The 108,346-nt window shown below is 54.0% G+C and overlaps 5 protein-coding genes across 11 annotated transcripts; 3 read left to right on the top strand and 2 right to left on the bottom strand.

Annotated features, from left to right (window-relative positions):
* Positions 1 to 3,700: 3,700 nt before the first annotated feature.
* Positions 3,701 to 27,018, bottom strand: LOC133043024 (polycystin family receptor for egg jelly-like). Its single transcript, XM_061123917.1, has 5 exons — positions 26,967 to 27,018; positions 26,273 to 26,349; positions 25,208 to 25,312; positions 6,160 to 10,989; positions 3,701 to 6,075 (listed from the first exon to the last, which is right to left on the bottom strand). The coding sequence occupies exons 1-5, from the start codon at positions 27,016 to 27,018 to the stop codon at positions 3,889 to 3,891; spliced, it is 7,251 nt and encodes a 2,416-aa protein (XP_060979900.1). The 3' UTR covers positions 3,701 to 3,888.
* Positions 27,019 to 27,831: 813 nt separating this feature from the next.
* Positions 27,832 to 35,428, bottom strand: PKDREJ (polycystin family receptor for egg jelly). The gene is made up of 3 exons (XM_061123916.1): positions 35,359 to 35,428; positions 30,335 to 35,190; positions 27,832 to 30,193 (listed from the first exon to the last, which is right to left on the bottom strand). Exons 1-3 carry the CDS (start codon positions 35,426 to 35,428, stop codon positions 28,022 to 28,024), a joined length of 7,098 nt encoding a protein of 2,365 aa, XP_060979899.1. The 3' UTR covers positions 27,832 to 28,021.
* A 2,809-nt stretch (positions 35,429 to 38,237) lies between these two features.
* On the top strand, positions 38,238 to 62,943 carry TTC38 (tetratricopeptide repeat domain 38). Of its 3 annotated transcripts, none has more exons than XM_061124332.1 (14): positions 38,238 to 38,341; positions 39,319 to 39,396; positions 42,202 to 42,283; positions 43,721 to 43,892; positions 44,876 to 45,049; positions 46,486 to 46,561; positions 49,802 to 49,921; positions 52,608 to 52,667; positions 53,555 to 53,593; positions 55,446 to 55,527; positions 57,606 to 57,771; positions 58,833 to 58,992; positions 59,219 to 59,292; positions 61,630 to 62,943. In XM_061124332.1, the coding sequence occupies exons 1-14, from the start codon at positions 38,309 to 38,311 to the stop codon at positions 61,718 to 61,720; spliced, it is 1,407 nt and encodes a 468-aa protein (XP_060980315.1). In that variant the 5' UTR covers positions 38,238 to 38,308; the 3' UTR covers positions 61,721 to 62,943. The 3 variants fall into 3 exon arrangements, with proteins under 3 accessions (XP_060980315.1, XP_060980317.1, XP_060980316.1); XM_061124333.1 differs by lacking the exon at positions 38,238 to 38,341 and adding an exon at positions 40,773 to 41,121 and having other exon boundaries at positions 39,330 to 39,396; XM_061124334.1 differs by lacking the exons at positions 52,608 to 52,667; positions 53,555 to 53,593.
* Positions 62,944 to 63,090: 147 nt separating this feature from the next.
* On the top strand, positions 63,091 to 84,774 carry GTSE1 (G2 and S-phase expressed 1). 4 transcript variants are annotated; one of them, XM_061124328.1, is made up of 14 exons: positions 63,091 to 63,506; positions 64,458 to 64,780; positions 65,179 to 65,380; positions 69,836 to 69,893; positions 69,997 to 70,621; positions 72,355 to 72,423; positions 73,167 to 73,337; positions 73,996 to 74,110; positions 75,878 to 76,252; positions 80,084 to 80,156; positions 81,986 to 82,216; positions 82,397 to 82,601; positions 83,584 to 83,796; positions 84,248 to 84,774. In XM_061124328.1, exons 3-14 carry the CDS (start codon positions 65,359 to 65,361, stop codon positions 84,329 to 84,331), a joined length of 2,241 nt encoding a protein of 746 aa, XP_060980311.1. In that variant the 5' UTR covers positions 63,091 to 63,506; positions 64,458 to 64,780; positions 65,179 to 65,358; the 3' UTR covers positions 84,332 to 84,774. The 4 variants fall into 4 exon arrangements, with proteins under 4 accessions (XP_060980311.1, XP_060980313.1, XP_060980314.1 ...); XM_061124330.1 differs by lacking the exon at positions 63,091 to 63,506 and having other exon boundaries at positions 64,628 to 64,780; positions 83,584 to 83,787; XM_061124329.1 differs by lacking the exon at positions 63,091 to 63,506 and having other exon boundaries at positions 64,766 to 64,815.
* Positions 84,775 to 92,329: 7,555 nt separating this feature from the next.
* TRMU (tRNA mitochondrial 2-thiouridylase) lies at positions 92,330 to 105,962 on the top strand. 2 transcript variants are annotated; one of them, XM_061124326.1, is made up of 11 exons: positions 92,330 to 92,455; positions 95,866 to 96,031; positions 96,742 to 96,848; positions 98,593 to 98,715; positions 101,867 to 102,039; positions 102,622 to 102,675; positions 102,760 to 102,826; positions 103,187 to 103,287; positions 104,463 to 104,607; positions 105,112 to 105,194; positions 105,571 to 105,962. In XM_061124326.1, exons 1-11 carry the CDS (start codon positions 92,374 to 92,376, stop codon positions 105,721 to 105,723), a joined length of 1,254 nt encoding a protein of 417 aa, XP_060980309.1. In that variant the 5' UTR covers positions 92,330 to 92,373; the 3' UTR covers positions 105,724 to 105,962. The 2 variants fall into 2 exon arrangements, with proteins under 2 accessions (XP_060980309.1, XP_060980310.1); XM_061124327.1 differs by lacking the exon at positions 92,330 to 92,455 and having other exon boundaries at positions 95,896 to 96,031; positions 101,926 to 102,039.
* Positions 105,963 to 108,346: the final 2,384 nt, after the last annotated feature.

Genomic DNA, 108,346 nt, shown 5'->3' with positions numbered 1-108,346 from the left:
CTAAGTGTGAGGCCCTGTGCAACTGTCCGGGCCACACCCAGGACAGAGGCATCCGGGGTCGGGGCCCTTACAGCACGGCCCCTGGTCCCACTTGTTGTTCAAAGGGACCGCTGCCCCAGGGCTCCTCTGCCTCCCAGGGGTCCCTGCAGTCACCTCTCAGGGGGTCCCCATGGAAAGGGACTCCCTCATCCCACCCACTCTCCCACGCCCGCCCTCCACCCCTGCCGCCCCTGGCTCCTGTCTGATCGGGTAGGTGGGGCTCACACCAAAGCTGCCAGCCTGGGGTGGCCCTGGGTTCCCCCGCCGGGAGGGTAACCCTCCTGGCGCTGCGGGTGTGTCGGAGGCCAGTAGTGGGCGGGGACCGCGCCCGCCCCCAGCCCCGCCCCCGAGGCTCGACAGCCCGCCCCCGCGCGGAAGGGCGCGGCGACGCGCAGACCACCGCGGACGCGGGGCCCGCGCGCACCATGGCCGCCACCACACCGATGTGCGACTGTCAGGTACTCGGAGGCCGCCCTCGGCAGAGCGCCCGCGGACCCGCATCCCCGAGGTGGCCTGGTGCGCGGGTGGCAGCGCGATCAGACCTTCCTGGGGACCAGAGGGGCGAGGTCCCCAAGAGATGAGTGCGGGTCCTGGGCACACGGAAGGGACAAGGGGACTCTCCAGTGCAGCCAGGCCCCAAGAAACATGCGCGTTTCCTGGCCGCTCAGAGACCACAGGTCGTCCTAAGAAGTTTAGCCCCTTATATACAAGTTTTATTTCAGCCGGCTGGCTTCCTGACCTGCATTGGGGCCTGCTGGCCAGGCCTTCTCTTGAGTACCGCCTCCACTGGCGGCAGCCGCAGCCAAGGGCACAGAGCCGGGTGGGATGCTAAGTGCTTCCCGCGGGCCTGGCCCCTCCCTCTGTGCTGGGGCACACTGGCTGGCCGCTACCCTGGACGCACCCTGGACACCCTGGCTTGCAGGCCCCAGGGCCTCGGCTTGTCTGACTCAGAGGCCCCTCCTCCAGCGCCTCCCCTCCCAGGAGCAGAGACTGAGGCCCAGGGAGGGACCACCATGTACCCGGGAGTGACAACCGCTCCTGGGCCTGGCTCAGGGTTGGCCCTCACTTGGACGTGCCCGGTCCATCTGCTGGATGCAATGCCATGAGGCACTGAGCCCCTTCATCACTCAGAGGAGAGCAGCCGGGCTCCGGGAGGCCACGGCCAAGGCCGCCCAGCCCACAGAAGGCAGCGCCAGGCTCCACAGGCTGCCTGAGCACCGTCCATGCTCCCTGGACAGACCTGCTCCCCAGCTCCCAGCAGGGCTCGTCCCCCAGACGTTGCCCTGGAGGGCTCCCAGCACCCTGTCCTCCCCAGGGGGCATTGCTGCCCTCCTGGGGCCACAGGGCACTTGGGTCTCTGCAGACCTCTGGGTTCACAGAAGTAGAGGTGGGACTTGACAGGAGGTGACAGGGTCTGTGATGCAGTCCTGAGTCAGGGCTTTGAGGGGGGACACAGGGGACTTCTCTGTAATCTTGGCTCTGTGCTAGGGGACCAGGCGTCACCACCCAGGGGGCCAGATGCAGGAAGGTCCCCTGGACACCTTGGCATTGGGCCCTCCTGCTGGGCACCATCTGTGTGGGCACCTGTGGGTGGCAGGATGGTTCAGGAAGTCAGAGGGGGACTGAGATAAGAGTCACAACTGCCAGGAGCAGGAAGGGTGATGTGGGGGGACCCCTTCTGTCCCTTCACACTTGGTCTACTGCCGGCGCCCACACTCTGACCCCAGCACCAGTCCACTCCAGACAGTTACTAGGCAAGGCTATAGTCCTAGGAAATTAAGGATTGAAATCGGGAATAATGAGAGGTGCTACCCAGGAACATGAAGTGGACCATCATTTCATTACAGTAGATGGGGAAACAATGGAAACAGTGACAGACTTTATTTTCTTGGGCTCCAAAATCACTGCAGATGTTGACTGCAGCCATGAAACTAAAAGATGCTTACTCCTTGGAAGAAAAGCTATGAAAAACCTAGACAGCATATTTAAAAGCAGAGACTTTGCTGATACAGGTCCATCTAGTCAAAGCTATAGTTTTTCCAGTAGTCATGTATGGATGTGAGAGTTGGACCATAAAGAAGTTTGAGTGCCGAAAGCTGATGCTTTTCAACTGTTGTGTTAGAGATGCCTGTTGGAGAATCCTTTGGACTGCAAGGAGATCAAACCAGTCCATGCTAAAGGAAATCAGTCCTGAATATTCATTGGAAGGACTGATGCTGAAGCTGAAGCTCAGTACTTTGACCACGTGATGCCAAGAGCTTACTCATTAGCAAAGACCCGGATGCTAGAGGACAGGAGAAGGGGACGACAGAGGATGAGATGGTTAGATGGCATCACCGAGTCAGTGACAAGAGTTTGAACAAGCTCTGGGAGATGGTAAAGGACAGGGAAGCCTGGCATGCTGCAGTCCATGGGGGCGCAAAGCATCAGACACAACTGATTGACTGAATAACAATAAGAATAGTACTCCTGGAACGTGCACTTCACTAAGAACCAGTGGACCAGGACCTAGCCACACCCGTGAATTCCCATGAGGGATTAATAAGCCAGAACTGAACTTCTGACCCTAACAGTTTGGGTGGTTTGGGGCAAGTCACAAAGCCTCTTCATTATCTAAGCTGGCAAGGAAGATCACCCCCACCCCAGGGACAAAGGGATGGAAGGCTTCTACATGTGCACATGCCCAGACATAAAAAGGTGCCAGGTGCCACGGCAATTCCAGTGCCACTGAGCACCATCTGTGTGTCAGGCGAGTGATAAACACCTGATACAAACCAGTCACCACCAGCAGGTTGTCCCCCTTTGCTGGCACTCGACTTGGAGAGCAGGCGCCATCTCTGTCCCCACCCCTGTCACAGAAACCACTGCAAGACCTCATGGAAGAAACCACACATTTAATTCTGATCAAGCATAACGTGGCATCGACATAAAGAAACATGCTTTGGGTTGAAAATACAAGAGTTGTTAGCCCATTTTCTTAAACAATGTACTCTAAACAAGCCACCAGGCCATCAATAACCAAAAGCCCAAATCCTAGAAGTATATATGGCAACACACATTACATGGAATATTTACTACTTTCCAGTGTAAACTCCACAGTGTACACATGCACGTGCGCCCATGCGCACACACACACACACACACCCACCCTTTGTTTAACAAAAGTCATTCTAGTGGCCAGAAAGGTTACTAAATTGTATATCCATAACTTGCAGTAGCTTTAAGCAGCAGATGAGAAGCTTCACATTGATGTGCCCTGGTCCACATCCCTCCATTTCCAGGCAAAAGGGCCACTCCTGGGACCCCTCATGAGGCCCCTCCAGCCCTGCCCAGCTGGAGTGTGGAGAGGGGAGTAAGGAGGCGGGGAGGCGCTGCAGCCCCATCTGCAAGGGAAGGGCCAGCAGGACTGAGGGACCTGGGCTCTGCCCGGAACCACGAGCCCTGGCAGCCCAGCCTCGGGGAGAGGGGGACCACAACAGCAGGAGCATTCACCTGCTGCTTCTGACAAGCTGAGATGAGGCTGGGGGCCCTTAAAGCTCCCTCCCCCAAATCTAGGTCTCTAACCCTCTAAACTGCAGTCGGTGCCAAAGACAGCAACTTCTAAGAAAAAGGGAGATGAACCCAGGACTCACAGATGGTCGCCCTCCTCTCTCCGCAGAGGCCACACTGCCCTTGACCCTCCTTTCAAGTCCCAAGAGTGGAGGCCACCACGGCAGATGTGTCCAGACGTGGGGGTGTGCACTGTGAAGGATGTGGAGAGAAAACACAACTGAGCCACTAAACATTCCTTGATCCCAGAAACTGAGCCTTGGGGAGAAACCTGCCTGTGGGTCTTGACACGGTCCTGGATCACACGACGAGGTAAACCATTTTCTTCCCATTAATGTTTCTGGTCTTCAGCCCCAGGTAGCGGCGGCTGTTCTTCTCTGGCTGCCCATACACCATGTTGATGAAGAACTTGGGTTCGTCTTCCGCCCTGGGTTTGAAGCACAGGCAGCAAAAAGCAGATCGTAGCCGGCGACACAGATAGGTCATGGCTTCCACTTCTTCTGAGGGCTCCTCATACACAGGCTGCTTCATTTCCTTATAGGCAGACAAAATCACAGCACGAAATAAGTTGATCAATATGCAGATCATCACCAGTACGAAAGATGAGAGGAAGAGGATCCCGAGAACCCGGTTATTGAAAAATTCAGTGTTCTGAAAAGCTGAGACACAGTAGGAAACTACTGTCTGGGTGGCGTGGATCATGTCACTGTAGTTCCACTCGTCCTGCCCGAACACCAAGTAGCCGAATGCCATGAAGACAAAGAAATACACGGACAGCACCAATGCCATGTGGCAGATGCCGGGAAGGGCAGTCTGAATGGCCCTCTGAGCCAGACGCACATCATAAAAGACCCTGGAATACCGGAGCGTCTTCAGGACCGTCAGAAATACCAGGAAACCCAAAATCACCTTCATGGTGTGATCCACTTGAGCCACTGCATGAAAGGGAATGAAATCCTCAGGGTTTGACCGGTAAGCCCGAACTACACTGACGGCCAAGAAGTGCTTCCTGAAAAACAGCACGATCCACAAGGTAAAGATGCATTTTAGAGCAAAGTTGAGCAAATTACATACACTTTGCACGTAGGCAGTCCTTTCTTGTGTGATTACGTAAACCTCGTCAAAAGTGTAGGCAAGGAAGAAAATGAAGATGGCCAAGTACAAGTAGTTTTCTGCTGAGTCAGCTGAGTTTTTTCTGTTGACATGAGTGAGCGAGAAGGAGTGTGCAGACAGGCTAGTGTTCACAACACCTAACTGAGAGACCTCGAAGATGACCGAGATGCTACAGAGGAGACTGATGTCTGGATTGAAGGTGGTCAGTTCCACAATCACAGACCAGGTCTTCTCATCCAGCCAGTGGCTTTTCTGGAGTTCGCTGAGCCTCAGTGTGGAATTAAACTGCTGCTCTGCCGGAAAAAAGTAGAAGGCGTACCCTCCTGAGCCGTAGGTATGCAGCAGCCCATGGGAAGCGTACGCCCATCTCTTCTCTGGAGGCTTATAAGTAAACCCTTTGGTCGTCTTGTCAGTGTCCCGCTTGCTAACTTTATTCCATGACCCAGAGTAGTTTTTTGTGTCTTCTGGGTCCATCCCATATTCGGGGTGACAGCGAATCTCTCCTTTGAGGCTGCCCTCCACAAATTTCTTGGCCGGCAGACACGTTATCTCTCCAGGTTGCGCCCTCACCTGCCTCATCAGTGGCAGGCCAAGGATTTTAGAGGAGCTGTCAGGGAGAAACGTGGGATTTGGGTCATTGTGGAGCAGAGGCAACAGCACCCCATTCAGCCACTGATAGATGCCTTCCAGCCTGGTCACGCCTGCCAGATCCACAGAGAACTGGTCACGAATAAACTGATTGTAGTAAAAGCTGTCAGTGGGGCGTAGGATTGTGACTAGGCTCAGCAAGAGAGCCAGAAAGATGAAGTGGGTGAGGATATAACTCAGGAACAGGAAAGCTCTTCTCTTGATCCTCTTCTTTCTTTTGAATATTGTGATTTCATCTTGGGTGAGCGGCTGGTACATCCTTGAGTTTCGGAGCTCCATGACGTACGCCTGGCTTCTTTGCATTTCTTCTGGGTCCTTCCAGGTGTTGTGCACCTTGATCTCAGTGAAGCGATAGTTGCCGATCCATGAAAGGTTTTTACCATACTTGGCCTTACTTGTTCTATAGGCTGAGATAAATATAATTTTAGACATTTGCACTAGAAAGACTGAGAGAATGAATGCACAAAATGATGCAAACAGCCATGCTATTGACTTTTCGTAGCTGTAACCAAGTCCATAAAATATGATGATGAAGGAGGATATACTGCAGATGAGAAAAACCAATACCCAGGCTACACAAACACACCATCGCGGCAGGACAATCCTGCTTTTCTCTTTATGCGATGCCAAACCTGGTTGGGAAGGCTGCTTCTCCACAGAAACATTTGTATTATCTTCAATGTTTGGGTTATTAGTGTTTATATTTCTTCCCTTGGTGTGGGAGACCTGGTGTTGTGCTCCAGAGACCTTGCTTTGGGCTCTGGTGATCCTGCTTTGGGTACGGGAGACCTTGCTTTTGATGGGAGAGACCTTGCTTTCTGCTTGCGTGGCCAGGGGCTGTCTTTTAGAGGTGACCTTGACAGAAGCCTGGGGTTTTGCACGATGTCTCTTAGAAACAGGTTCCTGGGAGCTTGCCTTGTCAATTTCATAGGCATGCCAGTTTCCCAGTCGTTCTTCCCAGTGCTCACTTGCTGGCGGTTTCAAAGGATGTTTCCGAGGAGTGACCTCACTTAGAGTCACCTGAGGTCTCCTCTGGGAATACATGAACAAAGATGTGATCACTAGTTGCACAGGGAGGGTAATAAAGGCACTTAGCAATCCGATCACCATCAACTCAATGAACCTCCGCTCTTGTGTCTCTCCTTCATTCTCCTTCTCTAGATTGAAGAACATGATATTACACATAAGCATTGACAACAGCATGGCTAAGCAGCAGGACAGCCTCTGGAACCTATTGAACGGTGCAGAAATGACACCAGGAAAAACAGAGAACCACAAGTGGCTTCTCCCCAGCTTGTAACTAAAATCTATAAGGAAAAAGTCCATTTTCTTCAGAGGCTTATCTGGGGGGGTTACATGAAAGGTTCGATCCAGAGAGGTGTCAACAGAAAGCCATTCTCGGCACATGAAGAGCCAGATGTGTCTGCTGAACAGATTCTCCACTTTGATTCTACTTAAATACCATCCAGGAGACCTGCCCTCATTGTTGTGCCACACACGGAGGGAATGGATGTCCCCCAAGTCCTTTGTCGTTGCTAGGAGGAAAGTGCAGATGCTTCCTCGGTAGAGAGTTGTAAACTGTGGGTGGCTTAAACAGTGCACATCACTGCTACCTTCGGTTCCATGCAGTTGGATAAAGACATTGGCCCTGGTCCCAGAACCACAACGGCTTCCTGTAAAAACAGTGACTAGGTAACACACATTATCATAAGGATCATTATCAAGCAGAACTATCACATGGTTCCTAAGATACTGGTCCGTTTCATCTCTGTGCAAGGCCCAGAAGGCAAGGACCAAGTACAACAGCAAAATGAGAAGTACAGTGAAGAGGGTCACAGGGTTTTGGGTGATGTTCTTGACTGCCTCCACTTGTAAATCCACAGGGTTAGGGACCACGATCACCCTGGCCGTCAAATAGTGGGTACGCAGGTGAAGGTTGGCCTGTTTGATTGTATCCAGCTGCCGCTTGGCCCGCCGCGGGTTCTTGCAGACACAGTGCACTCTTTGCCAAGTGGTCCTCTCTCCAACAATGCAGGTGTCTTCTCTCCAATCGCTCTGGATCCCAAACATATTCAGGCATGTAATGCTGAAAACAGAAATTCTCACCAACTTGTTATTGCGCTTTAGGACGAAGCGAGGTGCCTGTAGAAGCACGCCGACGGTGCACTCGGAGGAAGCGGTTCGCTGAGCTATGAGCTGCAGCAGGGCCGCGGGGAGACAGACCACTCGGGCCTCCTTCACCGGACACTCCGGGTCAAACAGGTCACTCTCGTTGGCAATTGGAGGGATTTTATGGGGCACCAGGTAGCTGGTCATAAAAGAGTTGGGTGTGATCTCACGGCCCGCGTACACAGACACCGTGAACAACACGGACACTTCTGCCATGATGTGGATCAACACGTCCCTCCCTGCTGTACAGTCCACAACAAAGCTAAACGCCCCTGTCGTCTTTCTCAATGATTCATCCACTGCATAAGGCTCTGAGCTGGGCCCCACCGTGAGATTAAAAGTTCCAAAGCTCAGGTTTTTCCTGATGAGATACACTTCCACTGCATCAGGTGGGATCTCAATCCCGTCACCCGTGGCCTCGACTCCTGTCATTCGGAATCCAACCACCTGGGTCAAACTGTTTTCCCCATAATTTAGCCAAGGGAAAGGGTCATCCACAAATTCACAAAACATCGTGGAAATCGGAGCGTTGGCAGGCAGACTAGGAATGCTGTTCACGTTTAGGGTGGGATAAAAGCAATTCTGACAGTGCTTCTGGGTGCTGAAGAACTTGGTAACATTCCACTTTTCTGTTTTCTTGACATACATTCTAAAGTTGGAGGTCCTCAAGGCAGTGGTCTCGTTCTCTGGCACTTTCACAGCCAATACCGTGTCTGCTAGAGATTCAACCACGTGGAAAGGCTCTTCGAACACTTCATAATGAACCAGCAGTTTCAGTATGTTAGACAAGGTTGTTAATATTCCAGTGCACACACTTTCTATTTGCTCAGAAGAAATGCGCTTATCTCTCTGATGACTATCTTGGAGGGCTTGGCTTGCTTGCCAAGTCCTCACTGTGGCCAGTTTCTGAGAGAATGCATTGATCTCAGAGGTTTTCTCTGTTAATTTAGTAACAGCCATGACCACCTGGCTAATATTCACCAAAGTGTTTATAGGAAGAATGAGTGTCTGATTGAAAAGGTGTTCTCGGAGTTTAATTTTCTCAGCTTGAAGACGTACGTCAGTTTTCATGCTATTCAAGACAGATGCTATTACATATATTAAATAACTTGCATTTAGAAAATCCTGCTGTTGAAGCAAAGCAGACAGGGAGGAATTTGGTCCCATGGTGAAGTTGGATAAATCCTCCAGCACAGTCAGTGATGAGTTTACGTCAGTGGGAGGCTGCACAGTGGCGTAAAAGTTCACCTGAGAAAAAGCTCCCAGAGAGGTATTATATGCCTGAGCTATTATTTTCAAGGCATAATGACTGTCCAACACACCAACAGGGAGAAAGGAAGGGGGTGATGTGCAATTCTTCCCCAAATATAGGACGGACCCAAAGTTATTCTCTTTCAAAGAACTGATTTCACCAAAACCATGTACATCAGGAACTATTATTTTATACGTAAGAACAATGTTCTTATCCTTGAAACAAGTACAAATGACAACAAACTTTGTAATGAAGGAAATTCCTTTCTCTGGAACAATTTTGCAGTCTATGGTTACTGGCACATGGTGAATAACAAAAGGATACCTTAAGGCCAAGGTGACTCCACTCCAAGTTGCTGCATTTAGAGAAATCCAAAACTTATCTTCCCTGAAATTCCAGAAAGCAAAAGGCTTTATAGACACGTAGGCACCATTCCGTCCTGTTGACGTTAGCCCCGTCCAGTCAAAAGGCACCTCCTGACCTGACGACGTCAGAATGGACCACCAATAGACATCTCGGCCTGCCGTACAACCTGTGCAATCCAGAGACAACGAGAATCTCTCTGATAAAACCAAAACCTGGTCACAGTTTTCAATACATGAGATGCTTGCTACCAGGGCTCCTTGAAGCACGTGCAGTGTTGCATCAGCAAATGCTGACCTGCCGGTCTTCTGGATCACCAGTCTGAAAAAATATACACGGCCACCTTGAAGTGTTCCTGGAGAAAGTGTGAGAATAGGACCAGAGGCCAATGTCCACTTGAGATCAACCTGCTCCGGGAGACAAACTTCCTTGCTTATCACTGTTATGTTTTCTCCATCATAGTCTCTTGAGTCTGTAGTACAGTACCAGAGAAACTTGAGTCTCTCTCTCTCTAGAGGGTCTGTTTCCTCTGGATCAGAAGACATATTTCCATTGAGAGTCACTCCATCTGTGAAATTAATTGTGATGTTGGAAGGCCCTGAAATAACAGCATTCAGGGGACGTCTATAAATGACGACATAGATGCTATCTGAGTCATTCTGCCCTGGAACCCGGGGATCCCGTGTTTTGACAACCACCGTGAAATTAAACAGATACACCCCCCAAGTGAAAGAATATGGGGGTATAATCAACACTGTTGCAGATCTACCTAACTTGACCGGTGGGTTTCTCAGAGTTTTACTCCAGTCGGGCACGGCTCCTACATAGGGCACGGGATAGATATACCACATCCGCAGAAAGTACTGTTGGAGTGGACAGAAGAGGATGACTGTTGCATTGAAGGTGTCTCCCATGTCCCTGGTCAGTCGCACCGGTTTATCGTCGTTCCTATTTATCCGCACAGGGTCCAATTTACAGAGCGACGGTCGGGTTACCTGACAGGACACCGAGGACTCAGCGGGTTCCGAGCTGTTCGGGCTGACAGCTTCTAGGACGACCGGGTTGGGCCCGTCCGTGGGACACTCGGTTCGGGCCACGAATCCCGGGTAGGAGCGCCGGGCGCGGTGCAGAGCCCGACGGGGCAACGCGTGGTGCTCGGCGGCCGCAGGCCCGAGCAGCCCGAGGCGGAAGGTCCACTCCAGAGGCCCGAGCGAGCGCGGCAGGTGGGACAGCCAGCGCAGGGAGAGCCGGCCGCCAGGCGCGGACAGCTGCAGGTCCACCGGCGCGGGCGCGGGCGCGGTGGCGGCGGCGCGGCGGGCGCGCAGCTGGACGTGCGCGCGGAGGCAGCGCGGCGCGAGGCCCGCGGGACGCCCGGCCGGCAGGCAGAGGCCGCGGCGGCCGCTCAGGAAGATGCCGCCACCCGGGGCCGCGCGGGCCCGGAGGCTGACGCGGGCGCGGCCGGCTCCAAGGCCGCCAAAGCCTGCGCCCCGCTCCCCAGGGTCCCGGGAGGCCCTCACCGAGCGGAGCGCGGCCTCCGGGCCCCGCGCCTGGACGAGGGCCTGGGTCTCGGAAGGGGAACGCCGGGCCGAGGCGGGCGTCGGGACGGGGAGGTCTCGGGACGGCGAGCCGGGCGCCTGCGGGGGAGCCGGGGGCGGAGGCTGGCGGCCAGGCCCACAGCCCAGGCCCAGGCCCAGGCCCAGGAGCAGGAGAGCCGGCCCGGGCCCCATGGCAGCGCCCGGTGCGAGCTGCGTCGGAGGCGCAGGGCGGAGGGCCAACGGACAAGGCGTGTGCGGCGCGGGCCGGCCGGGGCGCGGGCCGGGGTCACGGCGGGCGTGGGGTTCGGGGGCCACGGTGGCCTGGGTCAGCGTGGTCAGTGGGCTTCCTGCGGCCCAGGAAATCAGTCGTTCAGTTTCCTCTCCTTGGGTCTGACCTGTGAATTCAGCTTACACTTTCACTTACAGATACTTAGAGTTTCTGTAAAAATCCCCACAGATTGATTTGTAATTCAGTTTTGTTATGGTCACAGAATATTCTGTGCGATCCTTTACCGTTTCGAACGAGTTGAGACTCGTGTGAGTCCACCGTGTGGTCTGTCTTAGGTCCATCTGTGTGTCCCATGTCACCTGAATAGAATGTGTCTTCCACTGTTGTTGGGTGTACTGTCCTCTGTTTGGGAGTCAAGTCAAGAAGGGTGGTGCTGTTCCTTAGATCTATGTATTGTCTGCAGTGTTTTCTAGTTCTAGCAATTGCTGAGAGACAGTGATAATCTCTCCTACTGTAACCGTGGAATTGTCTATTTCATTGTTTAATTCTGTTAACTTTTGCTTCCTATGTTTTGGAGCTCTAATCATTAGGTAGATACACAATTGTGGTTTTGTCTTTTTGCTGAATTGTCTCTATTATCATTCAGCTCAGTCGTTCAGTCATGTCCGACTGTTTACGATCCCATGGACTGCAGCATGCCAGGCTTCCCTTTCCATCACCAACTCCAGGAGCTTACTCAAATTCATGTCCATAGAGTCAGTAATGCCATCCAACCATCTCATCCTATTATCATTATGATGTGTTTATCTTTTGTGACAGTCTTTGATTTGAGTTCTCCTTTGCCTGTTAAAAAAATAGCCACATTATATGTCAGTGATATCTCAATAAAACAGGGCGGTGGGCGGTGGGGGGGGATTGATGTAGAATAAAATGACCACACCTGCCTTCTCATGCATATTGTCTGTGTGGCATTTGTTTTTTTCATTCAATTACTTTCAACTTATTCATGTCTTTATGTTTATAAGTGGTGTTTTATAGGCCACATTTAATAGAATTTTTCTCTTTTATCCACTCATTCAATCTCTGCCTTTTAATTGAGTTATTTAGACCATCAACCCTGCATATTCTTTGGATGGTCTAGTGCTGTAACTCCAATACTTGGTCACCTGATGAGAAGAGCCAGCTCATTGGAAAAGACCCCGATGCTGGGAAAGATTGAAGGCAAAAGAAGGGAGGACAGAGGATGAGACGGTTAGATTGCATCACTGACTCAATGTGTATGAATTTGAACACACTCTATGGTAGACTGTCTGGGACAGAGGAGCCTGGCAAGGTGCAGTCTGTGGGATGGCAAAGAATAGTACGGGACTTAGCCAGTGAACAACCACAACAAAAGACCACTTCCATTTAGTGTAATTACTCTCAGCATTTCATGTGTTTACTGTTATTATTTTTAGTGTGTATACTTTGTCAAAGTATCATTCATTTACAGTGTTTCAGGTCCACAGCAGCATGGTTCGGTTATACAAATACATAAATATTATTTTTGAAATTATTTTCCATAGTTTATTACAAGATACTGACTAAAGTTCCCTATGCTATACAGTAAGCCTTTGTTGCTTCTTGCTTGTCTATTTTTAATTAGAAATCTAGCATTCTATTCATGCTAAGTCAAGTGAAATAAAAATGTGATAATTTTTTTATTAGGCAAATTTATTCATTAGGCAAAAACTTTCTTAGTCAAAACTTGTAAGTTTTCCAAAATATATGTTATACATAATTATATATATATATGTATACAAAAGCCTTTCTATTACACTTGATAGAGGCTTGAGAAAAAACATCAAAAGAAAAAAAAAGATGAAAAAATTGAAGAACATAAACTAAATGAGATGAAAGCACTAAATATGACATAGAAAAAGTGAAGCAACTAGATAAAAGTGAAGTATCATCCTATAGTCTAGTTGTTTTAAACATGACTGCTCATTAGAAGGAGAAGGCAATGGCACCCTACTCCAGTACTCTTGCCTGGAGAATCCCATGGATGGAGGAGCCTGGTGGGCTGCAGTCCATGGGGTTGCATGGAGTCAGACACAACTGAAGTGACTAAGCAGCGGCAGCTCATTAGAAATATATCTGGACCTCTAGAGAAAAAAGGCGATACCTGACCGTTTGTATTCTTCAAAAAATTTCAAGATAATTCTGATATGCATCTGAATTTTTAAAAGTTAGGACAAGTTTTTCTATTAGATCCTAATTTTGGTGGTATAGAGTTCTATTATTTTTCTGTTGACCAATTATCATATAATGGTATTTGGTGAGCAATAGCTATATAATCACAACTGTAAAAGATGTTTATCAGTTTTCACAATCAATAGCCAGACCAAAAATAAAAGATAATTATAATTGTAATCCATAACGGGAACATTATTAAGTTAACAATATAAAATAATTAGATACAATTTGTGGGTGGGTCAAGCAGAGTGATGTGGTAGCTGGAAGTGTATACATGAACATGTTTTCACCCACAGCCACTCTATGTCTTTTGGTTGGTGTGTTTAATCCATTTACATTTAAGGTAATTATCAATATGTATGACCTTATACAAGGCCAAAGGCAACTTTAGCCTTGGAGTACAAAATGAAGCAGGGTAAAGGCTAACAGAGTTTTTCCAAGAGAATGTACTGCTCATAGCAAACACACTCTTCCAACAACACAGGAGATAACTCTACAAATGGACATTACCAAATGGTCAACACCAAAATTAGACTGATTATATCCTTTGCAGCCAAACATGGAGAAGCTCTATACAGTCAACAGAATCAAGACAGGACCTGTTCATAACTCAGATCATGAACTCCTTATTGCCAAATTCACACTTAAATTGAAGAAAGCGGGGGAAACCACTAGACCATTCAGATATGACCTAAATCAAATTCCTTATGATTATACAGTGGAAGTGACAAACTAATTCTGGGATTAGATCTGATAGAGTGCCTGAAGAACTATGGATGGAGGTTCGTGACATTTTACAGGAGACAGTGATCAAGACCATCCTCAAGAAAAAGAAATGCAAAAAGGAAAAATGATTGTCTGAGGAGGCCTTACAAATAAATAGCTGAGAAAAGAAGAGAAGTGAAAGGCAAAGGAGAAAAGGAAAGATCTGAATGCAGAGTTCCAAAGAATAGCAAGGAGAGATAAGAAAGCCTTCCTCAGCGATCAACGCAAAGAAATAGAGGAAAACAACAGAATGGGAAAGACTAGAGATCTCTTCAAGAAAATTAGAGATACCAAGGGAACATTTCATGCAAAGATGGGCACAATAAAGGACAGAAATGGTACGGACCTAACAGAAGCAGAAGATATCAAGAACAGGTGACGAGAATACACAGAAGGACTATACAAAAAAGATCTTCATGACCCAGATAATCATGATGGTGTGATCACTCACCTAGAGCCGGACATTCTGGAATGAGAAGTCAAGTGGGCCTTAGGAAGCATCACTACGAACGAAGGTAGCTGCCTGGAGCCAGCACACGAGATCCTACCCATGAAAAGGTCGTGAGGGAGAAAACCTGACGGGCAAGGCGGATCAGGTTTTCAAGGATTCCGAAAAGGCTAGCTCACGAGATCCCACCCATGACAAGGTCATGGGGAGAAAGCCTGATGGGCGAGGCGGATCAGGTTTTCAAGGATTCCAAAAAGCTGCCCCAAAGCTGCCCCCGGTGCTCACCTTAAAGATGGTATCTGTTCTTCTGATGCTTGGTTTAATAGACTACTCCCTAATTTCTGTAACATAGGCAGAAGGCCTTCCCAGATTTCTTTCCAAATAAGAATCAATTTAGAACTTTATAAGTTTTTTGGGTGGTGGTATTTTATGAAATTATTTAGGGTGAAAGGAGTGTTTTAATTTAAACTCCTTTGCTGGTAGTTTGTTAGCCAAATGCATTTATGCCCTTGGTACTAATATGCATGATTGCTTATAATATCCTAATCATAAAATAGCATAAAGAACCTGATTATATAAAAGCCCTAATAGACATAGAACCTTTTTAAGGGGTAAAGGAGTCCTATTAGAAAACATAAGAAAAATTATTCTATAGGTGGTTATTGGGTTGAGATTTGCTTGCTGTGTTTTGCTTACTGTGTTTTTGCTTTTAATGTGCTAAGGTTGTGTTATAGAAACCACTGTTAATATAGTTAAAGATCTAGAAAAATAAGAACTTAGCCCTAGTGTGGTAACAATGAAATGGTTGTTAATTGTCAGCCAGGAGTGCTAGGCAGAAGCTGCCTCACCAAAGTCACAGAGTCAGTGTGGGGTAAACTTCTTAGATAAACGCAACTGACAACTTCTGCAGAAGGATTAATTTTTGTGTTAACAAGGTTATACTTCTACTCTGTACTGTTTCCCTATGAGACTGCTACCTTTCAGTTAAGGTCACCAGAGAAACAGAAAATAGGTTTATATTCACCTGACTTGCATAAAATGTTAATAGGCCCCAAGGTCAGAAGGTAATGTACAAGACCCTCATAAACAAAGAAGTATGCAGAAAACACCCTGGTTTCATGAAGAACAAGCTGACGTAATGTTAAACTATCTTCCCCTTAGAAATGTACTAATTTAGGGTATAAAAGCCATGGTAAAAAAGCATTGCCAGACTCTGCCAGACCCTGCAAACACCCCCGTCTGGTCATTCACTCTCTCTCTCTCTTTCTCTCTCTCTCCCTCACAGACTTGGCCCTATCAAGGCTAGTCTCACGTGTCTTCTCTCTCTCTCGCCGACACCGTTCATCCTGAGGGTACCCCCTGGATCCTGTCAAGGCTGGACCCCGGCAGGTAGCGGAGGTGATGGAATTCCAGCTGAGTTAAAGGGCTGCACTCAATATGCCAGCAAATTTGAAAAACTCAACAGTGGCCACAGGACTGGAAAAGGTCAGTTTTTACTCCAACCCCAAAGAAGGGCAGTGCCAAAGAATGCCCAACTACTTCACAGTTGCACTCATCTCACATGCTAGCGAAGTGATGCTCAAAATTCTCCAAGCCTGGCTCCAACAGTATGTGAACCGAGAATGTCCAGCTGTTCAAGTTGGATTTAGAAAAAGAGGAAGGAGAGATCAAATTGCCAACATTCGTTGGATCATAGAAAAAGCAAGAGAGTTCCAGAAAAACATCTATTGACTACGCCAAAGCTTTTGACTGTGTAGATCACAACAAACTGTGGAAAATTCTTCAAGAGATGGGAATACCAGACCACTTGACCTGCCTCCTGAGAAATCTGTATGCAGGTCAAAAAGCAACAGTTAGAACAGGACATGGAACAACAGATTGGTGCCAAATTGAGAAAGGAATACATCAAGGCTGTATATTGTCACCCTGCTTATTTAACTTATATGCAGAGTACATCATGTGAAATGCTGGGCTGATGAAGCACAAGCTGGAATCAAGATTGCTGGGAGAAATATCAATAACCTCAGATATGCAGATGACACCACGCTTATGTGGTGTGAAGTGAAGAGGAACTGAAGAGCCTCTTGATGAAAGTGAAAGAGGAGAGTGAAAAAGATGGCTTAAAACTCAACATTCAGAAAACTAAGATCATGGCATCTGGTCCCATCACTTCATGGCAAATTGATAGGGAAACAATGGAAACAGTGACAGCCTTTATTCTCTTGGGCTCCAGAATCACTGCAGATGTTGACTGCAGCCATGAAATTAAAAGACAGTTGCTCCTTGGAAGAAAAGCTATGACCAACCTAGACAGCATATTAAATAGCAGAGACATTACTTTGCCTACAAAGGTCCACCTAGTCAAAGCTATGGTTTTCCCAGGAGTCATGTAAGGATGTGAGAGTTGGACTATAAAGAAAGCTGAGTGCTGAAGAATGGATGCTTTTGAACTGTGGTGTTGGAGAAGACTCATGAGAGTCCCTTGGATAGCAAGGAGAGCCAACCGGTCCATTCTAAAGGAAATCAGTCCTGAATATTCATTGGAAGGACTGACACTGAAGCTGAAACTCCAATATTTTGGCCACCTGATGCAAAGTACTGACTCATTATAAAGTACCCTGATGCTGGGAAAGATTGAAGGCAGGAGGAGAAGGGGACAAAAGAGAGGCGATGATTGGATGGCATCACCAACTCAATGGACATGTGTTTGAGCAAGCTCTGGGAGTTGGTGATGGACAGGGAGGCCTGGCGTGCTGCAATCCATGGGGTCGCAAAGAGTCGGACACAACTAAGAGACTGAACTGAACTGAGGACCCTATTACCATTTTGTTAATTGTTCTGGGTTTATTTTCTGTAGTGTTTTTCCTTCTCTTGTGTTTCTTGCCTAGAGAAGTTCCTTTACCACTTATTGTAATGCTGGTTTGGTGGTGCTGAATTCTCTCAACTTTTGCTTATGTGGAAAGCTTTTGATTTCTCCATCACATGTAAAGGAGAGTCTTGCTGGGTAAAGTATTGTTGGTTGCAGGGTCTTCCCTCTCATCCTTGTAAATATATCATGACTTTCCCTTCTGACTTGTAGAGTTTCTGTTGAGAAATCAGCCGATAGCCTGGTGGGAGTTCCCTTGTATGTTGCCATTTCTCACTTGTTGCCTTAACTATTTTATCTCTGTCTTTAATTTTTGTCAGCTTGATTACTATGTGTCTCGGCGTGTTCCTCCTTGGCTTTATTCTGCCTCAGCCTCTCTGTGCTTCTTGGACATGGTTGATTATTTCCTCTCCAATGTTAGGGAAGTTTTCAGCTATTATCTCTTAAAATACTTCCTCAGGTCGTTTCGCTCTCTCTTCTCCCTGTGGGACCCCTATAATGTGAATGTTGTTGCATTTAATGTTGTCCCAGACACCTCTTCGGCTATCTTCATTTCTTTTCATTCTTTTTTCTCTATGCTGCACCGTGGCCGTGATTTCCACCATGCTGGTCTCCAGGTCATGTATCCATTGTTCCGCTTCAGTTATTCTGCTACTGATTCCATCTTGTATATTATGCATCTCTCTTTGTTCTTTAGTTCTTCTAGGTCTTTGGTAAATATTTCTAAAATCTTCTCAGTCTTTGTCTCCATTCTGTTCCCAAGATCCTGAATCATCTTGAATGTCATTGTTCTGAATTATTTTACAAGAAGTTTGCCTATCTTCCCTTCATTTAGTTGTTTTTCTGGGGTTTTATCTTGTCCCTTCATATAGGACATAACTTTCTGCTTTTTCATCATGATTGAAAGTGAAAGTTGCTCAGTCACATCCAACTCTTTGTGACCCCATGGACTCTCAGTTCAGTTCAGTCGCTCAGTCATGTCCAACTCTTTGCGACCCCACGGATGGCAGCACGCCAGGCCTCCCTGTCCATCACAAACTCCTGGAGTTTGCTCAAACTCATGTCCATTGAGTCAGTGATGCCATCCAACCATCTCATCCTCTGTTGTCCCCTTCTCCTCCCGCCTTCAATCTTTCCCAGCATCAGGGTCTTTTCCAATGAGTCAGTTCTTCCCATCAGGTGGCCAAAATATTGGAGTTTCAGCTTCAACATCAGTCCTTCCAATAAATATTCAGGACTGATTTCCTTTAGGATGGACTGGTTGGATCTCCTTCCTGTCCAAGGGACTCTCAAGAGTCTTCCCCAACATTGCAGTTCAAAAAAGCATCAATTCTTCGGTGCTCAGCCTTCTTTATGGCCCAGCTCTCACATCCATGCATGACTACTGGAAAAACCATAGCTTTGACTATGACTATACAGTTCGTGGAATTCTCCAGGCCAGAATACTAGAGTGGGTAGCTGTTCCCTTCTCCATGGGATCTTCCCAACCCAGGGATCGAACCCAGGTCTCTCCCATTGCAGGCGGACTCTTTACCAGGTGAAGCACAGGGGAGGCCCAAGGATACTGGAGTGGGTGGCCTATCGCTTCTCCAGGAGAGCTTCCTGACCCAGGAATCGAATCGGGGTCTCCTGCATTGCAGGCAGATTCTTTACCAACTGAGCTATCAGGGAAGCCCTTCATCTTGATTAACATTCTGTAATATGGTTTTTGATTTAACTGCTGTCAGACTGTCGTTCTTCTTGCTTTTTCTGTCTGCCCTCTGATGGATGAGGCTGAGACGCTTGTGTAAGCTTCTTGATGACAGGAACTGGCCATGGGGAAAACTGGGCCTTGCTTGATAAAGCTTTAATCCAATTATCTACTGATGGATGGAGTTGCACTCTCTCCTTGTTAGTTACTTGGTCTGAGTCAACCCAACACTGGGATCTACAACTTCTCAGTCAGTTCAGTCAGCTCAGTTGTGTCCGACTCTGTGACCCCATGGATTGTTGCACTCCAGGCCTCCCTGTCCATCACCAACTCCTGGAGTTTACTCAAATTAATGTCCATTGAGTTGTGATGCCATCCAACCTTCTTATCCTCTGTCATCCCCTTCTCCTCCTGCCTTCAATCTTTCTTAGCATCAGGGTCTTTTCCAGTGAGTCTTCTCTGCATCAGGTGGCCAAAGTATTGGAGTTTCAGCTTCAGCATCAGTCCTTCCAATGAATATTCAGGACTGATTTCCTTTAGGATGGACTGGTTGGATCTCCTTGCAGTCCAATGGACTCTCAAGAGTCCTCCAACACCACAGTTCAAAAGCATCCATTCTTCAGCACTCAGCATTCTTTATAGTCCAACTCTCACATCCATACATGACTACTGGGAAAACCATAGCTTTGACTAGGTGGACCTTTGTTGGCAGAGTAATGTCTCTGGTTTTTAATATTCTGTCTTAGGTTGGTCATAATTTTCCTTCCAAAGGGTAAGCGTCTTTTAATTTCATGGTGCAGTCAAGATTTGCAGTGATTTTGGAGCCCAAGAGAATAAAGGCTGTCACTGTTTCCATTGTTTCCCCATCTATTTGCCATGAAGTATTGGGACCAGATGCCATGATCTCAGTTTTCTGAATGTTGAGTTTTAATCCAACTTTTTCACTCTCCTCTTTCACTTTCATCAAGAGGCTTCAGTTCCTCTTCACTTCACACCACATAAGGGTGGTGTCATCTGCATGTCTGAGGTTATTGATATTTCTCCCAGAAATCTTGATTCCATGTTTCTCATGATGTACTCTGCATATAAGTTAAATAAACAGGGTGACAGTATACGGCCTTGACCTATTCCTTTCCCAATTTGGAACCAGTCTGTTTTTCCATTTCCAGTCCTAACTGTTGCTTCCTGACCTGCATACAGATTTCTCAAGAGGCAGGTCAGGTGGTCTGGTATTCCCATCTCTTGAAGAATTTTCCACAGTTTGTTGTGATCCACACAGTCAAAGGCTTTTGTGTAGTCAATAAAGCAGAAGTAGATGTTTTTCTGGAACTCTCTTGCTTTTTTGATGATCCAACAAATGTTGGCAATTTGATCTCTGGTTCCTTTGCCTTTTCTAAATCCAGCTTGAACATCTGGAAATTCACGGTTCACGTACTATTGAAGCCTGGCTTGGAGAATTTTGAGCATGACTTTGCTAGTGTGTGAGATTAGTGCAATTGTGCAGTAGTTTGAGCATTCTTTGGCATTGCCCTTCTTTGGGATTGGAGTGAAAACTAACCTTTTCCAGTCCTGTGGCCACTGCTGAGTTTTCCAAATTTGCTGACATATTGAGTGCAGCACTTTCACAGCATCATCTCTTAGCATTTGAAATACCTCAACTGGAATTCTATCACCTCCACTAGCTTTGTTCATAGTGATGCTTCCTAAGGCCCACTTGACTTTGCATTCCAGGATGTCTGGCTCTAGGTGAGTGATCACACTATCATGATTATCTGGGTTGTGAAGATCCTTTTTGTATAGTTCTGTGTATTCTTACCACCTCTTCATAATATCTTCTGTTTCTGTTAGGTCCATACCATTTCTGTCCTTGTGCTCATCTTTTCCTGAAATGTTCCCTTGGCATCTCTAATTTTCTTGAAGAGATGTCTAGTCTTTCCCATTCTATTGTTTTCCTCTATTTCTTTGCATTGAATCACTGAGGAGGCTTTCTTAACTCTCCTTGCTATTCTTTGGAACTCTGCATTCAAATGGGTACATCTTTCCTTTTCTCCTTTGCTTTTCACTTCTCTTCTTTTCACAGCTATTTGTAAGGCTTCCTCAGACAACCATTTTTCCTTTTTGCATTTCTTTTTCTTGGGGATGGTCTTGATCCCTGCCTCCTGTACAATGTCACGAATCTCTGTCCATAGTTCTTCAAGGCACTCTATTTGATCTAATCCCTTGAATCTATTTGTCACTTCCACTGTATAATGGTAAGGGATTTGATTTTGGTCATATCTGAATGGTCTAGTGGTTTTCCCTACTTTCCTCAATTTAAGTCTGAATTTGGCAATAAGGAGTTCATGATCTGAGCCACAGTCAACTCCTGTCTTGTTTTTTTCTGACTGTATAGAGCATCTTCTTCTTTGGCTGCAAAGAATAGAATCAATTTGATTTTAGTATTGACCATCTAGTGATGTCCATGTGTAGAGTCTTTTCTTGTGTTCGAAGAGTGTGTTTGCTATGACCAGTGCATTCTCTTGGCAAAACTCTATTAGCCTTTGCCCTGCTTCATTTTGTATTCCAAGGCCAAATTTAACTGTTACTCCAGGTGTTTCTTGACGTTCTACTTTTGCATTCCAGTCCCCTATAATGAAAAGGACATATTTTTCGGGTGTTAGTTCTAGAAGGTCTTATAGGTCTTCACAGAACTCTTCAGCTTCTTCAGCATTGCTGGTCGGGGCATAGGCTTGGATTACTGTGATATTGAATGGTTTGCCTTGGAAATAAACAGAAATCATTCTGTCATTTTTGAGATTGCATGCAAGTGCTGCATTTCAAACTCTTTTGTTGACTATGATGGCTACTCCATTTCTTCTAAGGGATTCTTGCCCACAGTTAGATATAATGGTCATCTGAGTTAAATTCACCCATTCCAGTCCATTTTAGTTCGCTAATTTGTAAAATGTCTACGTTCACTTTTGCCATCTCCTGTTTGACCACTTCTAATTTGCCTTGATTCATGGACCTAACATTCCAGGTTCCTATGCACTACTGCTCTTTACAGCATCGGACTTTACTTCTATCACCAGTTGCATCCCCAACTGGGTGCTGTTTTTGCTTTGGCTCCATCCCTTCATTCGTTCTTGAGTTATTTCTCCACTGATCTCCAGTAGCATATTGGGCACCTACTGACCTGGGGAGTTCATCTTTTAGTGTCCTATCTTTTTGCCTTTTCATACTGTTCATGGGGTTCTCAAGGCAAGAATGCTGAAGTGGATTGCCATTCCCTTCTCCAGTGGACGACATTTTGTCAGAACTCTCCACCATGACCTGTTCATCTCAGGTGGCCCTACACAGCATGGCTCATAGTTTTATTGAGGTAGACAAGGCTATAGTCCATGTGATCAGGCTGGTTAGTTTTCTCTGATTGTGATTTTCAGGCTTTCTGCCCTCTGATGGAGAAGGATAAGAGGCTTATGGAAGCTTCCTGATGGGAGAGACTGACTGAGGGGGAAAGGTCTTGTTCTGATGGGCGGGGCCACGCTCAGTAAATCTTTAACCTAATTTTCTGTTGATGGGTGGAGCTGTGTACCCTCCCTGTTGTTTACCTGGGTTAAACTCTGGTGGAGGTAATGAAGATCATGGCGGCCTCCGTCAAAAGGTCCCAGGCAGGCACTGCCGCACCCAGTGCCCCTGACCTCGCAGCAGGCCACCACCGACCCATGCCTCCCCCGGAGACTCCTGGCCCCTCCCGGGCCTGTCTGGGTCAGTCTCTCACGGGGTCACTGCCCCTTTCTCCTGGGTCCTGGTGCACGAGGTTCTGTTTGTGCCTTCAAAGAGTCTATTTCCCCAGTCCTGTGTGAGTTCTGGCAGCTCCATGGTGGGGTTAATGGAGACCTCCTCTAAGAGGGCTTATGCCTTACCCAGGTCTGCTGCACCCAGCACCCCTGCCCCTGAGGCAGGCCACTGCTGACCCGTACCTCCACAGGAGACACTCAAACACAGTTCTGTCTCAGTCTCTCTGGGGTCTCTGGCTCCTGGTGCCCACAAGGGAGGTTTGAGCCTTCTGAGCATCTCTGGCGGGAATGGGGTTTGATTCTAAGCACAAACTCGCCCCTCCTACCATCTTGCTGGGGCTTCTTTGCCCTTGGACGTGGGGTACCTCTTCATGCAGGGTATCTCTTGTAGCCACTCCAGCGCCACTGCAAGCTCTATGGTGGGGTTAATGGTGAATTCCAAGAGGGCTTACGCCAAGGGGGACCTTCCAGTGCCCCTGTCCCTGTAGTGAGCCCCTGATGACCCACATCTTCACAGGAGGCCCTCCAACACTCGCAGGTAGTTTTGGTTCAGTCTCTTGTGGGGTCAGTGCTTTTCTCATCTGGATCTGGATGCAGGCGAAATGTTGGTGCCCTCCAAGACTGGAGTCTTTGTTTCCCCCACCCTTCTGGAAGTCCTTTAATCAAATCTCGCTGGCCCTCAAGGCCAGATTCCCTGGGCATTCCCAGTCCCTTTATCAGATCCCGAGGCTGCAAGACTGACATGGAGTTTAAATCCTTCACAACAGTATGAGAACTTCTTTGGGATTATTGTTCTCCAGTCTGTGGCTCACCCACCCAGTAGGTATAGGATTTGGTTTGATCTTGATTGCACCTATCCTACCATCTCACTGCAGTTTCTTCTTTGTCTTTAGACACAGGGTATCTTTATTTGGTGGGTTCCAGCATCCTTCTATTGCTGTTTTTTCAACAGCTAGTTGCAACTGTGGTGCTCTTGCAGGAGGAGATGAGCCCACATCCCTCTACCTTGCCATCTTGAACCAGATCATGTAATGATTGATGTATCTGAACTTACATCTGTCACCTAATTATTTGTTTTCTTATTATCCCTGATTATTCCTTATTATATATGATTTTTTTCCCCTTTTCATTCTCCCTTAATTCATTGAACTATAGTTATCACATACAGAGTTCACAAGCAGCTACACTATACCCAGCATTTTCCTAGGCATCAGCCCTAGGCTTAGTTCCCATACAACTTCCATTATAATGGGGGTAAAAGACAATCAAAAATAATCCAAACATGACATACCATGTGGGCTTTTACTGTGATAAGTGATATGAAGACAAATGAGGCAGGTAGAGATATGAATGACAGTGAGATGGGGAATCAAGGAAGGCCTCTTCAAGGAGGTGCTCTCTAAGCCAACAGATCAGCATGAAATGAGGGCGCATGCCTCACAAAGAGCTAGGGAAGGGCATAACTAGGACAGGGACCTGTAAGTACAAATGCAGGGAGGCAGGAAAGAGAGAGAAGGTTAGTGGGCTTGAGTAAGCAGAGAGGAGAGGAAGTGGTAGACGATGTCATTGGAGAGACGGCCAGTGACCAGGGCAAGCTGGGCCTCAGAGACCATGGTCGTGTATTTGAATTTTATCTCAAGTGGGTTGGGAAGTGTTTGAGGGTTTTGAGCAGGGAAGGGCCTGATCTGATTTCCAGGTTGGAAGCATCCTCCTGCGGTGAGGGAGATAGACTGTAGGTGGACAGGGTTGAAGGATCAGGGGCCTCTTAGGCGGGGTCAAGGGAAACCAAAGGCACAGGCCTGCCTGCTGCAAGAACGCTCGGTATGTGAGTGAGCTGGTCCTGACTCAGTTTGGGGTTAGTGGCCATGGAGGTGGTGTGCTGTGGGGAATTCAGAAAAGATGCACGTGCTAATGCATTGGCTGTCAGAGGCCCGACTACATGATTTTCAGGGCCCTGTGCAAAATCAAAATGTAGGAACCTTGTTCAAAGATGGTCAAGAATTTCAAGATGACCAGAGCAGAGGTTTAAAGCGAGCATGGGGTCCTTCTAAGTGTGAGGCCCTGTGCAACTGTCCGGGCCACACCCAGGACAGAGGCATCCGGGGTCGGGGCCCTTACAGCACGGCCCCTGGTCCCACTTGTTGTTCAAAGGGACCGCTGCCCCAGGGCTCCTCTGCCTCCCAGGGGTCCCTGCAGTCACCTCTCAGGGGGTCCCCATGGAAAGGGACTCCCTCATCCCACCCACTCTCCCACGCCCGCCCTCCACCCCTGCCGCCCCTGGCTCCTGTCTGATCGGGTAGGTGGGGCTCACACCAAAGCTGCCAGCCTGGGGTGGCCCTGGGTTCCCCCGCCGGGAGGGTAACCCTCCTGGCGCTGCGGGTGTGTCGGAGGCCAGTAGTGGGCGGGGACCGCGCCCGCCCCCAGCCCCGCCCCCGAGGCTCGACAGCCCGCCCCCGCGCGGAAGGGCGCGGCGACGCGCAGACCACCGCGGACGCGGGGCCCGCGCGCACCATGGCCGCCACCACACCGATGTGCGACTGTCAGGTACTCGGAGGCCGCCCTCGGCAGAGCGCCCGCGGACCCGCATCCCCGAGGTGGCCTGGTGCGCGGGTGGCAGCGCGATCAGACCTTCCTGGGGACCAGAGGGGCGAGGTCCCCAAGAGATGAGTGCGGGTCCTGGGCACACGGAAGGGACAAGGGGACTCTCCAGTGCAGCCAGGCCCCAAGAAACATGCGCGTTTCCTGGCCGCTCAGAGACCACAGGTCGTCCTAAGAAGTTTAGCCCCTTATATACAAGTTTTATTTCAGCCGGCTGGCTTCCTGACCTGCATTGGGGCCTGCTGGCCAGGCCTTCTCTTGAGTACCGCCTCCACTGGCGGCAGCCGCAGCCAAGGGCACAGAGCCGGGTGGGATGCTAAGTGCTTCCCGCGGGCCTGGCCCCTCCCTCTGTGCTGGGGCACACTGGCTGGCCGCTACCCTGGACGCACCCTGGACACCCTGGCTTGCAGGCCCCGGGGCCTCGGCTTGTCTGACTCAGAGGCCCCTCCTCCAGCGCCTCCCCTCCCAGGAGCAGAGACTGAGGCCCAGGGAGGGACCACCATGTACCCGGGAGTGACAACCGCTCCTGGGCCTGGCTCAGGGTTGGCCCTCACTTGGACGTGCCCGGTCCATCTGCTGGATGCAATGCCATGAGGCACTGAGCCCCTTCATCACTCAGAGGAGAGCAGCCGGGCTCCGGGAGGCCACGGCCAAGGCCGCCCAGCCCACAGAAGGCAGCGCCAGGCTCCACAGGCTGCCTGAGCACCGTCCATGCTCCCTGGACAGACCTGCTCCCCAGCTCCCAGCAGGGCTCGTCCCCCAGACGTTGCCCTGGAGGGCTCCCAGCACCCTGTCCTCCCCAGGGGGCATTGCTGCCCTCCTGGGGCCACAGGGCACTTGGGTCTCTGCAGACCTCTGGGTTCACAGAAGTAGAGGTGGGACTTGACAGGAGGTGACAGGGTCTGTGATGCAGTCCTGAGTCAGGGCTTTGAGGGGGGACACAGGGGACTTCTCTGTAATCTTGGCTCTGTGCTAGGGGACCAGGCGTCATCACCCAGGGGCCAGATGCAGGAAGGTCCCCTGGACACCTTGGCATTGGGCCCTCCTGCTGGGCGCCGTCCGTGTGGGCACCTGTGGGTGGCAGGATGGTTCAGGAAGTCAGAGGGGGACTGAGATAAGAGTCACAACCGCCAGGAGCAGGAAGGGGTGATGTGGGGGCCCTCTCTCTCCTTTCACACTTGTTCTCCTGTGGGCTTCCTTGGTGGTTCAGCTGTCAAGTATCTGCCTGCAACTTTAGAGGCCCAGGTTCAATCCCTGGGTCGGGTTGATCCCCTGGGTAAGTAAATGACAACCCACTCCAGCATTCTTATCTCAAGAATCCCAAGGACAGAGGAGGCTGGCAGGCTACAGTCATGGGTTCTCAAGAGTCAGACATTCTGACCCCAGAACCAGTCCCGTACAGTTACTGGGCAAGGCCATGCTTCTAAAAAATTAGTACAGGTGGAAGTTGGGTGATAATGAGAAATGCTATGCAGGACGTACACTTCACCCAGAACCAGCCTACCAGAACCTTGCCACACCTGTGAATTCCCACCAGGGAAGTTAGAAAACACAGAACTGAGCATTTGATTATGACAGTTTGGGTGGTCTTGTTTGAGTCAGAAAGAGTATTGTCTAATTGGCAGGAAGACAACCCCGACCCCAGGGATGAAGGGATGGAAGGCCTCTACATGTGCACGTGCCCATACCTGCCAAGGTGCGCGGTTCCATGGCCATGCAGTGCAGCTGAGTGAGCACCATCAGGGTGCCAAGCGAGTGACAAACACTTGGGTCAAAGCAGTGACCACCTGCAATTTGATCCCCTTTGCAGGCACTGCATTTGGAAGGCAGGAGCCATCTGTATATGTGCCCCTCTCACAGAAATCACTACAGGCAGCACAGAGGAATCACATATTTAATTCTGATCAAGCTTAGCATGGCATTTACATAAGGAAAATGCTTTGGTTGGAAAATACAGGAGCTGTTAACCAATTTTCTTATACAATGTGTTCTAAACAACCCACCAGGCCATCAATAACCAAAAGCCCAAATCCTGGAGAGAGATATATATGTATGGCTACACTCATTACATAGAACATTTACTACCTTTCAGTGTGAACCCTACAGCACGCACACACACATATACACCTTCTTGTTTAACAAAAGTCATGTCTTGTGGCCAGAAACATGTTACATCCATAACTTGCATTGGCCTTAAGCAGCAGATGGGAAGCTTCAGATTGCTGCGCCCTGGTCCACATCCCTCCATTTCCAGGCAAAAGGGCCACTCCTGGGACCCCTCATGAGGCCCCTCCAGCCCTGCCCAGCTGGAGTGTGGAGAGGGGAGTAAGGGGCCGGGAGGCTCTGCAGCCCCGTCAGCAAAGGGAAGGGCCAGCAGGACCATTCACCTGCTGCTCTGACAAGCTGAGATGAGGCTGGGGGCCCTTAAAGCTCCCTCCCCCAAATCTAGGTCTCTAACCCTCTAAACTGCAGTTGGTGCCAAAGACAGCAACTTCTAAGAAAAAGGGAGATGAACCCAGGACTCACAGATGGTCGCCCTCCTCTCTCCGCAGAGGCCACACTGCCCTTGACCCTCCTTTCAAGTCCCAAGAGTGGAGGCCACCACGGCAGACGTGTCCAGACGTGGGGGTGTGCACTGTGAAGGATGTGGAGAGAAAACACAACTGAGCCACTAAACATTCCTTGATCCCAGAAACTGAGCCTTGGGGAGAAACCTGCCTGTGGGTCTTGACACTGTCCTGAATCACACGACGAGGTAAACCATTTTCTTCCCATTAATGTTCCTGGTCTTCAGCCCCAGGTAGCGGCGGCTGTTCTTCTCTGGATGCCCGTACACCATGTTGATGAGGAACTTGGGTTCGTCTTCCGCCCTGGGTTTGAAGCACAGGCAGCAAAAAGCAGATCTTAGCCGGCGATACAGATAGGTCATGGCTTCCGCCTCTTCTGAGGGCTCCTCATACACAGGTTGCTTCATTTCCTCGTAGGCAGACAAAATCACTGCCTGAAATAAGTTGATCAATATGCAGATCATCACCAGCATGAAAGATGAGAGGAAGAGGACACCAAGAACCCGGTTATTGAAAAATTCCGTGTTCTGAAAAGCTGAGACACAGTAGGAAAATATTGTCTGTGTGGCGTGGATCATGTCACTGTAGTTCCACTCGTGTTGCCCGAACACCAAGTAGCCAAATGCCATGAAGACAAAGAAATACACGGATACCACCAATGCCATGTGGCAGATGCCAGGAAGGGCAATCTGGATGGCCCTCTGAGCCAGACGCACATCATAAAAGACCCTGGAATACCGGAGCGTCTTCAGAATCGTCAGAAATACCAGGAAACCCAAAATCACCTTCATGGTGTGATCCACTTGAGCCACTGCATGAAAGGGAATGAAATCCTCAGGGTTTGACCGGTAAGCCCGAACTACACCAATGGCCAAGAAGTGCTTCCTGAAAAAGAGCACGATCCACAAGGTAAAGATGCATTTTAGAGCAAAGTTGAGCAAATTATATACACTTTGCAGGTAGGCAGTCCTTTCTTGTGTGATTATGTAAACCTCGTCAAAAGTGTAGGCAAGGAAGAAAATGAAGATGGCCAAGTACAAGTAGTTTTCTGCTGAGTCAGCTGAGTTTTTTCTGTTGAAATGAGTGAGCGAGAAGGAGTGAGCATTCAGGCTAGTGTTCACAACACCTAACTGAGAGACCTCGAAGATGACCGAGATGCTACAGAGGAGACTGATGTCTGGATTGAAGGTGGTCAGTTCCACAATCACAGACCAGGTCTTCTCATCCAGCCAGTGGCTTTTCTGGAGTTCGCTGAGCCTCAGTGTGGAATTAAACTGCTGCTCTGCCGGAAAAAAGTAGAAGGCGTACCCTCCTGAGCCGTAGGTATGCAGCAGCCCATGGGAAGCGTACGCCCATCTCTTCTCTGGAGGCTTATAAGTAAACCCTTTGGTCGTCTTGTCAGTGTCCCGCTTGCTAACTTTATTCCATGACCCAGAGTAGTTTTTTGTGTCTTCTGGGTCCATCCCATATTCGGGGTGACAGCGAATCTCTCCTTTGAGGCTGCCCTCCACAAATTTCTTGGCCGGCAGACACGTTATCTCTCCAGGTTGCGCCCTCACCTGCCTCATCAGCGGCAGGCCAAGGATTTTAGAGGAGCTGTCAGGGAGAAACGTGGGATTTGGGTCATTGTGGAGCAGAGGCAACAGCACCCCATTCAGCCACTGATAGATGCCTTCCAGCCTGGTCACGCCTGCCAGATCCACAGAGAACTGGTCACGAATAAACTGATTGTAGTAAAAGCTGTCAGTGGAGTGTAGGATTGTGACTAGGCTCAGCAAGAGAGCCAGAAAGATGAAGTGGGTGAGGATATAACTCAGGAACAGGAAAGCTCTTCTCTTGATCCTCTTCTTTCTTTTGAATATCGTGATTTCATCTTGGGTGAGAGGCTGGTACATTCTTGAGTTTCGGAGCTCCATGACGTACCGGTGGCATCTGTCCATTTCTTCTGGGCCCTTCTGGATGTTGTGCAGCTTGATCTCAGCAAAGCGGCTGTTGCCGATCCACGAAATGTTTTTACAGTACTTGGCTTTCCGTGTTCTGTAGGCTGACAGGAATATGATTTTAGATGGTTGCACTAGAAAGACTGACTGAGTGAATGCACAAATCGATGCAAACACCCATGCTCTTGACTTTTCGAGGCCATAAGTCAGTCCATAAAATATAATGAAGAAGGAGGATATGCCACAGGTAAGAAACACCAAGAACCAGGCAACACAAACACACCAATGTGGCAGGACCATTCTGGGCTTCTCTTTAAGGGTTGTCGAACCTGGCTGGGGAGTCTGCTCCTCATCAGAAACATTTGTTTTGTCTTCAATATTTGGGTCATTGGTATTTATATTTCTTCCCTGGATGTGGGAGAACCTGCTTTGTGCTTGAGTGACCTTGGTTTGGGTTCTGGAGACCTTGCTTTGGACTCTGGAGATCTTGCTTTGGCTTCTGGAGACCTTGCTTTGGGTACGGGAGACCTTGCTTTTGATGGGAGAGACCTTGCTTTCTGCTTGTTTGACCAGGGGCTGTCTGTGAGAGGTGACCTTGACAGAAGCCTTGGGTTTCACATGATGTCTCTTAGACACAGGCTCCTGGGAACTTGCCTTGTCAATTTCATAGGCATGCCAGTTTCCCAGTCGTTCTTCCCAGTGCTCGCTTGCTGCTGGTTTCAAAGGATGTATCTGAGGAGTGACCTCACCTAGAGCCACCTGAGGTCTCCTCTGGGAATAGATGAACAAAGATGTGATCACTAGTTGCACAGGGAGGGTAATACAGGCACTTTCCAATCCGATCACCATCGACCTGATGTACCTCTGCTCCTGTGGCTCTGCTTCGATCTCCTTCCCTAGACTAAAGAACATGATATTACACAGAAGTGTGCACAACAACATGGCTAAGCAACAGGACAGCCTCTGGAGCCTATTGAACGGTGCAGAAATGACACCAGAAAAAACAGAGAACCACAAGTGGCTTCTCCCCAGCTTGTAACTAAAATCGATGAGGAAAAAGTCCATTTTCTCCAGAGGCTTATCTGGGGGGGTTACATGAAAGGTTCGATCCAGAGAGGTGTCAATAGAAAGCCATTCTCGGCACATGAAGAGCCAGATGTGTCTGCTGAACAGATTCTCCACTTTGATTCTACTTAAATACCATTCAGGGGACCTGCCCTCATTGTTGTGCCACACACGGAGGGAATGGATGTCCCCCAAGTCCTTTGTCGTCGCTAGGAGGAAAGTGCAGATGCTTCCTCGGTAGAGAGTTGTAAATTGTGGGTGGCTTAAACAGTGCACATCACTGCTACCTTCGGTTCCATGCAGTTGGATAAAGACATTGGCCCTGGTCCCAGAACCACAACGGCTTCCTGTAAAAACAGTGACTAGGTAACACACATTATCATAAGGATCATTATCAAGCAGAACTATCACATGGTTCCTAAGATACTGGTCCGTTTCATCTCTGTGCAAGGCCCAGAAGGCAAGGACCAAGTACAACAGCAAAATGAGAAGTACAGTGAAGAGGGTCACAGGATTTTGGGTGATGTTCTTGACTGCCTCCACTTGTAAATCCACAGGGTTAGGGACCACGATCACCTTGGCCGTCAAATAGTGGGTACGCAGGTGAAGGTTGGCCTGTTTGATTGTATCCAGCTGCCGCTTGGCCCGCCGCGGGTTCTTGCAGACACAGTGCACTCTTTGCCAAGTGGTCCTCTCTCCAACAATGCAGGTGTCTTCTCTCCAATCGCTCTGGATCCCAAACATGTCCAAGCATTCACTGCTGAAAACAGAAATTCTCACCAACTTGTTATTGCGCTTTAGGACGAAGCGAGGTGCCTGTAGAAGCACGCCGACGGTGCACTCGGAGGAAGCGGTTCGCTGAGCTATGAGCTGCAGCAGGGCCGCGGGGAGACAGACCACTCGGGCCTCCTTCACCGGACACTCCGGGTCAAACAGGTCACTCTCGTTGGCAATTGGAGGGATTTTATGGGGCACCAGGTAGCTGGTCATAAAAGAGTTGGGTGTGATCTCACGGCCCACGTACACAGACACCGTGAACAACACGGACACTTCTGCCATGATGTGGATCAACACGTCCCTCCCTGCTGTACAGTCCACAACAAAGCTAAACGCCCCTGTCGTCTTTCTCAATGATTCATCCACTGCATAAGGCTCTGAGCTGGGTCCCACCGTGAGATTAAAAGTTCCAAAGCTCAGGTTTTTCCTGATGAGATACACTTCCACTGCATCAGGTGGGATCTCAATCCCGTCACCCGTGGCCTCGACTCCTGTCATTCGGAATCCAACCACCTGGGTCAAACTGTTTTCCCCATAATTTAGCCAAGGGAAAGGGTCATCCACAAATTCACAAAACATCGTGGAAATCGGAGCGTTGGCAGGCAGACTAGGAATGCTGTTCACGTTTAGGGTGGGATAAAAGCAATTCTGACAGTGCTTCTGGGTGCTGAAGAACTTGGTAACATTCCACTTTTCTGTTTTCTTGACATACATTCTAAAGTTGGAGGTCCTCAAGGCAGTGGTCTCGTTCTCTGGCACTTTCACAGCCAATACCGTGTCTGCTAGAGATTCAACCACGTGGAAAGGCTCTTCGAACACTTCGTGTTGAACCAGCAGTTTCAGGATATTAGACAAGGTTATTAATATTCCAGTGCACACACTTTCTATTTGCTCAGAAGAAATGCTCTTATCTCTCTGATGACTATCTTGGAGGGCTTGGCTTGCTTGCCAAGTCCTCACCGTGGCCAGTTTCTGAGAGAATGCATTGATCTCAGAGGTTTTCTCTGTTAATTTAGTAACAGCCATGACCACCTGGCTAATATTCACCAAAGTGTTTATAGGAAGAATGAGTGTCTGATTGAAAAGGTGTTCTCGCAGTTTAATTTTGTCAGCTTGCAGACTTAAGTCGGTTTGCATGCTATTCAAGACAGATGCTATTACATATATTAAATAACTTGCATTTAGAAAATCCTGCTGTTGAAGCAAAGTAGACAGGGAGGAATTTGGTCCCATGGTGAAGTTGGATAACTCCTCCAGCACAGTTGTTGATGACTTTACATCAGTGGGAGGCTGCACAGTGGCGTAAAAGTTAACCTGAGAAAAAGCTCCCAGAGAGGTATTATATGCCTGAGCTATTATTTTCAAGGAATAGTGACTGTCCAACACACCAACAGGGAGAAAGGAAGGGGGCGATGTGCAATTCTTCCCCAAATACAGGATGGATCCAAAGTTATTCTCTTTCACAGAACTGATTTCACCAAAACCATGTACATCAGGAACTATTATTTTATATGTAGGAACAATGTTCTTATCCTTGAAACAAGTACAGATGACAACAAACTTTGTAATGAAGGAAATTCCTTTCTCTGGAACAATTTTGCAGTCTGTGATTACTGGCACATGGCGAATAACGAAAGGATACCTTAAGGCCAAGGTGACTCCACTCCAAGTTGCTGCATTTAGAGAAATCCAAAACTTATCTTCCCTGAAATTCCAGAAAGCAAAAGGCTTTATAGACACGTAGGCACCATTCCGTCCTGTTGACGTTTGCCCCGTCCAGTCAAAAGGCACCTCCTGACCTGACGACGTCAGAATGGACCACCAATAGACATCTCGGCCTGCCGTACAACCTGTGCAATCCAGAGACAACGAGAATCTCTCTGATAAAACCAAAACCTGGTCACAGTTTTCAATACATGAGATGCTTGCTACCAGGGCTCCTTGAAGCACGTGCAGTGTTGCATCAGCAAATGCTGACCTGCCGGTCTTCTGGATCACCAGTCTGAAAAAATATACACGGCCACCTTGAAGTGTTCCTGGAGAAAGTGTGAGAATAGGACCAGAGGCCAATGTCCACTTGAGATCAACCTGCTCCGGGAGACAAACTTCCTTGCTTATCACTGTTATGTTTTCTCCATCATAGTTTCTTGAGTCTGTGGTACAGTACCAGAGAAACTTAAGTCTCTCTCTCTCTAGAGGGTCTGTTTCCTCTGGATCAGAAGACATATTTCCATTGAGAGTCACTCCATCTGTGAAATTAATTGTGATGTTGGAAGGCCCTGAAATAACAGCATTCAGGGGACGTCTATAAATGACGACATAGATGCTATCTGAGTCATTCTGCCCTGGAACCCGGGGATCCCGCGTTCTGACAACCACCGTGAAATTAAACAAATACACCCCCCAAGTGAAAGAATATGGGGGTAGAGTCAACACTGTTGAAAATCCAGCTAACTTGACCGGTGGGTTTTTCAGAGGTTTACTCCAGTCGGGCACGGCTCCTACATAGGGCACGGGATAGATATACCATATCCGCTCATAGTACTGTTGGAGTGGACAGAAGAGGATGACTGTTGCATTGAAGGTGTCTCCCATGTCCCTGGTCAGTCGCACCGGTTTATCGTCGTTCCTATTTATCCGCACAGGGTCCAATTTACAGAGCGACGGTCGGGTTACCTGACAGGACACCGAGGACTCAGCGGGTTCCGAGCTGTTCGGGCTGACAGCTTCTAGGACGACCGGGTTGGGCCCGTCCGTGGGACACTCGGTTCGGGCCACGAATCCCGGGTAGGAGCGCCGGGCGCGGTGCAGAGCCCGACGGGGCAACGCGTGGTGCTCGGCGGCCGCAGGCCCGAGCAGCCCGAGGCGGAAGGTCCACTCCAGAGGCCCGAGCGAGCGCGGCAGGTGGGACAGCCAGCGCAGGGAGAGCCGGCCGCCAGGCGCGGACAGCTGCAGGTCCACCGGCGCGGGCGCGGGCGCGGTGGCGGCGGCGCGGCGGGCGCGCAGCTGGACGTGCGCGCGGAGGCAGCGCGGCGCGAGGCCCGCGGGACGCCCGGCCGGCAGGCAGAGGCCGCGGCGGCCGCTCAGGAAGATGCCGCCACCCGGGGCCGCGCGGGCCCGGAGGCTGACGCGGGCGCGGCCGGCTCCAAGGCCGCCAAAGCCTGCGCCCCGCTCCCCAGGGTCCCGGGAGGCCCTCACCGAGCGGAGCGCGGCCTCCGGGCCCCGCGCCTGGACGAGGGCCTGGGTCTCGGAAGGGGAACGCCGGGCCGAGGCGGGCGTCGGGACGGGGAGGTCTCGGGACGGCGAGCCGGGCGCCTGCGGGGGAGCCGGGGGCGGAGGCTGGCGGCCAGGCCCACAGCCCAGGCCCAGGCCCAGGCCCAGGAGCAGGAGAGCCGGCCCGGGCCCCATGGCAGCGCCCGGTGCGAGCTGCGTCGGAGGCGCAGGGCGGAGGGCCAACGGACAAGGCGTGTGTGGCGCGGGCCGGCCGGGGCGCGGGCCGGGGTCACGGCGGGCGTGGGGTTCGGGGGCCACGGTGGCCTGGGTCAGCGTGATCAGTGGGCTTCCTGCGGCCCAGGAAATCAGTCGTTCAGTTTCCTCTCCTTGGGTCTGACCTGTGAATTCAGCTTACACTTTCACTTACAGATACTTAGAGTTTCTGTAAAAATCCCCACAGTTATTGATTTGTAATTCAGTTTTGTTATGGTCACAGAATATTCTGTGCGATTCTTTACCGTTTCGAACGAGTTGAGACTCGTGTGAGTCCACCGTGTGGTCTGTCTTAGGTCCATCTGTGTGTCCCATGTCACCTGAATAGAATGTGTCTTCCACTGTTGTTGGGTGTACTGTCCTCTGTTTGGGAGTCAAGTCAAGAAGGGTGGTGCTGTTCCTTAGATCTATGTATTGTCTGCAGTGTTTTCTAGTTCTAGCAATTGCTGAGTGAAGATGATAATATCCTACTGCAACTGTGATATTGTGTATTTCATACTTTAATTCTGTTAACTTGCATTTCCTATATTTTGGAGCTCTATTTATTAGGTAGATACACAATTGTCATTATGTCTTCCTGCTGAACTGTCCCTATTATCATTGTGAAATGTCTTTATCTCTGGTCAGAATCTTTGTTTTACAATCTCCTTTACCTGATATGAAAATAACCACATTAGTCATCAATTATATATCAATAAAACAGGGCGGTGCGTGGTGGTGGTGGGGATGAAGTCCAATAAGATGACCACACTTGCCTTCTCATGCTTATTTTCTAGGTGGCATGTATTTTTTTCATTTATTTGCTTTCAAATTATTTATGACTTTATTTTATAGTGTTCTTTTACAAGCAACATTTAATAGAGTTTTACAGTTTTATCCACTCATTCAATCTGTTCCTTTTAACTGAGTTATCTAGACCATCAACCATTAATATTCATTGGAAGGACTAATGCTGAAGCTCCAATATTTGGTCACCTGATGGAAAGAGCCAGCTCCTTGGTAAAGACCCGGATGCTGGGAAAGATTGAAACAAATGGAAAAGGGAGGGCAGAGGATGAGATGTTAGATAGTATCACCGACTCAATGGATGGGAGTTTGAGCAAGCTCTGAGAGACAGTGAATGACAGAGAAACCTCGCGAGGTTCAGTCTATAGGCTGGCAAAGAATCAGACAGGACTTAGTGACTGAACAACAAGAAATGGCCATCAGCATTTAATGCAAGTACGCTCAGCATCTCATGTGATTATTGATATGTTTGGATTAGATCTGTCACTTCAATTATTTGTTTTCTTACTTTCTCCGATTATCCATTGTTATGTCTGATTGTTTTCCTTTTTGTTCCCCATTAATTCATTTAACATCGGTCATTTTAGACAGCTTTCAAGCACCTACTATACACCAGGCATTTTTCTAGGCATTAGCCCTAGGCCTAGTTCCCATGGAGCTTCCATTATAAAGGGGTTTGTTGCAGGAAGGGGGACCCCTTCCAGGGCCCGAAACTGGGCTCTTGTCTAACACTCAGAAATGAATTGCCCCGAGGAGACACATGTGCTGACAAAGCAAGAGATTTTATTGGGAAAGGGCACCCGGGTGGAGATAAGGAGGGTAAGGGAACCCAGGAGAACGGCTCTGTCACATGGCTCACAGTCTCGGGTTTTATGGTGATGGGATTAGTTTATGGGTTGTCCTTAGCCAATCATTCTGAGTCAAGAGTCCTTCCTGGTGGTGCACGCTTTGTTCAGCCAAGATGGATGCCAGAGAGAAGGATTCTGGGAGGTGGTTGGACAGGTGGTGTCTCCTTTTTACCTTTCCTGAGCTCTTTGGTTGCTGGAGGCTTATTAGTTCCCTGTTCCTTACCAGGACCTCCTGTCATAAAACAACTCATTCAAATGGTTACTGTGGTGCCTGGCCAGGGTGGGCGGTTTCAATCAGTGTGCTTCCCGTAACAGGTTGAGCGACAATCAAAACTAACCTAAGCGTGAGGGATTTTGAGTATAACTGTGAGATGTGATATGAAGACAAATAAGGCAGGTAGAGATATGAATGACAGTGAGATGGGGAATCAAGGAAGGCCTCTTCAAGGAGGTGCCCTCTGAGCCCACAGATCACCATGAAATGAGGGCGCATGCCTCACAAAGAGCTAGGGAAGGGCATAACTAGGACAGGGACCTGTAAGTACAAATGCAGGGAGGCAGGAAAGAGAGAGAAGGTTAGTGGGCTTGAGTAAGCAGAGAGGAGAGGAAGTGGTAGACGATGTCATTGGAGAGACGGCCAGTGACCAGAGCAAGCTGGGCCTCAGAGACCATGGTCGTGTATTTGAATTTTATGTCAAGTAGCTTGGGAAGTGTTTGAGGGTTTTGAGCGGGGAAGGGCCTGATCTGATTTCCAGGTTGGAAGCATCCTTCTGCGTTGAGGGAGATAGACTGTAGGTGGACAGGGTTGAAGGATCAGGGGCCTCTTAGGCGGGGTCAAGGGAAACCAAAGGCACAGGCCTGCCTGCTGCAAGAACGCTCGGTATGTGAGTGAGCTGGTCCTGACTCAGTTTGGGGTTAGTGGCCATGGAGGTGGTGTGCTGTGGGGAATTCAGAAAAGATGCACGTGCTAATGCATTGGCTGTCAGAGGCCCGACTACATGATTTTCAGGGCCCTGTGCAAAATCAAAATGTAGGAACCTTGTTCAAAGATGGTCAAGAATTTCAAGATGACCAGAGCAGAGGTTTAAAGCGAGCATGGGGTCCTTCTAAGTGTGAGGCCCTGTGCAACTGTCCGGGCCACACCCAGGACAGAGGCATCCGGGGTCGGGGCCCTTACAGCACGGCCCCTGGTCCCACTTGTTGTTCAAAGGGACCGCTGCCCCAGGGCTCCTCTGCCTCCCAGGGGTCCCTGCAGTCACCTCTCAGGGGGTCCCCATGGAAAGGGACTCCCTCATCCCACCCACTCTCCCACGCCCGCCCAGCACCCCTGCCGCCCCTGGCTCCTGTCTGATCGGGTAGGTGGGGCTCACACCAAAGCTGCCAGCCTGGGGTGGCCCTGGGTTCCCCCCGCCGGGAGGGTAACCCTCCTGGCGCTGCGGGTGTGTCGGAGGCCAGTAGTGGGCGGGGACCGCGCCCGCCCCCAGCCCCGCCCCCGAGGCTCGACAGCCCGCCCCCGCGCGGAAGGTCGCAGAGGCAGCAAGGCGGCCGAGGAACCCGCACCATGGCCGCCACCACGCCGCTTCGCGACTGTCAGGTACCCGGAGGCCGCCCTCGGCCGAGCGCCCGCGGCCCCGCATCCCCGGGGTGGCCCGGCGACATGTGGGCTGGTAGGACTAGAGCTTCCCGGGGTGCAGTGGTGACAGGTTCCCCCGACAGCCCCGCGGGTGTCCCGGGCGCACGGAAGGCACCAGAGGATACTCCGGTGCTCCCCAGCACCCGAGAGATCTGTGGCAGGAGGCCCGGCCCCTCGGAGAGCCCAGAGCCTCTTAATCCTCGGGGTTGCGTAGCCCAGCACGGAGAGGAGGCCGGGCATTGGAGGGTGTCGTCTGGGTCTCGCTGGGACCCGAGGAGGAGGAGTGAGGGGACCTGCCCCCACTGTTACTTGGAGGGGCCGTCGACTGCGCTCCGGGAGTAAGAAGAGTGGCCTGTGCCCCCGGCAGGATGCCTGGGCTGTCACTACAGTGCAGAATTCTGAGAGCTGGAGGTGTTCCCTAATGTCTGAATCGTGTGACTGAAAATTGGGATGAGAGGAATCCCTTTGGTGGTTGGCACCCTCCCGGCGAGGGAGAAGGACCACCCACCTGGTTTTGGACTCCAACTCTAGCCCCTCCTTTGCCCTGGCATACCCTGCTGCAGCCTGATGAGTGCCTCACTCTTGCTGAGCGTGGGATCCCTGGGGGACACGTCCCAGTCACCCAGGTATCCTCCAGAGCCCCATTTCACAGAGGGGCCAGACAAAGGTCAGAGGGAGGGAGGAGCTTGCCTGAGGGCAGTTGGCTGCTTTCACGTCCCTGGTGTTTACTTAGGGGTAGTCCCACCCAGGATTCAACTCTCCTTGAACTGCACCATCTATGAAATCTGGGAGTCCGCACCAGCCCCACAAGGATGGGGCTTTTCCAGGCCCGTACCTGCAGAGTACAGGCATCAGCTTCCTCCGGGTTTGGGGGTGGAGGCTCGCGCGTGCTCCTTGGGAAGGCTACAAGGAATAAGACCGCTTCTTGCTGTGCGCAGGCATGGAAGGATGCCCGGCTGCCACTCTCAACACCAAGCAATGAGGCCTGCAGGCTGTTTGACGCCACCCTGACCCAGGTGCGTTTGCAGAGGGAAGTGGCAGTTGTGTCTGTAAAGATCCAAGAGGAGGTTTCTAAAATTGGTGAATGGGTTTTGTGTTCATGAGATAAATGTTGGGTGTGTCTGACGGCTGCATTTATTTGCGCCACGAGGACATGGCGCTTCCACACAGGCCCAGTGATCGCCAGCTTCCGTCCGCATAGCTTGCTGAAGGTTACAGCCAAACTGCCAAGTGCCATGTGCTGTCCAGGTTGAGCTGGTCAGTGGTGACCGCATACAGGCATGGCACTGGAAGCATTCAGAGCTTTCCCACTTTATCCTGATTTTATAAACATTGTAGCCCGTTAACCCCACTTGTACCCAGAGTTATTGTACCCTGGTAAACTCGAGAGTAGAAAGACTTCCTGGGGACCTTCATGATGCCTTGAAGCATCCTTGCCCAGGACCAATGGCTCAGGCTGTTCCCAAGTCCCACAGTCAGTGGCTCAGAAAGCCATGGATGCTTTTTAAGCTGCATGCAGACTTGAGCAATCCAGTGCAATAGAATCCATGTCCTCTGTATCCTCAGGATGGGGGAACAGTTCCTCTGGCCCCAGGACATAGCTGGGAGGTCCTCCAGGCGGCAGGCGTTGGTCTGTGAGGGTGCTGGGGTTTTTGGTGTGGATCTCCTCCGTTTAGGACATCAGCCTCCGCCCCCCCCCCCCCCGCCCGCCCGCCTTCTGGGTCTAATCTGTGAATATACTCCTCCACCTGTGGCTGTTCTAAGACCTTCCACTGTATCACCAATCATTTCTAACTGCAGTGAAGGAGCCTATAGTCTTAGAACTAGGAGCGTCACAGAGGTAAGGTCCAAATACTTTGGTTGACAGGTAGGGGAGCTGAGGCCCGGAGCGTGGGGCTGACTCCTGCAGCGACTTAAGAGGGGCAGGAGGCACCTGGGTCTACACACCTTGATGGAAAACTAGGGCGGGGCTCTTCCAAGAGCAGTAAGGCCGCTACCTACTGATTCCATCCATGTAGCATAAGGACCGAGGAAGCTGCTAGAAACGAGGGCCATCCAAGAGACAACGGTGACATGGCCTCCACTGTGTGCATCTGAGCTCTTTGCCTGTTTGTCCCCTTCCCCTTTTGGCTTTTGCGGAGCATGATTTGTTACAGGAAACATTCCCCAGTGCAGCCCCACGCTCCAAACCCTGCCAGTGTGTGTGCTCTCCCATGAGTCCTTGTCTCTGTGCCCACTCCCTCAAGTCTTGTTAAAATGCTACGTGCTAATTCTGTATAGATGGAGGTTGGATATCTGACAGAGCACATTCTAAAATCTAATGCATTATTATGGTTTTAGGATTTTTTTTGTGTGTGGATCTTTTCTAAAGTCTTTATTGAATTTGTTACAGTATCGTTTCTGTTTTATGTTTTGGGCTTTGGGCCACCCGACAAGTGGGATCCTAGCTCCCCCAGCAGGAATGGAACTGGAAATGCAGCCCCTGCATTGGAAGCGCACAGAATCTCAACCCCTGAACCACCAGGAATGTCTGACAGAGTTTTAAAACCTCGGCATTAAGGGATTTTTCCTGGTGGTCTAGTGGCTGCAGCTTCATACTCCCAGTGCTAGGCCGGGTTCCATCCCTGGTCAAGGATCCTGCCTGCTGCCACTGAACTCCAATGCTGCAACTAAAAGGTCCCGCTGCCGTAAGAGATCGGGGATCTCGAGTGCCACAGCTAAGACCCAGTGCAGCCAAATCAGTAAGTAGGCATTAAAACAGAGAGACTAGAAACAAATTGTCAAGAGCGATGATGAGAGGAAATTAGGATGAAAGTGAAAGTGAAAGTCGCTCAGTCGTGTCCAACTCTCTTTGAGACCCCATGGACTATATGAGTCCATGGAATTCTCCAGGCCAGATACTGGCGTGAGTAGCCTTTCCCTTCTCCAGGGGATCTTCCCAACCCAGGGATCAAGCCCGGGTCTCCCAGATTGCAGGCGGATTCTTTACCAGCTGAGCCACACAAGGGAAGCCCAAGAATACTGGAGTGGGTAGCCTATCCCTTCTCCGGTGGATCTTCCTGACCCAGGAATCAAACCGGGATCTCCTGCATCACAGGTGGACGCTTTACCAGCTGAGCCACCAGGGAAATTAGGACAAGTTTGATCTTCCAGCTTGTGCGCCGCTTCCTCTTTTCTCTTTTAATATATTTTTAAATTTATTTTTGGCTGCACTGGGTCTTCACTGCTGCTCAGACTTTTCTCTAGTTGCAGCTAGCGGGGGCTTCTCATTGCAGTGGCTCCTTTTGTTGCAGAGCGTGGCCTGTAGAGCGTAGAGCACAGGCTCGATAATCGTGGCACACGGGGCTTAGTTGCTCCACGGTCTGTGGACTGTGGACCAGGGATGGAACCTGTGTCCCCTGCACCGGCAGGAGGATTCTTTACCCCTGAGCCACCCGGGAAGCCCTTCCTAACTTTCTATAATGAATGTTTACTATGGTTCTTTTTTAAAAGAATAAATGGAAGTACCCAAATGTCTAGTGCCCTCTTGAGGCTGACGAGGCTGACACTATGGGCAGGTCGCCTATCAGGAAGGACTTTCCTTTAGATGTATCTTTTTTGGACACAGAGGCCTCACTAGCCCTTGAAAATGTGCTTTGAGTTATATGTACTAAGTCTCTTCATCTGAGATGCACCCCAGTTGTATTTTCTTTGAGCTGAGGTCCAGAAAATACTCAGTATTCTAGAGAGAGAAAAAAAAAAAAAAGGTTTACATACACACCTTCATTTACATGAACTAAAAGCTCCCTGGGGACAGCTTTGTTTCTCCTTTTAAATTTCAGTACGTAAAATGGACCAACGACCAGGGCCTTGGTGGCATTGAGAGCTGCCTGTCAAAGCTCAAAGCAGCAGATCCAACCTTCGGTGAGTGATGCTTCCCCTGGGTTGAGGGCCGTGTTTCATGAGTCCAGCCCCTTACTGGTTCTCTGAGTACAGACCTCAGCTGGGCCACAGAGGGCAGGCCTGTGGCAGTGACCAGGCTGGGAGGAAGGGAAGATCACAGTCACCACTGTGCTTGGAATAACAGCTGCTCCCATAAAGATGCCAGTTTCTATAGAAGATATCTTCCAAATATTTTCCTTAATTGTACATCAATTATGCAAGGAAGACTCTGATCCCATTTCTCAGATGAGGAAACTGAGGTTCAGACAGAGTAAGAAATACACCCAAAGCTACCCAACTGGTAGTTGGGGATCTGCAATCAGACACGGCTGTCTCAATCCAAAGCCTGGACCCCCCTGGAAACACAAGAAGTGGCCACTGCAGCCTTTCTGCACACTAGTGAGGCCTCCTCCTAGTGAGGCCCTCCCCAGAGAGGCTGGGGCAGGGGAGACCAACCTGGGGACAGGGGCTGCGGTCACAGGCAAGCCATGTGCGTGGCAGGCATGGGGGTCTGGCCAGTGCATCCCAGAACCCCAGCAGGGTAGCCCCAGCCTGGGTAAGGCTCTGGGCTGGGGGGAAGGGCTGAGAGGGGAGGGCAGCAGGGACTCCCCCCTCCACCGCTGCCCCCTGCCATGCCCAGGTCCCACTGAGGGCAAGGGGCACAGAACAGGGGATGAAGGAAGCTGTCAGGGGAGCTAGCCTCTGGGCATGGGCTCAGGCTCTCTGAGCAGACCCTGGCCCGCAGGTCAGACGCGGGGGCCACATGTGGTCCTAGCACTGCGGTTGGGTCCTAGGTCCCAGACCCGGACTAGGGACTGGAGTTTGAAACACCAGTGGACATCCTTCCTCTGTCAGGACGGGGGCTGGCAATCCCAGGTGGGTCGCGGGGGCCTAGACTGCTGCAAGGGCCGCAAGGCAGCGCCCGCCCCCCGCCCCCCGCCGCGCCCCGATCTTTCTCAGCCACCAAGTTTTCAGCGCAGGAAGGCAGCCAAGACAGGATCACGGCTTCTGTGCTCTGGGGGCCGGCCCCCCCGACAGCATCTACTGGGGGGCCCCTGGGAGGCCCTGTGCTGGTGGCAGTGATAATAGCAGCTGATGAAGGAAGCAGAGGGGCTTCCGAAGCGCCCTGAGGCAGCCCCTAACCAGCTCATCCAGTGAGGGGGGGCACAGGTGCCCCACACACTGGTGCTCCCCGGAATGTCCTGCTGGAAAAGTGCTCGGCGGGGTGCAGGATGTGTTAGGATTGCTGCACCTCCACGCGCATGGTGAGGGTCCGAGCTCTGCACTGTTGGTGGAGACACAGCCTAAAGCCTCCTGACTTGCCCCTCCTAGGACATGGGGTGTTTATTTCACCTGCGGGGCCTGCCTGGGCTGGGCAGGACCGTCTGAATCACCAGCTCTTTTCCCACTTTTCGCCAGCCATGGGCCACGCCATCGCTAATGGCCTCGTGCTGATTGGCACCGGAAGCTCCGTGAGGCTGGACAAAGAGCTGGATGTGGCCGTGAAGACGATGGTGGAGATTTCCAAAACCCAGCCCCTGACCCACCGGGAGCAGCTGCACGTGAATGCAGTAGAGACCTTTGCCAAGGGGTGAGGGGCCTCCCTGGGCCAGGGGCTGGCCTCCAGGACCACGCTCGCTGGCCAGTTCCACGGGCTGCCCCAGCACTGTGCAGAGGGGGCTGGGGGGTGATGCCCACCCTGCCTCCCATGCCTCTTTGACCGAGAGCCGCACCTTGTCTGCCGCGGTATCCTCAGCTGACTGAGGACACGGTTGGTTCAGATTCCTAGTCTGACATTCGAAGCAGCTTATTTGGTTTCGTTGAATAAGTTGGTTATTATTTTCATTACAAAAATCATTGCCACAGTCCATGGTGTCACAAAGAGTCAGACACAACTTAGCGACTGGATGACAACATCAAAAATAATAGGATCACAGTAAATAAATAGATAAAAGAGAGAGGAAGACCCTTGCCCTTAGACTCCTGGTCCTAACACACCAGATGAGCATCTGCCCATTGCCCCCTGCCCCTTTGGTTCCCACGCTGTCCCCCTGTGTGTCCTGTGCCCCCAGGACACCCCGTGTGTCTGCTTGTGCAGGGAGATGCCCGCAGACCTGGGTGACCGAGTTCTGAAGCCGTGACAGAGCTCTGTCCCGGTCTCCCTGGTGTCGTTGCTGTTGTTCAGTCGCTAAGTTGTGTCTGACTCTCTGTGACCCCACAGACTGCAGCACACCAGGCTTCCCTGTCCTTCACTGTCTTCCTGGGGAATCAGTGTGAATGTCAGCGCAGGGTTGGAATTCCACCTCTCAGACTTCCCACAGCTGGTGTTTGGTCTTAGGTGAATTGGCAACTTGTGAAACGGGTTTTTTTTTTTTTTTTTTTTTTTGCTTGAGTTAGAAAGTAAAACATCCCACTGGCTTTTGCATTTTCTGAGCCACAACCTGACACAGAAATGTGCCTGTGTATTTTAACCAGTTCAGTGTGAGCCGTGACACTGGCAGGAAGGGAAGCCCCTTCCACTCGCTGTGTGTGAACTGGGCTCGGGGTTGCTGAGACGCCTCTCTTGGCTTCCAGGAACTTCCCGAAAGCCTGTGAGCTATGGGAGCAGATTCTCCGGGACCACCCAACAGACATGTTGGCCCTGAAGTTTTCCCACGATGCCTACTTTTACCTGGGCTACCAGGAGCAAATGCGAGATTCCGTGGCTCGAGTTTATCCCTTCTGGACACCCGACATCCCCCTGAGCAGGTCAGTGCCAGCTGGCAGTCACATCATTCCTGTCTCAGCCTCTCTCCTCTGCCCTGAAGAATGGCAGAGGCCCTGCCCTGAAACTCGGGAGGCTGCTGTTGCTCTTTCCTATTTCTCCGAAGTGAAAAGGTGGGAGTTCCCTGGTGGTCCAGGGTCAGGTCTCTGTGCCTGGGTTTGACCCCTGGTCGGGGAACTAAGGTTCTGCAAGCCACAGGTCTTGGCCAGAAAAAAAAAAAAAGTGAAAAGTTTTCACATCTTCACTTGATCTTTACTCCATCCTGGGAATGAAGTAATACTATTATGTATCAGTCAGCACAAGGTAGGTTTTGCTGCAGTAACAAACATCCTCTAGATCTTTTTCTCCACTTCTTATTACAAGAAAGGCGAGCTTCTCCCTCATAATACGTGTCCCATCACAGGCGGGCAGAGGCTCTGGGCCCACACCATTGTCTCCCTCTGGGATCCCAGCTGGTGAAGCCACGACTTTCTGGACACGCCAGCTGCTAAGAGGGAAGAGAGCTCTCCTGGGGGACTCGCAGTGGCATTAGTGCTCAGAGTGAAGTGCTCTGAGTCGCTGGCCAGATCCAGTCACCCCCCCACCCCCGCCCCCGCCTCAGGAGGCCAGGAAGCGCAGCACTACCATAGGCTGGAAGGAGAGGGAGGCGTGGAATAACTGTGAGCAGGCCTAGGGACCGCCACCCGGGGTCACCTCCACTGCATCTTAATCATAGGATTGTTGTGAAGGGCAAGTGGATTAATAGGTTGAAGAGCTGTGTTGTCAGGGTTCTCCAGAAAACAGAAACCAATAGGATGTGTATTTATTATGTGGTCACTAAGTTTTGTGTCCGACCCCATGGACTTAGCCCGCCAGGCTCCTCTGTCCATGGAATTCTCCAGGAAATAATACTAGAGTGGGTGGCCATTTCCTCCTCCAAGAGATCTTCCCGACCCAGGGATCCAACCCGAGTCTCCTACATTGGCAGGCAGATTCTTTACCACTGAGCCACGAGGGAAACCCAGGATATGTATATCTATATCTATGTTATTTACACACACACACACAGGGAGAGAGAGAGGGCAGAGGAGGGAGGGAGGTGCATTTATTTTACGGAATTGGCTCCAGTGACTGTGGGGACTGGCAAGTCTCTGCCTTCGTCTCCACGTGACTGTCTGTCCTCTGTGTGTGTGTGTGTCCCTGTGTGTTCTGCCTTCCTCTCCTTTCTCTTATAAGGACACCAGTCGTTGGGTTTAGGGCCCACCCTCATCCAGGATGGCCTCATCTTAACTTGATCATAAGCCGCAAAGATTCGAATTCCACGTAGGGCGTGTGTCCAGACATACCGTCTGGGGGGGTCACAACCCTGCTCTGGCCGTGTCGTGGGTGGAATGGTTCCCATCAATTTAAAAAAAATAATCATCTCTGTTTCTGTTTCCAGCTACGTGAAAGGCATCTATTCTTTCGGACTAATGGAAACCAATCTCTATGATTGGGCAGAAAAGCTGGCCAAAGAGGTAGGTGGGCCCTTCCCAGGTGCGGGGCCCCTGGGGGAGCAGTGTCAGGGGGGGCAGAGCAGGCCAGGCTCAGCCCCCCATTCTGCACCCCAATTCCTACTGGGAGGGCTTGTGTTAACAGAAAGGGCAGCCCCCTCCGGTCACCTGTGCCCCCCGGGTCTGCAGAGCTACCTTGCACAGGTGGGGGAAGGCCCGTGAGGTTCCGTCCACCCCTCTCCCTCCGGGTCACACGGCGTGACGGCCCTGTGCACCCCCAGCTCCGTGTCTCCAGGGCCCCCCGTGTGTGTTTTGGACCTAAACTGTGTAGGTGGGAAATGGGTGTCAGCGTTGCTTCTCCCACCTAGAACCGCAGGTTTCTAAGCGTCGCCGACAGCACCAAGCCTCCAAGAGAGGACCATTAGGTGCTGAGTGAGGCTTGTCGCCAAAAACTGTCGCCACTGAGCTATCAAGTTAAGAAGGAAAGAAAGGGAATTTTACTCGAGCCAAACTGAGGATTGTAAACCGGGAAGCTTACAGTTCTGAGCACTGTTCTGCCTGTTAGAACTTGAAGGTACAGTCGCCTACTTTTGTGAGACAAAGGACCGAACATCAAAAAGACATCCTGATATTTTCCCTGAAGGTCACCAAGGACACACAGTCTGGATAAGCACGAACAAAGTGAGCAGCAAGTCACCACGCCCCACTGCAGGGCTGGGAAGGGCCGTGTTCTCTGAAGAACTTAGACTGCTGGCATCCGAGGAGAGGGAAGACTCCGTCTCCAGGGCGGAGCAGGCACTCCCTTCTTTGAGGAGCTCTGGTTTAATGTGTGATGCAGGCGTGCGCTGCACATCGGGGAGCCAGGGAGAAGGCCCGAACAGGCACAGAGAGGATCTTAGGCTTCATTTTTCTGGTCCTCCCTTAAAATATAAATTTTATCTCATCAGGCCGCTTCCGGTGGGCCCTGACCTGGCATTGGGGCCTGCTGGCCAGGCCTTCTCTTGAGTACCGCCTCCACTGGCGGCAGCCGCAGCCAAGGGCACAGAGCCGGGTGGGATGCTAAGTGCTTCCCGCGGGCCTGGCCCCTCCCTCTGTGCTGGGGCACACTGGCTGGCCGCTACCCTGGACGCACCCTGGACACCCTGGCTTGCAGGCCCCGGGGCCTCGGCTTGTCTGACTCAGAGGCCCCTCCTCCAGCGCCTCCCCTCCCAGGAGCAGAGACTGAGGCCCAGGGAGGGACCACCATGTACCCGGGAGTGACAACCGCTCCTGGGCCTGGCTCAGGGTTGGCCCTCACTTGGACGTGCCCGGTCCATCTGCTGGATGCAATGCCATGAGGCACTGAGCCCCTTCATCACTCAGAGGAGAGCAGCCGGGCTCCGGGAGGCCACGGCCAAGGCCGCCCAGCCCACAGAAGGCAGCGCCAGGCTCCACAGGCTGCCTGAGCACCGTCCATGCTCCCTGGACAGACCTGCTCCCCAGCTCCCAGCAGGGCTCGTCCCCCAGACGTTGCCCTGGAGGGCTCCCAGCACCCTGTCCTCCCCAGGGGGCATTGCTGCCCTCCTGGGGCCACAGGGCACTTGGGTCTCTGCAGACCTCTGGGTTCACAGAAGTAGAGGTGGGACTTGACAGGAGGTGACAGGGTCTGTGATGCAGTCCTGAGTCAGGGCTTTGAGGGGGGACACAGGGGACTTCTCTGTAATCTTGGCTCCGTGCTAGGGGACCAGGCGTCACCACCCAGGGGGCCAGATGCAGGAAGGTCCCCTGGACACCTTGGCATTGGGCCCTCCTGCTGGGCGCCGTCCGTGTGGGCACCTGTGGGTGGCAGGATGGTTCAGGAAGTCAGAGGGGGACTGAGATAAGAGTCACAACCGCCAGGAGCAGGAAGGGTGATGTGGGGGGACCCCTTCTGTCCCTTCACACTTGGTCTACTGCCGGCGCCCACACTCTGACCCCAGCACCAGTCCACTCCAGACAGATACTGGGCAAGGCCAGGCTTCTGGGAAACTGGGAGTAAGCTGCACAGGCTCCTCTGGGATCAGGAGAGGCTTCATGATGGTCACACCCGGGCCTCATCTGCAGGCTGAACCCCCAGGGCAGAAAGAGCAAAGGGCGGCTGTGAGGAAGGGGAATGGCAGGCCCGGGCTGGCTGATAGATGGAGCGCTGATAGACCAAGGCTTAGGGCAGAGACAGGCGGGGCGGGTGCTGGGAGCAAAGTTTGGGGACAGCAGGGCCAGGTTGCCCTGGCCAGGTGGACTCTGCCCCAGGAAACTGTGGGGGGGAAGCAGGTCAGCGGGGGAGGGTGGCCACGATCCCCGCAGGGGGTGAGCAGCCCCTGCCGTGAGCCCCGGCCCCGAGCTGCACCCTTCGTGGGCCCGTTCACAGGACCCGGGGCCCCGGCCTGCCCGGCTGCCCGCCCGGGGTCTCCCGCAGCGTCCTGGTCCTGTGGGGCTGCGCCCCAGGCCTCCCGTGTCCCTGCAGGCGGGCCCCCTCTCCGTCCCCACGCGGGCTGGCCGGGCCTTGCAGTGGGGCTGCACACCACCCGCTGCGGCGCAGACCGCCTGGCCGGGGCCGGGCCAGGGGCAGGGGTGAAGGCACGGGGGAGCCGAGGGAGCAGGGCCGGGGGGGGCCCGGGCTCGTGTGGGTGGTCCCCCTCCCCCAGGGTCACGGTGAAGCTCGGCTTACTGCCCCGTGCCGGGCTCAGTAGGCGCTCAGTACCCTCACGTCCCCCTGCCACGTCGTCACTGGCAAGTCCACCAGCCCTGTGAGTGGCTGTCATTCCTCGCAGTAGCATCAGAACGAGCCTGGAGAGCCACACGTGTGGTCCTTGTGTGTGTACTAGTCGGGAGGGGCAGCTGAGAGCCCCCAGAGTCCATACACACTCTGTCCACTGGCCTCCACGGCAGCCTCGAGAGGAAGGTGGGGACGCTGGGCGGCACGTTGCACGTGACTCAGCTGTGGACCCGAGGCTGGGGGCGAAGGGGTTGAATAAGCCCCTGCTTTGGGAAGACCCCACTGCTGCCCCACTGCGCGGCTCTGGGCAAGTCATCAGCCTCCCTGAGCCTTAGTCTCCTCATCCATGAAGTGGGCAGTGACACCCTCGTTGGCAGCATCCAGTCTCTGATTCACGGGCGGGTCTCTGGGGTCGTTACTTTGAGGCAGAGCCCAGGCCCCTGGTGCCCCTGCAGCTGGGACGCCTTGTCACCAGGCGGACTGACTCACACATCATCTCGATTTGTCCTCCCCGCCCCCCGCCCACGTAGGCTTTATCCATTAACCCGACGGATGCGTGGTCGGTGCACACCATTGCGCATATTCACGAGATGAAAGCGGAGGTCCAGGAAGGCCTGGAGTTCATGCAGCACTCGGAAGCCCACTGGAAGGTATGGTGCTCGTCCATCCACCCGCCTGGAAAATTCCATCTGTCCTCCTAAGTTAAGCTGAGGATTAACAGATAGAGTTACCGGGTGCAGCTTAGTTCTGGGGAAACTTATGTTCCGCTTGGAAGCGTTTCTATCAAACCACCAGGTCCCCCGGGAGCCACACAGCTCCCCAACACCTGCCGGCGTTTTGCAGGTAATTCTAGAATTGGTCGTGGCCTGAGGCATTTGGCTGTAGAAGGAATGGATGAGAAAAATTACTGGGTGAGCAAGAACCCAGGCTTCCCAGGTGGCTCAGCAGTAAAGAATCCTTGCAGGAGACTCAGGTTCAGCCCCTGGGTCAGGAAGATCCCCACCTGGAGAAGGAAATGGCAACCCACTGCTGTATTCTTGCCTAGAGAATCCCATGGACAGAGGAGCCCGGCGGGCTACAGTCCACGGGGTGGCAAAGTGTCGAACACAGCTGAGCGACTAAACAATGGCGACAAACAAGAGCCTGGCACTGGTGAGAACCACGAAGGCTCTGAGCTGCCGCCTCCGCCACTGGCTAGAGGGCTGGACATGGACCCCAGCACCACAGAGTGTCCGCAGCTGGTGCAGCCAGGGGCCGATGGGGTGGATGAGGGCCCAGCGACTGTATGCAGGGCTGGCATGCGGGGGTCAGGTCCCTGGTGGGGCAGTGGCACCCATGCCCTCCAGACCCCTCAAGCCCTGCCAGGCGGCCCTTTCCTGGGGCCTCATTGTGCCCGCCTGCACCCAGCTGCGGTGGCCCTGTCTCCTCACATGTGCCTGTTGTCCTCGGGTTTGTCCCTGGCATCCACCCGGGCTGCCTGTCCAGGGGTGGTCTGCTGCCCTGCCCTTCTCTGGGCCACAGTGGGCACCCAGCAGCCGCTGGTCAGCGGCTGAGCAAACGAAGGCGAGACCAGGACCTGGGCAGGGAGCAGGGGCTAGCGCGATGACCTCAGTGTGGCCCAGGAAGGCCAGTGGGGAGTCATTGACAAGGCAGCGTCCTGGCCTCTCCAGGAGGGCTATTAGGTAGAGCAGGCGAGCAGGTGCAAGGTAAACTTGGAGAACTGTGACGGCATTAGGTTCAGACTCACGTCTTTGTAAGGGTCCCCAGACCCTGGGCCTGAACTTGGCCCTGGGTGGGGAGTGGGGGGGCGCAGTGTGGGTCGGGCCCCTGTCCTCAGGCCCCCCCGGCAGGTACTGACCCAGGGAGCGCCTGGGCGGCCGTGCCCTCCAAGGCGGAGGCCGGGGAGGCCTGGTCAGGGCCGGGTCATTTGTATTCATTCCATTTACTTCCTGCCCCAGGCTCTGGATTTCCTGGGCCTGGGTGCTTGAGGCCTGGCCTCTCCCCCAGGGCAAGAGCCCGATCCCTCTGGGCCTCAGTTTCCTCATCTGAAAAACCTGCTGTTGCCACCGCCATGAGGCCCCTGGCCCCAAAGGAGCGCCCTTGGACGTTGGTCTGACTCTGTAACACGAGGCAGCCAGTGATGGCTGGGCTCATCTCCTGGCAGGCGCTGGGCCGCGATGCCTGTGCAGGGCCCCGATGCCTGTGCACGGCCCCTGCGGAGGCTCCTGGCGACCTCCAGACTGGCGGCCTGGCCGGGAGACAGACGGCGGGGCCCGCGGCTCCCCTTCCTGTCCTCCGGCGCCTGCCCCCGGCCCTTGGCTGCCGGCGCCGAGCTCAGTTCTTCAGGCTCCAGTCAGTGTCCCGGGCTTTACCTCATCCCAGGGACCCCACTGAGGGTCCTGCGCAGGCTGCTCTGTCTACAAAAGACCCATCAAGTGGAGCTAGCAGCTCCCAGCATGACCATAGCATGGCTGGGGCACTCTTGGATACCCGGAGGAAGCATCCTACCCAATTGGGCTTGAGGGGGGAGCAGTCAGAGAAGGCTTCCTGGTGGAGGCAGCCTATGAGATGAATGTCGAAGGGTGAGTAGGAGTTTGTAGACAAAGGACAGGGAAGTGTAGGATCACTGTAAACAGAAGCCCGCAGTGGCCTGTGAGGGAGGGGAGCTGGGAGGGTTGAATCCTCAGACATAGGTGTAGACGTGGGTCATGGAGGAGGCGGCGTCAGCTGCCTCCCAGGACGTGGGAGGTGGTGTCCAAGCAGAGAAGGAAGTGTCTGCCGCAGCCACGTAGGCTGGCATTCGTGGCGGGGCCCAAAGCAGAGCAGCTGCAGCCGTCCAGGTGTCACCCCTGCCCCTTTATCCTGTGGGGTGTGCCAGGACCTGCGGAGGTTTGGCCCCAGGTGCAGTGGTCCGTCGGGTTTTATTGGGACGTCCTGTGCTGTTGGGCACAGTCGGCCTCTGCAGCCGTTTGGATGGGCTTCTTCATTTTCTCCACACCACACCTAAGGAAGGCGAGGCTTGGGGTGCCAAGTGGCCCCCTCTGGGTGGCTCTGGTTCTCCTGCCTCCTTGTCCTGGGGCTAAGATGCCAGCCTGCTGTAGCCTCAGCGCCCTAGGTAAATTCAGGCACACCGCTTGCCGAGGCTCAGGGCCAAAGGAATGGACAGGCATGGACTTGCTGGCCAGGGCAGCTGAGGCAGGAGCTGGGAAGTGTTTCCTGCCCCCAAAGCTGTGGGGTTCTGCATTGACACAGACAGCAGCTGCTTACCCCCCCGTACCCACCCCAACCGCCCAGCCGGGCTGTCAGATTTTTCTCATGCTCTTGTTCTTTCCCCAGGACTCTGACATGCTTGCTTGTCATAATTATTGGCACTGGGCCTTATATCTGATTGAAAAGGTAAGAGGACCCGCCGTCTTAACCTACAAAGATGTAGGGCCTTACATCTTTGTGAGGTCTCACCCTCCAAGGAAGGAAATGTTCTCCGCCTTTTGCTGCACTTTATACCCTGTGGAGCAGCGCTGTGTGTCTGTGCATTCCAGCGGCGTTCTGAGGCAGTAGGGCACTCACGTTTTCAAACAGCTCTTCAGGTTTGAACTCCTTTAGGTATTTCCCACTGTCCTGGACTCAGAAATCCTGTGCACACGTGTGCCATTTGTAGAGACAATGTAGACCCAGTACCTCTCTGCCCCTGGAGTGAACTGCCAGGCCCGCACCCCACGGTTGTACCCGAACGAGCCACGGGACCCTCACAGTGCTTCACCCCAGTGGGGGCGCGGGTGTGGGGTCATGCTTGACCCCAGCGATCCCACCACTGGGTCCCATTTATAAGGGCTCTTCTTGCAGTTTGTCGTAGAGAAAATCTAGAAGTTCCCTAAAGGCCCAAAGAGAAATGCTTGGAAGGTAAGGGCCCTGTAAGGATATGCAGAATGCAGTAACACAGCATCTTCAAGAAAGCAGTGAACCCAGCTGAATGGGCCATGAGGAAAAGACAGAGAGGAAGAAACAGTCCTGGAGGAAATAGATGAAAGAGCTCACAGCCGCTTGACAAGCGCCTCATGGGAAAAGCAATGCTTTCGTGGAAAGGGCTCCGCTAGCGGCAGCTGCTGCTGTGTCCCCTACCTGGGGAAAGAAGGGCTGCGGGGCAGGGGTTCCTCTCCGCCCATCCCAAGACCCACCAAGCCGTGGGCAGGCAGGCCGGGCCTTTGTCGAGGCGTTTTCAGTTCATGTCTCGGCATCTCATTTCACCTTCTCCCTGTGTTAATCCCGGAACTTCGTGTTTCCAGGGCGAATACGAGGCTGCGCTGACCATTTACGACGACCACGTAAGTCCGCGCTTGCACTCGATTCAGTTTATTGCGTCAGTTTCCCTTCAGTCTCGACCGGCTTCCTAAGCGGGCCCGTGTTGCCCCAGACAGACCCACAGCTGGAGCGGAAGCACAGCTCTTGTGTAAGACCTCACAGCGTTGATTCTCTCCAAGGGCAGTGTTGAAACCCAGAACGGGGTTTGACTCTGCTCACCTGTGGGCATTGGGAGATTGCTTTCCCAGGTGACTCGGTGGTAAAGAATCCATCTGCCAATGCAGGAGATGCAAGAGATGTGGGTTCAATCCCTGGGTTGGGAAGATCCCCTGGAGGAGGAAATGGCAACCCACTCCAATATTCTTGCCTAGAAAATTTAATGGACAGAGGAGCCTGGCGGGCTACAGTCCAGTGGGTTGCAAAGAGTCAAACATGACTGAATTCGCGTGTGCATACACATACACACACACACACACACACACACCCCTCTGTGGGCATTGGAAGAGTGCACATGTCAGATGGTCATCTCTGAGATCTCAGGCTTCCTTCTAGTCATTTAGATTGCCTTTATTTGGTGAGAACATTGTTCCGCCTGAAATGTTTTTGGCTGTGCTGCGTGGCTTCTGGGATCTCAGTTCTCTGACCGGGACTGAACCCGGGCCAGGTGGCAGTGCAAGTGCTGAATCCTAACCGCTAGACCATTAGGGAACTGCCGGGAATTTTTTTTTCTTTATTGTAGTAAAATATACACTGGGGCTTCCCAGGTGGTGCTAGTGGTAAAGAATCTGCCTGCCAGTGCAGGACACTCAGGTTCAATCTTTGGGTCGGGAAGATTCCCTGGAGAAGGAAATGGCAACCCACTCCAGCATTCTTGCCTGGAGAATCCCATGGACAGGAGCCTGGTGGGTTGCAAAGAGTCGGACACAGTTGAGCTTAGATAGAGCATACCTACTGTATTTTACCACCGTAACCAGTTTAAATGTGCAGTTGCCATGGTAACCAGTTTACATGTACAGCTCTGTGTCGTTCAGTACATTCATATCGCAATGCAGCCTTCACCACCATCCATTCCTGCAACTTTTTCATCTTCCCAAACAGAATCTCCACCTACTAAACCCTAACTATTCCCCCTCTCTCCAGGCCCTAAGTACATGTTTGAAAGTGAAAGTATTTGTCACTCAGTCATGTCTGAGTCTTTGAGTCGTGTCTGTAGGCCACCAGGCTTCTCTGTCCATGGAATTCTCCAGGCAAGAATACTGGAGTGGGTTGCCATTCTCTTCTCCAGGGGGTCTTCCTGACCCAGGGATTGAATCCAAGTCTCCTGCATTAGCAGGCAGACTCTTAACTTTTGAGTCAAAGATGTGTGTTTAAAAGAAAAAAAAAAAACAAAAAGCCTAACTCACAGCTTCTGGGCACCCCGCTGTGGGCTTAAGAACGGAGCCGGGCTGGGGGGGTGGGGCACAAACATGCTGGCTATCTGAGGATCTGAACCCTGGAGAAGGACGCTCAGCAGGGTTTCTTGCAAGAGGAAACCCTATATAAGTTTCATCCTACGAAGGGTGACAAGAGCTTGTGCCGTGGGGTGCAGACCTGCTCAAGGTGGAGTCATTATCAGGCCAGGAGGGGACACGAGGTGACCGGTGGGCCAGGGCCCGACGCACACTCCCCCAGGTGCCAGTGCGCTGGGCTCTTTCCCAAGTCTGTCCAGTGCCCCTCGGGCACCCGGAGCGGCCCAGGCCCTGAGAGCTGAACGGCCCTGAGGGGTAGGGTGGAGGGGACGCTGGCGGTGGCTTCCGTGGGCTGAGGGCCTGGCCCTGACAGGCGGACTCAGGCAGTCCCTGCAGCCCCTCACCCCCACCCGCCCTTGTCTTCCAGATCTTGCCCAGCCTGCAGGCCAGCGGGGCGATGCTGGACGTGGTGGACAGCTGCTCCATGCTGTACCGGCTGCAGATGGAAGGTAGCCCCGTCTGGTTCCTGGTCCCTCCGCTCCAGGGTGACGAGGGGCGGGGCCATGGCTGGGGCCCAGGCCGGCGGGAACGCCTGAGCGAGTTTCTCCAGGGTCTGCTCTCAGCCCCAGGACAGCGTGGCCCCGGGTACTAGCTCTGCGGCTGCCTTCCAGCCGGCCCCAGGCCAGGGGCCCAGGCCCCCGCGGCCCTTTCTCCTGGATCCCACTGCCCCTTGGAGCCCAGGCCTCCGGCTCTGAACCTGGCGGGCCCGTGCCGCTCCCACAGCCTACCTGCTCGGCCTGCCGGGGACAGGCGGTACCTGGCTACCCGTCTCTGGGTGCCACCTCAGTTTCTCAATGCCTGGGGATTTCAGAGAGAAGAGTTTCACCACAGTGTCACCCAGTGCTTGGACGTGGCCTGAATGGGGGCCACGGAGGGCTTCCGGCCGACTGCTTGGGGTACCTGATGGCTCTCCCATCCCTCCCACATTCAGCAGGTTCCTCTGCCCACTCTAGGGCCCGGGTCAGCGGGACAGAGTGGGGATGAGGCTGTTTCTAGAGGGTTCTGGGAAGGCTTCCTAGAGGAGGTGAGATGGAAGCCACAAAAGGGAGCATAGGGTTTTGCCGAGGGGCGATGGGAAAGGGCATCATAGCAGGGAGCGGCCTATCCAGCACCCCAAGGACGGCAGCAGGTGGCCTGTTCCAGGGACCAGCGAGAGGCACAGTCCACGGCCCCGATGGAGCGGAGGAGGCTGAGGGGCGGGGACGGAGGGTGATGAGTGCTGCTTCTGTCTGGGTCTTGGAGGGCCCGTGGGGCCAAGCTGATCAGGTTCCGTCCAGCAGGTGGGCTGAGCCAGGGGCGGCCAGGCTGGAGGCCAGGGCATCGTCGAGGAGCCCTCACTGCCGTCCAAGTGACTGGGCTGGGACCCCAGAACCCGGCCGGTGGGGACCTGTGTCTCTGTTCAGCCAAAACCCTCCAGAACTGGGTGGGGAGGGGAAGTTGAGTCCTGTTGACTCTGAGATCCCGTTGACCCTTCACCTGTGGAGGCCCAGCCCGGGCCTCAAGTCTGGGCCCCCGGAACGCCCGTGAGGAGGGGCTTAAAAGGGCCGGGCCCTGGCCTGGAGGCTGGGAGGCCCCATTGGGGTGCCGCGGGGCCAGGGAAGGGAGAGGAAGGTCACTCACTTCCTCACCGCAGAATAGAGCCTCCAGGCTGCTTCCACTTGACGGGCAGAGACATGGAGGTCTGGGCAACCATGGGGTCTCGGGAGGACCGCGAGGAGCAGGAGGGGGAGTCAGGTAACTTGTAGGATCCATGACGGACGGGAGGGGAGGTGGTGTGGGAGAGCAGAGCAGAAGGAGGGACAGGCTCGAGCTGGAAATCGAGACCCAAAGGGGTGCTCAGTCGTGCCCGACTCTTTGCGACAACTCTTTGTAGCCCCATGGACTGTAGCCCGCCAGGCTCCTCTGTCCATGGGACTCTCCAGGCAAGAACACTGGAGTGGGTTGCCATGCCCTCCTCCAGGGGATCTTCTGCACTCAGGGATTGAACCCAGGTCTCCCACATTGCGAGCAGATTCTTTACCATCTGAGCCACCAGGGAAGCCCCAAAAGGCAGACCTAAAGGGTGCTCTTTATGAATTCCGCAGGTTCTGACTGGCCCCCTGCCCTGTGTCAGGGGCCTTCCCAGTGAGAACCCCAAGAGGAGCTTTGACAGTGGTTTTGTTCAGTGGCTTAGTCATGTCTGACTCTCTGCGACCCCGTGGACTGTAACCCACCCGCCTCCTCTGTCCATGGGATTCTCCAGGCAAGAGTACTGGAGTGGGTTGCCATTTCCTTCTCCATTACAGTGGTTTGGGGTTTGTCAAAGGGGCCAGAGACTTTACTGAACACCCTTCCATAGCTTTTATTATTTTGATTTGCTTTCTACCTTACCAACCTGCTGCTTTTATGATTAAACAAAGTTAACGTAAGCCAGGCCCAAAGGCCTAAGCCCGAGGCCAGATGCCGCCTGCCAGCTTCATGGGGCCTCCTCACCTGGAGTGCACACCGCGCTCATGCCAGGCCCGCGGGTGTCCCCCCGTGTCCCCAGGGGTCTCCGTGGGCCAGCGGTGGCAGGACGTCCTGTCTGTGACCCGGAAGCACAGCCGAGACCACGTCCTGCTCTTCAACGACGCGCACTTCCTGATGGCGTCACTGGGCGCGGGGGATGCCCAGACCACGCAGGAGCTGCTGACCACCCTGCGGGACGCCAGCGAGTACGTGGAGGGCCGGGGCGGGGGGGTAGGCGGGGGCAGCGCGGGCTGACCGCCTCTGCCTGCTGGGAGGCTTGGGGTGGAGGCCCCAGGAGAGCACAGCCACACGGATGCCCGTGGAGGGCTCCTCCCAGGGGTGCCCTTAGACGGGCATCCTCGGAAGGTGTGTGCCCCGGGTGTTCAGTCTCCCCCAGGTGTGCGTCCCCACGGGGCGTGCCCTTCAAGGGTACACTTGCTTCCCCCAACCCGGGACACAGAGCAGTCTCTGTCCCGTAGGCCTCAAGGTCAAGGTCAGTGTCGCGCCCAGGGGAGGCGGGGAGACCCTGGAGCCAGAGGGACTGCCCCTTACAGGGTCTCAGCTCTCTGCTCTCGGCCTGTTTCCTCAGCTGGTGGGACAGGCTGGTAGGAGAATGGGGGCAGTGACGTGGCGACATCCCTCGCTCCGTTCCTAGCACCATGGGAGTTGGTCCCAATCACAGCGGGGGCCACAGAGTCTGGGGAGGCCCCGTACAGGCCACCGGGGACGTGGCCAGCCCTGGTCTCCCGACTGGAGAGCTACAGCTGGGAGACCAGGAGCCCTGGTGGTTTTTCCCTGCTGCCCAGGGGAGGGTGACACCCACAGCCACCTGCCCTGCCCCTCCTCCTGGGGCTTTGGCCATAGCTTCAGGCCCCCAGCCCTCATGACCCCGATCGGCCACCTCCTGAGGGCCCTGGGAAGACGAGGCCCGCCCCAGCTGTGCATTCAGTCCAGGGGCGGCACCAGCTCCAGTACCAGCCTTGACCTGCTTTCCCTGCGAGGTCGGCTCTGCTACTCCCATTTTACAGATGAGCAAACTGAGGCCAGGCATCGGGGCACTGGCCCGAGGCCACAGCGCCGTTGAACTGAGTTGCGAACCCTGTCCTCTCCCGTCCCTGGTGGCCTGTCCTTCCATCAGCCCACCTGATCAGAGCCCCTACACTGGGCTGAGGAGGAGGCCACCCTCTTAGGGACCTGAGTCGGGTGGGAGACCAGTGCGCCGTCAGGGGGACAGCACAGGGCTGAGGGCACCCTCTCGGGCCGGCAGGTCCCCGGGGGAGAACTGTCAGCACCTCCTGGCCCGCGACGTGGGGCTGCCCCTGTGCCAGGCCCTGGTGGAGGCCCAGGATGGGAGCCCCGAACGCGTGGTGGAGCTGCTCCTGCCCATCCGCTACCGGCTGGTCCAGATCGGAGGCAGCAACGCCCAGGTGAGCCCCAGCCTCGCGTGTGTCGCGCAAGGGCCCTGGGGCCAGGAGCCCCTGGACCCCTCAGCCCCCGTCTCCGTGCAGCGTGGGCGCTCGCGGGGTGGGAGGGTCCTTGCAGTTCACACCCCCACGAGCTTGTCCCTGAGGACTGGCTGGCCTGCAGTGGGGAAGGGAGTCCCCACCCCTCGTCCCACATCATGGGGTCTCACGTGCCCAATGCATCTTTCAGAGAGACGTCTTCAACCAGTTACTGATTCACGCGGCCTTGAACTGCTCGTCTGACCTCCACAAGCACGTGGCCCGGTGAGTTCCTCATTCCGGTCCAGAGCCCAGCCCCTCTCACTCGGGGGTCCCCCTGGACTTGCAGGGGCCCAGAGGCTCCCACCTGCCTTGGCCCAAAGTGGTGTCCGTCTCTAAGCCTGCAGAGATACGAGGCCCCGAGGGTGCCTGGTTCTCCCCTCTGAGCATCTTCAACTTGACCAAAGGGGCCGTGCGTGGGCCCTGCCTTCAGCGCCCCCCGCCTGCCCCCCCAGCGCACTCCTTGTTCTGGCCACGCTGAGCTCCTTACTCCTGCAGGCCCCTGGGCCTTCACACGTGCTGCCCTCTGCCCGGGACATCCGTCCTTCTCCTGCACCCACCCACTGAGCCTTCAGGCCTGGCTCACACCGTCCTGCCACACATTGTCCTGCCAGACTGTGCCAGGTGCCAGGGGGAGAGGTGGGCGGGTAGGCCCCAGCCGAGGCTGCGAGGAGCTTCCGTCTCCTGCAGGGAATAAGCGATTCATCCCACAAATGCGTGTGAAAACGCTATGGGCGTGGGCACGCTGCCCAGGATGCCGTGATGGAGACGCTTAGTGGATGGGGGTTCAGGGCGGGAGAGTGCCCGTGGAGGTGACATTCAGAGGGACTCCTGAGACCAAGCGGGTTTAACTGGCTCAGAGGTGATCTGCTCAGGAGGAGGGGTGCAGCTGGAGGATTGGGGGTGTTGGGGTGGGGGCACCCCAGGAAGAAAGCTCTGGGAAGGCAGCCTCTGCCGCAGGCTCCGTGCTCCCACCCCTGGCTCCTCTCAGCCCCACCGGCCCCGGTGCCCTGGGGGTGAGATGAGACCCCTTCGCCCAAGTCTCCTGGCCAGCTGGAGCGCCGAGGGGAAAGGGGAACCGGGGTGCCAGGTGGGCAGACGAGGTGTCCTGAGGCCCCATGAAGCTGCTGCTGCAAGTCCAGGCTGCACAGGGGGCCCCAGAGGCCCTTGCTGGACTCTGGAGGTTAGAGGCCCGGTGGAAGGGGCAGAGTCTGTGTAGCCCATGGCAGGCAAGGCCCAGTTTCCCCAGAGGCGGGTCCAAACCGAGCAGCGGGCATTGGCGGCGCTGATGACACAGACGCGGACGCTGTGTCCCACGAGTGTGGACAGACACACAGGACGTGGTTACACCCTGCAGCGCCCTGGGACGCATGGCCCTCTCTGTCAGCCCCCACGGCCACATGCAAAGCCGCACACATTCTCTAGTGCTGGAGCTGCTTGGGGAGCTCCAGGCTTGGTGGCAGCTGGGCAGGGAGGGTGGGGCCCTGTGGACAGAGACGCGGGCGAGGCCTTGAGCAGGGGAGCCAGGGTCAGCTGGGGGGCACGATGTGGTCCACGCTGGGCATGCTGGGGAGCCTGCTGCTGGCGGGGTCCCAGGCGCACCCCCTCCAGGTGCCCTCCTGGCGTCCTCACGCTGCTCAGCCCCCCCTCCCCTCCAAAGCAGAAAGCCTCGGCCCGTGCCATGGTGTCCCCACCCCCAGTGCCAGGCCCAGCCCCTTAACCCCGCCCTCCGTGCAAAGGATCACTATGGCCAGTTGTTTGGGGGGGGGGGGGGTGTCTTTGTCTTAAATTACCCTCCCTTGTTGAAAGCTGGAATTTTCCCCTCACCATCCTTTTGGCCGCTTGATTTCCCAGAACATTCTCAGGCTTGCTGTTATTGTTCAGTCACTTAGTCGTGTCCGACTCTTTGTGACCCCATGGATTACAGCACGCCAGGCCTCCCTGTCCATCACCCACCCCCGGAGCCTGCTCAAACTCATGTCCATCGAGTCGGTAATGCCATCCAACCCTCTCATCCTCTGTCGTCCCCGTCTCCTCCTGCCCCCAGTCTTTCCCAGCATCAGGGTCTTTTCCAGCATTCTCAGGCATGGTCCTCCCCCCGTCTCCAGTCACGCCCCACCTCATAAGTTCCAGGCACTCCTTATGGCAAGGGGTCAGGCCCCCAGTCCCGGGGCAGGTCAGGCCACAGGGCTGTGCCCACCCTGAAACGCTCTGCACTTGGGCATCACCGGAACACTGCCAGGGTGCTCTTCAATCACCATGGCCTGGGCCAGCATGAAAACACGGGGTGGGAGCCCAGGCTTTCTCAGCCTCACAGCACTGCCCACCTGCTGGCTGGTCCCCGCCCCTGCCAAGGCCCCGTCTCCTGCCTCTGGACCTTGGTCCCACCTGTCCCCTGGGCTGTGATGTTAGCCCCTCCTTCCACTACTGGGTGAGGGGGCATCTTGCTTTCTGCCAGTTCAGCCGTGGCCCGTGCTGCTTGTGTCCTGCCTTGGGGTAGAGAGCCATCCGTCCCCCAGCTTCTAGAAGGTTCCAGCACCGACCCTGTCTCTGTTTCCCCAGGAACCTTCTGATGGAGCGAGATGCCTTAAAGCCCAACTCCCCGCTGACCGCCAGGCTCATCCGCAAGGCGGCCGCCATCCACCTCCTGTAGTGAGCCAGCCTGGCTGCCCGCCCCACGGGGCCGCCGTGGCCCTCAGACTGGCTGCTGCATTGGCTTCGCGGGGTTACAGGTGGCCAGGCCTGTAAAGGAGAAGGCCCTGTAACCAGCAGCATTACAGGAAGAAGGGGCAGAAATCAATTTTCAACATGGTTCCAAATCTTCTTCTAATCCTCGCTCAGGGCCATGGTGCGGTTTTAAGCAGAGCCGAGGTGGGGGCTGCTATTCCACTTGCCTCAAAAACTGTTTTCCCAGGGGACCCTGCCTTACACCTCCCAGTTGTTCAAGGGTTGGAAGGCAGGGGTGGGGTGGTGGTGGGCTCAGCTCGGGGAGGGGTGTCTCCCACCCAGCCCTAGAGGCACCCCTCTCCCCACTCTAGGCTGCCCCTGGGATAAACCCCATCATTCTGCCTTCCTCTCCATATTCTGGAAAGGTTCTGTTGTCCCACCTTTTGGGTGAGGGTACCCATGGTGGGGAGTGACTTGCCCAGGGTCCCAACTAGTGGGGGCCCTGTGCCTCCTGGGAGAGAGGGGCCCCCACCTCAGTGCCTGGGCCCTCGGCCCTTCTGCTGTGTCTGCAAAGACGCCTGCAAGCTTCCCTTGGGGCTTTAGTGGCGCTGATTTGGGTTGATTTTCTCTTAATTCTAAACTGCACATTGTCAACCATGATTCTTAAAAATTTTTGCTTCACACAGGAATATAGTTGATTTATAATGTTGTGTTAGTTTCAGCAGCGTGGTTCAGTTACACATACACATGTCTGCTATTTTTCACGTTCTTTTCCCTGTTAGGTTGTTAGACTGTGGGGTAGAGCTCCCTGCGCTCTGCAGTAGGTCCTTGCTGATTATTTTTGTCAACCATGATTTTAATCATACGTATGCACACTCGTTGGTCTGCTGTGCTTTCTGAGGATTGAGGATTGAGTGCAGAGGCAGAAACCAGAGCCTTGTGATGTGGCTTTAACAAGATCGGAGCCAGTTTTATAATTGCTGCCTCTGTCTCCCTCCCCGCGGAGAACCCGGCCCTGACGTCCAACTTGGTGGTGCTGTGAGAGGCAGTCTCAGCCCACTGGTGTGTCTTTGGTTCCTTCAGTGCAAACTGAAATTAGGGAAGGGACTCACGGGGGCAGGGAGGGGGGCAGGTCTTCCGGGAGGCAGCAGACACCTCTAAATTGACTAGACACATTTCCTGGGATTAAAATAAACTAGTTAATTGGTTCCTCTGCCTGACTGTTACTGGGTGGGCACCTCTGAGCCTCCTCCATGTGCCAGGCCTGGGCTGGGTCCTGGGAAGGCAGGCTTCTCCTTGAATGTGGGGGTGGAGCAGGGCAGTGAGTCAAGAGCAGAGTCATTACAACAGAATTTCAAGAGAGATGCTGTCTGACCCCAGGAGCTAGCACGTCCCGAGGGGAGCCTGCCCACCCGTTCTGACCTGTCCCTCCCTGCAAGTTCCCCTGCCCGCACCCCATGTACCCTCCCCTCTCCTGGTTCCAAGCAAGCTACAGCCTGGCCAGGGGAGGAGGAACCCTGGTCCCCTCCTCCAGGAAGGCCTCCGGCCTCCCACTGCAGCCTGGGGCCCCACAGTCCTTGCTGTTGCGCCTTTCTCCCCACCTCTGCCCTCCCCAGGTCAGGGACAACATCTGTGTCCCAGCATCTCCCAGCACGGAACCCGCCCCGACTACCTGTCAGTGAACCCATGACTGGTGAATGAGCCCTTGAATGAGTGCATTACAAAATGAAGCAGAATCCTACTTGGGACAGGAAGAAAAGAATCGACAGTGGGTAGGCCATTGACAGAAGAGAGGAGGGGCCCAAGAGAAGAGATGGATGAAGGTAGAATTCAGTTAGCTGCCATGAGTTATTAACAGTGTGTTCACTGACCAAGTCTCACGTGCTGACATGATACAGGGGGTGGGGGGCATCGGGAGTGGGTGTTTGGGGACCCTCGCCCCCAGCAGACACCCCCAGGGCTGTGTGGACCTGACACCTGGCTGAATACCCCTTGAGTCTAGGACCCACTGGGCTCTGTGGTCATGAATCAGGCAAAGCCAGGCCTTGGGACTGTGGACTGAGCACACGCAACACTAAGCCGGCCACTGTCTTCAGGAGGCCCCGGCAGCCAGGAGCCCCTGAGTGGGTGGGCTCAACAAATCCTCCCGTTGGAAGCTGAGCAAGACCCAGAGAGGCTGCTGGGGGACAGTTCGACCTAGTGCCCTCCTTCAAGCCCCTCTCTCCATCCACGCCTGCAGCCAGGGCCGCTCCTGGACTTCCAGTTCCAGTCAATAAATTCTTTTTCTGTAGCCAGCTTGAGGCTGGTCTTCTGTTACTTGCAACCGCGAGGCTCGTGACCAGTATCTGAAGCTGGGATTTGCCTTAGGTCTGTCTGGCCCCATCTCTCTTCTCCAGTTAAGTAGGATCCTGAACAGATGATGGAACTCAGAAGGGAGCCGGTGGACGGAGGCTCAGGGAAGGTTGAGGGGGTGGGTATCCAGTACATCAGAAGTGAAGGGGACCGCAAAGAGCGAGGCTGAAGGCTGCAGAGGGAGCCCCTAAATACGAACTAGGTGTCAGGGTGGTCCAGGGGCATACACTAGGGTGTCTGGTCACCCAGAGTCACCGGGCGCTCCGCGGGCAGGGACCGGATTTTCTTACCCCCCAGAACGAACCCGCAGTGGTCTACAAAGCGGGTATACGCACCTATTTGCTACTATGGGATTTGGATCTTCATTTAAGGATGAAGATCCGGTGTCGGAACCATGTCCTACGCGACACGTAGCTGTCCTGATGCCGAGCCTACCCAGCCAGCCCTAAGGCATCCAGCCCCGCGCGGCCCGGCTGTGGCCGGACGTCTGGCGCGCGCAGCGAGCCGAGGCAGTGCGCACGCACGCCGCCCTCCTTTTTCCTCCCCGCCCCTTGCGGCTCCGACTACAACCCCCAAGATGCACCGGGACCCGCGGTCTTTCAAACCGGCCAATCAACAGCCCTCAGCGCTTCCTGCGCGCCGCGTTTAAACATAAGGCGCAGGCGCGTCGGCCGGGTGTCGCGGCGGCTCTGGAGTAAGTGGGTCGCCGGGCGACTCGGGTGCGGCTGTGTGAGTGGGTGGCGGTCAGGGGTCCTCGGAGGGTGGGTTCGGGCCGGGGGCGGCGGGACACCCCTCGCGCACTCCGGCGAGGCTGAAGGAGGTCTTCTTTAAGCCGAAGACCCCTGGCGTGAAGCCCAGCCGGGGAGGTCTGGTTGTCCAGGTCCGGGGCCCCCGTTCCGGCCTGCCTCGGACGGCGCCGGCCCGGAGGCGAGCAGGCCGGGGCGGAGGGTCTTGGGCTGCGGCCGCGGTGGCCTCTGCCGGCCTCGCGGTCTCTCCCTGACCTAGTGGCCTCTGCCGGCCTCGCGGCCTCTCCCTGACCTAGTGGCCTCTGCCGGCCTCGCGGCTTCTCCCTGACTCGCCCTCTCTGCCCAGCCGGTGCTACAGCGGCGCGCACGGTGGGGGCTTCCCTGGGGGGCTGGAGGAACTCGGGCTCCGACACCCGCCCCGCTTCTGTCTCCTGCTCCTTGCTGTGACCTCTGACAACCCTGGCCGCGGAAGGAGGGGGCGGCAGCGACGTGCCTTCAGCCTGCCTGGCCCCCCTAAGAAGCGGAGATGGAGGCTCCCAAGAAGGAAGGTACGTCCTAGTCTCCGCAGCGCTGTTGGCCCGGGGGTCTCAGGGAACACGCAGGTCGATTTAATGCTCCTGAGAGAACTCGCTCGTTTATTCAGTACTCATCCCGTTCTCTGCGCCCCGGTAAACTCCCTGTCTACCCGGAGTTTTTGCATTCCTCTAATTTGTTTCTTTTCCGGGTTTTCTGCATTCCCTTTATCCCCCATTTGTGACTTTTCGCGGAGCAGGGATTCTTCTCCGTTCTGTATACTTCAGTGTCCGCAGGGCCTGACACACTCCGTAGGCACTCAGGTCTGTGGAACTGATGCCTTGTGGCTGGTTGCTGAGACTTGTCCAGGATCTTTGCCTGCACATCCGCGAGACGGCCTCGCCTGTAGCCTTGCTGTCTTGTTCCGTTCCTGTCTGCTGTGAATGTGGACGTGAGAGCTCAGCCTCACAAAAGGAGTTAAGGGCCCTGCCCTCCTTTTCTGCTGAAGCGTGGGGACATCCTTTATATCCTTTGTCTTCATGACACGTGTGTGAGTCAGGGTACCCCGGTTTCTCCTTAACACCCCCATTCTGCACAGACAGCCCCAAGACTGCCAGTCGTCAGCGCTGCTGCCCCGGGTCCAGAACAGCGTTTGCTGCTGCACCCCGCCCTGCACCCTCGCGTCGACGCCCTCCCTCTCCAGTCCCTTGCACGTGCAGCTGAATCCCTGTTGCTGCTTCCTGAGGGCTTCATCTGTCCGTCACCCATCCTTTATATCTTTTATGTCTTTCTTGTCTGTTTGTTCATGCTCATCACTGATGTACGAATAGGTCCCGTTGTCTGACTTGTCGCTCCACACCCTCGCCACTGCTGTGGGCCTCATTTAGAGCCAGACTTCAGAGCAAGAACTTTCTCCACTCCTTTCGCTGTTTTTTCCCACAACCTTCAACCCCTCCGAACCCTCTCTGCCCTCTCACTTCACCCAGACTGCCTTTGTCCGTCACTGAGCACATCTGTGTTGTGAAATCCATGGATATTTTTTCTGTCCTTTCAGTGACTTTTGGCCTTTTCTCCTACAGGAAACTTGGCCAGCTTGGCTTCTTGCTTTTCCTTCTGCACACTCTGGCCGGTATATCTCCATCTTTTTGCAGGCTTCTCGTTCTGTCCCACCTTGCGAAGTTGAGCTCCCCAGGACCTGGTCTGGGGTCTCTTTGAATTCCCCCTCCCCTCCTACAGGTTCTCAGACAGTCCTTTAAATCCTTTCCCTTTAAATGGCTTTAAATCTTTCTGCTTTAAATGGCTTTAAATTCTTTCACCTTCTGGTGGTGCCCACATTTTGTCTGGAGCACAGACTCCCCTCTGAGCTCTGGGCTTGTGCATGCACCTGGCTGGCTGGTGTCTTCACGTGAATGTCTCCCACCTCTTACACAGCAGGTCCCCCATTCTTGGCAGGTTCTTTGTCTTTTGTGAAAAGTGAAAATAAACTCAGTCACTCAGTCCTGTCCGACTCTTTGTGACCCCATGGATTGTACCCCACCAGGCTCCTCTGTCCACGGAATTCTCCAGGCAAGAATTCGGGAGTAGGTGGCTATTTTCTTCTCTGTTGTCTCTGTAATAGAAGTCAATTGCCTGTCCATTCACCCGGTTGAGAAAGTTGTAAAGCATTTGTTCAGTCATCAATTACTGTCATTTCCACCGTATATTTTGGATCCATCTACGTCTTTCCAGCTCCACCCAAATGCCACCACCTTGGTCTCAGCCATATTAATTTGCCTCCACCTACATGTATATTCTGCACTTTAGCCAATGTGTGCACTGTAATTTCAGTAGGTACCACCTGCTTCTTTTCTAGCACATCCACCAGGGTAGCCTTTTAAAAACAAAAGTTAGAGTACAACAGTCTTCTGCTTAAAACCCTTTGGTAGGTCCCATTGCACTCTGAATAATCCAAAAGCTTGCCATGGCTTGGACGCCGCCCAGGATGTGACCTGACCTGCGTTTCCACCTCCTCCTGCCAGTGGCCTCAGAGGTGTCCCCACACCCCGGGGCCCCTCCCCACACTGCCTTTCATGGTGTGTGCCCGCGAGGAACGCCTCGAAGAGGACGCAGCCCGTGTTTGCAGAGTGGATGAACGGGACGGCTCACCCAAGTCACCCTGAGCCTGTGGCGGAGCCTGGCGTAGAAGGCTTTTCCCCTGACTCCTGGCCCAGGATTCCTTTTCCCACAGCAGACGTTTGGAATTTTCTGGTAGTGACCCATGAAACTGACTTCCTAGGTTTTAGACACATTGAAAAGTGAGAAGTCCATCTCCTTCTCCTTTCTGTCCCTCCGCTGCCCAGTTACCACCTCCAGAGACCACCGATCTCCTTGGTCTCCTGGGCAGTCCAGACCTGACTTGTGCACGTGCAAGGTAGTACCTGTCAGTCCAGGCCCCCTCTTCTATAGCATGTAGAACCCTGGGCGCCATCTTGGGTTTTGCCTCTAATTTATCTTGATGAGCTCTGTGTATCAATATAGGAAGTGTTACTGTTCTTCTCTGAGCCCAAGTCATGTTCCATTCCACTGTGGGGATGTGCTGTCCGTTTACCTGCCATCCGGGAACTCTTAACTTAGCTAATGGCTGGTATCTTGCTGTTCCAAGTGCAGTAAACCGGGTGGAGTCCTTGACAGCAGTAAGCGTCCCGTCAAGGTGTGTGCGTGTCTTTCTTGGTGGGTACTGTCAGGCTACCCTCTGTAGAGCTGCAGTAATTTACAAACCAAACTTTCAGATTTTTATGAAAACTGGAGTCCTGGGAATCTCTGAGTTTCTCGTTGCTCTTGTTTTTGAGTGTGACTGCACTGGTCATATGTTTCAGAACGTTTCATTTTATCTCCTGTGACTTCCCTCTGTTCATGTCCTTTGCCCGTTCTTCCTCACGTGTCAGCTGTTTGCCTGCAGTCTGTAGGAGTGCTCACCAGCAGCCCTTCATGATGTAAGCTGCATGTGTTCCCTTCCCTGTCTGTTCTTCCTTCTAGCTTTGCTCGTGGTGGTTTTTGTCATGCAGAGATGTTAATGTTTAATATATTGGACTATCAACCTGTTGTTTTATGGCTTCCAGCTTGGTGTCAGACCTTCGCACTCCAGGCTATACAGGAATTTCCCCATGGTTTCTTGTTCTTTTGGACTTTCGCTTTTTTTAGTTAAGTCTTTGACCTTTTTGGGATTTGTCCTGGTATGGTCTGTGAGCTATGGATCAAACGTCAGATGCATGTATTTCTCCCTCTCAAAGGGTTGTCTAGTTTGTCTCAATACCATTTATTGAATAATGCATTTTCCTCTTTTACTTGATATGTTACTTTTATGATATACTAAACTTCCTTTAGATCCATCTTGCATATTTCTTGTTAATTCATAGGTGTTTTGCATTTTTTGGTGCTATAGTAAATGAGGTCTTTTCTTCCATTATATCTTCTGTTCTTTTTAGATATGAAAGCTGTTGATTTGTTGTGTAATAATTTTGTCCTCAGATGTTTGCTTTTATTCTTTCACAATTTATAATAGTTTTCGGTTGATTTTCTTGATATTTCTTGTATGTAATCATAGCATCTGTCCATTGCAGCAGTTTTAACCGCCAAATTCTTTCCTTTTGTTCACTTGTTGGTTAATGTTGCTTAGTGTTGATTTAGGCAGACTTTTAACCACTGGGCCACCAGGGAATCCCCAGTTCATTGCATTTTGAGAAATATTTGCTAAGTGGCCAGACCTTGAGGTGGACTTTGGGGAGCTTGGGAGAGAACTAGACACTTACTGTTTTGGAGGAGCTTCCAGGCTAGTTGGGGCCACAGAAGGTCGAGACACTCTTAGAGGATGGGGATGCTAAGGCAGAGGTCAGGTCCGAAGCTGTGGGAGCCCTAGGGAGCCCTAACGGAGGCGGGCAGGGAGCGGTAGCCCCAGCCCAGTGGTGTGCTCGCCCAGAGGCGCCTGGGCCGGCAGGGCTGGCAAAGGCCCTGTGTACACAGGATGTCAGCAGCGGTTTGTGGTTTATCGTGATGGGCTCCAGGGAGAGGTGATGGACCTCAGGTGTGCATGGAGCCCCTACTGTGCCTGTGAGGAGCGTTAAATTGGCTTTTGAAAGGGGACTGGGTGTAGTCTGTAAATGGGGAGTTGGGGAGCTGAGGAGGTGGTCTTTTGAAAATGTGCTGTACCAGAAAATGCCTGACTAATCGAATGGCTCAGTGAGTGCATTTTAGATCATGTCTTTAGGACTTAAAAACAAGGACTTGGGCTTTGATGGCAGCTTAGCGAACACAGAATGGTTGATGCTATTTTTTTTTTTTTAAAGGAAAAATTAAGATAAGCTAGAGCCCTTTGAGAAAATGTGATTATTACAATATTGATGTCACACTCGGAGAAGTGAAATTTGAGAAGAGTTTTGATTGCTGTGGAGACTGGTGATGTTTTCTCATTATCAGCCCACCCCTAAGGTAACGGCTGACTTTTTCCTCCCCAGACATTCTTCTGTTGGCTGATGAAAAGTTTGACTTCGACCTTTCGTTGTCTTCTTCAAGGTAAAAAAGATGAGTTTTCTCCCCTTGCCTTGGTGTAACCACGTTCAGTCAAGTCTTTCATGTAAATGCTAGTGTTGTTAATAATCCTTTTCTTTTAAAATAGTGCCAATGAAGATGATGAAGTCTTTTTTGGACCTATTGGCCATAAAGAAAGATGTATTGCTGCCAGCTTAGAATTAAATAATCAAATTCCCGAAGAACCTCCTTTGCCAGCTTCTGAAAGACACTTCACCTGGAGTCCACTCACAGGGGAAAAGTTTGTGGAAGTTTATAAAGAAGCTCACCTACTGGCCTTCCAGATACAAAGCAATGGCAGAACCAAGGCGGTCCAGGCCGCCCAGCCCGAAGACCCTGGGAGCCAGGGAGTGGAAAGATTCATTCAGGAGTCAAAACTCAAAGTAAACCTCTTTGATAGAGAAAACGAAATGAAGAAAAGCCCCAAGTCACTTAAGCGGGAGACGTACTGCCTGTCGGACGGCCTCTGGAGGGCACCTCTGCTCCGGGGCACTCAGCCCACCTCCAGCACAACCCTGCCAGCCTCTCCTGCCCAGGCCAGCCGCCCCGAGACCTCGGGGATGCCACCTGCCTTGTGCCCTTCTCTGCCAGCAGAGCCTAGTGCTGCTCAGCCTCCGAACCAGGCCGGGGCCCCGAAGAAGGTCGCCAGCAAGTTGCCGCCACCCCGAACCTCGTCCCTTCGAGGAAAGAGCCTTCACTCGGCTGTGGAGAAGGTAGCCCCCCCAGCCCCACCAGCACTTTTATCTGGGGATCAGATGCTGCCTTGCTTCCGCGCCCTGTGGGTTTATGCCCTGGAACAGACCACTGTGGGGGGAACCTGGGAATGTCTTGCTCGGAGGGAGGGCTCTGAGGTGCAGGCGTGGGATGTTTAGAGGGAGCTATGTCCGTGGCGTGGGGAGCCAGGTGGGGGCGGCGTGGGCAGGGCTGCGTCCCTATTGTGGTGACTCAAGGACACCTCCTCTTCCATTCCGTTTGAGATCTTCCCTTTCATTTTGTTACAGCACTGGACCTTCCCCCTCGCCAACCCCCCCAACCCCCCGTTAGGGATTTTAGGTGCGTTAAGCAGCTTCTTCCCCAAATCCCCCTCCTGGATGGCCATGAGTCTCCCTCTGAACCGTGACTGTGTTTAGATTGCCTTCCTCCCAGATATGAGTGGAGGTGCTGCCCTGGGATGTGGTGGGGGACACGTGTGCCTTTGGGGTGCAGCCAGCCAGCTCCAGGAAGCTGGGGGTCCCAGTGCCTCATGGGTAGCAGGATGGGGTCAGGCTGCGGCCGCCTCCTGGGTTTGCCTCGCTGGCTCTGAGCTCAGGGCGGGGCGGTAGCCCAGGGAAGGCAAGGGAGCAGCCGCGAGCCTGCCCTGCGCCGTCTCCAGCTCCGCGGCCCTGGCCGCCAGCTTTGGCACTCCCAGCCACTTAGAGAGGAGCTTTGCTTTGCAGGGCTGTCAGCAGGGTTAGGTCAGTGCAAAACACCCAGCACGGGCAGAGAAAATCTGTTTCCCTCCGCAAGCACAGATTCTGACCCCCATGACTTCCTGCTAGCAGAACCCAGAATTGAACCAGGCTGGACGGGGTCTGCACGGAGACCCTTCGAGGGGGCACGTGGCCTCTGCTTCCCCAGGGCTGAAGCTGTCATGTAGTCATGCAAATGCCTCTTTCCAGAGATCGTTTGGATGTACATTTCTGAAGTGACTTTTCCAGAATGAAAGCAGCGTGGGTCCATGTGCACCACTGAACTTGGGCCTGGATTTGTGTATAACGCGTAGACTCAGGGCTGGGTTGTGATGTGATTTCAGCTGTTCTGTGCTTAGTCGCTTAGTCATGTCCAACTCTTTGTGACCCCATGAACTGCAGATCACCAGGCTCCAGAATATTGGAGTGGGTTGCCATTTTCTTCTGCAGGGGATCTTCACGACCCCGAAATCAAACCAGGGTCTCCTGCATTGCAGGCAGATGATTTACCAACTGAGCTATGAGGAAAGCCCAGGATGGCTGTAGTGAGAATTAAAGAACAAAGGAAGTGTTGATGAGGACGTGGAGAAATTGCGTCCCCGTGCATTGCCCATAGGGCTGTGCAGTGGTGCAGCCGCAGTGGAAAAACAGTTGGGCAGTTCCTGGAAAAGTTAAACTCAGAATTATCACATGATCCAGCAATTCCACATGTTCCACTTGGGCATATTCCCAAGAAAATTGAAAACATATGTTCACACAGAAACCTGTGTAGCACTGTTGTGAGTAGCTTCATTCATAATAACCAAAAAGTAGAAATAATCGAGATGCCCACCAGCTGATGACTGGATAAGGGAAATGCAATTTGTCCATGCAGTTGGGATACTTTTGGCTGTGAAGAAATGCTGGACTGACACGTGGTAAACACGGGTGACCCTGGGGAACATGGTCAGAAAGAAGCCAGACGCGGAAGGTCCCATGTTGTACTGTCTCACTTACAGGAAGTGACTGTAGCAGGCGAGTTGTGTCATGCTCTGCAGACGGTGGATCCGTGGACACCTGGCTGGGAGGTGCAAGGAGTGCTGATGGCCAGGAGTTGCTTTTAGGGGCAACAAAAATGTCAAGTGATGCTGTGGTGGTATTGTAAAAACCACTGAAGTGTACACTTTAAAATGGTGGACTTTAACTCACGTGAAGCATATCTCAATATAAAAAATGATGTAAAAGAGAAAGAAGGTTACTGCTTTATGAGCTGCTTTTGCTTCTTACGAACTCTTCTTGGTATGAGGAGTTATTTATGGAAGCATGAATTACTTCCACGAATGCCCTTGTACCTAGAAGTGAGGAATTTATTCTTTGTTGGGCTCTGCTCGCTGATGAAAAATGCCCTTCAGTACTAGATGAAGATTTATTGCAACTGAGCAGCTCGTCTGGTAGAGGGCATGACCATTTAATGAATGATTCCTTTCCGTGCGGCATTTTAAAATTTGTGTAACTAGATCCAGTTTCCTCATTATCACCCTTAAATAAGAATCCTGATTGAGGACTAGCCCTAGAGGAGTTCTCTCCTATTAATGGTCTGTCTCGGTATTATTTTACCCTGTTTTTAATGAGGAAGCAGGCTCCATCATCATTTTTTTCTGTGGTAATTTGGTGGAGGAAGTGAACCGCTATATTCTTTTCTCTCCTGTTGATGAATTGAGGACTGCATGTTGGGAAGATGGATGGTGCCTGCCCTCTAATTGAAGCCTTCGTGTGTCTCTACATTGTGAAAGACTAGACAGTTCTCACATTTCAATTTACAATTTTTCAGCCTGCGAGAGAGAAACCAGCTAGTCCTCCCGGGATGAAAATCCAAAATGAAAAGGACGCCCACAGCAGCATGCCCCCGGACAAGCCCAGCACCGCCCGGGACGTCGCCAGCCTGCCAGCCAGTGGAAGCCACCTGGTCCCAGGCAAGCGGTCGCTCCCAGTTCCAAACAAGGTGGGTTGGCCGGGGCTGGGGCAGTGGGGATTGGCCTGTGAGCGCAGGGAGTAAGGGGCAGCTTTGAGGATGTGGGACACGTCTGGACCAAAATCAAGGTTTAGGAGGTTGAAGACAGGATCCAGGAAGGGCAGCATGGTGAAATGCAGGGCGCGCAGGCCTGGCACACGTGAGGGCCTGGCCACTGCCCCCGGGGAGCCGTGGGCACCGCGGAACGTCAGCCCCCTGGCCCCCAGCCGCCATCAGGGTGTCTGACGGCGAGACGCCCCTGCTCCCCTCGGGGGTTGGTGCGCCGAGGAGATGGGCTGTCAGTGTGTGAAAACTACAGCTCCTCGCAGGCGTGGGGGCGGCCGTCCTTGTCTTTGCCGTTTGTTTCCCAGCGCTGAGCTCCGTGAGCTTGTGAAAGTGCCACGGCCCTGGTGGTACTTGCTAAGCTTGCCCACACTGGGCCCTGCAGCTGTCGACTGCACAAGCTGGGGTCCGGGCCCCACGCCCGCGGTCAGCAGGCTCCCAGTGCTCCTCACACAGGGAACCTGGCGGCCACACCGGGGAGCACTGCTTGACCTTTCTCTGATTGGAGATGATAACTTGTAAACTGTTGAAAACCCCGACTTCTGCAGAAGGAAGTCTTGGGTGGGTAATGAAGTCTCTGTTTTAGTCCGGGCCGAAGAAGACCATGCTGAAACCACCTGGGTGTGCTGGTGGCCTGGCGGGAAGGTCCTCGTCGGGGTCTGTCTCGGGCCTGAGCTCCGCTTCTCCTGCGGCTGGCAGAGGTAAGGCCAGCCCTGAGCGCCTTGTTCCTGCCAAACTCCTCACAGAACGACTCAGCTCAGCCGCAGGTTCTGGAAAGCTTGCTGTGGTCTGGGGTGGGGAGACTGTTGAGGCCTCCATCCTCAAGGTGCCTGCCCTCCTCCTCCGAGAGGCAGTCAGGCGGGCGGTCTAGTTTCGGCTGAGTTACGCTGCCACAGATGGCTCTGTAGGTAAAGAGCCCGCCTGCCAAGTGCAGGAGATGCAAGAGACGTGGGTTCGATCCTTCGGTTGGGAAGAGCCCCTGGAGAAGGAAATGGCAACCCGCTCCAGCACTCTTGCCTGGGGAATCCCAGGGACAGGGGAGCCTGGCGGGCTGCAGTCCACGGGGTCGCCGAGTCAGACACGACTGAGCACAAGCCGTCACAAGGTGGGCATGCCTTCCTGGTGCCAGAGGGCCTGGCATGACGCTGAGGCCAGCCTCAGCCACGTGATCAAACATAGGTTTTTTTAAAAGTAGGGCTGTTCCAGATTGTGTAGGGCGTAGGAGCCGTAACTCTTGGGTGTTTGTTTAAATCTGCTCAAACCTGTTTGAATTCAGGTGACTTTGCTGTCTTTCCAAGCCAAGGGTGCCATCTACTGGTAGAGGGGAGAAACCCTAGGAGGCTGTGGGGAAGGCGCGCGGCCTCCTGCTCTCAAGGACTAAAACGTCTTCCAAGCAGGTTTGCTGTGCAGGCTCTAAGCCGGGCAGGACAGCCTGCGTTTTGTACACAAATGTGAGATGTCTCTCCTCTGGAGTGAGGCTGGTCCGATCTGGAGTCCTGGCCGCCTGGGTGGTTAGGAGAGGTGAAGTTACGTCTGTACCTTTACAGACCAGGGGGGTGGCACCACCCTCACAGTGTCCCTGTGGGCCTGAGAACCACATGATGCCCCAGCCCTGTGTCTGGCATGTGGCACGTGTTCAGGGAAACGAAGTTTTGTTACATTAGGCGCTGTGAATCCGGCTATGTTGGTTCAGGCATCAGCACCAGTTCTGTCTCTGATTTCCGATCCTGCCTCTGGGAAAGGTCGAGACAGGCTGGGGGGGCCTTCCGGTGAGTGCGTGTTTCTCTGTTTTCCATGGCAAAAATCCCCAGGGTCAGCTCAGACAGTGTTGGGGGGAGAGTGTCGTGAGCCCTACACGCTGTGTGACGTGGGCTGTGGTTTAGTCCTTCTCCTGAGTTTCTCTTTAAGAACCTTTCACCAGGTTGGCCTCCGTGCTGGCTGTATTGGCAGCTGAGTATTTTCACCCAGCTCATTTAAATAGTGCTGGTGACTGACAGGACCCAGTCTCCCTGTGGCGGAAAGGAACTGACCAGTAAGGCACAGCTGCTCTCCGTGTTGCCCTGCCCACACCCCTGATTGGCCGGATGCAGCATCTGACCAGACTGTCCGTCTTCACCTGCTCGGCTGGGATAGAGTTCTGCTGTCGACCTAGTCAGGAGAGGAGAGCTTCAGTTCATGCATCCTTATACATCTTGGCGATCATGTCTAGAATTAGCGCCTTAGATCACATGAGCAACCCGGGTTGTCCTGTGTTTGAAGATGTTGCCTGGCACACATGCAGAATATTGTTCCTATGTCGTATTTTTTAATATGGAAATCAGCATGATAGAAATAAGTCGTTTTCTTTTCCACATTCTAAGGTAGATATGCTAAAGGTCGCGTATCTTGTGTGTGTGTGTTAAATGACTTCGTCATTTAAACACAGCATCAGCTTGAGTGACAACCAGATTTCCTGTCTCCTCTTCCAGCTAAACCAAGTGAACGTCCAGGCATCTCTGTGGACAGTGCCCGGTCAAGCTCCAGCCAGACGGGCAGAACGGGGCACGGCCTGCCACGGCCAACCCTGAAGGCGGGCCCTGGGGGCGTGGCCTGCAGGCAAAGCCAGAGGCCAGGGGCTGCGGAGTGGCCTGCGGAGCAGCCCAGGGGGCCCCGCAGAGCAGCCCTCCCCCAGCCCCAGACCCCGGACCAGGGAGGCCCTGGGCCGCACTCTCACTGTGGTTTGTCACGGTCTCCTGAGAGGGGCGAGACCGGAGGCACAGTGAGGCGCGGCTCCTGTCTGAACTCCAAGGCGAAGGCTGTGCCTGCCCCTGCGAATCAATTTAAAATTCCCGGGTTTTCTACTGGTAAGTCACAGATGAACTTTAACATGTTTTTAAAATAGTGGACAAGTTATGTTTACAGTTCAAATAATTATCAGTTTTGGTGATGGTGGTTGCTTTCATTTTTCATAAAGCATTTTATATGTCTTCTAATTTTTGTAGGTTTGGATAAGTTAGTGAATTTCTTAAATTACTCCCCTCTGTGTAAACACATTGTTGTTCCACGGCTGCTCTTAAGATTTTCTGCTGTTATTTTCAGGGTTTTGGTTACTAACATATTTTTGTATGGCTTTCTTTGTGTTTATCCTGCTTGGGCGTTCTTGAGCTCCTTTGTTCTGTGGGTTGATATTTTTAATTGGATCTGGGGAAGATGTGGCCGTTGTTTCTTCAGACATGTTTTCTTGCCCCGCCTCGGGTCCTGGGCCTCCAGTCGCTTGGGTCAGAGGCCTCCTCGTGTTGTCCTCTCGGTCACTCAGGCCCTGTCCCCTGCCTTCCTCTTGTGCTTCTGTTTGGCTCGTTTCTATTGGCATCTCTCCACGTGCACGCGTCTTTTTCCCCCGCAGTGTGTCTAATCTGCTCGTAATTCCATCCAGCTAAGTTTTCATTTCTGACCTTAGAGTCTCCCCTTTCATTGTCCTCATGGTGTGTGTTTTCCTGTGAATTCTTGAACACATCTATAATGGTTGCTCTAAAGTCTCTTTGTTCTGATTCTATCCTCTGTATCATTTTGGGCCTGTTTCTATTGACTAATTTTCCTCCTGGTTATGGTCACATTTTCCTGCTTCTTCACATGTCTAATGATTTTTTATTGTCTGCTAGACATCATAAATTTTCTGCATGTCTGGACTTGGTTGTCTTTCTTTAAGGAGTTGAACCTTGCTTTGACAGGCAGTTAGGTTTCAGGAGAACTCGATCCTTTCAAGGCTTCCTTTAGAGCTTTGATGGTGGGGGAGGGTCTCAGCCTTTACTCTCAGGATAGTTCAGCCCTGCCACTAAGGTGTGGCCCTTGCGAGCCCCGCCTGCCTGTGCCTTATGTCCTCGAGGTGTCCCCTCTGGCCGGCTGCTGGGCATGTTTCTGCCCTGTGACGAGGCGGTGGTCCCGGCGCTTACTGCACAGCCGGGACTCGGGGTCCCTCTCGGGCTCCTAGAGCGCCTTCTCTCTCTAGTCCTCTCTTCTCTAACTCCCTCCTCTCCAGTCCTTTGCTGCTCCCAGTTCCAGCCTCCTCAGGCTCTCCCACTGCTGCAGCGTCTGCCGGGGCCACTGGGCAGAAAGCCCCGCGTGGTGTGTGGCAGGTGCGGCATCTGGTCAAGGTGAGTTCATCTGAGGAACGTGTGTCATGCAGGAGGCTACCCAGTGCTGACGAAGGGCCGGGGTGGTTCTGGCCTCTCTCAAGCACGTGCTGTCTAGCAGCTTCAGGATCTTGAAGTCGTCAGCTTTGCTGACCAATTCAGGGAGCTGTTAACACCGGAAAAGTTCACTGGAGTTCCTGCTCATGTGAGAATGAGCCGCTCTGGGCCTTCCCTGGTGCACAGGCTGAGACTCTGCGCTTCCACGGCAGGTGTTGTGGGTTCAGTCTCTGCTCGGGGAGCCCCCCCGCAGCCCCCCTCCCCCCCCACCCCCGCCCCAGAGAAGGAATGAGCTGTGGGTTGAGTGTTGTCCATTGTGCGGCAGTCTTACAGGTACGAGGGACATCATGGTAAGATAGCTTCTACTGATGGAACTTACATTTTTCTAGTAAAAGATAAGAAATGCAGTCAGATAAGTGTACTGTCAAATTGTAAGTATCAGTTCAGTCGCTCAGTCCTGTCCGACTCTTTGCGACCCCGTGAACCGCAGCACGCCAGGCCTCCCTGTCCATCACCAACTCCCAGAATCTACTCAAATTCATGTCCATTGAGTCGGTGATGCCATCTAACCATCCCATCCTCTGTCGTCCCCTTCTCCTCCTGCCTTCAGTCTTTCCCAGCATCAGGGTCTTCAAATGAGTCAGCTATTCACATCAGGTGGCCGAAGTATTGGAGTTTCAGCTTCAATATCAGGCCTTCCGATGACCTGATCTCCTTTAGGATGGACTGGTTGGATCTCCTTGTGGTCCAAGGGACTCTCAAGGGTCTTCTCCAACACCACAGTTCAAAAGCATCAATTCTTCTGCGCTTAGCTTTCTTCACAGTCCAACTTTCACATCCATACCTGACTGCTGGAAAAACCATAGCCTTGACTAGACAGACCTTTGTTGGCAAAGTAATGTCTCTGCTTTTTAACATGCTGTCTAGGTTGGTCATAACTTTCCTTCCAAGGAGTAAGCATCTTTTAATTTCATGGCTGCAGTCACCATCTGCAGTGATTTTGGAGCCCATAAAAATAAAGTCTGACACTGTTTCCACTGTTTGCCCATCTATTTGCCATGAAGTGATGGGACTGGATGCCATGATCTTAGTTTTCTGAATGTTGAGCTTTAAGCCAACTTTTTCACTCTCCTCTTTCATTTTCATCAAGAGGCTCTTCAGTTCCTCTTCACTTTCTGCCTTAAAGGTGGTGTCATTTGCATATCTGAGCTTATTGATATTCCTCCCGGCAATCTTGATTCCAGCTTGTGCTTAATGGCATGAATAAAAGAAGTTGGAAAACAGTTTAGGCAGGTTCTCTCAGCTTGTTGGTCAGTGCAGGCTCCCTCAGGAGAAGGCCTGAAACGTGTGGACTTGGTGTCTGAGAGGTAACCACGTGGAATGCTGCCAAGGACGTTGTGGGGCGTTTCATCATAGGGCGCCCAATAAAAAACCAGCAAAAGGCGGAAGCAGTTCTCAGCCCTCAAGGCGGGGTGGGAGGGTGCTGCAGGGTGGTGGGCTGTGTGCTGTTCTTAGACTCTCGATGCCAGAAACCCTGGGGGCCAGGCGGCCGTGTGGACCGGGGTGGGGACCCCACGGGAGCTGGCTCCGGTCGAGGTGTCTCAAGAAGTCACAGGATGTGTAATACAGAGACAGAAGGCAAGCACCTCAGGAGACAGGTTGGAGGCGGGGTGGCTTTTACCCTGTGTTGTCTATTTTTGGTGCGGGAACCACTTTGATAAGATCAGCTTCTACAGGGAACAGGAGGTGGTGGGTGGGTATGAGCCTGTGCAGGCGGCTCTCTCAGATCCTGCTGTGAAGAGGCGCAGGGAAGTGATGGGGGCAGGGAGTGGGCCTGGTGCACGGGGGCCAGTGCAGGCTGCTCTGAGATGGGGAGACCTGGCCTGGGCCTTTGCCGGTTCCTCGGGGACCCGGGCCATCTTCCCCTCTGTGGCTGTCATGGTCTCAGCCCGTGGCCTCCATGACAGCAGGGTGCTGCCCAGGGCGTGGTACCTGAGCTTTGGCCCTGGGTGAGTCTGGGACTCGCTCCCGTGGACGGTGGCCCAGGGCTCAGTCCTCTGAGCCTGCTTGTCGTTGCCCCATGACCAGGTGAGATCACATGGGGAAACGCTTGTCAGCCGCCAGACGGCAGGTAAATACCGTTGTGTCTTTTGATGACCCTGGGCCGTCCCAGTTCCAGAGAGCAGAGGCCATGGCAGGCTCCGTGGGGCCCGCCTGGAACCTTCGTCCGACCCCCCTTGTTAGCTCTGCTGCGGGGGCTCGTGGAGACCTGAGAGGGTCATCTGCTGAGGGCTCTGTCCCCATCTGGGGTCAACCAGGCCGAGGGCAGCGGTGGGACCAGGGCTCTCCCTCTTCTGCACCCGCTGGTCCCGGGGTGGGTCCCCCCCACACTCTGGGGCCGCAGGTTTTCCCTGCCACTTGGGAGGACAGAGACGCTTAGAGAAGGCTGCCTGTGTGGTGAAGGTAGGTGCCCCCCGCTGCCTGACCACTCACTCGCTCTCGTCTCAGGTGAACCCCCGGACGGTGCGACGCCGAAGTCCTGTCGGGCGCAGAGGCCACAGTCCTGCACGTCGGTGGGGAGGTACTGAATCTGTCTGCTTCCTGTCTTCTTATGAGAACAAACTGCGTCCCTGGTAACCTCCGAGAGCGTGGCCTCTGACGTGTGGGACCCCCACAGCCTGGCCCCGCGGGCCCGGCCTGAGCCCCGTCTCCTGAGCCACTGTGGTGTCCTCGAGGTTGGCGGCAGCACAGACTCGCCCCCGGGGGCGGGATTGCCGGTTCTCAGCCTGCAGGTCTCCGGCCAGACCGCCCAGCCTCCTCGGAGGTTCTGCTCGGTCGGTTTAGTTGGAGTCGAGGGCCTGCAGGGTCTCAGGTGACTCCAGTGTGCTGCGGCTGAAGACCGCTGGCCTGGCTCAGACTCGGGTTTGGGTCCCGGGGCTGCTGCTGCCTGGTCAGCATCTCGTGCAGCTTAGGGAAGGTTGCTGGCCTCATTTCCTCGTCTGCCCAGTGGGCGTGGAACCAGGAGAACAGTAAGAAAATGCACAGGCACGTGAGCACACACACGACACACACCCCACGCACGCGTGCACTCTGGGGTCCTTCACACAGAGGGCCTCCCCCCGAGGGGGCAGGCAGCTCCGTCCTCGCACCTGGCCCTCCCCAGCTCTGAGTGCTGTCACAGAGCAGGGACCCGGCCCCTCAGTCCTGTGTCTGTCAGCTGGGGGTGGGGTGCAGTGAGGTCCGGGGCAGGGGCCTGGTGCCAGTGCCGTGAGCAGGGTGGGAGTGCAGCCTCGGACCCCGCGGGCTGGGACGGGCAACATGAGCCCTGAGGCCAGGGCCCTCCTCCCGGCTCTCCAGGGCTCTGGGCCTGCCTCTGCTTGTCCGTGAACTTGGCAGGCACTTCCTGGGTTTGGGCCAGGCCTCCCCTCCCAGCACCAGCCACGCTGGGCCACCTCCCTGCCACGCACGTGGGGTCAGGGCGAAACCAGAGCGGACGGCCGCTGGCCGCCTCCCTGCGCCTTGGTTTTCTTGCCAGGCCGTAGGGAAGTATTCCCACCTGCCGGCGCTGCGCTGAAGGCCACGTTCGTTTGTATTTCTATTTTCGCTGGAGTCTGGCACCACCAGTGGTCTCAGTGAAGGATGTGGGGCAGGTTTCAGAAGCTTGCAGGGAGCGGCGGCCTGGTCACAGCGCCTCCTGCCCACACCCCTGCGGCGACTCTGCCTTTCAGTCGGTGCTGATGCAAGTTTGCTTTTAGATTCTTCTTGAACATGCACACTGTCACTGATAGATGACGTGTGTCTCCCAGCCTCCCATGGGCTCCTGTTGTGAGAGGTCTTAGACTTGTTTATCCTAAGATAGCAGTTTATTTTCTGCAGCCTCCTTTTATCGGCAGCAACAAGACAAAGCAACAGTGAGGCAGGGTTGGTAGGCAGCGGAAGTCACAGTCGTCAGGATGGGAAGGGGGGGGCGCATGGGGAAGCTGGCACCCGGCTCACTCGCCTGTGCTCGCCCTGGTTCCAGGGCCTTAGACTCCGAGCAGGTGCACGCAGGGAAGCTGCGTGATCCCGCCGGCCCGCCCTGGGCCTGGACTCCCTCGTGGAAACAGGAATGCCGGCAAGAGGGGACTCGGAGCGCCCCACGAACTCCCACGAAATGTCTCCTGGTTCCGCCCCTAACGTGCAGCCGAGCCAGATCAGAACCTCAGATGGGCCCATGGAGGAGCCACAGCCCGCCCCAGGGCCCCGGGGGCTGGTGCCCGTGCCGCGTGCCCCCCGCCACCCAGGGCTGCAGCGGGCTTCGCTGGCCTGAGCCTGTCACAGTAAAGCCACAGGTGTTCTACTGTTGGTGTGTGGCTGAGTCTTTAGTGTTTTGTTTTGGGTCATCTCTGCTGAAGGCTTTCCTCTCTCCAGGGTGGCCCACAGCACTCCCGTGAGGTGGTCCTCAGCCGCGCAGAGCCTTGTCAGCAGCTCGAGGACCCCCGTGAGCACGAGGCGCCTGTCGGCCCTGCCTACGCCTGCCGGCCGCCGGCTCTCCACCCTCCCTCTGGCAACCCCCACATCCAGGCCCAGGCCTCTGGCTTCTCCCCTGCCTGCATCTGCTCGGCGACTCTCTTCTGAGCCCCAGAAAAAATCCACAGTGAGGTAAGAGTTAAAGGCTGCAGTCCATTCATCTCCAGTTCGTAAAACCTCAAGTGACGGTGTGCTGGGGGTGGTCCGCTCTCCACCAGATGTCGCTTCCGCTCCTGCTGCGGTCCTCCCGGGTCACAGGCAGATGAGAGCATCATGTGGAGCCTCCTGATGGATGCCCTCTTCTCTCTGCAGAACTGCGCCTGCCAGGGAAGGCGACGGCCAGCCTGCGTCCAGGCGCCCTGACTTGTCCCCTGACGGGAGCTGCTCACCTCTGTCTGCTGTGCCGCAGGCACTGGACTTTTCTCCAGAAAAGAGTGATTTTACTTTTTCACAAAGTATCACTGCAGAAGTCGCCCTGGACCAAGCGCAGCCCCCTGAAGCCACAGCCCCCAGTGAGGTGAGGGGTGCAGGCAGGGCTGACAAGTGTGTTCCTGGGTCCCACAGGTGACTGAGGACGTCACCTGTGGCCTGGGGCCTGTGTTGTCAGCTGGGCCACAGCTGGGAGGCGGGAGGCCTTGGGACCTCCTCCCCTGGAGGAGACAGAAGCTGCATCTCCCTGTGTCTGACATCGGGGCGGCCGGGGTTCACACGGGAGGGTGGGAAGCCGGGACGGGGGTTCACAGGGGAGGGGTGGGAAGTCAGGATGGGGGTTCACGGGAGGGGTGGGAAGTCAAGATGGGGGTTCATAGGAGGGGGTGGGAAGTCAGGATGGGGGTTCACGGGAGGGGTGGGTAGTCAGGATGGGGGTTCACAGGGGACGGGTGGGAAGCAGGGATGGGGGTTCACGGGAGGGGTGGGGAGTCAGGATGGGGGTTCACAGGGGAGGGGTGGGAAGCAGGGATGGGGGTTCATGGGAGGGGTGGGAAGTCGGGACAGGGGTTCACAGGGGAGGTGTGGGAAGTCGGGACGGGGGTTCACAGGGGAGGGGTGGGAAGTCGGGACGGGGGCTCACAGGGGAGGGGTGGGAAGCAGGGACGGGGGTTCACGGGAGGGGTGGGAAGCAGGGACGGGGGTTCACGGGAGGGGTGGGAAGCAGGGACGGGGGTTCACGGGAGGGGTGGGAAGCAGGGACGGGGGTTCACGGGAGGGGTGGGAAGCAGGGACAGGGGTTCACGGGAGGGGTGGGAAGCAGGGATGGGGGTTCACAGGGGAGGGGCTTCCCATGGTGACCGCTGGCAGGAGGGGGTGATGGGGTGAAGGCAGCAGGAGGGGATTCCTCGGTGCTCACACACCACAGCCCGGCCCACGAGGGCCGTCCCAGCCTCCTTCCTTAGGCCTGCAGACTGGCAGCCCCTGGGGCCTAGGCAGAACCCACCTGCTTTCCCCAGACAGCTGACAAAAGATGCTGGGCTGGCCCTTCAGTCTAGTTTCTTGTCCAGGCTCTCCTCGTGGACGTCAAACTGGATCAACTCAGCCTCGCCGTGGAGGCTGTGGCCACAGCCCCGGACGACCGCCCGCTCATCGACTTCTGCAGGAGCCCCGAGGCGGCTGTGGCCCTGCCGTCGGGAAGTGGGCCCCTGGCCGACCTCCTGACAAACACCCCGGAGGCGCCCAGGAGGGCCGCGGCCAAGCCGCCAGACGAGGTGGGACAGGCGAGTGTCGCAGGGCCTACTGGCCCTGGCCTCGGGTGGTCTCTGCTGGGTTTGAGGCTCAGGCACGTCACGGTGACCCGGAGAGTGGCCGCTGGGGCTTCCGAGGGCCACATGGCTCGGCTCGCCTTAGCCTCAGCAGTGTGAGTGCCAAGGAGGCGTCTCACCTGGAGCTCTTCTGGGGCTACGGCCCCCAGCGCTTATTAACAGGAGCAGAAATGCCAGAGGAACTCAGAGTTCTTCTGGGTGTGCCACTTTCTCCTCCAGCTGCTTAAACGTGGTGGTCAGGGTGCCTTTCCACTAGGCCCGAGCCAGGTTCACCCAGTAGTTTGGCCAGACCACGGGGAACTGGCCGCAGGCAACCCTGGCTTCAGAGGGCCAGTCCCTCGGGGGTCTGTGGGCCAGGAAGGGGGTTGCGGACACTCCACTCACCTGTGTGGTTTTTCTCCTGCAGCTCATAGACTTGGCTTCCCCTCTGATCCTGCTGAGCCCTGGGGCTGACAAGGAGAACATGGAATCTCCGCTCCTCAAGTTCTGAGTGGAGTGAAACTCTGTGCACTTTACTCAGTTACAAGAACAGTCCTAAAGTGGTACTCAACTGTCAGAGATAAGTTTTAGAAGAATTTGTGTTGGAAAAGTTGTAAAACGAAACAAAAACCTAAGTGAAGTTACCGTGCCTGGAGCGGGCCGTGGTATTGGGGGGCGGTGTTTGGCCACCTAAGGTCACTGCAGGCCAATGGCCTCCATCCTCCTGGCCCCACTCCCGTCCTGGGTGCAGAGTGAAAAATGGGTACGTTCTGGACGAGTCTGGATTTTTTGCATATAAAATAGCAAGTGACCATCTTTAAAGTTAAGATTGTATGAAAAGTTAAATATTCTAGTTTAAGTTAAATGGTAAAGTAAATGAAAATGGATTAAACCACCTCTTGATGTTTAAGATTATCCTAATTTTCAAAGACAGATGGCTGTTTTTATTACTGATCAGTATGCACGATGTATATTATTTGAAATGTTAATTCTTTCTACCAAAGTGATTTTCACAATTTAGCATGAAGAAAAATTGGTTAAGTGCAGACCCCAGGCCCCAGCCCCCAGGTCCAGGGCAGCCTGTCATCTGCACATCAGTGGGCAGCCAGGTGGTCCCGAGGTGATGGTCCAGAGACCACACCTGAGGGGAGGGGAGGTGTGCGGGGGCGGGATGGAGGGGAGCACGGGGGAGGAGGGATGCTGGGGTGACGGGTGGTGTGCGGGGGACAGACTCCTGGGGTGCTGGAGCAGGAGCGATCCTTGTGGGGGGGGCGGGGCCCCTGGGAGGCGCACTCCCGGTCTGCAGCTGTCCTGACTTGATCTTCCTTGAAAACGAGCGGGCCTGAAAGCCGCTAGTCTGTCCGGATAATCTCTCCAGTCACAGCAAACAGTAGGAATGCTGCTAAGTGGACTCACATGGGGCTCCCATCCAGGGCTCCCCCTGACCCCTCTGGGGGTGACCGCTTCCGTGTCGTCGTTTGGAAGGACGACCCCAGTGGATCAAGAGTAAAACGTGCGTCCTGGGTGGCGCTGCCGCAGGTGAGGGAGGGGCTGCTCGGAAGGTGGGGTTCCTGCCTGGGCCCGGCTGTCCCTGGAGCCAGCGGCTACCTGGGAGGGCGGCCCCCCTGCATTCTGACCTAGAAGAGTCCTCGCCCCGGGAGCTCCCCCAGACCAGTGGGGCCGAGCCCATGGGAGTCACGGCGGTCCTCTCCTCCGCCCTTGTCTCCATTCCGGTGGCCAGTGTGGTGTTAATCTACCACTAGGGTCCTCTGATGTCTGGTCTGGCTCCTCATTTCACAGGGGAAAACGAAAATCGGGTTGAATCCATTCACTGAATGTTTACGGAGATTCTCCTGTGGGCAGGGGTCACGGGGGTGCAAAGCTCGCACATGGCTGTCTTCTGGGGGCGTGGAGGGGGGCGGGAGGGAGGGGCTCTGGCCGTCCCGCCTACAGCTGAGGGGTGAGCTGGGCCCTGGCCCCTGTCTGCCCCCCAGGCTCCTTGGAGCGGCCACGCTCTCCTGTGGGCCACGGTGCCATGTGCAGTCTACAGGTGTCCCGGGCAGGACAGACGTAACCTGATCTAAAGCCTTCAGACAGTTGGGAGGCCCCAGAGTGACCAGTGGGTAGAGCAGTGCCTGCCACCCCACACCTGGGTCACCGCCTTCCCTTCCTGCCTGGTTTCTGTCTAGCTGGTCCCACAAAGCACCATTCCTCTCTGGTCCCAGGTCCCAAGCCCACCACTGGAAGGGAGACCAGGGGGAGGGAAGGGGCTGCCCTTTCCTCGGTACCTGGGGGTGAACAACCTCGGCTGCTGCCAGAGGGCCACCCTTCCAGCTCTAGAGGCCCAACTTCACGTGATCCTCACGCTCCATTAATTCTCAGGTGCAAATGCTTTCACGTCTCACAGCTCACACTGCAGTTGTCGGGGCATTTGGGATGTCATTGTCGTTTACACGGCCGGTCCATCGTGCACCTGGGTTAGGCAGTGATTAAGGATTTGGAGCTACTAAGTAGCTAACGGCTGTTGTTCAGTTGCACAGTCGTGTCCTACTCTTTGCGACCCCATGTAGCTAATACCATCTAACAGAAGGAGCAGAAAACACGTTGCCAAGGTGTCACGTTTCCGCCACCTTGGGGTGGGCGGCAGCTCTCCTAACCCCAAGGCCGTGTGCTGGGCATGATACTGGACTCTGCCTCAGGCAGGCGGGTCCCCCAGACAGAGCCCAAAGTCCAGTGACATCAGCTGGGCCACCCCACAATCTCAGCTAAATGTTCACCCTGAAATCCTCTGAAGGCCAGGTATCATTTCCCCCAGGAAATGCAAGATGCCGTTGTCCCCTTATAGGATGTTTCCTGACACCTCAGTCTTCTGAAATGTAGTCCTTTTTCTGTTTCCCTGCAGGGCTCCATGTCCTTCCCTCCGAACACAGAGCTCACCCCTCCTGCTCTTAGCACTCTCAGTTGGCAGTTCCTGCTGCTTGTCTCAGAAACAGGGATGTGGGGCCTTCCTCAATTCACTCTAGACTCTTTTTTTTTTTCTTCTTCATGCAGGATCCTAGTTCCCCAATCAGGGATCAAACCTGAGTCCCCTGCAGTGGAAGCGTGGAGACTTACCCACGGGACTGCCAGGGAATTCCTTCACTCTGAACTCTTAATTAAAACTACTCCTGTTCTCAAGAAAATGACTTGCCTTAAGAATTATCCACATTTAGACATTAATGTCCACTGTCAACCTTTTAAGAAGCTAATGTGATTTTAATGCCAAGCTTTGGTGTGTGTTATTGGCCTGATTTAAAAAATCATCAGCAGGACTTCCCTGGTGGCCCAGTGGTTAAGACTCCGAGCTTCCATTGCAGGCTGCGTGGGTTCCATCCCTGGTCGGGGACCTAAGACCCCACATGCCGTGTGACCAGAAGTAAATAAACAAAAATAAAAACCATCTGCATCTCTAATGCATTTCCTCCCCTACTTTTTTCAAACCGTAGTTCAAGTTCTACCTGAAATCAGTTTTGTGAACTGCCCCAGCAGTTAATCTGAAAGTCGCTCAGTTGTGTCTGACTCTTTGTGACCCCATGGACTTTACAGTCCATGAACTTCTCCAGGTCAGAATACTGGAGTGGGTAGCCTTTCCCTTCTCCAGGGGATCTTCCCAGCCCAGGGATCAAATCCAGGTCTCCCACACGGCAGGTGGATTCTTTACCTGCTGAGTCACAAGGGAAACCCTCACTTTTCCAGCAGTTTTAAACAGGAAAAGTAAGATTTCCCTGGTGGTCCAATGATTGAGAATTCACCTGCTAGTTAGTGTAAGGGACATGAGTTCGATGCCTGTTTTGGGGAGATTCCACATGCTGCAGGGCAACTAAGCCCTGGTGTCCTAGAGCCTGTACTAGACTCGGGAAAACCACCACAGTGGCAAGCCTGGGCACCACAACTAGAGAAAGCCAGTGCACAGCAATGAAGACCCAGCGCAGCCATAAATAAATAAGTAAATAAGAACTTCAATTTGGGGAAAAAAAAATCTACTGGTGACTCTGACCCCCTATGTCAATGACTGAGGCTACTTCTCTGTTCCCCTTCAAAAACTCATAACCAAGCAGAATCTCCGGAGGTGGTTTATGGGGGACAGAGAGCCCACCACCTCCCGCAGATTGCTGTCATTGGACTAAAGACAGTTTGCCTCTCTGCCATTGGTGAGTACTGATTTTGGAAGCAGAGAGCAGCAGGACCAGCACTGATAATGACGCCTGACCTAGCAGTCTCCCAACCAGGCTCTCAGCGCCCGTCCACAGTGCAGCCACGAACATTTCCCTGGAACTGAACTGGGGTCGGCAGGTACCCTGCCCCTGCTGGGTCTGGCCCCACACTCTGTCCCCAGGCCCAGGGCCCTTCGCTCAGGGCCGGGCCCTCCGCCTGCTCATCCTCCCCTCCTGGTCAGCTAAGGGAAGGCCTGCACCCGCTTCCAGAAGCACCCAGCTCGACACCACGCCCGATGGGCCCTCTCACACCCTTCATTCATTCAGCAGCCTGTTCACTGGGCACCTGCCTAAGTCACTGCTGACCAAAAAAAGATGTACAACTTGAGAGTTTCAAGTTTTATTGGGCAAAGTGAGGACTGCAGCCTGGGAGGCAGCATCTCAGATAGCTCTGAGAGCCTGCTCCAAAGCGGCGGTGGGGGAAAGTCAATATATAAGGTTTTGGTGAAGGGGGCGTTCAATACCATGAAGCACTCTAAAAATTTACAAAAGGGTTTTTCTTTAGTCATGAGTATCTGATGTCATCATGAAGGGATTTAGTGCTTCTCTAGATATGAGGAGATGCAAGGATGGAGAAAATCACAATCACAGAAAATTAGCCAATCTGATCACATGGACCACAGCCTTGTCTAACTCAATGAAACTAGGCCATGCCATGTGGAGCCACCCAAGATGGATGGTTCGTGGTGCAGAGTTCTGACAGGATGTGGTCCACTGGAGAAGGGAATGGCGAACCACTTCAGTATTCTTGCCTTGAGAACCCCATGAACAGTATGAAAAGGCCAAAAGATAGGACACTGAAAGATGAACTCCCCACGTCGGTAGGTGCCCCACATGCTACTGGAGATCAGTGGAGAAATAAGAAAGAATGAAGGGATGGAGCCAAAGCAAAAACACCACCCAGCTGTGGATGAGACTGGTGATAGAAGCAAGGTCCGATGCTGTAAAGAGCAATATTGCACAGGAACCTGGAATGTTAGGTCCGTGAATCAGGGCAAACTGGAAGTGGTCAAACAGGAGATGGCAAGAGTGAACGTCGACATTCTAGGAAGCAGCGAACTAAGATGGACTGGAATGGCTGAATTTAACTCAGATGACCATTGTATCTACTCCTGTGGGCAGGAATCCCTTAGAAGAAATGGAGTAGTCATCACAGTCAACAGGAGTCCGAAATGCAGTACTTGGATGCAATCTCAAAAACAATAGAATGGTCTCTCTTTGTTTCCAAGGCAAACCATTCAATATCATGGTAATCCAAGCCTGTGCCCCAACAGTAACGCTGCAGAAGCTGAAGCTGAACATTCTGTGAAGACCTACAAGATCTTTTAGAACTAACACCTGAAAAAGATGTCCTTTTCATTATAGGGGACTGGAATGCAAAAGTAGGAAGTTAAGAAACACCTGGAGTAACAGGCAAATTTGGCCTTAGAGTACAGAATGAAGCAGGGCAAAGGCTAATAGAGTTTTGCCAAGGGAACGCACTGGTCATGGCAAACACCGTCTTCCAACAACACAAGAGAAGACTCTACACATGGACATCACCAGATGGCCAACACTGAAATCAGATTGATTATATTCTTTGCAGTCAAAGATGAAGAAGCTCTATACAGTCAGCAAAAACAACACCAGGAGCAGATTAGGGCTCAGATCATGAACTCCTTATTGCCAAATTCAGACTTCAATTGAAGAAAGTGGGGAAAACCACTAAACCATTCAGGTATGACCTAAATCAAATCCCTTACCATTATACAGTGGAAGTGAGAAATACACTTAAGGCCTAGATCTGATAGACAGAATGTTTGATGAACTATGGACAGAGGTTCGTGACATTGTACGGAAGACAGGGATCAAGACCATCCCCAAGAAAAAGAAATGCAAAAAAGCAAAATGGCTGTCTAAGGAGGCCTTACAAATCGCCGTGAAAAGAAGAGAAGTGAAAAGCAAAGGAGAAAAGGAAAGACATACCTATTTGAATGCAGAGTTCCAAAGAATAGCAAGGAAAGATAAGAAAGCCATCCTCAGCGATCAGTGCCAAGAAATAGAGGAAAACAATAAAATGGGAAAGACTAGAGATCTCGTCAAGAAAATTAGAGGTACCAAGGGAACATTTCATGCAAGGATGAGCTCAATAAAGGACAGAAATGGTATGGACCTGACAGAAGCAGAAGATATTAAGAAGAGGTGGCAAGAATACACAGAAGAACTGTACAAAAAAGATCTTCACGACCCAGATAATCACAATGGTGTGATCACTCACCTAGAGCCAGACATCCTGGAATGTGAAGTGGGCCTTAGGAAGCATCTCTATGAACAAAGCTAGTGAAGGTGATGGAATCCCAGTTGAACTATTTCAAATCCTAAAGGATGATGCTGTGAAAGTGCTGCACTCAATATGCCAGCAAATTTGGAAAACTCAGCAGTGGCCAGAGGACTGGAAAAGGTCAGTTTTCATTCCAGTCCCAAAGAAAGGCAATGCCAAAGAATGCTCAAACTACCTCACAATTGCACTCATCTCACACGCTAGTAAAGTAATGCTCAAAATTCTCCAACCCAGGCTTCAGCAATACGTGAACTGTGAACTTCCAGATGTTCAAGCTGGTTTTAGAAAAGGCAGAGGAACCAGAGATCAAATTGCCAACATCCGCTGGATCATCGAAAAAGCAAGAGAGTTCCAGAAAAACATCTATTTCTGCTTTATTGACTACGCCAAAGCCTTCGACTGTGTGGATCACAACAAACTGTGGAAAATTCTTCAAGAGATGGGAATACCAGGCCACCTGACCTGCCTCTTGAGAAACCTGTATGCAGGCAGGTCAGGAAGCAACAGTTAGAACTGGACATGAACAACAGACTGGTTCCAAATAGGAAAAGGAGTATGTCAAGGCTGTATATTGTCACCCTACTTATTTAACTTCTATGCAGAATACATCATGAGAAACGCTGGGCTGTATGAAGCACAAGCTGGAATCAAGTTTGCCAGGAGAAATATCAATAACCTCAGATATGCAGATGACACCACCCTTATGGCAGAAAGTGAAGAACTAAAAAGCCTCTTGATGAAAGTGAAAGAGGAGAGTGAAAATGTTGCTTAAAGCTCAACATTCAGAAAACTAAGATCATGGCAACTGGTTCCATCACTTCATGGCAAATAGATGGGGAAACAGTGGTTGACTTTATTTTGGGGGGCTCCAAAATCACTGCAGATGGTGACTGCAGCCATGAAATTAAAAGATGCTTACTCCTTGGAAGGAAAGTTATGACCAACTTAGACAGCATATTAAAAAGCAGAGACATTACTTTGCCAACAAAGGTCCATCTAGTCAAGGCTATGGTTTTTCCAGTGGTCATGTATGGATGTGAGAGTTGGACTATAAAGAAAGCTGAGTGCTGATGAATTGATGCTTTTGAACTGTGGTGTTGGAGAAGACTCTTGAGAGTCCCATGGACTGCAAGGAGATCCAACCAGTCCATCCTAAAGGAGATCAGTCCTGGGTGTTCATTGGAAGGACTGATGTTGAAGCTGAAACTCCAATACTTTGGTCACCTGATGTGAAGAGCTGACTCATTGGAAAAGACCCTGATGCTGAGAAAGGTTGAGGGCAGGAGAAGAAGGGGACAACAGAAGATGAGATGGTTGGATGGCATCACTGACTCAATGGACATGAGTTTGGGTAAACTCCGAGAATTGGTGACGGACAAGGAGGTCTGGCTTGCTGCAGTTCATGGGGTCGCAAAGAGACAGACACGACTGAGTGACTGCACTGAACTGAACTGAAGGATGGAGATTATAAAAATCCGTTCCTAAAAACATCCAACTATCCAAAGACCGGTCCCACCGGATTCCCTGGAGCGCAGAGCGCTTCACTGCACCCTGAACTCCCTCAGGGGTTGTTGAAGGTCAAGAGCTATTTTAGCAGCATGGGGTTCAATCTCCGTAGTGGCAGATGGCAAACGCCTTTGTTGTTCAGTCCTTGGCAATGGTCTTGTTAAGTGCCAATTTGTAGTTGACATCACACACACACACCTTTGTGTGCTGGGAACACACACACACACACAGAGAGAACACACACACGCACGCACGCAGATTGTGTCTGGCAGCTGCGCGCAGAGAGGTAAGCAAGAGCCAGGAGTGTAGGGGGCGTGGTCGCAGACCCGCCAGGGAACAGCGGGCACGTAGGAACGCAGGGCGCCAAGCACCTGCTTCCGCCCGGGCTTCTTCTGCGGTCTCGCCGCAGGGGAGGGCGGGAATTCCGGCTAGAAGCGGAAGCGACGGCGGCAGTGACGGAATCGGCAGCTCTCGATGCAGGCGGCTCGGCACGTCGTGTGCGCCGTCTCCGGCGGCGTGGACAGCGCCGTGGCAGCGCTGCTGCTGAGGCGGAGAGGTGAGGAGGCCGAGGGACCCGGCCGCCTCCCAGCGGCCCCTTCTCCGAGAGCCCTGCCTAGTGGCGCGGCGCCCCGGCCCTCACTGTACGCCTGGCGGTGGGAGAGCGCGCGGCCGCCGCTCCGCCTGTCGGGGCGCCGTGAGGCCCCCACTTGCCGCCGGGTGGAGCAGGGGAGAGTGGGTCTCCGTCTCCCGGCGGCCGCGTTTCTCCCTGGCCCCGAGGCCCTGCTCCCGCGGCTGTGGTGGCGGCGGCGTCCGCACTCAGCCCAGGCCTGAGGAGCGCCGGCCTGAGGACCATTGACGTGGGCACTGCAGCCTCCGTGGAGGTCCTTGTCTCCACGACACGGCGTGGCCGTCTGGAGACGTGTGCGACCAGTCCCGACGGGCGGTGTGGTTATCAAGTCACGGCTGTGTTTTCCACTCGATGGATGACAGACTCTGCTCAGGAGCGCTTCCGTTTCCTCAGGCGCCTACCTGAGGCCGAGATTCGCTGCCTATCTAATTCTGCGTCCGTCTGACCCTCTCCCGGTGTGAGCCCTCCTGTACCTAATGGCACTTGTAGACCCTCTGTTGTTGAGGCGCCTTTCGTTCTTGGGCACTTGGAATGCAGAGGGAACCCAAGGTTCCTGACCTGGGACAAGTGATTCAAGCTCCCTCTGTTTGTAAAATGGAGGGAGCGCCTACCTCCCAGGGATACTGGAGGTAGTATTAATAAATAACAGGACACACAAATCCTTTACCCCAGTGCCCAGCACACATTAGGCACTCAGCAGGAGAGGTTATTAGTTCGTATTAATAACCAAACTGTTACAAAAGGTATAATAAAACGTGTCAAATACAAGTAGAGGCAGGCTGTGAGCACATATAATTGCGATAAAGCAGGAAATCAAAGCATCATAGAGATGGTGGTGTTTGCCCTGAGACTGCTGTCAAACCCCAGTTCGTGTGTTCAATGGTACAGTGAGGCCAGACAAACTGAAAGTTTGAGTTTGGAGCAGAGAAAGTTTTATTCGTCCAGGAGGTAGCAACCTGAAGATAAGAGATCTAAGATCCTCTCATCCGTGGTATCACGACTTGGAGGAGGAGGAGTTCCCTAAGCAAAGGCTGGGGCTCACAAGGTATGGAGATATTCTTAATAACCATAGCTGTTACAAAAGTTATAATAAAAAGTCTTAAATACAAGTAGAGGTAGGCTGTGAGCATATATAATTGCGATAAAATGGAATCAAAGCATCACAGAGATGGTGTTTGCGCTGAGACTGCTGTCAAAGCCAAGTTCATGTGTCCAGTGGTATACAGTGAGGCCAGACAAATTGAAAGTTTGAGTTTGGAGCAGAGAAAGGTTTATTCATTGAGGTACCAACCTGGAAGATGAGAGACCTAGGATCCTCTCATATCTGTGGTATCGCGACTTGGAGGAAGAGTGGGAGTCCCCTAAGCAAAGGCTGGGGCTCAGGAGGTGAGGCGGGAGCATCTCTGGCGCAGTCAGCAGCGGGTGCGCAGCTCAGAGGCGGAGAAGTGCTGGCTGGGTCTGGGAGGTAGGGGGCGGGTGGGGGGAGGCAGGGCGGGCGCCGCGTATGGGGCGGGCTCTGTGAGGGCTTCAGGCTGTGCCAGAAGACAGTGCCGAGCCCGTGAAGGGCTCTGACGAGGCAGTGACATGTCTGGGGCGAGGTGGCAGACATCCCTGGGTTAAGGGCCTGCTTTATCACAATTATATATGCTCACAGCCTGCCTCTACTTGTGTTGGACACTTTTTATTATAACTCTGGAACAGCTCTGGTTACTAAGAATACCTCCGTACCTCCTGAGCCCCAGCCTTTGGTTAGTGCACTGGTTAGTGTCTAGTGTAACTACACGAGTTACGTTATTTTACTCCATCAGGAAGCCAAGTGCTCCTTCCCAGAATCCAGGCTGAGCAGCTTCACAGATCAGCTCCCTTGGGTTTTGCTCCTCTGGCTGGGAAGCTGATGGGCGCAGCAGAGAAGCAGCATGGTCCTCTCCCCTCAACACGGAGGTCTTTTTCAGTCTCGTCGGAGGTGCATGTTCTGTCACGTGCCTCCTGAAAAGTTAAGGGCCGGCAAAGCGCTATGGTCTCCTGGAGCACCAGGGCTCAGCCACGTGAGTGGTCACGTCTCCAGGAGAAGGAAGATCAGGCAGATGAGGCCATGGAAGAGGGAGATTTTAAAGCTCTGGCTGTGGAGTTGTGTATTTGTTCTGCTTAAGCTCTTGTTCTTAAGCACTGCTGGGCGCTGGGCACACAACGGGTGTGAGACAGCGTTGGCAGGTGGAAGACTGCCTCACTTCAGTAGCTGCAGGGGCGCGGACAGGAACGGCTGGAGCCCAGTGTAGTGTGCACTGTTAGGGAAGCAGGGTCAGGGGATTTGGGATGTAGAGGAGGGAGGACCTGCTGGGATTGGGGTAGTGGCCTTGCTCACGTGTCTTTTTATTAATGTTTGGCAGAGCTTTGTCACCAAGTCTCTGCTCTCTGGAGTACCGTGTTAAACCTTTTACAGTCCATGGCCCTGTCTTTCATTAAGTTCAGCCGACCCAAAAGAAACGTTTTTCATACCTGGTAGACACCTATGTAGTTACAAAGTTGGTCTCCCCAACGTTTGGTTTGATACTTTGTCTGCAACAGAAAAGGGAAAAAAGAGGTCTCAGAGTATATAGATGTGTGTGCCTGTTAGTCGCTCAGTCATGTCCAACTCTTTGTGACCCCAAGGACTGTATGTAGCCCACCAGGCTCCTCTGTCCATGGAATTCTCCAGGCAAGAGTACTAGAGCGGGTTGCCATTCTCTTCTCCAGGGGATCTTCCTGACTCAGAGGTTGAACCTGGGTCCTCTGTATTGCAGGCAGATTCTTTACCGTCTGAGCCACCAGGGAAGCCCCATGATAAAGCAACCAAAATTTTGAATGTCTTTATGGCTGATGGCTTAGAAGCTAATTCTGAGTGGGTAATTGGAAATAACTTTTGGATTGAGTTTGCCTTTCTGGTAACTGAATGGTAGTTTGTATTTGTTTTGAAAAGTCGTGTAGAATTTCTGCTCTTCTTTCACGCAGTCACACTGCCAAGTCTCTGTACGCCCACACAGTGTGGGCATGAGAAGATGCCATCGTGTTCACACCTCCAGGATGTTCACACCTCTGAGATGCACACCATCAGTTCAGCCCCACAGGGTGTTGTGATGATGGAGGCCTTTACCAAGTGTGTGTAGCAGAGGGTCAGGGTGGGAGCCTCTGCCGGAGCGTCCGCGGAGGTTTGCATTAAGATGCGGTCAGAGCGCTGCAGGCCACGCGGCGGCCGGAGGCACTGCCAGGCCCCAGTGCACAGAGGCGCAGGAGAGCTCGGAAGGCGCTGCCTTTTCCACTCCAGGTCGATGTTACATCCTCTCCTCCGCTCCTCCCCACAGGTTACCAGGTGACAGGGGTGTTTATGAGGAACTGGGACTCCCTGGACGAGCACGGCGTCTGCACTGCCGACAGAGACTGCGAGGACGCTTACAGAGTGTGCCAGATCCTGGACATCCCCTTCCGGCAGGTGTCCTACGTGAAGGAGTACTGGAACGACGTGTTCAGGTGGGGGCGCTCCCAACGCGGGGGGCTTCCTGCGGTGACGCGAGCCGTTCAACAGCAGGCCTGCCGGGGTCAGCCAGGCTAAAACGCCCCGCCAGCGCTTTCTGTTTACAGGCCGTGGTGCCGTGGACCACGTGCAGGAGGCCTTGGCCACCCCTGGGGAGTCTGGGTTAGAAGCCAGACCTGCATCCTGAGCACCCCAGCCCGTATTCCTTTTACTGTGCCACCTGCCAGAGGTCTCTTTAACGTCTCTTCAACCTTGAGATGTTTCTGCTGCTAAATTAGCATAAGAGAGCGAGGGCTCAGGTGTGCTCTGGAAGGCCGGCTGTGGCTGGTCCCTGAGGACAAAGCCCCAGGGCCATCGGTGTCAGGCTGAGGAACCAGCTGGAGTGCTGGTTAAACAGACACCCGAGCCTGGGCCAGGCCCTGCAACCTGCACATCAACAGGGATGGGGTCCCGTGGGTCTTACTTTGGGAAATGGCGCAATGGGGCTTGGTGCCTGGTGAGTGCAGATTCAGATGGAAAGTGCAGCTGGCTTTAAACAAACATTTGATGAAAACACTGAAAATGATTCTGTACTGAAGCTCCTATCTTGCAGAAAATTATAGTTTTAGTAAAACAGGGAGAAACTCTAAGCAAGTCATGTACCTCATTTATTTTTCCATAGTATGTTTGACACTTAGAAATAAAAAGACTTTTCTTTTCATTCCAGTGATTTTTTAAATGAATATGAAAAAGGAAGAACTCCTAATCCTGACATAGTCTGCAATAAGCATATCAAATTCCGTTGTTTTTTTAATTATGCTGTGGATAATCTTGGTAAGTGATTTGGATTAGCTTCGTTTGTCTTTTTAAAAATCATGAGATTTCCAGGAGCTGAGGTTGGTTTCAGCATGTATCTTCCGGATCTGAGGATGTAAAGCTTAAATATGAAGAGCTCACCCAGCATTGGACGAGTATTTTTCCTCCAACTCTGGAGTGAGAATCACAGCTGTGCCAGGCAGAACTGATGCTTTTGAACTGTGGTGCTAGAGAAGACTCTTGAGAGTCCCTTGGACTGCAAGGAGATCAAACCAGTCAATCCTAAAGGAAATAAGTCCTGAATATTCATTGGAAGGACTGATGCTGAAGCTGAAGTTCCAGTCCTTTGGCCACCTGATGTGAAGAACTGACTCATCTGAAAAGACCCTGATGCTGGGAAAGATTGAAGGCAGGAGGAGAAGAGGACGACAGAGGGTGAGATGGTTGGATGGCATCACCGACTCAATGCACATGGGTTTGAGTAAGCTCTGGGAGATGGTGAAGGACAGGGAGGCCTGGCGTGCTGCGGTCATGGGGTCGCAAAGTCAGACACGACTGAGCAACTAAACAACGACAACTGATTGACTGGGCTTCCCTGTTGGCTAGTGGTAAAGAATCTGCCTGCCAAGAAAGGAGACATGGGTTTGATCCCTGGGTCAGGAAGATTCCCTAGAGAAGGAAATGGCAACCCATTCCAGTATTCTTGCCTGGAGAATCCCATGGACAGAAGAGCCTGGCAGGCTACAGTCTGTGGGGTCACATAGAGTCGGACACAACTTAGCGACTAAACAATTCTTTGGCTAAGTGCTGGGTCAGTTTTGCTGCAGCTTCTGGGAAATAGTCTCACAATCCTGAATGTCTGTGAAGTTTTCACACAGTGCAAGGGCTGTGGATTAATATATGCCTTGGTAGGTTCTTTAACTTTTTTGCATAGTGTGGAAAGAAGAAATTGATTTTACTGGATGGTCCTTCACTGTGATAAAAGTAATATGCATTTATTAAAGGAAGTTTAAAACTTAGAAGCGTAAGAAGAGGAGGGGAAGTGTCATCTGTAATTTCCTCCCAGAATCAAAGAGAAAGACTTTCTGTTGCCTGTCTTCCGGTTTTCCTGTACATTGAGAAGAGTGGGATCCTGTACTTTCTTTCTCTGCTGAACAATATCATGAACATTTCCCTAGTGCCATTAAAAATTCTGTGTATGAGGTATTGTTATTATGCAGTGATGCTTTATTCGTAATCTCCTGGTGTTAAACATTTTGGTTGTTTTCAGTTTTTCCTTAGTGTAAAAAGCACTGAAATGAGCTTTTTGTACTTAAACCTTTGTGTACATGTTTGACGTTTTCCTTAAGCTAGAATGAATGAATAGATATTAACTTTTTTTTTGGACATGTGGCTTGTGGGGTCTTAGTTCCCCGATCAGGCATCGAACCTGGGCACTGGCAGTGAAAGCTCTGAGTCCTCACCACTGGGCTGCCAGGGAATTCCCAATACTAACTTTTCAAAGGATTTTAGATATGCAGCAAAACCTTGTGGCTAAGATTTTATCAGTTTAGAGACTTCAAAGACCACCTGTTTAACAGAATCCCAGGAGTGTGTATCTTCCCTGGGATCTGGGCATTTGGGGGTGAGGCGGGTCCCCTGCGCAGACTGCCTGGTGTGAGACCTGGCATTTCTGCCCTGTGGAGCACCCTGGGCCCAGACCGACTGAGGCCAGCAAGTGCACGTCTAAACTCCTACCCTCATGCTTTTAAAAACCTCCCAGGCGCAGATGCAGTGGCGACAGGTCACTACGCAAGAACGTCCCTGGAAGATGAAGAGGTGTTTCAGCAGAAGCACATCAAGAGGCCGGAAGGGCTCTTCAGAAACCGGTTTGAAGTTAGGAATGGTGAGTACACGTGTCCAGGCCAGGGCTGAGCTATTCGGAAACGAAGTAGTGACTGCGCATTGTCAGGCACTCTGCCCAACTTCTCCCCGTGTTTTCCAGGTGAGCTTGTTGGCTATGGTTTCCTCTTCAAAAAAGGACAGTTACCTCAAGGGTCATTCCCCCAGGGCCTCCAATTGGCTCAGGCGGCCGCCCGGGCAGGGCTGCTGGGAAACTTAACCCAGTTCTGGGGGAAGCAGGCGACAGTGTTGGAGTGTCACAGGCCCAATTCTCAAGCCTCGCATTTTCGAGATTGAGGTGTGACGTGGTACTTCAGTGTGAAATGAGGCTGGCTTCTAACATTCATGGCACAGGCCTGGCAGCTTGCTTTGAAAGATTACGTGTATAAATTAGGTTATCAGTGTCAAAGGGCACAAGGTGTCACCAGCCTGGAAAGTGCCAAGCAGTCCCCTGGAAGGCGGTTGGCTTGTCCTGGTGCACATTTGTGTAGAAAAATTTATATCCTTATGAAGTGAAAGATGGCATGGAACTCAGAGCCATGTCTCTGCAAACGGTTTCCTCGGCTACAGGACCGTAGCAAACCTGGCATTTCTCCAGGTCTGGCCTGCCCTGGCCTGCCTCCTGTCCACCGCCTCCCTCTCCGACCCCAGCGTGAGGTGTCCCCTCCCTGCACCCATCTTAGCAGGGCCAGCAGGTGGGTCTCCGGGTCCTTTTCTCTGAGGAAGCAATTGAAGCTTGGCTGCATTTCTGACAGGGGGGCCTTGGGTCGGGGGCCGGACCCAGCCCAGTCCACCCAGCTCCACAGTCTGTGCTCCTTCCTGGTCCTCCATGTTGTCCAGCCCAGTTACTGGCCGCAGCTCAGCTGCCGTTTTCTCTCCTCCTCCCTCCACCTCATGGCAGCCGAGGCCACAGATCAGCATACTGACCGGGCCCAGACAAGGCCGCCGCTTTCCTGGTGTTGGGAAGGCCCCCTGCTGCCGCCTGCACGGCACTGTGTCCCCTGGGGGGCACTGGTGCCCAGGGGCAGATGACCGCTTCTCTCCCTGGGTGCTGCCTGTACACTCCTGGGCACCCCTCACCAGGGAAACACCCCCCCGCCCCGCACACCGGGAGGACCTGGCCGTGACCGCCCAGCCCTGCCACCCGGGCACTCCACAGCAGAATCAGGCCCCGAGACCCAGCGGTCGTGGGTCCCGGGTCATTAATAGATGAAGGATTCGTTTCTGTGTCGCGTAGCGTCCCTGCTTATCTCCTGGAGAAGGTGCCACTGCGCAGAGCTGGCTGGCCTTTCTGACCGGACCTGATCACGGGGTGCATGCTGTGGTCTGTGTAGCTATTGTAACGATGCTGCAGTGTCTTTGTTCTCTGTGTGTTTTCAAGACACCTAGAGATTTTTTATTTTGTCCTGACTCAGTTGCCCTGGAGGCCAGATTAAGCCTCCTGGCCTGAGTCCTTGGGGAGAGGGCACGGGGTCAGCGTGCCCAGCCTGAGCTCCTGTGTCCTACCTGTCCCAGGGGCAGCCTGTGTCCTCACCCGTGTCGGGGCAGGTGGCACGCTGGCCAGCCTGGAGCAGGGCAGGTGCTGAAGGGAGCTCTGGGTGCCGGCAAACCCTCCCTTAGTAGGAGTCCCTCTTCCTGATCAAGGGTTACCCGCTCTCTTTTTTAAAAATCATAGATTTTTTGTTTGTTTGTTTAAATTTAGTTTTGAAACAAAAAATAGCATTTGGCAAATGAGCCTGCCTACCTGATGACTGGTTGACTGGACTCTCTTTTTCACTTTTCACTCGATTTTGTTGTTTTGTACGTAAAAACTGATGGAACGGAACCCAGGTGATTGGGCTCAGTTTCCAGCTCTGCCCTCATCTCCCTGCACCCCTGTGGGCAGTCATTTAATTATCTAAGCCTCGGTTTCCTCACCTGAAGATGGGGATAAACCTGTCGTAGGGCTAACGTGAGGGTCAGATTTGAGGTCACAGAAGGAAAACCACACGGAGAGCACGTTACACGTGTGACAGGCCGGGTCACACGCTGTACCTGGGCTCTTTGTACCTTTTGTGCAGGTGTGAGCTCTGCGTGTGACTTTCTGAGGCTGCACTTAGCCCTGGTCCTGAGACACATGGAGAGAGGCTGTGACACAGGTGTCACGCTGCATCTCCTCCATTGGTCACTGAGCTGCAGAGTGGAGGACCCAGTGTTCGTGGGCGTAGAAGGTCTGTAACACGCCAGGCAGGACCTGGCGGCCAGAGGCGGAGCTGGACCTTGTTTTCCGAACCCCGTCCCAAGGCCAGGGTCAGGTAGAACTCTGCACCATTGCCATCAAGGTGGAAACAGTCTTTACAATGAAACAGACCTTTGGAGGGGCTTCCCAGGTGGTGTTAGTGGTGGAGGACCCACCTGCCAATGCAGGAGATGTAAGAGATGCAGGTGTCCTGTGAGAGATCCCTAGGCTGGGAAGATCCCGTGGAGGAGGGCATGGCAACCCACTCCTTGCCTGGAGAATCCCATGGACAGAGGAGACTGGCGGGCTGCAGTCCGTGGGCTGGCAGAGTCAGACACGCCTGAAGCAACTTAGCACACACGCGGACCTTTAGAGAGCCCACAGAGGAGCGGCTGACAGGCGGCAGCTTGGACTCCGCAAAGCCCACTGTCAGCAGGCGGGGAAGTGGGTTGGGAAGCAGGCGCTGCTGGGGAGCGTGGTCGGCGTCCACTGGGGGTGGGAGGTGAGGAGAGCAGCTGGGGCGTGATCGCCTGTGGTTAATGGGAAACAGCGCAGCCCACCGTCTCAGCAGGGTTTGCTGGGGCGTCTCGTCTGATTTTCCCAAATGTGGCTCATTTTGTTTTTTTCTTAATACTTCATAATGTTTTTGTCATGTGATGTTTAATCTTTGAAAACATACCCTAACACGTGAACCAGAATAAATTTCCTTATCACGTAAAATCTCCCTTCCATGTATTTTTTCCAACAGTAGATAAATTAGGGATGGGAATTTTTCTTAACCATGGCAGATCATTTTTCTGGAAGTGTGCTGTTGAGTATTGATCTTTGTTTCTGCCAGACCAGGGCTAACCTGTCAAGGTAAACAGAAGGACACTATTAAAAGCAAAGTATGGTTATTTTTGTTCCTGCAACATTTTTTGTTCTTTACTCTTGGCAGCGGTAAAACTCCTCCAAGCAGCTGACAGCTTTAAAGACCAGACCTTCTTTCTCAGCCAGGTTCCCCAGGAGGCGCTAAGGAGAACCCTCTTCCCCCTGGGGGAATTAACGAAAGATTTCGTAAAGAAAATAGCTGCTGAGAACAGACTTCATCATGTGCTTCAGAAGAAGGAGGTAGGATTGAGGGGCGTTGCTGCTGGTAGGGGGTGAGGGTGCTGCCCTCAGGGGGCCCCCGTTCTAGGGAGACACAAGGCAAGAGTGTAGGCGAGGACGCCTGGTGACCCATTCCCACTCGCGTGTCTCACGCTAGACATCGAGACGGGACTCTGACCTTCCTGCGACCTCGCCCTGTGGCCTGGCTTGTGCTTCCTGCTCCTGCTCTGGCCTCTGTCTCTCCCCCAGCCTCACGGACAGTGTCTGAGGCCTCCAGCAGCTCTGGTTTCCTTTCCTGGGCGGCTGGCCTGAGGGTCTGCCGCGAGTGTGGGCCGGGCTGGTGGTGGCGCTGCTTGTGTAGCCGCTGGGTCCTTGTCTGGGACCTGAAACAAGGCCCACGAGGTCTGCGCGTGGCTCTGACTGGTGTCTGTGGCCCTGGAGGAGGGGTGTCCAGGGCCCCTGGCCTGGAGGGTGTGGTGGCTCAGGACGGGTGAGCCCCAGGAGGCCCTGTGTTGTACCCACATCCTTGCCTGGGGTCTCTGAGTGGAGCGTGGGACCCCCGCCCGGCCGTACATCTCACACCTGGCCTTCCGTTCATTTCAGAGCATGGGCATCTGTTTCATTGGTAAAAGGAACTTTGAAAATTTCATCCTTGAGGTGAGTGTTCTTTGATGTGGAAGGATGGGGCCCTGTTTCTGCTCTGAACCTGGAGCTGTTGGTGATGGAGCACTTGTTTTCCAGTACTTACAGCCTCGACCTGGCCGGTTTATTTCTATAGAAGACAACAAGGTTCTGGGAACACATAAAGGTGAGGCTGAACAGACATATAAAGTGGGGGCGCACAGAGGAGGCGTGCCCACTCTGGTGCGCCTGCCCCGTGTGGTTCATCCACTGGAGCGGGGCGCGCCTGTGAAACCCCCAGAGGCTCAGCAAGAGGGGCTCGTGGCTTCTGGCAGGGCACTAGGTCCACCTTCTGAAGGAGTGGGCCCCGCTCACTGCCGGCCGGGTGGCCCCGCGGCTGGAACTGCTCCTTGCGGGGTGGGAGATACAGCCTAACCCCAGCTGCCACAAGCGGCCCACAGAGGGGCGCCTCCTGCCTGCCGCCCCCGTCCCGCCAGGGCGTTTGCGAGGGGTCTCCTTCCACCTCAGCGAGAACCTGTCTCCGTAGGTTGGTTCCTGTACACTTTGGGGCAGAGAGCCAACATAGGAGGCTTACGGGAGCCCTGGTATGTGGTGGAGAAGGATGGTGTCAAGGGCGACGTGCTTGTGGTGAGTCGGCGGGGAGGTGATGGAGGCCAGGCTGGGCAGAGCCCATGGGGCTGAATAGGCGGGGTGGGCGCTCTGCAGGGCCTCCCTCGGTGCCCTCCGGGATTGACGCCGGTACCAGAGGTTCTGTGTGAGGTACTTGTTAGCTCTTCCTGTATGCCCATCACGCTGGTCATCATGACATCAGTCCCCGTAAGTAGATGTCACTCCTCTGATTGTACAAAGGAGACGGACCCAAAGCTGAAGTAGCATGTGGAAGGCCTCGTGGACAGGGTGGTCAGTGCCCGGGATGGGCCGGCTCACGGGGGCCTCCAGCGAGTCACTGGTGAATGACAGAACAGAGCTGGGACCAGCCCAGGCCATCTGCTGTAGCGGGGCTCTGGGACCTGGGACATTTCTCAGGGCCTGGGGACATTTTTAGTGTTACAGCGTTGGGGCGGGCATCAGGTCCTGCTGGTGTATAGTGGGTGAAGCCTGGGACCCTGTCCCCTGCAGAATGATCTAGTGCCAGTCTTGGCAGGGCTGGGGGTGAGCAGCCTGGCTGAGCACACGCTCTGTTGTTAGACCAGGTGGAGGGCCAGCAAGCCTGCCCACCGGGGCTGGGACATTTCCTCCTGGGAGGGCCCTGGTGCAGAAGTCCGGGCAGCGATTCTGATCGGGGTGAATTAAAGTGACTGCAGTGTGATGTTCAGTGGTGTCTTTTGCTTTGGGAAAGGGTGGTCCGCTGACCCTGGGCGGGCCTCCTTGTCTGCTTAGAGCCGGAGAGCCCTGGACTTGGTGTTCTGCGTCCTGCCTCGGGGGTGCTGCTGGGTGCTAGGAGGCCAGCGTGTGTGGAGGCCCCAGGAGCCTGTTCCCAGCCATGAGGGCCTTGGTGGGATCCCTGTGGGAGTGCGGCTGGCCGGGGTTCCCCGGCGCTGGGTAGGCAGGGTGTGGCAGGAGGAGAGGAGTGAGACCGTGGGCGGACCGCGTGCTCCTCTGCTGCTCGCCGAGGGCGCATGCGCGTGGCCTCCTCTCCGTGCGCTCATGTGCGCAGTTAGGGCGTCTCCAGGGACACGCACCAGTCTCCACGGGTCAGTGTGGTGTTCACTGCGTGCTCACTGCTAGTCGTGAATGGAGTGCAGCGAGGGGGCTCTAGGGCAGGGACCCTCTGCTGAGGAGCCTCGCGTTCCGTCCCGCAGGCCCCCCGGACAGACCACCCGGCGCTGTACAGAGACCTGCTGCGGACCGGCCGCATTCACTGGATCGCGGAGGAACCGCCTGCTGCCCTGGTCCGCGACAAGATGATGGCGTGTCACTTCCGCTTCCGCCACCAGATGGCGCTAGGTGACTGCTCAAGGACCCGTGGGTCAGGGTGGGGTTAGGACAGGGGATCAGACCTGGGGCAGGGAGGGCCCTGGGCCAGGGCAGGGTTAGGACAGGCGGTCAGACCTGGGGCAGGGAAAGCCTGTGGGCCAGGGCAGGGTTAGGACAGGCGGTCAGACCTGGGGCAGGGAGGGCCTCAGTGTCCAGATCACGTAGCCCATTCAGCCCTCCTCACCCTCTGCCTGCAGAGACAGGCTGGAGGCACTGAGGCCAGCTGAGCCTCCTTTGTCCAGGATGCAGGGGGGTCTTGGGGAGGGGCGGGGCACCTCGGTCCAGCTGGCAGGTGAGTGGCAGGTGGTGTGTGTACCCCTGGCCCCTGTTGGGCAGCGCTGAGCCCCTCTGGCTGTTGTTGCCCCAAGCTTCCTTTGTCCCCACTGCCTGCTCCTCCTCCCCCGGGGCTAAGACCTGAGGCTGCACACTCAGCAAGGCTAGTGCCCCCTCCAAGGGTCCTTCTCTTCCACCCAGTGCCCTGCGTGCTGACCCTCAATCAGGATGGCACCGTGTGGGTGACGGCCGTGAAGGCTGTGCGCGCTCTCGCCCCGGGACAGGTGAGTGGGGACTCTGGCTGGTGGGTCAGATGGGGTCGTGGCCCCGCAGCTGCACGTGGCCCTTCTTAGCACCAGCTCGGCCTGCAGAGATGCAGGCTTGTGGTAGCGGGCTTTGTGCTCTGGAAGGACGGACAGCCTGCTCTTCCTCCAGACAGTGAGGGGCTGGGGGCAGAGGGGGTGTGGGGTGCTGGTCACGTGGCCAGCCCCGCGCTTGGCGCTGCTCTCCCAACTGCTGCGAGCACGCGGCCCTGCTCTGGCCTGCCTGTGGCACGGGGCCCGCCGTCCCCCAGTGCTAGACCAGCTGCATGGATCCAGGCTGCTCAGGGCACCCGGAGCCCGGGTCCCGCTGCAGGTGACGTGGCCTCTGTCCCCCCAGTTCGCCGTGTTCTACAAAGGGGACGAGTGCCTGGGCAGTGGGAAGATCCTGCGTCTGGGGCCATCCACCTACACACTGCAGAAGGGCCAGAGAACATCCAGCGTGGCCACAGAGGACTCCAGCGACAACCCGGGCCTGGGGCCCGCGCCTTGACAGAGGCGGAGCGGCCGCTGCAGAGCTGGCGGGAGGAGGGGTGGGACGGAGCGGAGCCCGGGGAGCCGACGGGGGCTCAGCGCTGCTGCTGAGCCTGCGGGAGCCCAGCCTGACCTGCCACCCCCGGTGACCTGGCAGCCTCTCCAGTGCTGGCTGGAGGCTGTGTCCCAGGTGCCCGTTTGTAGGGTTCCTCCCTCACACCCCCAGGAGGGGCAGCATCCAATAAACTCTGTCCAGGATGTAGGTTTTGGCGGTGCCTCCGGGGGGCGGGGCCCAGGGGGCTGTCTCGGGGCTCCAGGGCACCCCTGTGTGTGGCCAATCAGGGGGACAGCATGGAGGGGTGGGTCCCGCTTCTCTGCCTCTCCCTTCGCGCCTGTGCCCACCCTCCCCCGTGGCAGGGCCGTGTAAGCAGCCTTGAGCTGCATCCCAGCCTGCAGGGTGTCTGCCGGGGTGGGCTGCAGGCCTGAGGCCCCTCTGAGTGCGGCCCTGCCCCGAGTCTGGGCAGCTGCACGGAAGCCCCCAGCACCCTACCACAGAGTGCCCAGCACCCTGGCCAGGTGCATCAGAGACTCGAGGTGCCTGGGCCCCCGGGCGGGGTCACCGTGAGGAGGTTGGTGGGTGCGCACGCCTCGGTCTGTTCAGGCTACCGTGATGGACCACTGCAGAGCTGGGGCTCACTGACACGGGAGTCTTCTCTCTCAGCTGCCGGGGCCACACCAGGGTCCGGCCTCAGATGGGGCAGGGTGCGCTCACAGGCCACTGATGGCTGGCTTCCCACTGTGTCCTCATGCTGGAAGGCCGGGACCCTTCTGGGCTTGATGCAAGGACACCAGTTCCTGTCCCCGAGGGCCTCACCCTCAGGACCCAATTTCCTCCCCGAGGCCTCCTGACCCCAGGGCACCTGGCGTTGGGCTTCACCTGTGCGCTTCGGGACCCAGACACGACCCAGGGGTATGTGTGCGTGTGCGAGTTCTGGGGGACGGGTGGCTCGGGGCCGGCCGGAGCTGCTTGACTGGTGAGAGAACACAGCCCCTCAGAGCCGGCTTTGGCAAGGCGTCTTGGTCTCCACTGAGTCCTGGGGCGACCGTCGTCCTACCATGGGAGGTTGAGGCTGCCTGGGCGGGAGGTTTGGAGGTGCTCTGCCTGGCCTCCCCGTGGCCTTGTGGCATCTGTGCCGTGGGAGGTGCTGTCACTGAGTCAGGTGGGAAGTTGTTCCGGGCAGGTGTCTGCATGCCCCACTGCCTCCAGCTTCCCTGCCCTGGCTCCGGGCTCCCCAGGGTCCCTGGTGCCCTGCCCGGAGGCCCCCGCCACAGGCTCTGTATGCCAGGATGAACAGCCTCGAGCACCCAGCACTGCCTCCTGCTTCCCTCCACCGCCTTGGGGCTAGAAGTGTGGTCGCTGCCTCCTGAGGGGTAGAAGGTTCTAGAGCAGCGGCCGCGCAGTACGGCCCTCCAGGTGCGGCTGATGGGGAACACCTGCATGGGTACTTGTGCAGCCCGCAGGACTCAGAAGCCCCCAGTGTGGCTCAGAGCTGCAGCGTCAGATCACCCAGCACGGTGCCCCTTCTCTCTGAGGCAGGTCACAGGGAGGAGCCTGAAATCGGGGCCGGGACCTGGGCCCCAGAGTGTGCAGGGCTTGCGGCCCACAGTGAGGCCTGGGCCTCCTGCTGAGCAGGAGGGGTGGATCCTGCTGGCCTGTGTGAGGCCCAGATGGGAGGGGCCGGGTAGGCCACGCAGGGTTGACGAGGAGGTTCTCTGGTTCTCCAGCAGAGGGGTCACCCTTCTGCGCAGCCAGGCCCTGTCCCCGGGGCTGTGGGAGGCGAAAGCTGGGAGTGGCACCGTGCCTGGAACTTGCCTCAGGGCTGGTGTAGGAGCTGCCACCTGCTCAGGGGGCCCGCCTCAAGTCTGGCGCCACGGCCCTGCCGGCCCTGGCTGTGAGCCTGTGTTAGGGTGGCCAGTGTGGTTTCGGGAGCTTCCAGAGCTGCAGCAGCCCCCTGCGCAGGGGTGCCTGGGCCTGGAGCGGCACAGCCCCTCCGCCCTGGGGGCTGGGAGGGGCGGCAGTGTAGGCTCTGCCCTGTGAGGCGGGCAAGCCCCGCAAGGAGAAGGCTGCCGCTCCCTAGGGACTGTCAGTGCAGCCACCCCAGGGTCTCCTCTGTGCTGCTCCACCTGTAGGGCTGCAGCCCCCCACGTCCCCTTCCCCTGGTTCCAGGCCCCCCAGCAGGGCACGTCCCCAGGGTGGGGCAGGGGTCGGAGCGGACACGGCTGGCACTTCCCACTGCGCTGCGTGGCTTCCAAGACCAGGGGCCCTCCAGCCAGGCTGGGCCAGAGAGGCTCTGCTTGGCCCCGGCCGGAGGCAGGGCTGCAGCCGCTGTCCGCGTTCTGCTGGGTGGGGGGACCAGACAGGCCAGCAGTGCCCTTGGGCACCTTCAGCGCTGCTGGGAGGCCAGGGCTGAGACACCGCCTGTGTTCTGCCAGCTCCAGGGGCAGCGTGGAGCCCCCCTGGGCTCAGGCTCCCCGGGGTCTGCTGCCCTGGGCCTGGGGTTCTCACCGTCTGGGGAGCCTCCACAGTGGGAGGGAGGGCGGCTGGTGGCGGGCAGTCGGCAGGGACACGGACCAGCAGAGGG

This window comes from Dama dama, chromosome 22, assembly GCF_033118175.1.
Source record: "Dama dama isolate Ldn47 chromosome 22, ASM3311817v1, whole genome shotgun sequence".
In the NCBI taxonomy this organism is placed as follows: domain Eukaryota; kingdom Metazoa; phylum Chordata; class Mammalia; order Artiodactyla; family Cervidae; genus Dama; species Dama dama.
The sequence above is the reverse complement of the archived record's forward strand: the minus strand, read 5'-3'. Positions and strand labels throughout refer to the sequence as shown.

What these genes read in the sequence shown, in the direction of transcription:
- LOC133043024 (XM_061123917.1), bottom strand. Translation starts at nt 27,018, where the DNA reads ATGGTGCTCACTCAGCTGCACTGCATGGCCATGGAACCGCGCACCTTG. An exon ending in GGAACCGCGCACCTTGGCAG is followed by an intron (nt 26,350 to 26,966) that starts GTATGGGCACGT and finishes TGCCACCCACAG; the next exon opens with GTGCCCACACGGACGGCGCC. An exon ending in TTCCTGCATCTGGCCCCTGG is followed by an intron (nt 25,313 to 26,272) that starts GTGATGACGCCT and finishes TCTGGTCCCCAG; the next exon opens with GAAGGTCTGATCGCGCTGCC.
- PKDREJ (XM_061123916.1), bottom strand. Translation starts at nt 35,428, where the DNA reads ATGGGACACACAGATGGACCTAAGACAGACCACACGGTGGACTCACAC. An exon ending in GTCTCAACTCGTTCGAAACG is followed by an intron (nt 35,191 to 35,358) that starts GTAAAGAATCGC and finishes CCTGGGCCGCAG; the next exon opens with GAAGCCCACTGATCACGCTG. An exon ending in TCAAACAAGCAGAAAGCAAG is followed by an intron (nt 30,194 to 30,334) that starts GTCTCTCCCATC and finishes TCCCACATCCAG; the next exon opens with GGAAGAAATATAAATACCAA.
- TTC38 (XM_061124332.1), top strand. Translation starts at nt 38,309, where the DNA reads ATGGCCGCCACCACGCCGCTTCGCGACTGTCAG. An exon ending in CCCGACATCCCCCTGAGCAG is followed by an intron (nt 45,050 to 46,485) that starts GTCAGTGCCAGC and finishes TTCTGTTTCCAG; the next exon opens with CTACGTGAAAGGCATCTATT. An exon ending in TGACCATTTACGACGACCAC is followed by an intron (nt 53,594 to 55,445) that starts GTAAGTCCGCGC and finishes CTTGTCTTCCAG; the next exon opens with ATCTTGCCCAGCCTGCAGGC.
- GTSE1 (XM_061124328.1), top strand. Translation starts at nt 65,359, where the DNA reads ATGGAGGCTCCCAAGAAGGAAG. An exon ending in CTTTCGTTGTCTTCTTCAAG is followed by an intron (nt 69,894 to 69,996) that starts GTAAAAAAGATG and finishes CTTTTAAAATAG; the next exon opens with TGCCAATGAAGATGATGAAG. An exon ending in TCCTGCACGTCGGTGGGGAG is followed by an intron (nt 80,157 to 81,985) that starts GTACTGAATCTG and finishes TCCTCTCTCCAG; the next exon opens with GGTGGCCCACAGCACTCCCG.
- TRMU (XM_061124326.1), top strand. Translation starts at nt 92,374, where the DNA reads ATGCAGGCGGCTCGGCACGTCGTGTGCGCCGTCTCCGGCGGCGTGGAC. An exon ending in CCGGTTTGAAGTTAGGAATG is followed by an intron (nt 98,716 to 101,866) that starts GTGAGTACACGT and finishes TACTCTTGGCAG; the next exon opens with CGGTAAAACTCCTCCAAGCA. An exon ending in TTGAAAATTTCATCCTTGAG is followed by an intron (nt 102,676 to 102,759) that starts GTGAGTGTTCTT and finishes CTTGTTTTCCAG; the next exon opens with TACTTACAGCCTCGACCTGG.